The sequence below is a fragment of the Chiloscyllium punctatum genome, chromosome 7, assembly GCF_047496795.1.
Source record: "Chiloscyllium punctatum isolate Juve2018m chromosome 7, sChiPun1.3, whole genome shotgun sequence".
NCBI classification, from domain to species: Eukaryota; Metazoa; Chordata; class Chondrichthyes; order Orectolobiformes; family Hemiscylliidae; genus Chiloscyllium; species Chiloscyllium punctatum.
This window is the reverse complement of record NC_092745.1, coordinates 25,380,741-25,505,316: the sequence shown is the minus strand read 5'-3', so window position 1 is coordinate 25,505,316 and position 124,576 is coordinate 25,380,741. Positions and strand designations below refer to the sequence as shown.

General features: G+C 42.3%; 2 long non-coding RNA genes across 8 annotated transcripts; one reads left to right on the top strand and one right to left on the bottom strand.

Moving 5' to 3' along the window:
- Positions 1-11,672: 11,672 nt before the first annotated feature.
- On the top strand, positions 11,673-52,801 carry LOC140479546 (uncharacterized). Of its 4 annotated transcripts, XR_011961072.1 has the most exons (6): positions 14,644-14,715; positions 16,709-16,808; positions 34,034-34,151; positions 38,159-38,731; positions 51,600-51,766; positions 52,597-52,801. It is a non-coding gene; the product is annotated as an uncharacterized lncRNA (long non-coding RNA). The 4 variants fall into 4 exon arrangements; XR_011961074.1 differs by lacking the exons at positions 14,644-14,715; positions 51,600-51,766; positions 52,597-52,801 and adding an exon at positions 11,673-11,780 and having other exon boundaries at positions 38,159-38,935; XR_011961071.1 differs by lacking the exons at positions 51,600-51,766; positions 52,597-52,801 and having other exon boundaries at positions 38,159-38,935.
- Positions 52,802-66,101: 13,300 nt separating this feature from the next.
- LOC140479545 (uncharacterized) lies at positions 66,102-113,047 on the bottom strand. Of its 4 annotated transcripts, XR_011961069.1 has the most exons (7): positions 112,968-113,036; positions 110,567-110,673; positions 105,181-105,288; positions 101,973-102,081; positions 85,476-85,590; positions 72,068-72,136; positions 66,102-70,096 (listed from the first exon to the last, which is right to left on the bottom strand). It is a non-coding gene; the product is annotated as an uncharacterized lncRNA (long non-coding RNA). The 4 variants fall into 4 exon arrangements; XR_011961067.1 differs by lacking the exon at positions 85,476-85,590; XR_011961068.1 differs by lacking the exon at positions 85,476-85,590 and having other exon boundaries at positions 66,102-69,523.
- Positions 113,048-124,576: the final 11,529 nt, after the last annotated feature.

The window sequence follows — 124,576 nt, the reverse complement described above, 5'->3', positions numbered from 1 at the left end:
CAGAAAAATTACTGGCATAGACTTATGCCAATACATATGTAGAAGGGTCAGAGCATGTTACTGTCAGATTTGAGACTAATTTCAGATTTGGTACCATTCAGTGCAACATTTCAGTATGATATTTACATATGTACCTAAAAGAGAAGTTGTCTAAAATTACAAGCTCTAGAATGATTATAGAATTAAACCTGGAAATAAAGCTGGTGAACAAGAATGGCAAAGTGAAGTCCCATCAGTATCGCCTTGGGCAGTGTCAAGTAAGAATTTGAGAGCAGAGTTGCCACTTTGGTGTAACCTGCAGCCTGGCCAAATTGCAGCAAACATCTGTTCAATTTTATCTGCAAACTATTGAATGCAAAATCCTCCTTGCACAATAATGAGGCAGCATTTTGGGATGTCATTTTTAAAATATATTATTTTCAAAGTTACTCACAATTAAGAGTGATCACTTGGTGCTGTCTGCATAACAGTACAAAAAGGAATTAACAGAAAAAACATTATAACCCAAATTCAGAGTCACTAAATTCGGTGTGGACTTGTTGGGCCGAAGGGCCTGTTTCCACACTGTAGGTAATCTAATCTAATCTAATAATTTATTGATATTGCATGGGTCCAGCATTGATAAGTAATCGATTTTTAAAAAGAAATACAGATACGTTTAGTAACTATATTGGAGTACAGTCAAGTTTTTTACTGAACAGTGACAGGATTGGACAGAGTTCGCATGGATTTAAGAGAGGGGAATCATACTTAGCAAATCTACTGAAAGAATCTACAGAGTTGAATATTAAAGAAAGAAATTGCAGGACATTTAGAAAAGCTTATCATTAAACATGGTAGACTGGGTTTTGTGAAAGAGAAACTATATTTGACAAATTTACGACAGTTCATTGAGGAGATAACAAGCAGGGCTGATGAAGGGCAATCCAATTATGTTCTGTATTTGGATTTTAAAAATGCAAATGATAAGGTGCTACATAAAAATTAATTGCACAATTTAGGAGCTCATGGTATCGGCGTAATGTATTAGCATGGATTGAGGACTGGTTAACCACACTAGCTGTTGCAGAGTCCTCACTTGCAGTGCTGTACACAATGATAGCTCCCATATTTAATAAAGGATAAATCAACATTGGAGACCATTCAAAAAAGATTCACTTAGCTACTTCGAGGATGAAAGGGTTGACCTATCAAGATTAGATAAGCAGGGGTGATATTATGGAAACAAGATTCTGAGGATCTTGATAGAGTAGATGTTGACTAAATCTTCGAGCACCAGTGAAGTCTCAAACCAGGGGACATTACATAAGGGAACATTAAATTTAAAAAACGTAAAGAATTTTTTTCTCACAGTGAATGGCTAGAATTTTCTCACCCAAACAATTGTGAAAGTTAAATGTGGGAGGGAAATGGTTGGGTTACTCTTCGGAGGGTTGTTCTGGCTTGTTGGGCTGAAGGGCCTGTTTCTACACAGTAGGTGTTAGAAACGAAAATCGCTTCTTAATAATCGCTCTAGACAAATTCAGGAAAACAAAGTTTTATTAGCAAGTCTGCAGAGTTGGGCACCCTTCTGAGTAAAAGGCGCGCCGAGGCTTACAAAGTTTCTCATTATATACAGCACAAGTCCCTCCCCTCCTTGGCTCTAACGAGCCATGAGGTTCACATTCTTAAAACATCATTATTCTCCAATTTGCACCTTTATCACAAAGTCTGCAACAAATGTCTCCAGACCCTCCCCTTCCTGGCTCTAACGAGCCATGAGGTTCACATTCTTAAACCGTCATTATTCTCCAATTTGCACCCTTATCACAAAGTCTGCAACAAATGTCTCCAGAGTCTCCAAAGTTGTTGTTTTTCTCACCCTGTAGTCTTATCAGTCAAAGACTTATTCTTCTCTGTCTGTGCTAGCGGTCTTATCAATCTGTAGCAGATGTCTCTCGAGTCGTTTCCCTATCCTGCAGTCTTATCAGTCAAGGACTCATCCTTCCCTGCCTGTGTTAATGGTTTCATCAATCAAGGGCCTGTTTGTTTTTACTCTGCTCACAAATTGTCAGCATTATGCACAATTTAAACTATTCTACTTTTGAGTATACAAAATGTTTTAAAAAAGCAAAAGTCTAATGTTTTTAGAAAAGAAGTCACTCTGCTCACAAATTGTCAGCATTATGCACAATTTAAATTATCCTACTCTTGAGTATACAAAATGTTCTAGAAAAGAAGCAAAAGTTTTGTCTTTTATTATAGATCAGTCTGTGGTCCAGGCACATCTTAAAGTTCGAACCGAAATTACCTCTCACAATTCCACCCTTTTCTCTTTTTAAGATGTGCCTGACCAAGATAAGCCCCCCCTCCTCAAGGGCCCGGGAAATCCTTGGTCTTTCGCAGCAACATCACTTTAAGTTCCCGCGTCCCATGTTGTGGAACCACCACTGCCTGGAGTCGGGAAATATTTTTCTGAATTAAAAACTGAATACAGGGGGTTAGGCAGGGTAATACGAGAAGAAGAATCACGCCCGCCCCAACCACCAGCAACGCCGTGCGCCACCAACTACCACCTAGGAAACCATCCCACCATCCGATGCCACTAAGAGGACGCCAAGATTGTACTGGCACATGGGCCAATTTCCGAATTTCATCGGAAATTTTCAAAACCGCTTTACCATTATCGTCAATTTCTAGACAGCAGTTAGTCAGGTTAAACTTCCCGCACACGCCCCCCCTCCGAGGCCAACAGATAATCCAAGGCAAGTCGGTTTTGATATATAGCAGCCCTCATCTGATCCTGCTGCTTAGCCAGCAACTCCAGGGCCAGGGCAGTCCGGTTAGTAATAACCTCTACGACTGCTTGGAGCCTGATAATACGATTTAACATATAGATAGGAGTATGGTATCCCCATGATCCGTCCTGTGCCCATGTAGCTGGCCCGTAGTATGCAATAATCCGGGCCGGTGGCCACTCATCCCCCCAATCACCGACTTGGATATCCCTTGGCGACCTACGGAGGGAGTCAAAGAGTTTAATTCCCAAATTGTCGCCTTCCTTCCGGGGTAATAGGAAGAACGCAGGTCGTATTAGACCCAGGAAGCATACCCCAGCCCATCCCATGGGCAGTTTGGAGTATGCCTGATTACCGCATATCCAAAATAGGCCATCTGGAACAGGCCCTCCCTGCCTCACAACGTCATCCCACACAGCTCCTTTACCCCAGGGACGCCCTCATAAGGACTAGGACCACTGCAATTCCAGTAATCAGCCCCCAGCTCGTCAGAGGAGGAATCAGTATGTAATGGAACGCAATTTCCATGATCTCGGTTTGCAATGTACCAAGTAATATCCTCAGGCCACCATACTCGCGTGGTCGCATCCAATACATTCTGACAGGGACTAATCCCTACCTCCACGGTCCCCTTGCCTTCAATACAGAACTGGCCCTCAGGGCTGTTCGTCAGTCTCCACCCCTGGCTTTTCCTTTCGTTGACATGAGTCCAAGTGGTTTGCAGCAATTCCCCTATGTCTAAGCTTTGACCAGTCCACGGCCATTGTTCCGACATATGCGGCCCCCCACAAACCCAGCAATTGCTAGCATTTAAAACAGTGGCTATTCTAGAGGTGAGATCAATAAACAGGTTTTGTGTAACATCAGGGAGTTCAATCTTTCCTTCTACCTCTTCGTATACAGATGGCACTTTAGAGAGCACGACCGTTCCCTGACGGTCTTGCTCTTTCCCCAACCCCCGATCAGTGTTCTGTATCTTGGTCTCCTTGACTCTGTCAACCTGCTCCCTGAGCAACACGGGGGATAGGTCCCACCTCCCAGTTTTGCTAATACACACCCAGCGGTCATTTATAGGGCATCCACGGATTTTGCCACCGTATCCTTTATTATATACCTGATAATAGGGTCTTCCACCCTCCCAACATTCATGGCGTGCACTCACATCGTAACACCAATCGTCCACATAGGAATGGGACACAAATGATCCCGAGTAGATTCGAATCCCGAGTCTTACTGTAGTTCGACATTTGTCACATCTCCCCTCATCCTCCCCCACATACAGGAGTAAACTGATCAATATCCCCACCAATACAGTCCAAGTAGAGTTCATTATCGCTGTCTTTTCAGTTTTACCACCAACGGCTTGTCCCCTTGCTCGCATGTCCAAGTGCTTTCTCCTTCAGGTGGAACAGGCCCCTTTATTCTTGATGCGTGGACCCACCCCTTCTCTTTCGTCCGAACAGCTGCTTCAGTTGTTAACAGAACCAGGAACGGTCCTTCCCACCGCGGCTGGAGCTTTTCGGCTTTCCAGGTCTTAACAAGTACCCAATCTCCGGGCTCCACGTTATGCAAGAGGAAGTCGAGCGGCGGAGTCTGAGCCAGGAGACTTTTCCTCCGGAGTTCTGCAAAAGAACGGGATAAGGCCAGTAAATAGTTTCTGACAAATACATCTCACCCTTGTAGAGTGGGACATCCATCAACCTTACTCCAATATGGTAATCCGAACAGCATTTCATAGGGGGAAACCCCGACATCCCGGCGAGGTGCCGTACGTATCCTCAATAGGGCAATGGGCAGGCACTTCAGCCAAGGTAACTTAGTTTCTAACACCAGCTTAGTCAATTGGGTCTTGAGTGTGCCATTCATTCTCTCAACCCGACCCGAACTCTGAGGATGCCAGGGTGCATGAAATTTCCACTTGGATACTCAGAGCAGTACAGATCAAATGGTGTAGTTTAGAAATAAAATGTGTCCCGCAGTCGGAGTCGATAGATTCCATTATGCCATATCTCGGGATTATGTTCTCGAACAACAGTCGGGCCACGGTTGGTGCATCGTCTTTGGCAGTTGGGAAAGCCTCTACCCAGTGAGTGAAATGGTCTACTATTACTAGCAGATATTTCCATCTCTGTACTGGGGGTAATTCTGTAAAGTCGACTTGGATCCTCTGAAATGGCCTAATTGCGAGGGGCTGACCACCGGCTGGCATAGAACGCATAGCTTTCTGGTTAATACGCCGGCAAGTGGGGCATCCGACTACCTCTTGTTGGGCTAATGTGTATATCCCTCTGCATACATAGTCTCTCAGGATCGTGTCACACATGGCTTGCACCCCCCAGTGGGTCTGATGGTGTAATCGGTGCAGAATACCCCGGGTGATCTGTTTGTTCAGTACTTGTCTCCCATCAGGAACCATCCACTTCCCGTTAGTATCTAGCCGGGCACCCAATTGATCCATTTTATCAATCTCCCCCTGGGTGAAGACGGGTTGTTTAACGAGCCCTTCCCTCAACGGTATTAACGTTAACAATTTGACGGATTTTTCGACCGCTGCCCGCTTGGCTTCCTCATCCGCCAGCCGGTTTCCCACCGCTTCTGGTGTCGACCCCTTCTGGTGGCCGGGTACATGGACTACTGCGAGTTCCGTAGGTAACGCCAGGGCTTCCAACGTTAGGCTGATCATTTGTTCGTGAGCTAATTCTTTTCCCCGGGAAGTTATCAATCCTCGCTCTTTCCAGATTTTCCCGAAAGTATGAACGATTCCGTATGCATACTTTGAGTCAGTATATATGGTCCCCACTTTCCCTTCCAACAACTTCATGGCCCTCTGGAGGGCGTACAACTCACAGGATTGGGCTGACCACTTCCCGGGCAGTCGTCTGGACTCGATCGTCTGTTTCGTTGCACCATCTATGACAGCATAGCCACTGTACTGTACCCCACTGATGCACCGGGAGGACCCATCGATGTACAGTTCCTGTCCTTCACCCAGCGGGGCTTCTTGCAGGTCCTCTCGGCTCTTGGTCTGCAAGTCTACAATTTCCACACAATCATGCTCCTGTTCCCCATCTGCAGGACGTCCGTATAGAAACTGGGCTGGGTTGCAACTGAGATCTTTTGCAAAATTGAGATCGTCCCCGGTCATCAAAATCGTCTCATACTTCAGGATGCGAGAGTCTGTTAACCAGCGGTGAGCCTTCTGAGCCAGTATGGCACTAACCGAATGTGGGGAGTATACTGTGATTGTTCCTCCAAAGGTAAGTTTCCGGGCCTCTTCCACTAGCATTGCCGTAGCTGCCACTGCCTGTATACAGGTCGGCCATCCACATGACACAGGGTCTAACATTTTTGACAAAAATGCAACCGGCTGACCGCAGCTGGGTAAGCACACCCTGGGCAACTCCGCCGGCGCTATTGACATATAACTGGAACGGTTCCTTCAGGGTGGGTAAAGCCAATACCGGAGCTCGGATCAGTTTACTTTTAATAATATTAAATCGCTGCTCCTCCTCATCTGACCAGTCCACCTTTTGTCCTTCTTGTCCCAGTTTGTCGTACAAAAATTTTACTAAAGTGGTGTAACTTTCAATCCATATCCGGCAATACCCTACTAGCCCCAGGAATTGTCTGATTTCCTTCTTCGTCCTGGGTATTGGCATACCCGTAATCCCTGATATTCGTTCTGGCGTGATACGGCGATGCCCCTTACTGACTTGATGGCCCAGATATCTTACTTCTTGCTCCACAAACTGGAGTTTTGTCCTGGAGACGCGTAGGCCCTGCTTCCCCAGGAAGTTCAGCAGGGCAACGGTGTCTGCTCGTAACTCCTCTTCTCTTGGTCCTGAGAGTAAGAGATCATCGACATATTGGAGCAATTGATTCTCCGCATTACACCGAAATCCCCCTAAGATCTGCTCCAATATTTGTCCAAACAAGTTGGGTGACTCCGTGAATCCCTGCGGCAAGACCGTCCATCTTAACTGTCGCTTTCGTCCTGTGAAGGGATTCTCCCATTCAAAGGCAAAAAGGTTCCGACTTTCTTCGTCAAAGGGGCAACTCCAGAAGGCATCCTTCAGATCTATTACGCTGAACCATTCATGTTCGGGGGAAATTTTACTCATTAACATGTAGGGATTGGGTACCACCGGGTATCTAGCCTGGACTACTTCATTCAACCCCCGCAAGTCTTGCACCAGCCTATATGTCCCATCCGGCTTCCTCACAGGGAGTATTGGAGTATTGAAAGGGGACATACATTCCTCCAGTAGTCCATCTGTGATTAATCTTTCTATCACAGGTTGTAACCCCTCCCGTCCTTCCATAGCAATCGGGTACTGTTTCCTTCTTACCGGGCCTCTTCCTGGTAACATGGTGATTTGGAGAGGTTTGATGTTTAGACCCCCTCTGTTCCCCTCTCGGTACCATACTTCCGGGTCTATTTGTTGATCATCTTCTTCGGTGAGGGCGAACAACCTTACCACCATTTCCCCGTTATTTGGTACCGTTCCGATCCCTAGTTTGACCTGCAAGTCTCTTCCTAAAAAATTAAACCCCGCCGATGGCAGTAGGAGGAGGTCTCGTTTAGTAGTTCTGTTTTCATACCCAATTTCCATGTCCTCCACCACTGGGACTTGTAATTTCTGTCCTCCAATTCCAGATACCCCCATAACTTTTTCTCCTGCTCGGGTGCCGGGGGGTATTTGGATTATACTTGATCTTTCGGCTCCCGAGTCCACCATAAATGTGATCTCCGATCCTTGGGGCCCTACTTACAAGTTTACCAGGGATTCCTGTCGATAGTCCTTTTGTCCCAAGGGTAGGAACCCCCGACCTCCCTAATCTTCCTCCATCAGTGCGTACGACCGCACCTCCCGCTTGTAGCGGGGGCACTCCCGTTTAAAATGTCCCTCTTCATTACAGTAGTAACATCTGAGTATCCTCTTCGTTTCCCTGTCGCGGTCTCGTGTTCCTCCACTCTTCCTTTGTTCCGGCCATGGTTCTCTTTTCCTCTGCTCTTGCCACGACTCTCCCCTTTCCCTTCTTCCAGTTGTCATTTGTTGCACCGTTTGCATCATTATCTTTGTCGCCTTCTTTTGCTTCTCATCGTCCCTTCTCACAAACACCTTTTGCGCCTCCCATAGTCGTTCACTTAGAGATTTACTATCCCAATCATCCATTTTCTCTAACTTCTTTCGTATATCCGGCCAGGCTTTTGATACAAACTCTACCCGTATGAGTTGTTGCCCCACGTCCGTCTCAGGGTCCACCCCAGCGAACTGCTGCAAGTTCTTCCTAATCCTGTCTAGGAAGTCTGTAGGGGTTTCCTCCGGGTTTTGATGATTACCAAAGGCCTTGGTAAAATTGTGCCCCTTCGGGGCTGCCTGCCTTATTCCTTTTATCCAATATTCCCGCATGTCCCTCATGTTGCGCCGTCCTTCCTCCGTTTGCTTATCCCACTCGGGGTCGGTGAGGGGAAATTTCTGCTCCCCTCCTGCTCTTCCCTCTCTCTCCCAGACCAACAGCGCAGCTTGTCGTATCATCTGTCGCTCCTGGCTAGAGAACAATGTTTTCATGATGGAACACATCTCTTCCCACGTGTAAGTATTCGGACCCAGGAACTGATCCAATTGTTCAGCTAGTCCCATGGGGTCCTCTAGTAGACCCTTCATCTCCCTCCTGAAATTCCGTACTTCAGTACTCGTCAAGGGAACGTTCACATATCCCGTCCTTCCTTCCTCGCTCCCCATGGGCACTTCCCGGAGTGGATTCATTCTTGCAATCGAGGTAGGGTTTTGTCTGTGACCCCTTCCAGCTTGAGATCTGGTCTGTACCCCTGAGGTAGCCTGTGATTCCTCCCCGTTTTCTTCCCCTTCCCCTGACTCGTCGTCACCCGGAGGAACATTTTGTGGGGCAGACGGGGTCACGTAGGGCAGCGGTAAGTGATCTAAAGGTTCCCATTCTTTCTGCCCTTTCCAGTCTTCATTAGTTACCTGCATTTGGCAAGATACCGTAACCGGTAGCCAACAAAGGGCATAATCACTTTCTTCCAGATTAACATCAGGTTTTGAATTGACATATAAAATGAGAGCTTGCCGGACCCAGTCTTCGTCAGTACCGAATCTAGGCCACCACACTGAGTCGCCCTGAATAGGTTTCTGGGACCACTTTTGACAGTATTTTACCATCTTCCTTCTAGATTTTCCTTTTCTCCCACCCTGATTCCAATTATTTAACATTCTTCCTAACGGACTATCATCAGGTACCCCGGGGTATGTGTCATTGTCCCTGTTTAAGCCTACCCTCCCCTTAATCGCCTTGGATCCCTTATTTCCCATTGCCGAGGACTTCGTATTTCTCGTATTATCCCGTGATAATCTATCACAATTTAGCCAATTCCCGGACCTTCAGTCCCGTGATCGCCCAGGTTCCTTTGCAGGCACCCCCGGTCTTTGGATTTCTGTGTCCTACGTCTCTGTGACACAGATCACAGGCACCCCGTAGGTACACGGTCTCTGCAAAATCCCTCACAGGCGAGCCCCGGTCTCTAGATACCTGAGTCCCACGTCTCTGTAGAAAAATCCACAGGCACCCCGTAGGTCCCCAGGCGTCCGGAAACACGGTCCCCGCAAGTTTTTTCTTACCTGGGTTCGGTGCACCGAAATTACCCGATCGTTAACCGTCCCCACTGCCTCGGCCACACCCCTCCTTTGTTTTCCTGAGCCTTCCGGATATCACTCGCTCAAGCCGCGCGGGGCGACAAGCAAGGAATCAGGGACTGCCGAACTCGGCAGGGTGCACCTTCTCTGATGTCCTTCCTCAGCTCCCCCCGCGGCCGGAGTGTTGATCGGACGAGCCCCCAAGTTTGTTAGAAACGAAAATCGCTTCTTAATAATCGCTCTAGACAAATTCAGGAAAACAAAGTTTTATTAGCAAGTCTGCAGAGTTGGGCACCCTTCTGAGTAAAAGGCGCGCCGAGGCTTACAAAGTTTCTCATTATATACAGCACAAGTCCCTCCCCTCCTTGGCTCTAACGAGCCATGAGGTTCACATTCTTAAAACATCATTATTCTCCAATTTGCACCTTTATCACAAAGTCTGCAACAAATGTCTCCAGACCCTCCCCTTCCTGGCTCTAACGAGCCATGAGGTTCACATTCTTAAACCGTCATTATTCTCCAATTTGCACCCTTATCACAAAGTCTGCAACAAATGTCTCCAGAGTCTCCAAAGTTGTTGTTTTTCTCACCCTGTAGTCTTATCAGTCAAAGACTTATTCTTCTCTGTCTGTGCTAGCGGTCTTATCAATCTGTAGCAGATGTCTCTCGAGTCGTTTCCCTATCCTGCAGTCTTATCAGTCAAGGACTCATCCTTCCCTGCCTGTGTTAATGGTTTCATCAATCAAGGGCCTGTTTGTTTTTACTCTGCTCACAAATTGTCAGCATTATGCACAATTTAAACTATTCTACTTTTGAGTATACAAAATGTTTTAAAAAAGCAAAAGTCTAATGTTTTTAGAAAAGAAGTCACTCTGCTCACAAATTGTCAGCATTATGCACAATTTAAATTATCCTACTCTTGAGTATACAAAATGTTCTAGAAAAGAAGCAAAAGTTTTGTCTTTTATTATAGATCAGTCTGTGGTCCAGGCACATCTTAAAGTTCGAACCGAAATTACCTCTCACAGTAGGGAATCTATGATTCTATCTCAAATTATTTTAAAAGAGGGCAGATAGATTTTTGAAGTATTGAGCAGTTGAGGGCTATGAGGATCAAGCATAAAAGAGGTGTTGAGGTCTGGGTTGGCCCAGCCATGATCTGATAGAATGGGGGAACAAGCTGAAAGCGATGAATGCCCTACGCCTGCTCCGATTCCTTGAGGCTCCTTTTCATGTTTTTTTGTTTCCAAAGAAGAGCGTGATACAATGTGCTAAAGATCTCAGATGTGAAAATGGGATGTTTATGTACTGGTTGATTCATCAATCATAGCTATACAGTCATGAGTAGGAAGGCAATTCCCTCCATGAATAAAGGCAATCTACTGCAGAGCTCACACAAAGGGAATTCTTACCCTGAGTAAACTCACCCATCACATTACCCAACATATCAGCTAAAGCAGGACACACTGCGCATGCTCTAGTCAACAAGGCGTCCCCGGGTGACTGATGTCAGCACCGGACCAATGAAAGGACGGTGGGCGGAGCTGGATGACCTAGCTGGAGGTTGGTCCTCCAACCAATCAAAGTAAATGAAGGGCCGAGCTAAACTAAACTATGTGATCACCCTCGTGCGCGGCGCAGAGTCTCTGTAATGAATGCTCGGGAAGTTATGGAACGAAAGGATACGGTAAGGAAAGAAATAAACAGGGAAATGGGAGAAAAACTGTGTTGCTATGAGCGGAGAGCTTTTACAAACAAATTGTGCACGTCGGAAAATTCAAATTTGAACGTCCCAGTCCCGTGTTTGCAGTAAATGGGGAATTGTCTGAGCGGCTGCAGGCCTGAGTGAGCGCCGCCATTTTTATTCGGGACAACGATTCACTGGACATGTGCGCGGCCGCCATCTTTGTAGGGGGCAAGGTGCAGCCAGGCGCATGTGCAGCCTTTCTCTAGTGTAGAGTCATTGTGATCATAGCAGCCAACACTGCTCTGGTTCACCTCTGGGCTCCCTCATGAGCACTTTGTCAACATCTAGCTTCCTCAGTCTCGAACCATGGGTGTATTTTTGGTCTGTTTACTCCTGTATTATTATTTTTATAGACCCTTTGTAAATTTAGTTTTTCACTGCGGCCCAGCCCTTGACCATGTGCTGCTCTATTATCAGATTACCTTTTTCTTTTTCATTCCCTGTAATCCATTTTGCACTCCCTGAAACATCAACTGTGTTTCTCCTTCCAAAGATACCAGTGATTAATGCCAAAGTCCTGTTGCCTGTGGAGAGGGTGATGTTTGACTTTCTTGTACAGCTGCAGTTTGTGTGGTGAAGGTGCTCCCACAATGTGGTTGGGTAAGAGACATTACAGATTATTCATTACAGCAACAGTGATTATTTGAAGATAATGTCCAAATCAAGAACAGTTTGTAGTTTTATTATCATGCTTATAATTTCACAAAAATACTGTTGAGAACTTTAGACATAAGGCCAGAGATGGAGATATTAGGTCAGGTAACCAAAAGCATTGCCAAAAAGCAGGTTTTGAGGGATGTCTTAAAGGTGGAAAGCAGACCTGTGAGGTTTTGCCTGCAAATTCCAGACTATGTTGCTTTAGTAACTGTAGAATCAGCCACACAATTGAAATAATGAATTAACAAATCGTTGGGAGTCTCGAAGAAAATGGGTTGAGACCTTGACAAAGGATGTGTGGGGCAGGGAGCTCGGGATGATAACAGCCAGGAATCAAATCAAGAATGAGAATTTTAAATTGTTGTTGCTTATTGATAGGAGCCTTTTGACTGATGAACATGTTTGGGGAGAAGTGAGCACGTGGGCGGTAGAGCTTTCATTTTTTTCTTGACATTACTGGGAGGCTGGCCAGGAGTGTGTTTGGATAATGTAAGTCTGGAGATAACAAAAGATGGATGAGAGTTTCAGTATATGAGCTGAGATGAGGGTGGAATCAGCTAGAAATAGTGGTGTTGGAGTGGGACTGGGCTGTCACTCTCACCTCACCTCTGGGATTCACCTGGTTGTCAGGTTGTGAATCAGGGCGGTAACACAATCGGGAGCTGAGTGGCCCTGGTGGAGCCTAAAATGAGTGTCACTCAGCTGGCTGTTGCTGAGCAGCTGCTGTTTGATAGCCCTGTTGATGACTACTTCCCTCACTTTATTGCTGATCGAGTGTGGACTGACAGAGGGAAGTTGCCTGGGTTAGATTTGCCCTGTGTATTTGTGTTGAACTGTAGAATCAGCCACACAGTTGAAGTAATGAATTAACAAATCGTTGGGAGTCTCGAAGAAAATGGGTTGAGACCTCGACAAAGGATGTGTGGTGCAGGGAGCTAGGGATGATAACAGCCAGGAATCAAATCAAGAATGAGAATTTTAAATTGTTGTTGCTTATTGATAGGAGCCTTTTGACTGATGAACATGTTTGGGGAGAAGTGAGCACATGGGCAATGTTCCACATTGTCGGTCGATGCCAGTGCTGGAGCGGTATGTGGCTTGGTTGGTGACAAGTTCTGGAGTACAAGCTATCAGTATTATTGCCAGAATGGTAGCAGGATCCATAGCCTTTACACTACTTAACCATTTCTCGATATTATTCGAACTAAATTGAACTGGCTTAAAGCTCACATCTGTGACGTTAGGAACCACTGGAGAAGGCTGAGATGGATCATCTCACTTTGCATCTGGCTGAAAATTACTGCAAATGCTGTCATATCTTTTGCATGGATATGTGAGACCCCTCCATCAGTAAGGGTGGGGATATCTGTGATACTTCCTGTAACAAGTTGTTTAATTGTCCATCACCATTAACAGCTGGGTGTGACAGAACTGCAGAGCTCTGATCTGATCCACTGGTTGTGGGATCACTTAGCTCTGTTGCTTGCTGCTGATGCTGTTTGAAATGCAGATAGTCCTGTTTGGTAGCTTCACCAGGTTGGCACTTCATTTTTAGATATGCCTGGTGCTGCTCTTGGCATGCCCTCCTTTCCTGTCCATTGTGATGGGTGAGTGCAGGATGTATGAACCCATGAGATTATAGATTGTGCTGGAGTACAGTTCTGCTGTTGTTATCCCACAGTGCCTCAGAGAGATCCAGTTTGAGTTCCTACATCTGTCCCAATTAGCACGGGGATAGTACCACTCAACACAATGGAGGTTTTTCTCAACTTGAAGGTGAGGCTTTGTCTCCAAAAAGACTGTGGGATGGTCGCTCTTATCGATACTGTCTTCGACAGATGCATTTGCAGCTGGTTGATTCATACTGCTAAGATCTAGTATGTTTTTCCCTCTTGCTGGTTCTGTCACCGCCTGCTGCAAACCCAGTTGAGCAGCTATGTCCTTGAGGACCCGACCAGCTCAGTCAGTCATCCTGCTGCTGAGCTACTCTTAGTAGAGGACATTGAAATCCTGTACCCAGAGTAGGCTTGTCACCATTTTATTGCCTCAGTGCTTCCTCCAAGTGTTATTCAACATGGAGGAGCACTGATTCATCAGGTGTGGGAGCACGGTACGTGGTACTCAGCAGGAGCCATGAGACTTTCTGGTGTCCAAAGTCCATGCTAAGTACTCCCAAGGCAAATGGTTCCTGTGTGTACACTACTGTGCCGTCACCTCCGCCTGGTCTGTCCTGCTGGTGGGACAGGACATATCCAGAGATTTCAGGAGAAAGTGAAGACTGCAGATGTTGGAGATCAGAGTCCAGAGTCTGGTGCTGGAAAAGCACAGCAGGTCAGGCTGATGAAGGGCTTAGGCTCGAAACATCGATTCTCCTGCTCCTCGGATGCTGCCTGACCTGTTGTGCTTTTCCATCATCACACTCTCGATATCTAGGGATTGTGATGGTGGTGTCTGGCCATTATCTGTAAGGGATTACTCTGAGAGTATGACTATGTCAGGCTGTTCCTTGACTAGTCTGAGAGACAGCTCTCCACGTTTTGGCACAAAAAAAACAGATGTTAGTGAGCAGGATGTTGCAGAGTCGAGAGGGCTGATTCTGTGGTTGTATTTTCTAATGCCTTGTTAGATGCCAAGTGGTCCATCCAGTTTCATTCCTTTGTTGAGACTTTGCAGTGATTAATACAGTGAGTAGATTGTTGGGCGACTGTCAGGTTGGCAGGATGTTTTTCGCCATTGACAATGGTTCCATGGAGATCAGGAGATTCCTAATTCCAGTTATTTTTTCTTGAATTCCGATTCCACCATCTGCCGAGCTGGGATTCGAACAAGGACTTCAGTTGTACATTTTAATATTCTGGATAAAAGTTAAATACATTAGGTTTGTTCACTCATTTTAAATATCACTAACCCTGGTTTTGTTTCTTTGTAAAACTTTGTCCATCATCCTGTGTCCATCACCCTGTCTCCTTCATCCTTCCGTCCAACAACAAGAGCAAGGAGCACATTGAGTTTCTCTGTCACTAAGACTGAGACAATCCGATCAGCTGCCTCTGCTCCTTCCCTTCCTCCCACTAGCCCGCCGAGACAAGCTGCCTCACATGGTGTTCCTGATTTTTGTCCCAAACTTACATCTTTCTCCAGTCTCTTGTCAAGCCTTATCAGAGCTCACCTTGATCTTTTAGTCGTCTCACTAAACTACAGACATTCCAACTCTGTTTACTCCTCATCACTCCCCCTCGCCAATTCACAGGTATTGTTCCTTGTTCTGTCTGTCTGTCTTTTCTGGTTATGTTCTTCTCATCCATTCTGCAAAAAAAAACTAACATTTGATCTCACCATCATTTGTAAATCCTGCTCCATCTCCACTCTCCCTTTCCTTTCTGAATTCCTTGTATTTGGTGTCCCTCAAGGATCTATCCTTGGTCCCTCCTGTTTCTCACCTACGCACTGCCAGGAGGTGACATCGTCCAAAAGGACAGTGTGAGGTTTCACATGTACACTGACGATTTCCAGCACTCCCTCCCCACCATCCCTCTCCATTGCTCCACTGTTACTCAGTTATCAAACTGTTTATCACAGTTAATCACTACTCGATTAACTACTATTTCCTCCAAAGAAACATTGTTACAGTTAAACCCATTACCTTCAGTTGCTATTACAAATTCCTTTCCCTTACTGCTTAGTCCCTCCCTCTCACTTGGTGCAGTCTGAGACAGAACTAGACTCTTCATAACATTTCTGTCATATCTGTAACCCCAAGGTGACCTTCTGATCAGACATGTACGCAATCACAAACACCAGGAATTCCAATCTCTAAAACGTTGCTTGTCTCCACCTCACCCTAGCTCCATTGCTACTGAAACCCCATAACCGTGTTGGTGTTACCTTAAACTTGATGAATCTGAAATGAACCCTTGATTTCATGACTGACCCAGAATCTGCTAGTTTTCAGTGTTTCCTGCACAATTACCACCACAGCCCCCTTTTCCCCCCCCCCCCACCCCCCCCCGGCCCCCAGGTCCCTTTGTGGTGCATTTCTCTACAGTTTCCACCATGTAAATAGCACTCTGTTCTCTTATTTTCCACTCCAAAATGACTGACTTAACTTTTTCCCAAATTATACTCCATCTGAAAACTTGTTGCCCCCTTCTCCTATGCATCTCTCTCTCTCTTCACAATCCTCTTAGAACTTTACAATTATGCCTTTTCTAGGAGCCCCCCCCCCCACCCATTCTTCTAAACATTTACTGGGAGCACTGGGCAGTGTGAAGCATGCAGAGTTGCTCTGTTTTTAGAGATCCTCTATGGGAGGAGCTTGCTGCCCATTAGTCAGAATGGAGGCAACTTGCCCATCGAGCTGCATGAGTCTTTACCCCCCCCCCCCCACCCCACCACCCATGTCTTATTGATGCAGCACGGAAGGAAAGAGAAGGAAGCAAATCCTGCTCTCCATACCTCACTGACTCTTGGAATATTCTGTCCCATGTGTCAAAGATCTGCCCTGTTCAGTCACGTGAAGTCCCATGGTGGAAACTTCTAGAAACCCACATAGATTTTCCTCTGAACTGACTGCTGACCTCCACAAGGGGTAATGTGTCCAGTCATCCTGGGCCAGAAGGAAGGGATGGTATGAGTTTCTAACATTGTTAGAATTTCTGTAATTCTGTGTCCAGTTCTGGTCATGCTGATATCGGGAAGACATTATGTAGTTGGAGCGGATTCAGAAGAGATTTACCAGGATGTTGATGGGATTCGATAGTTTGAATTATAAGCAGAGGCTGGATAGGCTACGACTGTGAATTGGCGAGGGGGAGTGATGAGGAGGAAACAGGTGAACTGACAGTGATGGATTTTATCAACTTGTATTACAGGATACTACAGGTGGACATTCAGATGGTAATCTCAGTCATTGTAACACCAAACTCTGATTGAATTAGTCAATTCATCAGGACCTGGATATTTGCATTGTGTGTGAGTATTGTGTTCCATCTGAATCCCATTTGGTGCATAAACGTTCTCCTTTGAATCTTCCCAAACCATTAATGTGTGTCCTGTAATGCTTGTATAATGAGCTGATGGGTGTAAGGTTTATTATTATAACGTGTAACATTTCTAAACCCCTCTGTCACAGCTCCTCTCAATTGCTTTTGCTACAAGGAGAACAACCCCAGTTTCCCCAAACCCCTGATTCCCCAATGTCTGTTTGTTCTCTATAAGGCACACATCAGGATTGTGTTGGAACATTCTCCGCTTGCCTGCATCAGTGCAGACACCAACAATATTAAAAAAAGTGAACATCCTCAAGGACAAAGCATTGTGCCTGAGTGGTGTCTCATTCACCAACTTCAACATTCCCTCTCCCCACCCCAGAGGCACAGATGGCATCACTGTGTAAAAGGTAAAGGCAGCATTGTCCTACCAGATCATAGGGCTGCTCTCTCATTAGGGAGGAAACTGGGGCACCTGGAAGAAACCCATGGAGACACTGGGAGAATGTACAAGTCCCACAGAGACAGTTGTCCAAAGCTGGAATCGAACCTGGGGCCCTGGCAGCAGTGTTAATCACTGAGCCACTGTGCCACCCTAAAATTGTAATTTGATTCACAACTACCACTTCCCCTGATAGTTCATTCCACACATAAACCATTATCTGAACAAAAATAAATAAAAAATTATCAAACACCTTTTTAAAGCCGTTCTGCTGTCACCTTAAAAGGTATGTACCCAATCTTGAATCGCGTCCCTTCCTGGTAAGGTCACCAGTTCACATTACTGATACCACCCCTCCATGATTTGAGAAACGTCTAATAAGGTCAGTCCTCGGCCTCCTGCGTGCCAGTGAAAGAAGTCGCAGCCTATCCAGCCTCTGCTTATAATTCAAACTATCGACTCCCATCAACATCCTGGTAAATCTCTTCTGAATCCGCTCCAACGACATAATGTCTTCCCGATATCAGCATGACCAGAACTGGACACAGAATTCCAGAAAAGGCCTCCCCAACATCCAAAATAATGTCCCAACTCTTGTACTCAAAGGTTTGAGCAATGAAGGCAAGTGTGCTAAGCACCTTCTTAACCACCCTGTCTACATGTGACACAGACTTGAAACACCCGAACCCCTCGGCCTCTTTGTTCCATAGCATGACTCGAGGCCCTGTTTTTAATTCGTGTCAGTCTGCCCTCGTTTGTTTTATCAAGATGTAATATTTTTGCATTTATTCCAATCCAAAAATCCCAAATAACCCTGAGCATTAAAGACAGTAGGAATATACTTAAGAGGGAAATCAGGAGGGCAAAAAGGGGACATGAGATAGCTTTGGCAAATAGGGTTATGAATAATCCCAAGGGTGTTTATAAATACAGTAAGAACAAAAGGGTAACTCGAGAGAGAATAGGGCTCCTCAAAGATCAGTAAGGTAGCCTATGCGTGGAGCCGCAGGAGATGGGAGAGATACCAGCTGAATATTTTGCATCAGTGTTTACTGTGGAGATGGACATGGGCAATATGGAATGTGGGGAAATAGATTCAACATCTTACAGAGGATGACGTGTTGGGTGTCTTGTAACCTGTAAAGATTGGTTAATCCCCAGCACCTGATCAGGTGTACCCTAGAACTCTGGGAAGCTGGGAATGTAATTGTTGGGCCTCTTGCTGAGATATTTGTATCATCGATTATCACAGGTGAGATGCCGAAAGGCTAGAGGTTGGTTAAGGTGGTGCCGCTATTTAAGAAAGGTGGTAAGGACAAGCCAGGGAACTATCGACTGGTGACCCTGACATTGATGCTGGGCAAGTTATTGGAGGGAATCCTGAGGAACAAGATGCGCGTGTATTCTGAAAAGCAAGGACTGATTAGTGACAGTCTGCATGAGTATGTGCGGGGAAATAATGTCTCACAAAATTGATTGAGTTATTTGAAGATGTATCAAAGATTAGAGCAGAGAGGTGGACATGATCTATGGAATTCAGTAAGGTGCTCGACAAGGTTTCCCATGGAAGACTGGTTAGCAAGGTTAGATATCATGGAATACAGGGAGAACTAGCCGTTTGGATACAGAACTAGCTCAAATGTAGAAGGCAGAGTGGTGGTGGAGGGGTGTTTTTCAGATTGGAGGCATGTGACCAGTGGAGTGCCGCAAGGATCAGTGCTGGGTACTTTCCGTTGTGTATATATATATATATGATTTAGATATTAGCATTGGAGGTATAGTTAGTAAGTTTGCAGATGACACCAAAATTGGAGGTAATAGTGGACAGCGAAGAGGGTTACCTCAGATTACAACAGGATGTTGTTCAGATGGGTGAGAAGTGGCAGTTGGAGTTTAATTCAGATAAATGTGATGTGCTGCATTTTGGAAAGCAAATCTTAACAGGACTGATACACTTAGTGACAAATTCCTAGATAGTGTTGATGAACAAAGATAACTTGCAGTGCAGGTTCGTATTTCCATGAACATAGAGTTGCAGGTAGATAGGATATTGAAGAAAGTGTTTGGAATACATTCCTTTATTGATCAGAGCATTGAGTATAGAAGTTGGAAGGTCATGTACAGGACATTGGTTAGGCTTCTTTTGGAATATTGTGTGCAATTCTGTTCTCCGTCAATCGGAAGGATGTTGTGAAACTTGAAAGGGTCAACAAAGATTTACAAGGATATTGCCAGGGTTTGAGCTGCAGGAAGAGAGCAAAAAGGCTGGGGCTTTCTTTCCCTGGAGCATCAGAGACTGAGGGGTGACCGCCATAGAGGTTTATAAAATCATTAGTAGCATGGATAGGGTAAACAGACAAGGTCTTTTCCCTGAGTAGGAGAGTAGTCCAGAAATAGAGAGCATAGGTTGAGGGTGAGAGGGGAAGGGAACTAAGGAGTAACTTTTTCACAGAGAGTGGTGTGTGTATGGAATAAGCTGCCAGAAGTGGTGAAGGCTGACAATTATAACATTTTAAAGGCATTAGGATACTTAACATGAATAAGAAAGATTTAGAGAGATATGGCCCAGGTGCTGGCAAGAGGGATAAGATTAGGTTCGGATATCTGGTCGGCATGGACAAATTTGACCGAAGGTTCTATTTAGTGGTGGTCGGCATGGACAAATTTGACCGAAGGTTCTATTTAGTGGTGTTCATCTGTGACTCACAGCTCAGTCGGTTTCGGTCTCTTCAAAGATAAATCTTAATCTTTTATTTTAGTAAAGCTACAACATTTAGTAGGGCGAGCATTTATTTCTTCAAATACACATCTTATGATACTTTGATTAAGTTTTTTAATATAAAATATTGGTACTAATTTATTCTAGAGTAGTGTTTTGTAAGGCTGTGTGCCTTTTTCTGGGTCTGTGGACTGTTAAGGTGCAGAGATGGCCATTTGTACAGTGATGTGCTCTTCCTGTTGGTTTTAGGAGATTAAGCAAAGTTTCAATGATCCTGATTGTCTGCAGGAAGTGAGGGTGTAAATCCTGTAGGATTTCATGGATCAGATGGAGCGATGGTTAAAGGTAATGAAGAATTTACAGAAGCCGGGGAGTGTGATAGGTGGCAGTTTCAGAAAGGTAGGAAAACTGCCGATCCGTTCAGGTAGATGGGTTTCCTCTTGGAAAGGGAGGAGTGGAGGGCAAGTAGTGCAGGTGTCTCCTGTGGTTATTTCCATCTCGAACAAGTATACTGTTTTGGAAAGCGTCGGGGGTCACAGACTCTCAGGGGAATATCGCACTGACAGCCAAGTTACTAGTGTAATGTGAGGTATATCAGGTTCCACGCGATCGATGGTGATAGGGGGCTTTCTAGTCTGCAGCACAGACAGCAGTTTCTGTAGCTGACAGTGAGAAATCAGAATGGGGTGATGCCTCCCTACTGCCTGGGTGAAGGATGACTCCGAGGGTGCAGAATATTCTGAAAGGGGAGAATGATCAGTGGGAGGTCGCTGTACATTGGTACCAATGATATAAGAAAAAAGGATGAAATCCTGATGAGAGAATATAGCAAATTAGCCTGGAGGATAATAAGCAGGTCCTTGTGTGTAGTAATATCTGGATTACTCCCAATGCCACATGCTTGTGAGAGTAGGAATAGCAGGGTAGAGCAGATGGCCAAGGATCTGATACAGGGGAGAAGGATTCACATTTTTGGATCATTGGAATCTCTGCTGGGGTAGAATTGACGTGCGTAAGAAGGATGGATTACACCTGAATTGGAAGGTGTCTAATATCACAAGACCATAAGGCATAGGAGTGGAAGTAAGGCCATTCGGCCCATCGAGTCCACTCCGCCATTCAATCATGGTTGATGGGCATTTCAACTCCACAAGCAGGGAGGCATTAAACCAGTGAGGGTGTGGGGGTAAAACGAAAGAGATAGTGAGAAAGGAGGTAAGTCTGAGTTGAGAAGTTATACAGGCAAGGCCAAGGCACAGAATGAGGTAGGACTGACAAGGTACAACAGACAATAGGTGCAGGAATAGGCCATTCTGCCCTTTGAGTCAGCACCACCATTCATTATGATCATGGCTGATCATCCACAATCAGTATCCTGTTCCTGTCTTATCTCCGTAACACTTGATTCCATTATCTTTAACAGCTCTATCCATCTCTTTCTTGAAAGTAACCAGAGACTTGGCCTCCACTGCCTTCTGGGGCAGTGCATTCCCTGTGTCTACTACTCTCTGGGTGAAGATGTTTCTCCTCAACTCTGTTCTAAATGGCCTGTCCCTTATTTTTAAACTGTGTCCTCTGGTTCTGGACTCACCCATCCGTGGAAACATGCTTCCTGCCTCCAGAGTGTCCAACCCTTTAATAATCTCGTAGGTGTCTATCAGATCCCCTCTCATTCTTCTAAACTCCAGTGTATACAAGCTCAGTTGCTCCAATCTTTCAACATATGATCATTCCGCCATTCCGGGAATTGACCTCGTGAACCTACCCAACACTCCCTCAATAGCCACAATGTTCTTCCTCAAATGTGGAGACCAAAGCTGCAGACAATACTCCAGGTGCGGTCTTACCAGGGCCCTGTACAGCTGCAGCAGGACCTCTTTGCTCCTATACTCAATTCCTCTTGTTATGAGGGCCAGCATGCAGTGAGCTTTCGTCACTACCTGCTGTATCTGCATGCTTGCTTTCATTGACTGATGTACAATACCTAGATCTCGGTGTACTTCTTCTTTACCAAACTTGACTCCTTTTAGATAGTCATCTGCCTTCCTATTCTTGCTTCCAAAGTGGATAACTGCACATTTATCCACATTAAACTGCATCTGCTATGCATCTGTCCACTCACCTAGCCTGTCCAAGTTAACCTGTATTCTCATAACATCCTCCTCACATTACACCCTGCCACCCAGCTTTGTATCATCAGCAAATTTGCTAATATTACTTTTAATATGTTCATCTATATTATTAATGTATATTGTAAACAGCTGCGGTCCCAAAACCGAACCTTCTTGTACCCCACTAGTCACTGCCTGCCATTCTGAAAGGAAACTGCTCTTGCTTCCTGTCAGCCAGCCAGTTTTCAATCCAAGTCAGTATATTCCCCCTTTGTAAATCCATGCTGACTCTGACGAATCCTATTACTGCTATCCAAATGAGCCATAATTTCATCTTTTATAATTGACTCGAGCATCTTTCTCACCACTGACATCAGGCTAATTAGTCTATAATTCCTTGTTTTCTCTCTCCCACCTTTCTTGGAAAGTGGGACAACATTAGCCACCCTCCAATCTGACTCTACATCTCCTGATACTGTCTCTCCCCCTTCGCAAGGGACTGAATGTCATCCCTCACCAATAGGGCCATCCCACCCCCTCTGCCCATCAGTCTGTCCTTTTGATAGCACTGCACTGCATTTATTTCAATGCAAGAGGTTTGACAGGGAAAGCAGATGAGCTTAAGATATGGTTTTGTACATGGGACTGGGATATAGTGGGTATTACAGAAACGTGGCTTAGGTTGGAAAGGACAGGTAGCTTAATGTTCCAGGGAATAGATGTAAGAGGAAGGATAGAAAGGGGGATAAGAGAGAAGGTGGAATTGTGTTTTTGATTAGGGATAACATTATTGTTGTGCCTTAGGGAGGATATTCATGGGGGTTCGCCCGTTGAAATTACTTGGGTGGAACTGGAGTATAAGAACAGGATGATCACCTTATTGAGGTTGTCTGTGTGGGTTTCGTCCGGGTGCTCTGGTTTCCTCCCACAGTCCAAAGGTGTGCAGGTTGGGTGGATAATCCAGGCTGAATTGCCCATATTGTTCAGGGATGTGCAGGTTGGGTGGATTGGCCATGTGAAATTGCCTACAGTGTTCAGGGATGTGCAGGCTAGGTGGATTGGCCATGGGAAATGCAGCGTTACAGGGGTTAGATAGGAGGCTCAGAGGGTCAGTGTGGACGTGATAGGCCGAATGGCCTGATTCCACACTTGGGATTCTCTGATAATTCTACTAGTTTTAAAATAGTTACAGAAAATAATAGACCAGATCTAAAAGTTGGTGTTCAAAATTGGACAAAGGTGAATTTTGACAGGACAAGGCGAGACCTTCAATATTTCTTTGCAACCCCCAGGTAAAGGGACGGCTGGAAAGTGGGAACGTAAGAACAGAAGGAATAGGAGCAGGAGTAGGCCATCTGGCCCCTCGAGCCTGCACTTCCTTTCAATAAGATCAGGGCTGATCTTTTCATGTCCTCAGCTCCACTTTCCTGCTTTCTCACCATAACCCTTAATTCCTTTCCTGTTTGCAAATCTACATTTTGCCTTAAAGACATTCAAGTTGATAACGTCAACTGCTACACTCAACAGGGAATTCCACAGTTCATAACCCTTTAGCTGAAGAAGTACCTCCTCAACTCTGTCCTAAATCAGATACCCCCTTACTTTGACACTATGCTCTCTAGGTTGACCTGCCTCTTTCCCCCCCCCCCCCCCCCCCCCCCCCCCCCCACCCACCCAATGGAAATAACCTCCCTGCTTCTATCTTATCTATACCCTTCTTAATTTTATTTTTTCCAATAGAACCTCCCATTCTTCTAAATTCCAAAAAGTATTGTCCCAGTCTATTCAATCTCTCCACGTACACCTACTCTCTCAACTCCTGACTCAAAGTAGTGACCCTCCTCTGCACCCCCTCCTGTGTCAGTACATCTTTGCTGAAGTAAGGAGATCAAACCTGTACACAGTACACGAGGTGTGGCCTCTCCAGCACCCTGTACAGCTGCAGCATAACCATCCCTCTAGCAAGGAAGGTCAATAGACCCTTCACCATCTCTTTTAGTCCCCTGAGATGCATTCCATCACGGCCAGGAGACCCAGATACTTTTGGGCTGTTACCTTTCCCAACACTACCTCTTTCCTGAGAATGACTGTTTCCATGTCCTCATCTGCCATTGCCTCCATAGGCCTGTGGAAATGAGACAACAAGAGTACATAGACAGTATGTTCCTATTAAGGCCAAGTCTGGTAGGTGTAGAGAATGCTGTGTGTCTAGAGAAATTGAACCTCTGGTCAAAAAGATGAAGGAGGGATATGGCAGGTACAGACAGCTGAGTTTGAGTGAATCCCTCGGAGTACAGGGGCAGTAGGAGTACACTCGAGGGAAAACAGGAGGGCAAAAAGGATACATGAGATAGCTTTGGGGGGAAAGAGGTTTAAGGACAATACAAAGAGATTCTACAAAACACTAAGGACAAAAGAGTAATCAGGCAGAGAATAGGGGCCCTCAAAGATCAACAAGGCTGTCTGTGGAACCACAGAAGGTGGGAGAGATACTATCTGAGGATTTCATGTCAGATTTCACTGAAAGCTAGAGACTATGGAGAAATAAATCGTGATAACTTGACAACTGTCCATATTACAGAGGAGGTTGTATTGGATGTCTTATACATAAAACTGAGTAAATCTGTGGGACCTGATCGGGTGTATCCCAGATCTTTGTGGGAAGTTAGGAAAGTGATTGCCGGGCCCCTCGCTGAGATATTTCTATCACCGATAGCCACAGGTGAGGTGCTGCAAGACAGGCGCCATTATTTGAGAAAGGTGATGAGGAAAGGCCAGGGAACAATACACTGGTGAGCTTGAAGTTAGTGGCAGACAAGGTGTTGAAAGGAATTCTGAAGGAGAGGTTTATATGTAATTGGAAAGGCAAGAAGTGATTAGGGATAGTCAGCATGGCTTTGTACATAAATCACTAACTTGGACTTCAGAAAGACATTCAAAAAGGTTCCACATAACAGGCTGGTTAGCAAGTTAGACACCATGGGATACGGAGAGAACCAGCTATTTGGATACAAATTGGCAGGAAGGTTGGAGACGGAGGGTAGTGTTTTTCGGACTGGAGGCCTGTGATGAGCAATATCTTGTGTGGATCGGTGCTGGGTCCACTACTTTTCTTCATTTATATCGGTGATTTCTATGTGAATATATGAGGTATAGTTAGTAGGTTTATAGTAGACATCAAAATTGGAGGTGCACTGGACAGCGAAGAAGGTTACCTCAGAGTACAATGGGACTTCAATCAAATGGGCTGAGGATTGTCAGATCGAGTTTATTTCACATAAATATGAGGTGTTCCATTTTGGAAAAGCAAATGAGGGCAGGAATTATACACTTAATGGGAAGGTCCTGGGGAGTGTTGCTGAACAAAGAGACCTTGGAGTGCAGGTGCATAGTTCCTTGAAAGTGGAATCATAGGCAGGGTAGTGAAGAAGGTGTTTGGTATACTTGCCTTTACTGGTCAGTGCATTGAGTTGTGGAGTTGGGACGTCATTTTGCGGCTGTACAGCACATTGATTCTGACACTACTGGAATTCTGCTTTCAGTCCTGGTCTCCCTGCTATTGGAATGATATTGTGAAACTTGGAAGGGTTCGGAAAAGATTCGCAAAGATGTTGCCAGGGTTGAGGGTTTGAGCTATATAGGTAGAGGTTGAATAGGCTGGGGCTGTTTTCCCTGGAGCATTGGATACAATTTGTGAGGGGCATGGATAGGGTAAATCCCAGGGTCTTATTCCCAGGATATGAGAGTCCAAAGCTTGGGGGCACAGGCTTCAGGTGTGAGGGAAAAGATTTAACAGGGATCTAAGGGGCAATGTTTCCAGCTGAACATGGTACATGTATGGAATGAGCTGCCAGAGGAAGTGTGGAGGCTGGTACAATTACCCAACTATGCCTTTGAGATGTTGTACGTGATAAGCAAAAGTTTAGTAGGATATAGGCCAAGAGCTGGCATATGGGATGAGATTAATTTAGGATATCTGGTCAGCATGGACAAGTTGGATCGAAAGGTCTGTTTCTCTGCTGTACATTATTATGACACTACTAAAATTAAGATGGGTTTCTCTTTTATGGAGAGTTAGCAGAAGGTCAGATAATTCTCTTTGGAGTTGAGAAGGTTAGGCAGTGATTTTGACCAGGAGCAGATTTGAATCCAGGATATTTTAGATTAGATTACTTACAGTGTGGAAACAGGCCCTTCGGCCCAACAAGTCCACACCGCCCCGCCGAAGCGCAACCAACCTATACCCCTACATCTACCCCTAACCTAACACTATGGGCAATTTAGCATGGCCAATTCACCTGACCTGCACATCTTTGGACTGTGGGAGGAAACCGGAGCACCCGGAGGAAACCCACGCAGACACGGGGAGAATGTACAAACTCCACACAGTCAGTTGCCTGAGGCACGAATTGAACCCAGGTCTCTGGCGCTGTGAGGCAGCAGTGCTAACCACTGAGAGACAGAGGGAGAAATTATTAATGTCACAATTTTTAGTAACTACCTTCAGGTAACTGGCAAATAATGCTGGTTAAAAATGTGAAGATTATTTTACTCACTAAGTTCTGAACATCTGGAACAGTTTGACCGACAGCTGGATGCAGATTCAGTAGTTATTATCAAAACAAATTTGGAATTTAACTTGTTTATGGAAGGATTTGGAGGGCTACAGACAAATGGGAGGTGAGTTGGGATAGACTGGCCCCATCTTCAGAGGGAGAGAGTACAGCGCCAATGGGCTGAATAGCCCCAAACCCCTGTGTTCTGTGTTACTGCCCATTCACTGTGAATGATGAAGCTCATCCCAGGGCAGAGTCATAGAGACATACAGCATGGAATTAGACCTTTGGTCGAACTGGTCCATGCCGACCAGATATCCCAACCTAATCTAGTCCCATTTGCCAACATTTGGCACATATCCCTCTCCACCCTTCCTATTCACATACCCATCCAGATGCCAAATGGTGTAATTGTACCAGCCTCCACCACTTCCCTGAACAGAAGATTCCATACACACACCAATCTCGGTGTGAAATAGTTTCCTCTCGGGTCCCTTTTAAATCTTTCTCCCCTCACCTTAAACCTCACCCTCTCGTTCTAGACTCCCCCACCCCAGGGAAAAGACCTTGTCTATTTTTCCCATCCATACTCCTCATGATTTTATAAAGCTCTATGAGGTCACCCCTCAGCATCCGATGCTCTTGGGAGGAGCCCACTCATGTCACAATGGGGCCCGGGTGATTGACAGCAGCTTCAGACCAATAGGAGATTTGGCGTGATCCTCCAGCCAATGGAAGTGAATTGGGGTGGGTCCAGCAGGCCAACACATGGCCATAAGCTGTGCAGGCGCAGTGTCACGGTGATGGGGGACCGAGTGAGTGTGAAGGGAGTGGGAGAGACTGCAAAGTCTGGGGAAGAAATGGAGCTGTTGTGGACTGGGAGGGTTTATAAATGCACGGTTTTAGGCTGCTCAACCTGAATTAGAAATTCCTGGTAAATTAGAACCAAAAGAACTGCGGATGCTGTCAATCTCACACAACAATCAAAAGGGACTGGTAAAGCTCAGCAGGTCTGGCAGCATCTGTGAAGAGAAATCAGAGTTAACGTTTTGGATCCGCTGACCCTTCCTCAGAACTGATGTTACTGAAAAGAAATGTCGGTTTATATGCAGAAGGTAGGAGTTAAGGAGAAAATGATAGGTGGTGATAGAGTCCAAAGAGGTGGGAGCAGTTGGACAACGGAGTGGATAACGATCTGGCTGGGGGGAGGGTGAATAGCTGTTTATGGGGACTGTTAGTGACTAACCATAGGTAATGTGTAATGGTAGGCTATGTAATAACAAGGCCTGGCATGTGGGTTAAGAGGCTAGGGCGCTAGGAAATTGGAGAGTTCAGGACGTAAAATTATTGAATTTGATACTGGGGCTAGAGGGGTGCAGGGTCTCCAAGTAGAAGATGAGGTGTTGTTCTTCCAGCTTGCGTTAAAGTGTGGCGCTGGAAAAGCACAGCATGTCAGGCAGCATCTCAGGAGGAAGAGAATCAACGTTTTGGGCATATTCCTTTTCATCAGGAATGCCAGGATTGGGGGCGGTGGGGGTGGGGGGGGGGGGGGGGGGGGTGGAGTAAGAGGGCTGAGAGATAAATAAGAGCATTGTGGGGTTGGTGGGAAGGGAGCAAGGAAGGCAATAGATAGATGTAGGTGGAGGGTAATGGAGAGAGGGTGGAGTGGAGAATTGGAAAGGATGATGGACAGGTGGGACAGTTCAAGAAGTTGGTGTCGAGTTGGAGGGTTGGATCTGGGATAAGGCAGGGGAGGAGAGATGAGGAAACCTTGATTCTGTGGTTAAAGGGTCCCAACATGTAAGATGAGGTTTTCTTCCTCCAGGCGTCGGTTGGCTGGGATTTGGTGGTGGAAGTGGCCCAGGACTTGCATGTCCTTCGGAGTGGGTGGGGAGGTTGACGTGGTCGGCCACAGGATGGTGGGGTTGGTTGGTGCATGTATCCCAGAAATGTTCCCTGAAACATTCTGCAAGTTGGTGTCCTGACTCCCCAGTGGAGAGGAGACCACATTGAAAGCAAAGGCCATAATAGGTGAGGTGTTTGGATGTGCTGGAAATTCTCTGCTGGATGTAGAAGGATCCATTGTGGGTGAGGGGGAGGTGTGGGCACAGGTTTTACACCTCTTGCATTGGCAAGTGAAGGTGCTGGGAGTGGAGGGTGGATGGATCTGACTAGGAATTCACAGGGAATCATCTCTGTGGAATGCTGAAAGGAATGGAGAGGGAAATATATCTGATTGTAGGTGGTGGAAATGGTGGAGGCTGATGCGTTGTATCTGGGTGGAAGGTGAGAACTGGGGGATTCTATACTTGTTGCAGTTGGAGAGGTGTGGTTCAATGGCAGATGTGTGGCAAGTTGTGGAGACACGCTGGAGAGTATTGTTGACTGCATGGGAGGGGAAATTGCAGTCCTTGAAATACGGGGGTGTTTTGGTATGTTCTGGAATGTTCTGCCAGCTTGCATCAAGCTTCACTGGAACACTGCAGTAAGCATGAGACAGAGATGTTGGCCAGGGAACAGACTCATGTGTTAAAGTGACAGGCAACTGGAAGCTCAAGGTCTGTTTTGCAGCAGAACGTCGATCATCAGCTGCCATTTCCGCCACCTCCACTGAGATGCTGCCAGACACAGGTTCCTGTCCCCTCCATTAACAGCGATGCACCCTCCCAGCGAGATTGTTATCCACTCCTTTGTCTTTCCAAATGTTCCTGTCTCTCTTTGGGCTCTGTCCTCATCTATTATTTACTCTTTATACCCCCATTTCCTGCAGTCCAAAGGTATGCAGGTTAGGTGAATTGGCCCAGCTAAATTTCTCGTAGTGTTCAGGGATGTATAGGTTAGTTGCATTAGTCAGGAGAAATGTAGAATGATAGGGTCGGGGAATGTGTTTGGTTGAGAAACTTTTCAGAGGGTGGATGTAGACTTGTTGGGCCGAATGGCCTGTTTCCACACTAGGGATTCTAATTTTCCCAGCTGCCATCGGTTCTGAGGAAGGGTCAGTGGACCTAGAATGACCCTTGGTGTATGCAGGAGGAGGAAACGGGAAAGGGGAGTTGGGTCCAGTTTAGACTGGGAGGGTTTAATTACAATCTGTACAAGTAGTTAGGCCTGAATTAGAAACTCTTGGTCCCATGTTTACAGCAAATGGGAAAATGGCTGTGGCCCTCAGGTCCTGGGTTATGGTCGCCATCTTTATTTGGGGCAAAGTACAGCGAGGCACATGGACATGTTCTCTTCCTGGGTGGGGGAGGGATGATTGAAAGTGGAGCATTTACACATCAAGCACATACCAAGAGAATTTTTGCCTTTACTGTTCAGCCTGCACTGACTGTGAGTTTTGTTTTGTGAATTCATTTTATAGGATATTAATTGAGACAGATCTCAAAAGCAATTTTCTATCGTCAGCAGGGTCATCAGTACCTGAATACCATTGACATTTAACTGTGGAAGGAGACGGGTGTGTCTGTTGTGTCTGTGGGAAAGTATCTGTTTTTTTTCAAGCAAAAAGCGGCACGGTGGTTAGCACTGCTGCCTCGGGCGACTGACTGTGTGGAGTTTGCACGTCCTCCCTGTGTCTGCATGGGTTTACTCCCACAGTCCCAAGATGTACAGGTCAGGTAAATTGCCCATAGTGTTTGGTAAGGGGTATATGTAGGGGTAGAGGTATGGGTGGGTTGTGTCTCGGTGGTTTTAGTGCAGGCCATTCAGAAATTCACATGATCTCAATGGGAACAGGCAAGTTGTAAGCAATACCTGCTGAGTTTTCTTTTAAAACAGATTTTAAAGTATAAAATGTCAGCTTAAGTAAAGATTGGGGCTATCGATTATAATGGAAATGTTGGAAGAGAAGGAAGAGCTCATTTAGATTCTCCTAATGGGAGTAACTAACTGAAACTAGAGAGACATTGGGACAGGAGACCTCAGACCAGTGGTGTGCTCCTCTTGCACAATGTGCGAAATAAGGGACACTTCCAGTGTCCGTGACGGCTATGTGTGCAGGAAGTGTGTCCATCTGCAGCTACTGGGAAACTGTTTTTCAGACCTGGAGCTGAGAGTGACCTCACTGTGGAGCAATACTGAGAATGTTATGGACAGTACGTTTAGTGAGTTAGTCCCCCTGCAGGTGAGGGTTACACAGGCAGAAAGGGAATGGGTGACCATCAGATCAAGTAAATGGTCAGGAAGGAAGTGCAGAACTCCCCACTGATCGTTCCCCTTTTCAAACAGATATTGTGCACTGCTTGGGATTCTATAAGGGGCGAGCATGTGGGGTGGACTCTCAGGGGAAATCAGCAACAGCCAGGTTCATGACACCACGGATAGCTCCGCTTCACAGAATGGGAGGAGGGAGAATGGCAGAGATATAGTGACAGGGGATCCAGTAGCCAGGGCCAGAGACAGGCGTGTCTGTACCCACAGACATGAATCCAGGACAGTGGAATTGAATCCAGGTCCATTTATTGATAAGTGCACAGACCAATAAAGGTCAGCATCCCAAATATAACCTTCAGCACTTGAGCACCCTGAAGTTCTACTTTCCAGGGTTTGTGCACATGTTCTCAGCCCTTCAGAGGGATTGAAGGGGATAGGGAGAAAACAGGAACAGAGTTGTGTTGTAGATCTACAAAATAACGGTCACCCTCCCGTCTTGGTCTCTCCCCTCTGTCTCCCGCCCCCATCATGCCTCCTCCCCACTACAGGGAAAAGACCTTGTGTATTTACCCTATCCGTGCCCCTACTGATTTTATAAACCTCTATAAGGTCACCCATCGGCATCTGACGCTCCAGGGGAAACAGTGTATTCGGCCTCTACCTGTAGCTCACATCCTCCAACCCTGGCAACATGCTTGCAATACTTTTCTGACCCCTTTCAAGTTTCACAATATTGTTTTGATAGGAAGGAGACCAGAATTGCACGCAATATTCCAAGCGTGACCTAACCAATGTCCTGTAGAGCTGCAATATGACGTACCAACTCCTATACTCAGTGCTCTGACCAATAAAGGAAAGCATACTAAACACCTTCGCTATCCTATCTACCTGCGATTCCACTTTCAAGGAGCTATGAACCTGCACTCCAAGGTCTCTTTGTTCAGCAGCACTCCCGAGGACCTTACCATTAAGTGTATACACCCTGCTTTCCTAAAATGCAGCACCTCACATTTATCTAAATTAAACTCCATCTGCCAGTCCTCAGCGCATTCAACCATCTGATCAAGATCCCGTTATAATCTGAGGTAATCCTCTTCACTGTCCACTACACCTCCAATTTTGGTGTCATCTTACTAACATTACTTCCTATATTCACATCCAAATCATTTATATAAATTATGAAAATTAGTGGATCCAGCACCGATCCTTTGTGACACCCCACTGGTCACAGGTCTCCAATCTGAAAAGCAAACTTCCACCACCACCCTCTCTCTCCTACCTTTGAGCTAGTTTTTGTATCCAAATGGCTAGTTCTCTCTGTATTCCATGAGATCTAACCTTGCTAACCAGTCTCCCGTGGGGAACCTTGTTGAACACCTTACTGAAGTCCATGTAGATCATTTCCACCGCTTTGCCCTCATCAATCCTCTTTGTTGTTACTTCAAAAAAATTGGCTCAAGTTCATGAGACGTGATTTCTCACACACAAAGCCCGTTATTAATATCCAGGACTTAACTCTGTACATTGGGGTTTGTGTCACCCAGTTATGGGTGTGAATATTCTGGATAAAGTTCCCGGACACCAGCTTTGTGTTAGTGACTGTGTACTGGGTCTTGTTAATATCACCAACACAGGTGAGTTCCATTTGAAAGGCAGTCCCTATATCCCTAATCCCCCTCCCACCTGCTCTGTCTCCTCCATCCCCACCGTAGACAGTAAGTGGGAGGAGCTCATGGAGTTTCCATGTGAGTGAGATTGAGAGAATCTTCCCTTCTTTCCACTAGCCCACCAAGAAATGGTGGTAGTGTCCTTACCTCTGGACCAAGAGAATCGGGTTCAGAGTTTGGTAACAGCGGCTTTGAAGAGGCTGATTCGAAAACATGCCCAAGCCACCAGGCCATACAGTCTCCCAACTGTCCCTGCCTGAGTCTCCAAACAGAACCAATCTGTCGTTTCTCTTCTGTCAGACACTCCCATTGCTCAGTTTGTCCAGGATCCCCTCCTGCTGCTGCACTGCTCCTGTCCCTCACTGACCTGTCCATCCCCCAATGTCCTCCACATTCATTCGTTGTTTACACTCTCATTGTCCCAGTCTTCCAGCCCCGCCCCCTCCATTCTATTGGGCACAGCTGCTGTCAATCACCCAGGCACCTGTGTGATCTGGAGCATGCTCTGTAGGAGGGGAGACCAGTGCACGGGCGCAGTGCTGGGCAATTGTTGGCATAAGTGCAGTATGGGTCATTGCCAGGGAGAGAGTCTGTGGGTGTGTGGGATTAATCTGTCATTGCCAGCTCCCTCCCTTCCTCCCTCTGAGAACAGGACCCAGGGGAATGGTCCCTGCCCTGGTATCGTGACAAATGGTCGGCGTATCAGTGGGGACGAGCATTTTGCAGAAAGTGATCAGAACTCGGGTGGAGATTCAGGAATGTTATGGAAAGGAACAAAGGTGGGCCTGCAATTAAAGTTCTAATTTGGTTCATTTTAGTTCAACTAGATATGATTTATCCAGTGTGTGCAGGATGGTTCTCATCAGAGGGTTGGTGTGGGGAAATAAATAAGAGGTTCCAGATTAGGGAAAAAAAATCAGTTTGGGTCTGACCAGGAAGGAAACTCTGGAAGGTGTGGGGAGGTTTCACCAACACCCAGGAGGCTCCGAATCAGATTCATTGATTTGATTAGATTAGATTTCCTGCAGTGTGGAAACAGGTCCTTCGGCCCAACCAGTCCACACCGACCCTCGGAAGTGTAGCCCACACAGACCCATTTCCCTCTGACTAATGCACCTAACACTATGGGCAATTTAGCATGGCTAATTCACCTGACCTACGCATATTTGGATTGTGGGAGGAAACCAGAGCACCAGGAGGAAACCCACGCAGACATGGAGAGAATGTGCAAATTCCACACAGACAGCCACCAAAGGCTGGAACCGAACCTGGGACCCTAGTGCTGTGGGGCAGCAGCGCCATCGTGCCACACCTTTGTTTTGGTCCTTAGTCTGCAGGCAGGAGCTAGAAAGCTGAATTCAACGAGAGGAGAGAGTATTAGAACTGGGTGTGGAGGAAAGTAGTGAGGCAATTGGTTTGGATTTCAGTTCACAGAAGAGAGAAATTGTGAGACTGAGAATTAAAGCTTTGGGGGAAACAAAGAAACTACAATTTAATACTATAATTATCTTATGAATTTCCGTCCTGTATTAACGGTAGTGACTTGTTTTCTCTGTTGTAGAGTACTGAAAGGGCGGATTTGTGGATGAGAAATTCAAATTGAACTTCCTGTTCAGTTTTGATGGTTACTTGATCCGTGCTGATCTGAATATCATTGGCCTTTTCATCTGGAAGGAAAGGTGTGTATTCTGTCCGTGGGCGAATATTTCAAGTGTCAATGTGACTGGAAAAATTACTGAGACACAGGCAAGTACATGTAAGCGTGGTGACTGTGGAGAGAGAGTTCATTTGTTTTTAAAAGTCTGAAAACATGGCACATTTCCCAGGAATAATTAAGTTACAGATTTGCTTTGTATGAGGACAAGTTTTAAATTAATCATGCAACCAAAAAGACACAAGGATACCTGCACCATGGAAAATTCTATGAAAACCGTATTGTTGTAAAGGGGTTAATTATCGATCATGGCTTGTAATCCATTGGCGATGTCACGTCTGTTCCAGCCCCGTGGGGAGACACTGGAAATGTGATGAATGCAGTGTAGGTTTCAGTTATTCAACTGGAAAAGGTGCAGAGGAAATGGGCTCAGGGCTCTGAGTTAGAGGGAGAGGTTGGACAAGAGAGGATTCTTTTTTTGTTTAGAGCAGAGGAAACAGAGGGGAGTCCTATTTCTGGAAGTGTATAAGATCATGACAGGCTTGGGTAAGGTGAATGCACTCAGTCTTTTTCACAGGAAATCAAGGAGTGGAGGACATCAGTTTAAGGTTAGAGGAGAAATTATGAAAGGGAACCTGAGGGGCACCTGTTTTACACAGAGGGTGGTATGTATATGGACTGAGCTGCCAGTGGAAGTGGTTGAGGTGGGTACATTAACAACATGTAAAAGGCATTTGGACAAATACATGGATAGCAAAGAGTCAGAAGCAGATGGGCCAAGTGCAGGGAAATGGGGTTAGCGTGGATGGACATATTGGCTGGCATGATCCAGTTTGGGCCAAAGGGCCTGTCCCTGCTGTAGTACTCTGACTCCAAATATATTTACTATTTCTCCCACCACCTTTGGTAGTACCCTGGGATGTATTCCATCAGGGCAAAGAGACTTGTCTACCTTTAGCTCCATTAGCTTACCCAGCTCTAACACTTTTGTGATAATGGTTGTTCTTTGGTCCTCACCTTCCTCCGTCTCCTTATCAATTACTGGCATGTTCTTCATATCCTCCACTGTGAAGACTGACTGCTGTGTGCTCATATTCCTGAACCCTGCTGGATAGGAATAACTGGGCACAGAACTCTGAGAGGTCTTCTTTGAGTCTTTATTGATGAGACATGGCAGTTACCTGGATAGTGTACATGCAGAACACCTCTCGGAAGCATCAGGTAACTCCCCGCCTGTCCGATGTATGGCTCCAATTCTTATACCTTTGTGGTTTGTGGTTTTGAATGGATGCTGTCTCTCAATATTATCTCCATGGCAATGGCAGTTAAAAAAGTTGAGTTCAGCTCAACACTTTGTGGTTAAATCACATACCCCTCCCCCACACCCCTGTGGCTCAGTCAGGTATCTGACAGACACTTCAGTTTCAGTGGGGCTGTCTGTCAGGATTCTGATGTGGAGGAGCCGGGGTTGGAGCGGGGTGGGCAAGGTTAAAAGCCACAAATCACCAGGTTATAGTCCAACAGGTTTATTTGGAAGTACAAGCTTTTGGCGTGTCCTGTGATTTTTAACTTGATCAGGATTATCTCTATGGTAACAGTTAAGTGCTTCAACAATTACAGAGGCCATATGTTCCCCACACAATAGGTTCCCCTCTAGCAGTGTAAACTGTTATTCTGGCCCTGGGGATAGCTACTCATCACTTTTCTCCCCCAATCCCATATAGCTTTCTATTGATTTTTAAAGTTTTTCTAATCTCCTAGTTTCTCCTTAGTCTTTGCCAATTTGTATATTTTCTATTTCAATTTGATAAACTCCCTTATTTCCTTAGCCACCCGTGTCAGATTATTCCATTTCCTACAGTCCTTCCTTTTCACTGATATATACGTTTGCTGAGCAGTTTGAAAAATTCATTGATATTCCTCCACTGTCTGTCAGCTGTCCCACCTTAAAGTCTTTGCTTCCGGTCTACATTAGCCAACTCCTGCCTCATCCTATTGTAGTCTCCTTTGTTTAAGCACAGGATCTTGGGATTGGATTTAATCTTCCCGCTTTCCAACTGTATTCTAAATTCAAGCATACTTATCACAAGTCTTTTATCAGATTACGAGGTGAGGCGATGTTACCTGGGTGTTTTGGTTTTCATTGTCAGAGACCTTGGCTTTGTAATAAAGTACAGGATAGATATTCAAAACAGAGTATTCTGGACGGTGTGAATGTACTGAACAGTCTAAAACCATAAATCACTGTCTCCCCTCAGTTTACATGATTTGGAGATTCCGGTGTTGGACTAGGGTGTACAAAGTTAAAAATCTCACAACACCAGGTTATAGTCCCTCAGGTTGAATTGGAAACACACTAGATTTCAGAGCGACGCTCCTTCATCATGATCCAATTAAACCTGTTGGACTGTAACCTGTTGTTGATTTTTAACTCCCCTCAGTTTAAAATTGTAAAATCATTATCTCCCACATGCTTCCTTGCTATCTAAGTTTGAAATGCTAATCCACCTGACTATCCTGCATTTTCTGAAAATCTCCTTTGGTGAAGGTGGTGAGTTTTGGATTCAGCTTTCCAGTTATTACCGTCAGAAGATAAGCCCTGGGCACAGGAGAGGCAATGCAGCCCTTCGAACCAGCTCCACCATTTAATACGGTGATGATTGAGCTCACCTCGGTCTCAGCTGGATTTTCCCACCTGCTCTCTCTCACCCTTCATCTCATTGCAAATTCAATATCTGTATCTCTTCATTAAATTTGCTCATTGTCCTGGCATCCACCGCATTTTGAATAGGGAATTCCACAGATTCATAGCACATTGAGATAGGTACATTCTTCTTCATGAGTATAGAAAAGAGTCCCTATAGTGCAGAAACAGGGTAATCGTCCATGGAGTCCACACTAACCCTATGATAAGCATCCCATTCAGACTCGCCCATTCCCTGTATTTCCCGTGGTTAATGGCTTAACCTGCACATGCATGGACACAGGGAATTTCGCATAAGCAATCCACTTAACCTGCACATCTTTGGACTGTGGGATGAAACTGGAGCACCCAGAGGAAACCCGCACAGACACGGGGAGAACGTGTAAACTCTGCACAGTCACCTAAGGCTGAATCAAATCCAGGTCCCTGACGCTGTGAGTCAGCAATGCTAACCATTGAGCCACCTCTACTTAAAATCTGCACCTCCTATTAACCTCTCCACACTCCAGTTGGCTGAATCTGTATTCCTCACATCAGAAAATCAGGTTGTGGAAGCAGATGTCTCAGTCAAACCCAGTGACAGTCCATATGTTCTGTGTGTCTGAATGGGGATCCGATACACAACACCCTCCAGTCCACAATTTTCATTGACTTTCCAGAGACAGGGCTGCAGTGGCTTCATGGGGACGACAACTCCCACAATCCCTGAGGCTGGGATCACACGTGTGTGGGGAAACCTGGCACTGTACATGTACAGAATGTGGGCAGACTTTGGAGCGTGTGCTTTGGGTAAATATACTTTGCAGAAAGTTTTTCACACTATGATTGGCTGGAGGACGAATGTATCTGCTCATAGTATTGATCTGTTGGGGGAGGGGGTCAATGTGTCACTACGCCCATGTAGGCCCACTCTCCATCCCCAATTCATTGTAATGGAGGGAATCAACTAATGGGGAACGAAGAAGGATCTGACCCATTCTCCCAGCCTGAAGGTGCCTCTTCTGTCCAGGATCTGCCACCTCCCTTTCTGTTTCTGTCTGTTTCATTCTGCTGTTATATTATTGACTCGCAGCAACTGAAGGGAAAGGAAGTGAACCCAGAAAGGGTGCAGAGTCTAACCAGGGATGGGAAGTGGTGGCATGGATCTGTTTATCAGTTACTCCATGAGAATGGGGAGGGTGTACATTAGGGGGTAGCAGAGTCAGAATGGTGGGAGAGAGTAAGTGGGCTGGAGGGTTACAGCTTTGGGGGAAGAAAGGTGAAAATATTCCAGAGAAACTAGAATTGTCTGTTCTGAATTTCTAATCAGTACATATTCCTTTATACAGGGTGCTAGATGGTGAAGATTTGCAGACTGAAATCTCAAAATCATGGGCAGATCATGATTAAGTTAACCAGCATTTGAAGAATCAAAAATAGAGAATCACTGGGCCAAAATCCTGCAACACTCTCCTCGCAGCATTGATGATCTATCTGTGCCAAATGGACTGTGAATTTTACAAGACAGAAGCTCACTCCCATCTTCTCAAGGGTAACTAGAGATGGGGAATAAATGCTGGCTGAGCCAGAGATGCCCGTATCCTGGAAACGGGTTCTATCTCTCGTTGCTGAAACCCAATTGATGTTACTGCAGCATGATGAGGGAGGCTGAGTGTATCCTCCAGGAGGCAGCACCATCACATTACCCCTACCTACACCCACACAATAACACAGCAACGCCACTGGAACAAAAGGCAGTGAAGCCAAAGGAGGGCTTAGATATAGTTCTTCGAGGTAAAGTCATGAAAAGGGATTGGAACACAGCAGGAACAGGAGACTGAGCTGGATGGTCAGCTGTTTCCCATTGAATGGTGGAGCAGGATTGAAAGGCTGAATAGTCTCCTCCTACTGCTATCTCCCAGGTATGTATATAGCCATGGAGCCCGGATAGGAAGGAGTAGGCAGGGATTCTCCAGGAGATTGCACTTTCACAACAGTTTTCAGTGAGGGATGGTTTGATGGATTTTATTTAACATTTATCTTTAACATAAGGTTTGTAAATTTTGGTTTTAAAATGTTGTAAAAGTTTTTTGCACAGCAAATAAAGTTAAATAAAATAACGTAAACTGTCTGAATATAACAGTTTTAAAACTTTCAACCTCCTGTAAAACAAAATCCTGTCTATTCCCAGACACCATCACTTTCCAGCTACTCAAACTCCAGGGAAATATTCCCTCCTTGTCTGAACCTTTGGTTTGATTTAACTGCTTTTCAGTTTTCGTTCTGTGAGCTGTGAAGCGTTCTTTTTCCCCTTTTCTCTGACCCAGAAATATTATCACAGCAAACTTCCCACCATCAAAATCATCATTATGCCATTTTGCTTTTGGTTAACCAGCAGTGCAAAAGTGAGGACTGCAGATGCTGGAAACCAGAACCTAGATTAGAGGGGTGCTGGAAAAGGGCTTTTGCCAAAACATTCATTTTCCAGCTCCTCGGATCCTGCTTAACCTGCTGTGCTTTTCCAGCACCACTCTAATCTAGACATATCATCACCAGCAGTAAACCATTCGTGTGACTAATAGAATATCTCCAAACAAAGCCCATTACGAGCCAAGCAAACCATTACAAGTGACAGAGTGAGAAGGGACTAAATCAAAGTAGAGTTGTGGGGAGGGGGCAGCGGTGGAGATAAAGTACTGTATCCCCTACGGTGCCCACCTCTATCTAAAGGCATAGACAGCATTGATGCACACCACATGCTCCTTTTCTAAGGCACCCTGCTCTGTAGCATTTATCCTCAGTCAGTGAATAAAATCCCTACAGTGTGGGAGGAGAGCATTGGCCCATCAAACCACTGACCATCCGAAGAACATCATGCCCAGAGCACTGTCACTGTAACACTGCATTTCCCATGGCTGATCCACCTAGTCTGCACAATCCTGGATCCTGTGGACATTTTAGCACAACTGATCCACCTAACCTGCACATCTTTGTACTATGGGAGGAAACCAGAGCACCTGGAGGAGACTCACACTATAATGGGGACAATGTGCAAACTCCACACAGGCTGTTGACCAAGGCTAGACTCCAACCTTGTCCCTGGTGCTGTGAAGCAGCTGTGCTACAGTCACAAGTTAAATCAAAACAGATGATCCCTGCTCCTTGTCACAGTGCTGTTTGTGGAGACTTACTGCCCAGAGAGACATCCTGAGGTTTAGAAAGTGGCAACGTAAGTTCAGTCACCTCCAGCCCAGTTAATGTGGTTAACAACAACATCAATACTCCAGCAGTGTCATCACGTACAAGGTCCACTCCTGACTCTGATGGACAGTAACATCAGAGTCCTGCAGTCCACATGGAGCAGGGGGATGACCAATTCCCTGTGAGCACTCACTGGTCTCTCAATCGTGTTGAAGACGCAGCAAATCCTTGTCACACAGAGGGGTGAACAGCTCCTACCCAGTGTGAACATGCTGGGGTCTCAGGGGATGGGATGAATCACTGAATCCCCTCTCACACACTGACCATCTGAATAGCCTATCCCCCTGTGTGGGCTCACTGGGGACTCCGCAGGTGCTGCATTTGAGTGAATCTCCCCCCACACTGGGAACAAGTGAATGATCTTTCCCCAGAGTGAGCTCGCTGGTGTTTAAGCAGGTCAGAGGACTGAGTGAATGCTTTCCCACACACTGAGCAGGTGAATGGCCTCTCCCCGGTGGGAATGCACCAATGTCTCCGCAGGTGAGAGATTTGAATGAATCCTTTCTCACAGATGGAGCAGGTGAAGGGTCTAAACCAATTGTGCTATCTCTGATGCCTCAGCAGATTGTAAGATCGAGTAAATCCCTTCCCATACGTGGGGCAGGTGAACGGCCTCTCCGCAGTGTGACTGTGTCGGTGAGTGTCCCACTGGGATGGTTAAGTGAATTCCTTATTCTGATTGAGCCCGTCCTCCTGTTTCTCTGTTATTGACAATCTCACACCAGAACCTGTTCCAGAACAGGCAGAATGGTCAGCTGCAGCTGGTCACCTGACCAGTCACTGGTCCTGAAAGGTTCACTCTCCACAGATGCTGCCAGATCTGCTGAATTTTTTCAGTGATTTCTGTGTTTTTTTTATTGATTTCCCAGCATTTGCACATGTTTAGTTTTCCAATACTCATCTTGTCTGTTGCAGAGGAGTTTATTGATGAAATTAGAGGGTTTTGAAAATTGTACGTTAGGTCACACATCAGCTATGATCATGAACGGCAGAGCAAAGTCAAGGGGCTGAATGGCCTCCTCCTGTTCCAGTGAAAGTTATCCATTGTCAGCTTGTGGCAACATTTCCCCTCACTGCTCACTTCACCTCCATGTCGAACACATTGTTACTGACTGAACAAACCTCCTGTGTTTGAAATTAACTTGCTAATGTTCAGTGACTCCCTCTCCTGCCACCCGGGTTTAACTCTCATCATGGAATGCTGTCTCGTATTACTGCAGGAATGCCCACAAGGACTAATCCTGGAGTCTGTATCCCCTGGGATCCACAATCACCGTTTATTTCCTTCTTCCTATTTCATTCGGGTTATTGAACTCTCGGTTTCAACCCAATCTCCTGTCATGCTCTTCAACGTGTCCATGTGGGAAGACGCGAGGCAGCTGGGATATAATGAAGGGAAGTGGGGATTAGGCGGAAGCACGAGGAGCGGTGACAGCAAAGACAGTTCTCATTGTAAGGGCAGAGTTTCTCCATGACCCAGTGAGTGGTGAGGCACCTGAGTTTGTGGGCGGAGACAGATTCAATCAGGGATTTGGTAAGACACTCAGACATTGACCTGTCCATCTGATTGTTAACTCAGACAGATAGAAAGAAATATGCACATTTAGACAGCACCTTTGATGATCTGGGGCAATGAAACATGCTTCCAAACCAATGATTTCAACCACAAATCTCTGAAAACACAGACACAAAGCTTTCTACTTGTAACAGCTTGTCTCTGAGCCGCCTCTTTCCTTGAGAAAAGCGTTTTGAGCTGTTCAGCCTTTCCTGGTGAGTATAACCGCTATGGTCCTGTAAGATCTGTGACAGAACCTTTATTTTCCTCTTCCTTGTGAGTGATGAAAGTAGCAGAAACAGTTCCTGACCTGTGAGGGGTTTTGGTTGGAGTATTTATATTTACAAATCCATTCCCACCCTCTCATACAGTGTGAAATTGATGTAAAACTGAAGGAAATGAGTGAGTGAGCACCCACAGAATCATAAAGGAAGCATATGTATCTGAGTTGAATGAACCTGGCATGAGGAAAACATGACAACAATCACAACTAGTTAGAAGCACAGAATCCTGTGGGTGCAGAAAGACTCTATTCGGCCCATCAAGTCTGCAATGACCTGCTCACCCACGCTACCACAATAACCACACATTAACCATGGCTAGCCCAACCCACCTAAATTGCACACTGCGACCATGTTAGCATGCCCAATCCAGTAACATTATACATCTGTGGGAGGGTCACAAATTACATCCAAATGCTAGGAATTGTGGATGAAGGCTCACAAATACTTGACTCTGACACATTGTTCCGCTTTTCTAAATAAAATCTGGGGGACACTGCAACTGGAAAAATTTCTGATTATCTCAGGAGGAAGAGAATGCAAAACGCGCGCCATTCACCCCAGGGGGTGCAGTGAAAGTTACAGAGGTCTGGGAACCATCAGAAATGTAACAGGTTGTGAGCAAGGTGGGGGTGAGACAAGGATATAAAGACAGTCTGTCACACGGGGGAAGGCAGGAGAGATTAAACAGCAGAAATGGTCGTCCCTCAAGGCCACGGGGAATGGAGTTAGAGCTGGGAAAGAAACAAGGAAACAAGGTGTCCAGCTGCCAAAGTAACATGTTAAAAACAGATTATAAAAGCATAGAGGGCAGAGTTCAGTCTGAAATCGTTGCTCTCAATGGTGAGTACAAAAAGCTGTAAAGCCTGGGGAGTTCTATTACAGCCAACACATACTCAGGATTGGCCAAGTGTGCTGTAAATATCTGATATTTCTTTTTCTGACATTTGTAGTTCAAGTCTGATGGCGCTAGTAACTTTTCAATTTGTACTGGAGTTTAATATTCTGGAGAAATATCAAATAAATCACATTGATCATATTCTGCAGATCTTAGTCCATTACCCTGCATGTTCCAGCATTTTAGTGACATCCATGTCCTGCCGGTGGGACAGGACATACAGGGATGGTGACGATGGTGTCTAGGGCATTGTAAGCTATGATTCTGTGCGTATGACTGTGTCAGCTTGTTGCTTGACTAGTCTGCGTTCCAAATCGCCCAATAAGATGTTAGCAGGGTGAGACTCTACAGTTGGAGCTCCTCTGCTCGCCAGTTCCTTTCCTTTCTGCTTTTTTAGAATTTCTTACTTTCTCGCTCTCCCCTTTGCAGACTCTGACACAAGTGTCTCAACCTTGAATCATGACAATTTAAAAAAAAAATGTATCTACAAGAAAACCAATGGAGGAAAATATATTATTCTTGCATCAACTGCATTTTTAAACAAAAACAATCCTGCTCAATAAACACTGTCTCATTTTTTCCTTCAATTCAATCGATCAATATTTTGTCCCTCAGTTTACCGATCTTCATAAATATCCAATCAATTTCAGAGGAACGTGCTGATAAAGTATTGAACCAATTTATCTGTTTAGGTTTTAGCATTAGTTATCAAGTCATTACCATTACAATAATTGCATAATAATTGGCCTGGGTTACAAGTGTACGGATGTTCACAATTTAATTTATTGACTTTTTGAAAAATGGTGCAATATATCCTTTTTTCAGGATTCTAACAGTAACTGTTAATGTATTTGCATGACAATAATTATAGTATACTTTAGTTTAGTCTTGCTAACAACTACAGTGAAGTTTATATTTGAATTTAATCCAATCTTCCCTAGTACCTATACAGTAATATAAAAATCCATTTTATTTCCAATCAACGCACCTACAAAAGAATCCATTATTTCTGATACAATGCGCACTGTCAAAAATATGACTTTTGCTCATTTGAATGATCTGTGTAATTCCAGCTTTATAAATTTAGAAAATCCTAATTACTTTTCCCTGCAATAATTCCGTTCATTTCTGCAGATAGCACAGTCAAATAACAAGATGAAATTTTTCATTATTCTTAAGTATGGTAATAGAATTTTGAAAATCTATATGTTGTTAATATAAAATAATTGTTAATTTCAATCCATAGAATATAGAACAGTACAGCACAGTACAGGCCCTTTGGCCACGATGTTGTTCCGACATTTTATCCAACTCTAAGATCAAACTAACCAACATGCCCTTCATTTACTATCATTCATGTGCCTATCCAAGAGTCGCTTAGATGTCCCTGATGGATCTGAATCTACTACCACTACTGGCAGTGCATTCCACACACCCACCACTATCTATAAAGAAACTATCTCTGACATCTCCCCACAAATTCCCCCATTCATCTTAAAATTATGCCACTTTGTAGGGAAAAGTCTTTCATTATCCACTCTATCTATGCCTCTCATCAGCTTACCCAAAGCTATCAAGTAAACTATCATCCTCTTTCATTGCAATGACCAAAGCCCAGCTCTGTCAACCTTTATTCATAAGACATGCCTTCCAGTCCAGACAACATTTTGATAAATCTCATCTGCACTTTTTCTAAAGCTTCCACATCCTATGTCTTATGAGGTGATCAGAACAGAACACAATATTCCAAGTATAGTCTCATCAGGGATCCATAGAGCTGCAGCATAACCTCGTGGCTCTTAAACTCAACCTCCCCACTCATGAAAGCCAACACGCTATGCACTGTCCTAATCGCCCTATCACCTTAGATGTCAGCTATGAGGGATGTATGGACATGCACCCCACGATCCCTCTGTTCCTTCACATTGTCAAGAATCCTGTATTTAATCTGAAAAATATGCATTCAAATTTGAAATTCCAAAATGAATAATTTCACATTTTCCGAGGTTGAACTCCACCTGCCACTTCTCAGCCCAGCTCTGCATCCTGTCAATGTCCTCTAGCAACCTACAAAAGCCCTCCACACTATCCACAACTCCACCAACCCTCGTGTCATTGGCAAACTTCCTAACCCACCCTTCCACTTCCTCATCCAAGTCATTTGTAAAAATCACAAAGAGCAGAGGTCCCACAACTGATCCCTTCAGAACACCATTGGTCACCGTGCTCCAAGCTGAAAACTATCCATTTAATCTCACCCTGTCCTCTATGGGTCAACCAATTTATTATCTAACCAGGCAGGTTTCCCTATATCCCATGTCTCATTACTTTCTGAATGAGCCTACCATGGAGAACCTTATCAAACACCTTGTTAAAATCCTTGTACACCACACCCACTATTCTGTTCTCACCAATATGTTTGTCACATCCTCAAATAATTCAATAAGGTTTGTGAGGAATAACCTGCTGCTCACAAAGCCATGCTGACCATCTCTAATCAATCTATACTTTTCCAAATAATCATCAATCCTGTCTCTCAGAATCCTCTCCAATAATTTGCCCACAATTGATGTAAGACTGACTCATCGATGATTCCCAGGATTATCTCAATTGCCTTTCTTGAATAAGGGAATAACGTTTGCCATCCTCCAATCATCTGGTATGACTCCAGTGGACAGTGAGGATGCAAAGATCATTGCCAAAACACAATAATCCCTTGCCTCCCTTCCCATAACAACCTAAATTATATCCTTTCTGGACCAGGGGACTTGTTTATCCCCATGATTTTTCAATATTTTCAGCACATTCTCAGACTTAACATCGACCTGTTCGACCATATCAACCAGTTTCACGCTGTCCTCACTAAGGACAAGGTCCCACTCACTCATGAATACTGAAACAAAGTACTCATTAAGGACCTTCCCTACCTGCTCTGACTCCTGGCACAAGTTTCCTTCACTATAAGGGGTATAAATGTGGAATTATGCCTCAGCACTGAATTAATGTAAAGATATTGCAGTGTACAATCACTCGATTACTTTGAATATTGAACTGTATTTTAACTGAGAAAACACAGTTGAATTGATTTGATTAAATTTCACTTCATGCTAACATTTATTGTATTTCGAACCACAATCAGAGTTTCCTTTTTACGTATGTGAAACTTACTTAAAATTCTTTGCACGTTTATGTACAGAAAATAGAATTACCCTCTGCTTGTTCCTTCCTTTATCAATGACTGTTCATTTTGAAATTGTGAAAGTTGTACATAGTTGAAAGGAAGGGAAGTGTCTTCAGCTGAATATTCACATTGAATGACTGATGCATTTTTAAATCAAAGTACAATGATCACGCAGTTTTGTCAATTTGTCTTTCAAAGAATTGTCATGAGATTCCTGTTTATTTAAGACTGTCATTCATTTATTCTATTGTTATTGTAAAATATTGTTTAATTTCCAGTCCATTACACACAGAAACGACATAATTAATTCCCATTCAAATTACTGCAATAAACAGCTGATTAATTTTCATTTGAGAAACCTCATGAAACATAATATTGCAGTCCTGCCATCCTGAATGGGAACATTATGAAAGGAGCTTGTGGAGCTGTGGCAGTGTCTCTATTACTAAACCCGAGGGAAGGTTTCAAATTACACCTTCAATAGAAATATATCAAGAGCTGCTCTGAATGTTGATTAGAGAGCACCTAAGCACAGACTGAGTTGCTTTTCAATCCAACATTAGATCTGCTTTTATCTATTATATCAATAATCACAAAATCTGATACTTATCTGAGTCAGGTTACCAAGAAATATGTGTTGGAAAATTTGCTTTAGCCACTTAGCTTTTATATCAGTCTCTGTTTTCTCTAACTGAAAGAAATCTGAAGAGGATTTTCACTTTTACAAAAAAAGGGATGTTTCCCACATAAATTAATGCTTCTTCGATTTACGCCTGTTCAACTTATGAAAAGTTTCATAATGATGCTTTACTTTTGGATAGTGGGGATACCTGTATCTAATTTTGTCGCTTATAAGTTCCTGGAGAATATTTGCAAATGTTGCAGAATTAAAGATTACGATGTCTAAGTAATGAGATTGATCTTTTTTGTTGCAAAGGGGCAAGTCCAAACAATTGAAACACATTAAACATTATTATATCATGCTATAAATTTGAAATAAAGTTGATATCTTCTTCAGTAAACTAACAAATGCTACCACCTATTACTTGTCAGTCAGCTGGTTACCTCCTTTGTAACTAAATGTTGTGATTCATCTAAATATTACTCTGTCCTTTGATCAAAGTGAATTTGTAATTGTTGTTCAGTTTATGAATTGTCAGAAACTTGTTTTTATTTTTCCATTCACCTGTTCATTTTGACCGTAAGATTGAAATGCTTTGAAAATATTGGAGTTTGTTCATTTAAAAATAAGGTTTGCACATCTCTCACATATCTCACTTCTTGTATTATGAATCAAGAATGTTTCCTGGTGGAATTCAAGTCAATTCCAAACATTTGTTCACTTCAAATAAGATCTTTAACACCCAGTTATCAATCTGTTGTTAATGTTTCAGCTGGTTACATTGATATTGATTAGGTACTCATTCAGAGAGATCAACTGACAATTATAAACTATTTGCAGGATTATTGAATTGAAAGAAAGATTCAGACGGGCAAACATTTTTTGGAAGGAATTGCTTTTTCATTTGAATGTGTAGACTGTTCAAGAATTCTATATCGCCTTCCTATGGTTTTCTTGTCGAGAATGCAAATTTATAGTTCATGTGAATTTTAATGTATTCTGTATTTTGAGATTTGTGCCAGATTTAAGAAGAAAAGGAGAAGCAATTAACATGAAAGCTTTAGTGAATAGAAAGCACAGTAAATTAAATTGACAGAGGCAACTTTTAGTATAATCTCTGAACATTCAGTCAAATATTCCTCATGTCAAGAGTGTGGCACTGGAAAAGCACAGCAGATCAGGCAGCATTCGAGGAGAAGCAGAATCAAAGTTTTGGGCATAAGCCCTTCATCAGGATTTTTTTCTGATGACGGCCTAATGTCCGAAAGGTCGATCCTCCTGCTCTTTGGATGTGCCTGCCCTTTTCTATTACCACATTCTTGGCTCTGATCTTCAACTTCAGCTTTCCTCACTTTCTCCAAATATGAACGTGAACAGAAAAGGTTAGCATCAGCAGTTGAACAAAACCAAATTAACACATTTTTTTGCAATATTTATAGAGAAAACTTGTTTGAGAACATGCAACAATACAGATCAAACAACATCTCTTGCCGTTAGAACCCTTGGCCATTCATAATTAAGAATAACCATGCTTTGAACAACCAGTATGGTGTATAACTAATGAACTGAAATACCAGAGGGACAACGATTGCATTTATTGGAGGGAATGATAACCAGATCCTTACTGTGATAGTGGTGATTGATCTCAGGAACAATAAGATATTTACTGTGATTATTCTACTGAACATTAATTAGATGGTCATGAAGATCTTTGTGTGGCTTTATGTGCAGTGTTTTGTTTGAACATTGATTTCAGTAACATTGAGATATTTTACAAGATTGACAATTGACTGTTAAAGATAAGTTTTAAAGGCAACATTTTAAAAAAATGTCAGTTTTGTTTAGCGAAACACAATTCTAATTATATGGAATCCCTACTGGGTGGAAACAGGCCATTTGGTCCAACAAGTCTACACTGACGTTCCAAAGAATAATCCACTCAGCACCATTCAGCTCTCAGATTACTGGACATTTACCCCTGACTAATGCACCTAACCTACACATCCCTGAATAGAACGTGCAGATTAGCATGGCCAATTTATCTAACCTGCATATCTTTGGATTGTGGGAGAAAACCAGAACATGCAAACTCCACACAAACATGTGGCCAAGGATGGAATCAAACCCAAGTGCATAACACTGTCAGACACAAGTGCTAACCACTGATCCTCTGTTCTCAATGCCCAGCCCCCATGCAAATAAGTGAGGGACATGCAAAACAAACAGCAAAAATCCCTAACAAATCATGAATGAACAATAATTAGAAAATTAATATAATCAAAGGACACAACAATATTCAGGTGAATTGCATTTTTTAGTAACAAATTTGGGAATGAGCTAACTAAGAATAACGGGAAGTGACATTTGTTTCTTTCACTGATGAAGAAATTGACTTGCTTTTCATCTTTGCAACACTGCAGAATAACGATTTATGTGCCTGAAATATTTGAATTAAGTTCTTTCCAATAAAAAAAAGTCAGTACAATCACATCAACTTCTTCATCCTTAAGACTCAAACATTCTCAATTACTTTCCAGGAATTTCGAACCAGCAGAATTAGTTAATTTGGTTTCTTGGGAACTCGAAGAGAATAAACAGCAGATTCTATGAATTAATCATTCAACGCGATTATTCAGCTGAAGACAACATCCCTTCTTTGCAAAAATGCTCAATTTCGAAAAATTCAAAATGCATTGTCATTGTTTAATGAGACAATACAGAGCTGTTAATTCTTTTTCATTTGACTTAACAAAACGCAGGAATTTTACATGATTTTGTTGCAGGAAAAATACTTAAAATCTTATTGTGATTAGAAATACAATAAATGTTCACATCGAAGTGAAATATATTTAAATGAATTCAACTATGTTTTTGCGGGTAAAATAAGAATTAATATTAACAATGATTGAGAGATTGTACACTACAATATATTTAGTTATTCATGTAAAGAGCCATAATTCCACATTTACGGCAAATACTGGATTGAATAATTATTAGGTATGAGCAACAACTGAATATAAAATTCGATCAATGAATTAAGGAATAATGAGAAATCTCGTTTTGCTATGTGACTGAGGAATATGTGCAAACAAACAGAAATTATTGCAGTGAAAAGTAATTGCAGGTCTGTGAATTTAAAGTCTGCGATTATGGAGATTATTCAAATAAGCAAACATTAGACATTCACAATTAATGTTGGATGGGAAGTTCTTGGATCCATTGTGGGAAACTTGACCTGAAAATAAAGTTTCCTATTGCAGTGTTGGTACTCAGAAACAATTGGTTAAATTAAAATGTGAATCTCACTTTACTTGTTCAAAAGACTTTCTCAAATAATTGTGCAATTATTATCATGACAATGACTTGATAATTAATGTTGTAATATGAGCAATTAAAATGATTCAATATTTCAAAAACACTTTGCTGTGATGTTGATTGGATAGTTATTAAAATTGGTAAATTGTGGAATGAAATATAGTAACTAGCTTTATGAATTGAAGAAAAAATGAGTCAATCAGTGATTATAGAACATTTTTTTTCTTTCTTTACTACAAAATGCAGGTAACACAAGAAATATAAATTTCTATCACATGGTTTCCCAATAGAGACACGTTATTTCAATTTAGACGATTAATTTTATGATCAGAGTTCAGACATTTGTGTCAGAATTTGAAAGAAAGTTGATAGATAATGAAAGTGAGCATGAAAGTGAACAAATGATGCAGTCAATGATATTTGGTACATAAAGGAATTATAATAATTGTCATTATTGTACAATGATGAATAATGTTGGAATAGAAAAGACAAAAAAGAATCAAAATGTTCAAAGCAGTTCTTTTCTTACAATTAACTGAAACCAATAATCATTTTGCAGAACACATGATTTGAAAAAAAAGTCATTTAATGTGTTATATAAACTGAAGACTACTTCCGTTTTGCAAAAATGGAGACTTTCACAAATTCAAAATTTAGGTTTGCTGAATTATACAACAAAACTGTTTGTAATTTGACATATCGCTTGCACACAAATGTAAAATAAGTAAACTTAAAGATTATTAGAATAACAAAACGTTTGTTGTTTGCATGATTGTATTACAGTCAATATCTGTGATAAAGTATTCGCATTGTTTTAAGCAACATAAATCATCTTTAACTACTGAACTGACATAGAAGATATCAATTGCACTTGTTGCATGGAATAGTAAACAAATGCTTACTGTCTCTGGATTAGTGGTGCTGGAAGAGCACAGCAGTTCAGGCAGCATCCAAAGAGCTTCGAAATCGATGTTTCGGGCAAAAGCCCTTCATCAGGAAACATTGGGCTTTTGCCCGAAACATCGATTTCGAAGCTCTTTGGATGCTGCCTGAACTGCTGTGCTCTTCCAGCACCACTAATCCAGAATCTGGTTTCCAGCATCTGCAGTCATTGTTTTTACCTAAATGCTGACTGTTGTCATTGGTTTCAGGAGCAATAAGGTACTTACTCAGGTTATTCTACTGAACAATAATCAGATGGTGATGGAAGTCTTTGTGTTGCTTGATGTGTAATGTTTAGTGTGAACATTGCTTCGCTAAAATTGAGATATTTACATGAATTAGGAACAGATCGATAACTGGGTGCGAATTATCCGATTTAAAATCAGGCAGTTTTTGATATTACGAGGATTGCTGAGTGAAACGTTCTTCAACCATCATGCAATCAATGGGATAAGTGAGAGATATGCAAATTGAACTTTCAAATGAACACACCCTGATATTTTCACACCATTTCAATATCACATTCAATACAAATAGGTGACTTGAAAGCTAAAAACAAATCTCACACAACTCATAAACTGACCAGTAATTAAAAATTGATAAGTAATAGCACGTGGCATTTGTTTATTTTACTGAAGAAGTAATTGATTTTTTCGCATATTTATAGCATTGGGACGTAAAATTCTATGTGTTGTTTTAACTAAGATCTACAGAGCAAGAGAAAGTATATTTCAGCTTTATGACTGCAACATTCTCAAATATTTTCTGAGGAATATTGATTGAGTAGAATTAGACACATCCTGCTATTCGTGACCAGACGAAAGTATATAGCAGTTACTGTGATTATTGGAATGAACGACGATACCTCCAAATAATCTACTGATATTGTGATTAGATATACAGTAAGTGTCAGCATCGAAGTAAATTATAATCAAATCAATTCAAAAATGTTTCCAAGTTAAAAGTAAATACAATATTCACAATGATTGAGAGATTGCACATTGCAATGTCCTTGCAGTATTTATTGTATGGAAGCATAATTCCACATATATATCCCTTACTGGATTGCACAATTATTGTATATAATATATATTAGCAACAAAGGGATTTTAAAAATCATATTCGTGAATTTGAGAATAATGAGATATCTCATCTTGATATTAGACTGAGTAATATGTAGAAACGAAGAGTAATATTGCAAGGAAAAGGAATTGGAACTCTGAATTTCAAAGGCTGAGATAATTATCATCATTCAAATGAGCAAAAATCCGATACTTACAAAGAATTTTGAAAGGGATATTATTGGTCGTTTTATATTTGCCATAGCCTGAAAAAATTGGTATTAATATAGTAGCATTGACAATAAGAAATAATGAATGAAATTTTAAAAACACTGTCTTTTTACAATGTCTAAGTTAAATTGCTGTGTAATTATTGTAATTGATAATTGCTTTTAGAATCCTGACAGATAAGTTGACTTAATATTTTGAAAGCACTTTGCTCTGATGTTGATTGGATATTCATTAAGATCGAGCAACTGAAAATTAAAGCTTAAAACTTAGCTATATGATCTGAAAAGAATCATTCAGCAATAATTGTTAAAAATTGATTTTGTTCAATAATGCAGGCAACGTAAGAGTTACATGCTTTCTTCCAGCAGTTGTCTTGAAGAGTCATGTCAATTTTATTAATGTAACTTTTATCACAATAAATGCTTCAACATTTATTTCAGAATTAGGAGGAAACGAATTAGGCCATGAAAGTGACTATTACTGTGAACAAAAGGTAGAGTCAATGACATTTCGTCCGGAAAGGAATTCTCATAATTGTGTGAGTATTTGTCACTGACGACTAACATGAAAGGAAAAGGAAAATTGTCAACATCTCCAAGCAATGTTTTTCTTAAAATGAAATAAAAATAAAAAATCATTTTGGAGGACACATGATTGGAAAAAAAAGGGAAACAATCATTTAATGTGACATTTGAGCTGAAGACTAGTTCCCGTTTCCCCCATTGTAGTCTTTACCATAATTTAAAATTTAGTGTTAGTTGAACTAAAGAGCAAATGGATCTACCCCCATTGTTTTCTTGTATAGCAAAACAAAATGCAAATGTAAATCAATTTTATCATGAAAATGACATTGCTCAAAATGTAATCATTTCACACACAATAAATGTTTGTATTGAATTGAAATGTCATCACAGCTGCAGAAGTGTTTTTCCCTGACAGGGAATGAGGACTCGGGAGGCAGGATGAGCTCAGGCATGTGAAAGATGTTTACTCATGCAGCAATCAGTTAATGAAGGGATCGTCCCCCGAGGCCAATCTCGGAAGGGAGATCCATGACACACTGTAACATGTACAGTACAAAGCAGCATTGTTAAGCACATGTAATGTGGTTACAGCCTTCTCCTCCTCATCCAGACACCCAAACCAAACACATAATCTCAGATGGGCATCCTAATAGACAGTCCCAGATTCTTATCATCTCATGTTGTTTAACAGGTACTATAATCTCCAGGCCTTGGGATCTTTACACGCGTCTTATTCATTCAGATTCCGAAGTTATTGCTACACTCCCTCGGGCCTCTCAGAATGCCTTATCTGATGTGACATTTTGAATTCTACTGTTTGTTATATTTTACTTTACCAAAGTCAATTACTCCTCATATTGTTCACTGTCGTAATTATTTATGTACAAAGAAATACAAACGACAGTTAGTTTTAACTTACTTGCTTTATGATTAGTAATATGACTTGTGTTATAAAGTTCGTTATATTGCGTAAAATTGTACAGCTACTCTTACTGTCAGGACTTTATAATTAATGGGCAGTCAACATCATATCTTGAAGCTAATTCCTAAAACTAGCTAACTGCACATCTAAGTCTAAATACTTTTCTCTAATGCTTTTTAATAGACATTGGTTACATCTATCTAACTTATGTTGCAAGAGTTATAGCTGGGGGCAGGGAAATTATGATGCGTTGAGGCATGACTTAGGATGTGTGGATTGGAAAAGTAGATTCCAAGGCAAGAGCGTAATTGATATGTGGAACTTGTTCAAGGAGCAACTATTGAGTGTCCTTGATAAGTACGTACCTATCAGGCAGGGAGGAAAGGGTCGTGTGAGGGAGCCGTGGTTTAATAAGGAATTGGAATCCCTTGTTAAATGGAAGAGGGCGGCCTTTGTAAAGATGAGGCGTGAAGGTTCAATAGGGGCGATTGAGAGTTATAAGGTAGCCCGGAAGGACCTGAAGAGAGAGCTAAGAGCAGCAAGGAGGGGACATGAAAGGTCCTTAGTTGGTAGGATTAGGGAAAACCCTAAGGCTTTCTATAGGTATGTTAGGAATAAAAGAATGACTAGGGTAGGAATAGGTCCAATCAAGGATAGTAATGGGAAGTTGCGTGTGGAGGCTGAAGAGATTGGGGAGGCACTGAATGAATACTTTTCGTCAGTATTCACTCAGGAACAGGACATTGTTGTCGATATGAATACTGAGGCATGAATAAGTAGAATGGATGGCTTTGAGATATGTAGAGAAGAGGTGTTGGAAATTCTGGCAAGGGTGAAAATAGATAAGTCCCCTGGGCCTGATGGCATTTATCCTAGGATTCTCTGGGAAGCAAGGGAGGAGATTGCAGAGCCATTGGCCTTGATTTTTGTGTCCTCTTTGTCTACAGGAGTAGTGCCAGAGGACTGGAGGCTAGCAAACGTGGTTCCCTTGTTCAAGAAGGGGAGTAGGGATAATCCTAGTAACTATAGGCCAGTGAGTCTCACTTCTGTTGTGGGCAAAGTCTTAGAGAGAATTGTAAGGGATAGGATTTATGCACATCTGGATAAGAATGATGTGATCAAGGATAGTCAGCATGGTTTTGTGAAGGGCAGGTCGTGCCTCACAAACCTTATTGAATTCTTTGAGAAGGTGACTAAGGAGGTAGATGAGGGGAAAGCGGTAGATGTGGTATATATGGATTTTAGTAAGGCGTTTGATAAGGTCCCCCATGGTAGGCTACTGCAGAAAATACAGAGATATGGCATTGAGGGTGAGTTGGAGGTTTGGATTAGGAATTGGCTGGCTGGAAGAAGACAGAGGGTAGTAGTTGATGGCAAAGGTTCATCTTGGAGTGCCGTCACTAGCGGTGTTCCGCAAGGATCTGTTTTGGGACCATTGCTGTTTGTCATTTTTATAAATGACCTGGAGGAAGGGTTAGAAGGTTGGGTGAGCAAGTTTGCGGATGATACGAAAGTCAGAGGAGTTGTAGACAGTGAGGAAGGATGTGGCAGGTTACAGCGGGATATAGAGAAGCTGCAGAGCTGGGCAGAAAGGTGGCAAATGGAGTTCAATGTAGCTAAGTGTGAGGTGATTCACTTTGGTAAGAGTAATAAAAAGATGGGGTACTGGGCTAATGGTCGGATACTTGGTAGTGTGGAAGAGCAGAGGGATCTTGGTGTCCATGTACACAGATCTCTGAAAGTTGCCACCCAGGTAAATAGTGCAGTGAAGAAGGCATATGGCGTACTGGCTTTTATTGGTAGAGGAATTGAGTTCCGGAGTCCTGAGGTCATGCTGCAGTTGTATAAGACTCTGGTGTGGCTGCATCTGGAATATTGTGTGCTGTTTTGGTCGCCATACTATAGGAAGGATGTGGAGGCACTGGAACGGGTGCAGAGGAAGTTTACCAGGATGTTGCCTGGTATGGTAGGAAGATCCTATGAGGAAAGGCTGAGGCACTTGGGGTTGTTTTCATTGGAGAAAAGAAGGTTTACGGGTGACTTGATAGAGGTGTACAGGATGATTAGGGGGTTAGATAGGGTTGACAGTGAGAACCTTTTTCCACGTATGGAGTCAGCTATTACAAGGGGGCATAGCTTTTAATTAAGGGGGGGTAGATATAGGACTGATGTTAGGGGTAGGTTCTTCACTCAGCGAGTCGTAAGTTCATGGAATGCCCTGCCAGTAGCAGTGGTGGACTCTCCCTCTTTATGGGTATTTAAGCGGGCATTGGATAGGTATATGGAGCATAGTGGGTTAGTGTAGGTTAGGTGGGCATTGATCGGCGCAACATCGAGGGCCGAAGGGCCTGTACTGCGCTGTATTCTTCTATGTTCTATGTTCTATACCCCTATGATTCTCAAGAATCTGCAATTAGAACCTTTGTTTAATGTTCTGAGTAACTTTAAAATAATAACTATTTCTGACAAACAAACTCTTCTGTTGTCGCGATAGCTGCTTAGTGAGTTAACTGGGCTGCACCCTGCAGCTGCTGTTTATTCATTTACTGGGACAATTATCCTTTCATTTATGAAGATCAGGATTGGTCATTTGTCTGTATGCTGTCTGGAATTCTGTAGTCCTGGCGTTGGAGTAGGTCCACTGGTAGTGTGTTGTTTTTAATTAAAGGCTGGAAGAGACTGTTAGACTTGTTTATCACCCCTCTGACACCTTGTGTTTTAGTTCGAAGGTACTCTGCCTCTTTCTGATTGTCAGGCATTTTGTATGAGCCAATATGGACCATTCTGTTCCAGATGGGGACAGGCCGCACCCACAACAGAAAATCAACTAAGACTCAAGTATTACAATAAAAATCACCATTCGCTACCAATGGTATCTGGAAAGTGCAATATGTTTCCGTCACTGACCCTTAATTTCACATTTAAAGCTGGATATAATGGATTTGATCAATTATTAAATATTAGATATAAGCAACAATTAGTCTGAAAAATCATTTCATAGAAAACTTTAAAATGATTAGAAATCTCATATAGCTGCCTGTGATGTGTAAAAATGAACAGTATTTTTTGGAGTGTAAAGCAATCAGACGTCTGTTAATATGTAAGACCGAATATTAATCCAATGATTTCTGTGAACATTCAAAGGAGAAAGGAACAGATATTATCTGTGAGTGTTGGATGGGGAATCATTAGTTAGTTTGTGGTTGTGCTGACCTGGAATAAGAGAACTATTATTCTTTGCAATATTGGCACTAAGACATAATGGGTTAAATTAAAATGGGAATTTGATGATGTTTGTTATGAAACCTAAACTGAATTGCTGTGTGATTTTTGGAGAGACAATGAATTATTAATTAATTTTAGAATTCTGGCAAGGTAAATGAATCAATATTTCCAAATGCGTTTGCTCTGATGTTGATTAGTAATTTATTAAGATCAGTCAACTCAGAATTAAAATGCTGGCATGATGGTTTGAAAAGACATTAGGCATTCAGTGAACATTGATCAGAACTGGTTTGTCATTCAAAATTCTCAGATCTTCAAGAATTCTACAATTGCTGTCTCTGCTTTCCTTCTGGAGAAATATAATATATAATACGAACAAGTTATGTATTATATTTAATTCATGCAATTTTTCATATCATCAATATTTCGACATTTGATTCAGAATTACAAAGAAAATATGACAATAAGGAACTTTTTTTCACAGAAACACACAGTCAACAGCATTTGTCAAGGTATTTGTTTCAATATTGTCTCTGAATAAACAGATGAATACATTTAATGGGGATCTATTCACAATGCAATGAACCACAATTATATTTTTATCATAACTATTGGATTGGAAATCTCTCAGAAAACTTGCCTGTAGTCAGGATTTATAGACAATAGACAATAAGTGCAAGAGTAGGCCATTCAGCCCTTTGAGCCTGCACTGCTATTCAATATGATCATGGCTGATCATTCCTAATCAGTATGCTCTTCCTGCTTTATCTCCATAACCCTTGATTCCACTATCTTTGAGAGCTCTATCCAACTCTTTCTTAAATGAATCCAGAGACTGGGCCTCCACTGCCCTCTGGGGCAGAGCATTCCACACAGCCACCACTCTCTGGGTGAAGAGGTTTCTCCTCATCTCTGTCCTAAATGGTCTACCCCGTATTTTTAAGCTGTGTCCTCTAGTTCAGCACTCACCCTTCAGCAGAAACATGTTTCCTGCTGCCAGAGTGTCCAATCCTTTCATAATCTTATATGTCTCAATCAGATCCCCTCTCAGTCTTCTAAACCCAAGGGTATATAAGCCCAGTCGCTTCAGTCTTTCAGTGTAAGGTAAACCCACCATTCCAGGAATTGACCTCGTGAACCTATGCTGCACTCCCTCAATAGCCAGAATGTCTTTCCTCAAATTTGGAGACCAGAACTGCACACAGTACTCCAGGTGTGGTCTCACCAGGGCCCTGTCCAGCTGCAGAAGCACCTCTTTGCTTCTATACCTAATCCCTCTTGTTATGAAGGCCAGCATACTATTAGCCTTCTTCACTACCTGCTGTACCTGCATGCTTGCCTTCATTGACTGGTGTACAAGAACACCCAGATCTCTCTGTACTGCCCCTTTACCTAAATGGATTCCATTGAGGTAGTTATCTGCCTTCCTGTTCTTGCCACCAAAGTGGACAACCATACATTTATCCACATTAAACTGCATCTGCCCACTCACCTAACTTGTCCAAGCCACCCTGTAATCTCCTAACATCCTCATCACATTTCACCCTGCCACCCAACTTTGTATCATCAGCAAATTTGCTAATGTTATTGCTGATACCATCTTCTATATCATTTACATATATTGTGAAAAGCTGCGGTCCCAGCACGGATCCCTGCAGTCCCCACTGGTCACTGCCTGCCATTCCGAAATGGAGCCGTTTATCACTACCCTTTGTTACCTATCAGCCAACCAATTTTCAATCCAATCTAGTACTTTGCCCCCAATACCATGTGCCCTAATTTTACTCACTAACCTCCTGTGTGGGACTTTATCAAAAGCTTTCTGAAAGTCCAGCTACACTACATCTACTTGATCTCCCTCATCCATCTTCAGAATTACATCCTCAAAAAATTTAAGAAGATTAGTCAAGCATGATTTCCCCTTCATAAATCCATGCTGACTCTGTCCTATCCTGTTACTACTATCCAGATGTACCATAATTTCATCCTTTATAATAGACTCCAGCATCTTTCCCACCACTGAGGTCAGACTAACTGGTCTATAATATCCTGCTTTCTCCCACCTTTCTTATAAAGTGGTATAACATTAGCCACCCTCCAATCCTCAGGAACTGACCCCGAATCTATCGAACTCTGGAAAATAATCACCAACGCATCCACGATTTCCCGAGCCACCTCCTTCAGTACCCTTCATCTCAATACATGTTAAGATTAGCATCCTCAGCCATAAGTCATAAACTGTCATCATTGTTCTGGGAAAGATATAGTGTGTAAATTATAATAAGGTGTCTCGTACATATGTTTGGATCTGACGAGAGCATGATGATTGCTGTGATAATTGATCCTGAGAACAATAAGGTACTTACAAAGAGGTTTTTACCGAGCAGTAATTAGGTGGCCTTGAAGACCATTATGAGTACTTTGATTTCAATAATGTTAAACTGATTTCCATGATTTGGGAAATGTTTCACAACATTTTACCAGACTTCTGGATTCTAAGCATCCAATCGAGTAAACACCCTTCTGCTGTTGTCATTCTCAAGTGAGGTGTATAATGCTCAGGCACTGGCTGGAAGTCTACTTCAACCTCTCCAAAACACAACTCTCAGGCTTGTTGTAACTGGATCTCCCGAACCTTTGTGACCTTTTTGACCGGGCCTTCCACTATTTTCTGGAGCTGATTATTTTGTCTACTGTTTCCTTTAGTTTGACCTTTTCAGCTCCGATTTCTCCAGCTATAGGAATATTTAGAATGTTCACTTATGGGCCACAGGTCGCTTGACCTGAGTGGATAGATAAATATGATTCACTTATTGTTGTAATAACGAATTGAGAATGAATCTTTGCATTTTAACAAACAAAATTATTCAATATTTTTCAGCAGTTTACGGTGAGATTGATTAGATAGTCATTAAGAGAGATCAACTGACAATTATAAGCTGTTTGTGGGATTATTGAATTTAAAAAGGATACAGTCATGCAGATTTTTTTAGAAGGCATTGCTTTTTCATTCAAATATATAGGCTGTTCAAGAGGTCTATGTAGCTGTTCATTGGTTCTCTTGTCCAGATGCTAGTTTATAATTCATATCGCTTTTATTGTGCCCAGAATTTTGAGATTTGTATCAGATTAAGAAGAAAACAAGGAGCTATTAATATGAGAACTTGAGTGAATAGAAAGCACAGTAAATTTAAATTACAGAGGAAACAGTCAGTAATTGCTCCACATAAGTAGACAAATATTTTTAATGTCGAGAGTGTGGTGCTGTAAAAGCACAGCAGACCAGGCAGCATCCATGGAGCCAGAGATTCCCAATGAAGGCTATACCTGAAACATGGTTTCTCCTGCTCCTCACATGCTGCCTGACCTACTGTGCTATTCCAGCACCATACTTTTGACTCTGATCTCCAACATCTGATTTCCTCACTTTCTCCAAATATTTTTAATGGACATGAACTGAAAATGTTAACATCGACAGTTGAACTAAACCAACTTTTTTTGCAATATTTGGACTGAAAACCTGTCTGTGACCATGCAACACATCAGGACATATGAACGTCTCTTCCGTTAGAATCCTTGACCATTCATAATAAAGAATAACCACTGCTTTGACCAACCAGTATCATGTGTAATTACTGAACTGAAATACCAGAGGACAACTACTGTATTTATTGGAGGGAATGATAACAGATCCTTACTGTGGCAGTGGGGATTGATCTCAGGAACAATCAGATAGTTACTCTGGTTATTCCCCTGAACATTAATTAGCTGGTCATGAAGACCTTTGTGTGACCTCATGTTTAGTGTTTTGTGTGAGCAATGATTTCAAAAATATTGAGATATTTTCCAAGATTTAGGAACACATTGATAATCAAGTGTGAAAGATATTAACTAAAGTCAACTTTAAAAAATTGTTAGAATTGCTGAGAGAAACGCAATTAAACTATTGTAGAATCCCTATTAGCACTGTTTGGTAACAGGTCATTTCATTGAAAAAAATGACCCTCCAAAGAGTAACCCACCCAAACACATTTCCCGACTTTTTTCCTCTACATTTTCTGCTGACTAACACACACATCCCTGAACACAATGTGCAATTTAGCATAGCCAGCTCACCTAACCTGCACATCTTTGGATTGTGGGAGGAAACCATAGCAAAGTCACATAGACTTGGGGAGAATGGGCAAAGTACACAAAGACAGTTACCCGAGGATGGGATCAAACCGAGATCCCTGGCACTGTGAGGCAGCATTGTTAATGACGGAGCCACTGTGCAACTATATGCAATAAGTAAAATCAGTGAGAGATATGCAAAGACAAATTTCAAATAAACACTCTCCGCTATTGTCAAAGCATGTAAAATTTACATTCAATACGAATAGATGAATGGAAAACAAAAAATAAATCTCCAACAATTCACAAATGAAAAATAATTAGAAATTTAATTTGATCAAAGGTCATTCCAATATTTAGATGAATTGCAATTTTAATAACAAATGTAGGTAATTAGCTGACTAATGAATAATTGGAAGTGACATATGTTTACTTTACAGATGAAGAAAGCAACTTGTTTTCTCTCCTTGTAACACAGCAGAATAACAAACTGAATGTCTGAAATGTTTGAATCAAGCTCTTTCGAACAAAAAACTGATCACTTACGATCACTTAGCTTTTCACCTTTAAGACTGCAACATTCTCAAATATTTTTCAGGAATTTAGAACCAGCAGAACTAGTTAATTTCTTTTCTTTAGAAACCGAAGAAGAGAATAAACAGCAGATACGGTGACAAAGTCATTCAATGCGAATATTCAACTGAAGACAACATTCCTTCTTTCTAAAAATGTTCAACTTCCAAAAATTCAAAATTTATTGTCATTGATGAATGAAACAATAAAGAGATACTGATGCTTTTTCCTTGGATTTTGTTGCATGAAAAATGCTTAAGTCTTAAGTGTTAGCATTGAAGTGAAATATATTTACATTAATACAACTATGTTTCAACAGGTAAAATAAATATTGATTGTTACAATGAATGAGAGATTGTACAATGCAATACATATGAAAAATTAACATGATTCAATATTTCAAAAGCACTTTACTGTGATGTCGATTGAGTATTTATTAAGATCAGTAAACTAAGGAATAAAACATAGTAGCTAGCTTTACGTATTAAAGAAAAAAATAAGACATTCAGTGATTATTAAGCAAAATTCTTTTCTGATTTCAAAAATATATGCAATATACAAATTGTGAATTTCTTTCCACTGGATTATTTGTAGAGATGGTACGTTGATTAATATTATAATCAAAGTGTCAGAATTAGGAAGAGAATTAATAGTTCATGAAAATGAGCATGAAACTAAACAAACAATGAAGTCACTGCTGGGTGGTATATAAAGTGATTGTAATAATTGTGCCATTATTGTACAATGATGAATAATGTTGGAATTGAAACAACAAAATATACAACACTTCTTTTCTTACAACGCAATGAAAGCAATAATCATTTTGGAGCATGCATGATTGGAAAAAACAGTCTTTTAATATGACATACAGTGAAGACTAACCTTTTTGCAAAAATGTAAGAAGTTCATAAATTCAAAATGTAGCATTTGTTGAATTTGCAACAAAAATGGTTATAATTTGAATTGTCTCTTGCACACACACAACAGAAGAGGAGCTTAAAGATTGTTAGAATATTTTTAAAAAATGTTTCCAGTGTTATTGTATTACAGTCAATATCCATGACAAATTAGAATTATTGTTTTGAACAACATAAATCGTCATTAACGACTAAACTGAAATATAAGATATCAAATGCACTTACTGCATGGACAAGTAAACAAATGCTTACTGTTGTCATTAGTCTCAGGAACAATAAGATACTCAGGTTATCCCACTGAACAGTAATTAGCTGATGATGAATATCTTTGTGTCGCTTTATGTGCACTGTTTTGTGTGAACATTGACTTCAAGAAAATTGAGATATTTATATGAATTAGGAATAGATTGATAATTGGGTGTGATGGATCTTATTTAAGATTAACCTTTTTAAGTAGTTAATATAATTGCTGAGCAAAACACACTTCAGACATCATACAATAAATGAGATAAGTGATTGTGAGAAATGAAGTTCAGTCACTTCAATAACTTCAGTCGGAACAAGACCTGAATCAGTAGTATTGTTTATTACACTGTTGCAAGAGGGGTGTGGTGTCCACTGTCCACAAGGCACACACACATACTGAATTTAACGAGTACACAATATTTATGTAATTCGTTACTCTTCCCTCCTCCCATTGCTCCTCCCCTGTTTACATCTGTTTCTAATCTAAACCGGCTGTTTATCTCTGAACTCATCCAGCCTTGTCCGTGACAAAATGTTTATCTCTGGCCTCACAAGGCCGTTTGACCACCTCCCTCTGTGGTCTTACTGTTAGTTATCCTTCTTCACTGCCATCTATTTCTGTGCTAACCAAAGCATAATTTCCTTTTATTCTTTATTTACACCGAGCCTTATGACCTTTTGATGGTTTTTTTTTTGTTCCTGCTGAAGTGGGAAACAGATGCTTGTAACTATTTGTACAGGCATATCTAGCTTAACCTACACCCCCTCCCCTCACAGCACCTTAACTATTTGACTGTAATATCTACCGTTATTTGCAGACACATTTCATTCTTGTATGCACATTTTAGCTAATGCAAAAGCAATTATATATTTCCTTCACATAGTTTTCATTCTTGTTAACTCAGCTCTTGGCTGAAACAATTATACATTGGACTAAATTCATTTACCTTGAATAAACAATTATGATTGTAGAAGTAACACTGCTTTACATATATGCCACAGGGATAAATGTGCAAAGTCAAATTTCAAATGAATGCACTTGGGATATTTTCACAGCAGTTCAATCTCACATTCAATATCAATAGGTGAGTGGAAAACGAAAAACAAATTTCACACAATTCATAAACAGATCAATAATTAAAAATTGATAAATAAAAGGATTTGGCATTTGTTTATTTGACTGAACAAGAAATGTATTTTTTCTCCTCATTTTTATAGCACTGGAGCATCAAGTTCTATGCACTGTTTGAACTCAGCTCTTCAGAACAAAAGAAAATAAATTAATATCATTACTTTGTATATTTCATCTGTATGACTGCAACATTCTCAAATATTTTCCAACGAATATTGATTGAGTGGAATTAGATACATTCTGTTATTAGTGACCTGAAAAAAATAAATAACAAATACTGTGATTATTGGAATGAACAACAGATGGAAGCATATCTAATATTAAATTGAAAGGCAATTCAATTGATTCTTAGATATTTTCTAATCAACATTCAGAGCTGCTCTGGCACAACTCTGTGCAAGGTGGGAATTGAAACTGTACCTCCTGGTCTGGTAACAGAGACACTCTCAGAGCTGCACAACATTCCTTCATAATGTTCCCAACCAGGCTGGGCAGGTCTATAATCACATGCTCACTGTGGTCACTCAGGTGAAAATTAATCAGATGTTTATTGTGATAATTGGATTGGAATTAAATGGATGGATCCTATGTATAATGTACTTAAAATTAAATAGTAATTTACAATAATGATGGGCATTAACAGATGTCTTAATTAAATATGATTTTATGATAATTTGTGGAATGACAACTTGACAGATTTGTGTGATTACTGTAAATTGATAAATAAAAATGAATACAATCATTCTACATGTTCATAATAGTTTCTCATTTTATAAAATGCAATGTAATTTTTTTTGTTCTACACGTAAATTGGAACAAAATGATGACTTGGTCAGTCAATGGGACTATTCAGCTGAAGACAACTTTCATTGTTTCTGAAAATGTCTGATTTCTAAGAAGTCACCATTTCCCGTGATTGTTTAATGAAACAAGAAAGATGTCAATCCTTTATTTGTGTACTTCAAAAAAATTCATCGGAATTTAAATAATTGTGCACAAGAAAAATATTCAACTATTATTGTGATTAGAAGCACAATAAATGTTAACATTGAAGTGAATTACAATCAAATCATTTCAGAAGTGTTTCCAAGTTTAAAATGAAAAGCAATATTCACAATGATTGAGAGATTCTCCATTGCTAAGTCGTTGCAATAATTATTACATGGAACCATAATTCCACACTTACATCCTTTGCCAAATTGAACAATTATTTGATATTAGCAACAAATTGATTTTAAAACTACTATTAATGAATTTAAGAATAATGAGGTATCTCATCTTACTATTCCACTGAGTAATGTGCAGAAATGAAGAGAAATATTGCAGTGATGACTGTGAACTTTCAAATGAGCAAAAGTCAGATATTTACAAAGGATTAGATTAGATTACTTACAGTGTGGAAACAGGCCCTTCGGCCCAACAAGTCCACACCGCCCCGCCGAAGCGTAACCCACCCATACCCCTACATCTACATTTACCCCTTACCTAACACTATGGGCAATTTAGCATGGCCAATTCACCTGGCCTGCACATCTTTGGACTGCGGGAGGAAACCGGAGCACCCGGAGGAAACCCACGCAGACACGGGGAGAACGTGCAAACTCCACACAGGCAGTCGCCTGAGGCGGGAATTGAACCCGGGTCTCAGGCGCTGTGAGGCAGCAGTGCTAACCACTGTGCCACCGTGCCGCCCAAGGGCAGTTATTGGTCTTTTCTGGGTGTATTGGCATGACCAAACAGGTTTTTATATTGTAGCATTCACAATAAGAAATATGGAAAATATTAATAACACATTAACTTAGACTTCGTAACAAGCACAAAGTGCTGTGTAATTATTGTAATTGTTAATTGTTTCTAGAATATTAATAGATAAATTAACTTAATATTTTGAAAGCACTTTGCTCTGACATCGATTGCGTCATAATTAAGATTGATAAACAGAAAATTAATATATAAAAAGTCACTTTAATAATTATAAAAAATACTCAGCAACAATTGACACAGTTCAACATTGGGTTTTTTTGTTGAGTCATGTTTTTTTTTAATTTTTATCGTGATAAAAATTTAGACATCTATGTCAGAATAAGGAAGAAAATAATTAGACAGGGAAAATGAGTACTATTGTGAATAAAAGGTCAAATAAATGACATTTGGTACAGAAAATTATTTTGCACAAAATGACTGATAATTACGTGATTATTGTTCATTGACAACTAATGCTGGAAGTAAAAGAAACAGATTCTAAAATGAAATTAAAATACAAATCATTTTGTATTGATTTGAAAAAGTGTCATTTAATGTGATATTTGAGATGAAGAATCGTTCTTTTTCCCCCAGTGTAGTCTTTTCAATAATTTAAAATTTAGTGTTATTTGAGCTAAAGAACAAATGGGTGGACCTACATTGTTTTCTTGGGTACAAAAGAAGTAAAGTCAACAACATTTTTAAGTTTCGTAGAGTTAATTAGCAAAATGCATTGAAGCTATCATGCATGAAGTGAGATAAGTGAGAGAGAGAGACAAATTAAATGTTCAAATGAACACGTCGATATTTTGAAAGCATATCAATCTTATGAATTATGAATAGGTGGATGGAAAATAAAAACGAATTCCTGACAATTCAAGAATGAATAGCAATAAGAAATTTAATTTGTTCAAAGCACATAACAATATTTAGATGAATTGCAATATTTAGTTACAATTGTAGGTGATCAACTGACCAATGAATAATATGAAGTTGCATTTGGTTATTTTGCTGAAGAGGAATTTTGACTGTTTATTTTTTCATCTTTATAATACTGGAGAATAAGGATTTATGTGCTTGAAATGTCTGAACTAGGTCCTTTCAAACAGAGAGAAAAAAAATCAGTGAGGATAATTTCTTAGACTCTTCCAACTTTAAGAATTCAACGTTCTCAATTACTTTTTCAAGGAATGTTGAACCAGCAGAATTAGATGCATCATTTTATTAGTGACCTGAAGAAAATAAGTAGTAGATATGGTGATGATTGAAATGCACAGCAGATTGAAGTATATTTCATGTTGTTTTGAAAAGCAGTTCAATCTATGCTCAGGTATTTTCTCATGAATATTTGGAGCTGCTCTGACACATCTCTGCTGAAGGTGGGAATTGAAATCATTCCTCATGATCTTGTCGTAGAGACACTGTCAGAGCTCCACACGGACCCTTCATAATGTTCCCACCCCGGAAGGGTAGGACCATAGTAACATGCTTACTGTGGCAACACAAATGAAAACGAATCAGATGTTTATTGTAATAATTTGTATGGGAATTAATTACATATTTCCTGTGTGTAATGAACTGACAAAATGAATTAGTATTTACAGTAATGATGTAACAAAGCAGTAATGACTTTAATTAAATATGAATCTCATGATGATCCATGATAGGAAAAAATGCTTAATCATTTGATCATTGTAAACTGATGAACAAAAATCAATAAAATAAGTCCATATGTTCAAAGCAAGTTTTCACAGAATAAAAGGAAAATTCAAATGTTTTTGCAACATAAATGAATAGGAAAATAAATGAATTAGTCACACAATGCGACTATTCATCTGAAGACAACTTCCTTTCTTTCCAGAAATGTTCACTTCCCAAAGTTCAAAATGTACTGTGACTATTTCATGAAACAATAGAGATGTTAGTTCCTTTTGTTGTACTTCAAAACGTCTCAAGAATTTTAAATGACTTTGTTCCATGAAAAATGATTAACTTGTATTGTGTTTATAAATACAGAAAATGCTAACATGTAAGCGAAACATAATTAAATCAATTCAACTTTTGCTAGGGTTAAAATAAAAATTGATATTTACAACACACACTGCAAACCTTTACATTATTTCATGTATGAGCCATAATTCCACAGATATACCCTGAACTATATTGAACAATGATTAGATAATAGCAGTAATTGGATTGTCCAAATTCTATCAGTTAATTTAAGAATACTGAGAAATCTTAGTTGATTATTTCACTGAACAATGTGGAGAAACGGCCAGGAATTATTCTAATGAAAAGTAATTACAGTTCTCTCAACACTTCAGGCTGAGATTACCGTGATCATTCAAATGAGCAATCGTCAAATATTTACAATGAGGCATTGAATGGGAAGTCATTGGTTCCATTATGGGATCGTTCAACTAAGAAGTAAATTGATGTTTATATTGTAGTGTTCGTACTCAGAAACAATTGATGCAATTGAAATGCGATTCTCACTATATTTGTTAGAAAGACTAACTCCAATAACTGTACAATTATTGTAATGGCAGTGATTGGAAAAATAACATTATAATCTGTAAAAATAAATTGATTTAATATTCTAAAAGCTCTTTGCGGTGATGATTATTGGATATTCATTAAGATCGGTAAACTGAGGAATACAATATAATGGCTAGCTTTATGTATTCACAAAAATGATCCATTCAGTTATTATTCAGCAGAATTGTTTTTGGGTCAAACATGCAGGATTACAAGAATGACTTGTTTCCATTCATTGGTTTGCTTCATGAGACGTGCTTTTAATTTATATACTTTTGTTCATGACCAATGTTTAGACATTCCTGTCAGAAGTAGGAAGTTAATAAGTAGATAGTGAAAGTACGTATGACAGTGAACGTAAGATACAGGGAACTTCCATAATTTTGTGATGATTGTACATTGATAAATAACTTTGGAGTAAAAAAAGTAAATCAGCGTGTTCAAAGCAGTTTTTTTGCTCATAACAAATTGAAAATTAAAAAAATCCTTCTGCAGTGCACATGATTTGAAAACACATCCGTCACTATTTAAAAAAATACCAGTCACAGAAAACATCGGCTCGAGACAATAAGGCCCCTATAAAGAGTATTCTATTCAATAGTAATTCGAGGACCTTGAACATCTTCATGTCGTTCTTGCAAAGAACACTTATTATTCCTGAAGTGTTATTATCGTAAATATTTCGACATTTGGATCAGAACTAGGAAGATAATGAGAAACGATTCACATGAGTATTTTCGTGAGTGAAAGTCAAAATAAATTTACAGTGCCAAGTTTCACTATTTTGTCTGAATAAGCAGATAAAGATTTTTAATGTGCGAGCTCAAAATGTTTTCAAGTACAGTTGTACTAAGCCAAAATACATTATTTTATTTTGCGATACTTCAAGGGGATTGGAAATCTATGTAAGGTGATGTTAGCGTCCTCGCTCATTTGTAATAAAGCATTGTTATTGGGTTTAGCGAAATACATCGTGTGCAATTACTGAACTGAAATTTAAGAAATCAAGTGCATTTATTGGATGGAACTGCTCACCAAATGTTTACTGTGATTCTTGTTCTCAGAGACAATAAAATATTTACTCAGGTTTTTCTCTTGAGCAGTAATTAGATGACCAGGAAGACATTTGTGTGGTTGTGTGTGCCGTGTTCAGTGAGCATTTTTTTTCAATTACAATTATATTATATTAATATAGGAAGGGATTAATAATCATGTGTTAAAGATCTTAATTAAAGTCATACTTTCTTTTAAAAATTACAACAATTCCTTTGTGCAACAATAATTTGGAGATGTCGGTGTTGGACTAGGGTGCATCCAAGGAACAGGAGAGTCGACGTTTCGGGCATAAGCCCTTCTTCCTGTTCCTTTGATGCTGCCTGACCTGCTGCGCTTTTCCAGCAACACATTTTCAGCTCTGCAGTCCTCACTTTCTCCCTGTTGGAATAGGGTGGACAAAGTTAAAAATCACATGACACCAGGTTATAGTCCAACATGTTTATTTGGAAGCACTAGCTTTCAAGGCTATGACTCTGTATCTAGTTATCTGGTCTCTCAGAAGAAACACTACTAGAGATACACAAGTGCCTTTCATTATTGTCCCAACAAGGAAGGTTGGGATTATAATCAATTGGGATTACTCAAATGAAAACTAACCAGTGTTCATTCCAATAATTGGGCTGGGAATTAATTAGACTGTTTCTGTGTAATGGACTGAGAATGAAATAGTAATTCACTATAATAATGGTACTAAGCACATATGCTCTTACTTACAAATTAATATCAGGATAATTGGCAGAAAGATAAATCGACATATCACGAGCTTATTGTAAATTCATAAAAAATACAACTGCTGAATACATTTAAAACAGTTTTTCTTATAAAGAAAAAGATAATGAGAATGTTTAGCAGTCGGAATCGGAAGAAAAGGTCATTCACTGTAACTATTCAGCTGCAGACATCTTCTCTTCCTTCCACAAATGTATAACTTGCAACAATTCCAAATGTATTCTGATTGATAAAGGAAAGAGCAAACACCTGTAAATTCTATTTTTTTGTTTACAAAAAATGTCACAAATTTAAATTTTTTTAGCTTTAAAATATTTAAATCTTACTGTGATCAGAATTACAATAAATCTTTGGGTTGAAGAAAAATATAATCAAATCAAAATATACATCGATATTCACAATAATTGGGAGAGTGAACACTTCAATATCTTTCCATCAGTTGATGTACTGAGCCATAATTCCACTTTTCTATCCCTTTCTAGATTGATCAGTGGTTAGATATTAGCAATAACTAAATTATTAATATGCTGTCAATGAACTGCATATTAATGAGAAACTTCCCATTGCTGTTTTTCGAAATAAACAGTAATTATTGGTGAAATGTCATTAGATATCTCTTCATCGATGAGGCTGTGATTACTTTGATTGTTCAAATGAGTAGTATTCCAATATTTCCAATGAGCATTGGATGGAAAATCGCTGCTTTTTGGTGTAGAGCTGATTTTTTTTTAATTCTAGTATTGGCAGTAATAATCAATGGATTAAATTATGATGTGCATCACACCTGACTGAATATTTTCAAGTTTTCTAACAGGTGTCTAGTCCAATCTTCAGTTTAAAAAGGGTAATTTTGGCTCAGCACATCAGTAACTGCAAAAGTTTTCAACACATCTCCAAAGTTACTAATATTATAATTTTAAAAAATCAAAAAATTACCTCTGTAAATGTCATTGACTCTATCTTTAGATTATAGTCAAGTTTGTTCTCTACTTATTTTCTTTCTATTTCTGACACCAGTGGCTAAATATTGATTAGATTAAATGTCATATGAGCGAGATATTAGTTTTCTCTCAAAGATCTGTGCAGCACAGGAATGGGTCCTTTGGCCCATAACGTTATGCTGAACATAATGCAAAAGAAACTCATCCCTTCTGCCGACCCTTGATCCATATCCATCCAAATTATCTAAATGAACATTAAATAGCCTTAATGTATCTGCCTCCACCACCAACCCTTGAAGTTCATTCCCGACACCTACCACTCCCTGTGTAAAAAATAATTACCCCTCACAAGCCCCTTGAACTCCCCCCCCCCGCCCCCCCCACAGCCTTAAATGCATCCCTCATAGTTTTGACATTTCAACTCTGGGGAGAAACTTCCTGACTGACAACCCTACCTATGTGGTAAAAACAATGACCGCAGATGCTGGAAACCAGATTCTGGATTAGTGGTGCTGGAAGAGCGCAGCAGTTCAGGCAGCATCCAAGGAACTTTGAAATTGACGTTTCGGGCAAAAGCCCTTCATCTGGAATCCTGATGAAGGGCTTTTGCCCGAAACGTCGATTTCGAAGCTCCTTGGATGCTGACTGAACTGCTGTGCTCTTCCAGCACCACTAATCCAGAACCTTACCTATGTATCTCATGATTGTATAGACTTCAATCAATTCTTGCCCCAGCCAGCGCCACTCCACAAAAAAGCAGCCTCTCCAAATCCAGGCAGCATCCTGGTAAGTGCCCTCTGTACCCTCTCCAAGTCCTCCATATCCTTCCTGTAATGTGGCGAACAGAAGTAAATACAATACTTTAAGTATGCCTTATCCAAAGTCTTATGAAGTTGCAACATGATAACCTGACTCTTGTAACCAGTTCCCTGACCAATAAAGGCCAGCATGCCATTTGCCTTCCTTACCACCCTATCTACTTGCATGGACACTTTCAGGGAGCCATGGTCTTGAATGCCAACATCCCTTTGAACAACAAAGCTGTTCAGGGTCCTGCCATTAACTATCTACTTTTCCTTAATATTTGAGCTCCCAAAGTGAGACACCTCACACTTGTATGGATTAAGCTTTACCTTTTAGTTTCTCTGCCCATAGCTGCAGTTTATCTTTTACCTGCTGCATTCTTTGACAACCTTCTACATTATTCACAACTGCACCGAACTTTGTATCATCTGCAAGCTTATTAACTCACCCAATTAGGTTTTAATTCATGTCATTCTATATATTTGTATCGTAACCAGAAGGGTTCCAGTACAGATCCCTGTGGAAAAAAGACAGAAAATGAGGGAAATTTCTTGAATAAATGTGTTTTTTTCAATGACAAAACAATGCTGATGAATAATCTCTGAAGTTGTGATTTTTGTTTTAAATTAACCCAATATTTTAATTCTCAGTTTACTGATCTTAATGAATATCCAGTACAAACTGCTTTGAATTTATTGAATCATTTTAAGTGTTGAGTTCTAACATTAATTATTATTTGATTGTCATTTCAATTCTCACACCATCATGAGATTCACATTTTAGTTGAATCCATTATTTCTTAGTGCCAGTATCACAATGAAATATTAACATTCTTTTCAGGTCAACACACCTGCAATCAACCAGAGTTTTCTCACCCAACACTCATAGTAACTATCTCATTCTCTTTCATTTGAATTCTCGTATTAATTGAAGGATTATTAATTAGCCTTATCAATTAAGAGATGGCTCATTATTTTTCACTTCAATATTTCAGTTTTGTCAGATATACTGCACAATTACATTGCAATAAGGATTTTCTTATCAACCTTAAATTTGGTTTCAGCCATTTTAAAACTAATTATTGCTAATGTCTAACTGGTAATCATTGTTTAAATGCAATATATCCAGCTGTCGATGTGGAACAATGGCTCAATACATCAACTGACAAACAATATTGCACTCTACAATCTCTTAATCTTAGCAAAATAATTTTCAGTATGGAAGCTTAGTTGGATTGAATTGGCTGTGAGCAAAAATACATTCTGAGGAAGGGTCACTGGACCCAAAGTATTAACACTGAGTGCTTCCCATAGATGCTGCCAGACCTGCTGTGTTGTTTTCCAGCAATTACTGATTTTGTTTCTGAGTTCCAGCATCCACAGTTTTTTGCGTTCTTGTACTGATTGTTTTTCACTTCAATGCTAACATTTCTATATTTCTGATTATTACAAAAGAGCTAACTCTTTTTCACATTAAACATTATTTTAATTTCATGTGTTTCTTGTGTACACAAACCTGAATTAACAAATGTTTGCTCTATTCTTTTACAATAAATCTTGAATTCTTAGAAATCACAATTTTGTGAAACTGAGGAAAATTGTCTTTCACTGAGTAACCACGTTGAATGCCGAATGCTTTATATCCAATTCTTTTGCGTTACAAAGCAGGTCAATGTTAATTTATGTATATGAATAACTGCTTCAAACATATTGAATTATTTGATTATCATGAGACTTATATTTATTTATGATCATTGTCGCTTTATTCCATCATTATTAGAAATTAGGAATTCTTTTTATCCATTACACACTGTAAGTGTCTAATATAATCCTAGTCCAATTATCACGATAAATATCTGAGCAGTTTTCCCTGTGAGTAACCACAGTAAGTATGTAATTATAGTCCTGCCCTTCCTACATGGGAACATTATGGAGGGTTCTGGTAATGTCTGTACTAATAGACCAGGAGGCAGGGGTTCAATTCCTACCTTAAACAGAGATGTGTCAAAGCACCTCAGAGTTGATTAGAAAACATCTAAGTGTCAATTGAATTACTTTTCAATCCAACATTTTCTCAACTTGTATCTGTTGTTGATTATAATGGTCACAATATCTTAAATTTATTTGCTTCAGGTCACTGATTAAAGTATGAATGTTATTAAGGTGAGGGGGAAAGTTTTAAAAGGGATCTGAGGGGCAACTCTTTTCACAACGTGTGTTTGGCATATTGAGATGAGATGTGAGAGGAAAGGCAGCGGCTGGTACAATTACAACATCTAAAAGACTTTTGGACAGTTACATGGATAGAAAACATCCAGAGGGATATGGGACAAACACAGGAAAATGGGACTAGTTTAGTTTCGGAAACCTGGCCGGAATGCCAAGTTGGGCTGAATGGCCTGTTTCCGCGCTGTATCAGTCTAACTTTCTACAATTCAAACTTGACTGTGATGGGTAAAGGAAAGCAAAAACGGGTATTAATCCTATTTTGTGTCCATAAAACAGTGACATGAATTTTAAATAATTGTGTCACATGAAATAGTTCACTCTTATTGTGATGAGAAATACAATGAATGCGAGCATTAAAGTGAAATATAATTGAATTAATTCAACTGCGTTTCCATGGTTAAAATAAAAATTGATTTTCACAATGATTGTGAGTTTGTACACTGCAATATATTCACATCAGTTCACGTACTGAGCTATTATTGCACATTTATACCCCTTACTGAACTGAACAATAGTTACATATTAGCAACACATAGATTTTTGAAAATATATCAGTGCACTTCAAAGAAGGAGATATTTAATGTTGCTATGTGACTGTGCAATGTGTCGACATGAATAGCAATCATTGCAGTGAAAAGTAATTACAGTTCTCTGAACTTATAAGGCTGAGATTACTGTGATTATTCAAATGAGCAAAAGTCAGTTTTCAAAGCATGCTGGATGCAAAATTATTGGTTCCATTGTGGGATACTTGACCTGAAAACAATAGTATTGATACAATGGATTAAATGAAACAATGGATTAAATTAAAATATGGATCTGACTATACATGTTAGAAAGACAAACAAATTATTCTGTAATTATTATAAGGATAATGAATTCATAATAAATGTTGTAATCAGAACAAATAAGTTGACTCAACATTTTAAAAGCACTTTGCTCTGATGTTGATTAGACATTATTAAGATCGGTAAACTGAAGACTAAAATATAACAGCTGGATTGATGGATTGAGGACAATAAATGAGCCATTCAGTAATTATTGAAAAGAAATGACTTTTGCTCAAAATGCAGACAATACAGAAGTAATGTATTTCATTCAATTAGTTTACATGTAGAAACGTATGTTTTTAAATTATTTAATTTTATCCTGATTGATGTCCAAACATTTGTGTCTGAATTAGGAAGAAAATAAGGAGATAACGAAATTTAATATCAGTGTGACGATAGAAAAAGGAATTTGCATAATTTTGTAATTATTGAATGTTGATAAACAATTAACTCCTCAGGTACTGAAGCAGTCCAACCCCAAGAACAACAAGATCTGTACAATATCCAGGTTTGGGCTGACAAGGGGCAAGTAACATACATGCCACACAAATGCAGGCTGCGACCATCACGTATAAGAAATGACCTAACCACCATCACTTGACATTCAATGTTGTTACCATCACTGAACACCCACTATCAACATTATCCTGGGGATAATCATTGATCAGAAACTGAATTGGTCTCACCACACAAACACAGTGGCTACAAGAGTAATTCAACTCCTGGCTCCTGAAAGCCTGCCCAACAGCTACCAGGCACAAGTCAGGAGTGTGATGGAATACTCCCCACTTGCCTGGATTAGTGCCACCCTAACAACACTCAAGGAACCCATGGCCACTTCCATCTCGAAGGACAAAGGTAGCAGCTAGATGGAAATACAACTACCTTCAAGTTCCCCTCCAAGGTACTAACCCACCCTGACTGGGGAATGCCATTCCTTCACTGTCGGTGGGTGAATGTCCTGGAAATCCCCACCCCAATGGCATCGTGGGTCAACCCACAGCAGGTAGACTGCAGCGGTTCAAGAAGACAGCTCAGCACCAATTTCTCAAGGGTAACTAGGGACGGGCAATAAATGCTGGGCCCAGCCAGTGACAAGCAAATCACATCAAATAAATATTAAAATAATGTCTGCAAGATCAAAACAGCTCCAACGCTGTCCTAGCTGCAATCTCTGCCTCTTCTTATTGACAAAGACAAAAGGTTACCTTGCTCAACTTTCTCATCAGTACAGTATTCCCCCCAGCCCTCTCTTATACCAACCAGCAGCATTTCCATCACCAGCAGCAACTCCGCTTAAAATATTTTGTCAGTAACTTTTCATTAACTGGTTACTTCAATTACAATGCAATCTCTACAAACAGACCAAGTACCTTTTAGGCAACAACAAATTTTCTAATAACTTTTCTTGATCTCTCTCTGCCATTCTTTTTGGTTATATGAGGTAGGGAGGGATTGGATCATCACAGTGATGTAAGATATATGTAACACAGTGAGACAGGAAAGCTAGTATGGCTCACGTTGACTCTTAGACCCCACACAGTGGAACAACACATTCACTGCATAATAAACACAACACAACATTTCAACCCGGTGTGACAGTAATAAAATGTGGATCGGTTGGACAGGCTGGATTTGTTTCAGCCGGAGTTTGGGAGAGTGAGGGGTGACATGACTGAAGTGTCTAAGATCCTGAATGGTTTGTTAAGGAGGATATGGAAAGGATGTTTCCTCTTGTGGGTCATACGTGAACACGAGAGAACTGCTTTAAAATTAGATTCACCCTTTCAGGACAGAGATGAGGAGATTTATTTCCTCTCAGAGGGCTGTGCACCTTTGGAACTCTCTGCCCCAGAAGGTGGGCTCAATGAATATTTTGAAGACACAGTTTGATAGGTTCTTGTTAAGGGACTAGATTAGTGGTGCTGGAAGAGCACAGCAGTTCAGGCAGCATCCAACGAGCAGCGCTGCTCGTTGGATGCTGCCTGAACTGCTGTGCTCTTCCAGCACCACTAATCCAGTATTTGATTTTCAGCATCTGCAGTCATTGTTTTTATCTTGTTAAGGGACGTTGGGGGAAGATGGAACACAAATCACTAACAGATCAGGCCTGGCCTTATTGAATGATGGATGGACTTGAGGGGCTGAAACTTCACCTTCTGCTTCTTTCTCACATGACACAGGACTAAGAGCTTTGTTGAAAATTCATTCACTGGATGTAGGTGCCACTGGCTATGGGCAGCATTTATTACCCAGAGGGCAGGTAAGAGTCAACCACATTGCTGTGGGTCAGGGGTCACATGTAGACTAGATCAGGTAAGGATGGCAGCTTCCTTCCCTAAAGGACATCAGTGACCGAGTTGGATGTTTCCTGACAATCGAGAATAATTTCATCAATAGACTCATAATTCTAGATGATTATTGAATTCAAACTGCTGAAACTGACTGACCATGTGGCTGGCAGTGAACCCAACACAAGTGAATGGAAACATTGCTCAGAGTCTGGTTCTGGAACATTCAATACAACCAGGAAATGGAAAGTGAATACTTAGCTGAAAACAAGGCCACTGCTCTGTTAGAGACAAAATCAATCAATGTTCAGTCACTGAACATTATTGACTCACAGAATATGCGAACCTGCAGAATCACAGTAAAAGGGAAAAATAAACAACATTCTTGGCAAAGCCAGAATGAACCAACTGCTTGTATAAAAACAGCTCAGAACAAAGGGGCTGAATCCTCCACAAACTGACAAATCAGATTTGTAGATAGAGATTGGAAATCTTTAGAAAAAACCCTTCCCTGCTGATGGTGTGTGCTAGAAACCATTCTCAGTGTGAACTGCCACTTATTTCCCCTCACAAAAGGAGGTGTGTTGCTCACTTACAGACTGACTTACAGACAAAGGAAACCTGATCTGGGACTCGCAGGTTAATTAAGCTATTAGTGACAGTCCATTGCACACAACAAGAGCTTAGACCACAACAGATTCTAGTGAAACCAACAGTGCAATGAAAATGGCGAATTAGTCTTTATAATCATGCAACCTCTCTCAATTAAAATAATCCCAGTCAACTTCTCAACGTTTTAAAACTATTAATATCAATGAATATATATTTATTTCCATTCCTAATTTCCTCCAAAAAATGTATCTGATTATTCTCTTCAAAATATATTTTAAATGGTGTATTCCAAATCACAATTCATTTCCAATTATTCTTAGAGCAAAACAATTGCAAACTAAAATAGTTTTCACGTCAATAATGACACTGGAAACTTTGTTATGTAGTTCAACCATATTTCCAAATATTGTTTTGGTTCATTATTGCAGTGAAGCTAAAATTAAAGTCTATTTATTTTCTCTGATATCCTTCTATTACTTTATTCCCTAATAAGAATGCCCATGGTGTAATGGGTGACAAACATTAAATAAAATTGAATTTTCATTGCAAGAACTTGTACAAATAATCACATATTATTCAGTTCATTCATTGTCGTTGATTATCTGTTATTTTCATTGCATGATCACGTTAAATTCACTTAAATAATCAAAGTAGAATTTTCACCTCTACAGTGAATGTCAAATTATTAATATTTCAAGTAAAACCAAATTTACATTTTGCTCTGTTTTATTCCAGGAATGACAGGATGTGTTACATTATTATGGGAAACAGGAACAAGTGAAGGTGGTGGCTCTCAGACGTGAGGCCTTAAAGCCAAAGGGCCAGGTGGTAGTTACAGTGGGGGGAGGTACCTAGTGCCCCGCTCTCCTCAGAAGGTAGTGAGGATGGTGACACTGACTGGAACGGGTTAGATGGTGAAGCATCCACGTATGGACAGAGGGACGGCAATGGGTGGGATGACCCACCGCCCTATAAGGTCCAGAAGGCCCTGTCTATGGCACCACTGGGCATCAAAGCTCAACTTAACAGACAGTAGGGAGCAACAAAGGGAACTGACAGAAACCAAACCTGAACCGTTCACCCGCTGAATAACAGATGTTGGTGAATGAACACCCAGCCTGATAGAGAAATGGTAATAATGGGCCTTATTGGGACAATATGGATGAATTAGTAGAGTACACAGTCTCACTGAAGATGATGTACGGACCCTCCCTCGGCCCAAGATGCCCTGAAGTGTACAGCAGAAACTGTACCTGCAATGAGAGGGTGAGGGTGTGAGCCGGTTCCCCCTAGAGTACAGCTGATCCATGGCGCCAGGCATTTACAGATATTACAGGGACACACTGGGGAGGGGACAGGCTGAATGGGCTAAAATAAACTTGGTGACTCAGGGAACCAAGGGTAATATCGAGGATCATACAGAGAGGAAGCCTGAGGTGTGTAAGGACCACGGGGGATTACCAAACCCCAACCTGTGATGATGAAATCGGTTTGATGCATTTAAAAGATGACATGGGACCCGATTTAACTGTAATTATAAACATGGGACTCTCAGTGAGAGATAATTCTAACCACATTCTGAATTGGGCCATGAGAGCTGAGGCAAACACAGAAACACAGGGGAATAGCTGCAGTACAGGGAGGGTAATCAGACCCACAATGTTACAAGGGAAGCAGGAAAGGGCACATAGACAAGGAATGTAGGCAGAGAGAGGGAGATTGTTCATATTGTGAGTGGCCTGTGTTCATGTAGGTATATGCATAGCCCATGAATATTCATTGATGTCCTGTTAAGGGGCCAAACTTGCATGATTCTAACACCAGAGCATCTTTGTCAGTTACCGGTAAGGATTTACCCCTCACCCCCTCAATTACTGAAATGAGAGCAGTCGGAGAGGGAACCTAGGAAGCTGGATGAAGCAAACCTGTCCCGATGTAGACCGGGAGTATGACAAAATATATTCAGATATGGAGGTGTGACACTCAAGAAGGGACCATTCTGGGAGTTGCTCCTGTTTATTCTAAAATGGCAACTATTGACATCAACACCCGAATTTAAACATGGGGATGCTCCGGGCAGGATTTGGACAGAAAGAAAAGGAAAGGCAACCTCTCCGGAGTAGCTACATTGCAGGGAGAATGGGACAGTCAGAGAATCTGGTGGGTTATAGCGCGGACCCACTCAGCGGTGTGCGTAACTCAAACAGGAAAGTGGGTTGTTATCTATCGACTCTGGAGAGATCGAGGGCCCTCTCACTCCCCACACAAACGGGATCTCATCAAAGCTGGGGCTGAAGAGGCAGTAATTGTGACAGTGATAGATTGACAGAAGCTGGAAATAGTCTGGGTCATTACCTGTGGACATTGAATTGCAGGAGAGAGTGGTGTTTACTGACCGAGGAGAACAGGCCTCCAGGATACTATTACCTCAGGGGTCCCGCAATATTCCAGTATATCCCACTGATGTGTGTTTGATGGATTTCGTCACACTGATCTTACCAACACCTCATCACCTCAAGCAGTGAGAAAGAACATATCCAGATATTAGACAGAGTATTGGGTCAGGTTAGACAGGCCAGGCTTAAAATTAACACACAGAGAGTGTAACTGGGAAGGTAGAGAGAGACGGAACTGGGACATCATATTGGGGAGATCAAATCAGGAAGGGAGAGGGAACAGACCCAGCGGGAACAAAAACTATGATTATAAAACTATCCACCTGCACACCGTAAAGGGATCAGGCAAACTTTAGGATTGTTTAATTATTGTGGGAATTTTGTGAGGAATTATCCAGAAATAGAGAACCATCAGGAGCCCTGGCAGAAGCGTGGACATTAACCAGGCGTGAGGGAGGCAAAATGCACACAGTCAGCATGCCTTTGGTATAGTTCATGACTGGGCTCAGTGAAGGTATATCACCCTGTCTGGGGCCACACTGAGCATGAAGAACAGGTCAGAGAGTTAGTGGAAACAGCTAACTTTCCCAGTGAAGCAGCAATAATGAAGATTAGAGCTCACAGGAAAGTAGAAACCTCACACCAACGGGGTAGTTGGTGAGCATGGGTGAGCATACTTACTGAAACAGTGCAGACATTTGAGGAGGATGCAGTGGCAGTAGCTACAGAAGTGAGAAAGGAAAGTTTAAAGACATTTCCAGAAACAGTCCCATAGCAGGAGAAACAGGAATGGGAAAAGGGTGGGGCAGTAATAGGACATAGGATGATCCAGCAGTGCCACTGTATAAGACAAACATTATTAAAAATATATCATGGGCTGGCCCATATTGAGCAGGATAAAATGCAATATGGGATGATCAACTACAAGGGTGTTCTGGAACAAGAAGGTTTTGTCGAAGGGGTGTAGTCTGTACACAGTGTGAGCCAGGGAAGAGAATCAGGATAAAATGGAGGCAGTCGCAGGGACCCAGGGGCCCAAGGGAACAATTACAGACGGATTTTACATACACCCCCATCCCAATCCCAGGGAAGGAATTCCTGCTGGGTCTTAATAAACAGGTTTACTCAGTGGGTGGAAGCATTCCCCTGCAGATTCTGACCAAGGGACACATGTTCCAGGAAACGAAGTTAAGCAGCTCTGTGGCCTGTTTGGTATTGAGCAGAAATCCCATCACACATACCACCCCCAGAGCTCAGGGACAGTAGAAGGAATGAAGCAGACACTGAAAGCTAGTCTGACTAAGGCCCTGACAGAGACAGGCAGGGATGGATTAGTGTACTCCCCACAATCCTAGTGAAACTGACGTCAACCCCAGCAAAGGGAACTGAGCAATCCCCCTTTGAATTAGTGACCGGATGGACTATGCAGCTGCCAGAGGGTATGGTAGTGGGAGGGCAGGAGATGTACAATGGCAAGGATAGGGGGAAACAATTTGTGAAAGAACTGACAAAGCAACTGCATGAGCTGAGAGGGGAAGTTGCAGACGGAGAGAAAATCAGAGACTGGGAAAGGAAGCTCATAAACATCTGAGCTGACATCTCGAACCCAGGAGATCGGGTCGGGGGGGAAATATGAGTGGAACGTATGAAAGAAACACATCCAAATGCTGGACTTCACAGAATTCCAGAGAGGGAACTCTTCCATCATCCATTAGTAAGGAGCTCTGAATAAACATTGGTCGTGCTGCTCAGCACAGAACTCAAGGCTCCTCTTTGATATTTCTCCCAGTAACAGTTGTGCAGGGGGACGTTGGTGGCTGGAGGTCTGTGACCAGTGCCTCTGTTCCACAAGGGTCAGAGCTGGGACATCTGTTGTTTGTAATACATATAAATGATTAGCCTGAAAATGTAAACGATTTAATTAGCAAGTTTGTAGATGGCACAAAGTGAAGAAGTTGTGAATCGTGAAGAATGTTGTCAAAGGAAACATCGAGGACGAGATCAGTTGGAAGATTATGCGGAGAAATTGCAGATAGATTTTAATTCAGACAAGTGTGACATGTTGCGTTTTGGGCAGCTCATTGTAAGAGCAATGTATACACTAAAAGGAAGTGCCCTGAGCAGCATTGATATACAGAGGTGCAAGTTCACAGCTCCCTGAATGTGATGAAGGAGGTGGATGGCAGGCTTGCCTTCTTCTGTCTGGGGAGTGAATATAAAACTATCATTAGGCCACCTTTGCAGTATTGTGTGCTGTGCTGAGCACCGCATTATAAGGAGGATGTGGAGGCTTTGGAGAGGGTGGAAATGGGTTTACCAGGATGTTGCCTGGATTGGGAGAGGTTGGAAAATCTTGGATTGTTGTCTTTGGAAAGTCAGTGGCTGTGGAGTGATCCGAGAGGCACAGACAGAGTGAATAATCTGAATCTTTTTCCAAGTGGAAATTACCAATTCCACTGGCCATAGATTTAAGGAGAGAGGGGGCAAGTTTAAAGGAAATGAAAACCGAAAGAACGGCAGATGGTGTAAACCAGAAAGAAAAACAGAGGTTTCTGAAAAAGCTCAGCAGTTCTTGCAGCATCTGTGAAGAGAAATTGGTTAACATTTCTGAGGAAGGGGGACCGGACCCGAAACATTAACTGATTTTTCTTCACAGATGCTGCATGACCTGCTGAGCATTTTCAACAACATCTGTGCAAGTTAAAAGGGAGTTGTGTCAGTCAAGTTTCTTATGCAGGAGGTGGTCAGTGACTAGAATGTACTTGCCTGAGAGATGGTAAAAGCAGAAACAATCACAATGTTTAAGAGGCATTTGGACAGACAGATAAGCGGACCTGGGTTGGCAGGGATATGGATCATATACAGGCAGATGGAATCAGTTTGGAATGGCATCATGATCCACACAGACATGGTGGGCCGATTATTCCGGTGCTGTACTGTTCTGTTTTCCAGAGGGGAGAATGTGTGGAGCGAGAGATAATATTTTGGGTATAATATGTCTCTTCTTTAGAACACACAGTAAGTTGATGCATTTTGAGAGAAGCAATGTAGAAAGGGAATATATATTTGAATGGCACAGACAGAGAGAGCAGAACAGCAGGAATGCGGGACAATGTGTACAAATCCTTAAAGGAGAGAGAACATAAAGTGTTTTGAGTAAACGTATAGGATGCTGGGCCTCATTAAATGAGGGAATGATAACATACTCATGGAAAAGATGCTGACCATTGACAAAGTTCTAGTTAGGTCACAGTCAATCATTGCATCCAGTTGTGGTCAACAGATTCCTGGTCAGGATGAGGAAGTTAAAATACCACAGAGGGGCCAGTTCCATACTTTGCTTCTCTTTCAGGATGCATTGGCGACTCAAGAGTTAAACATTCTCCTGCCAAAGGTCTTGCTGTGGTATTGTAAGAGTACAAGGCCTGCACTCTCCCAATACAGACTGAACACCTCAGTAGGGGTGAGGCAGACTGTATCTTCGAAACAGAATCTCTTGGAGCCACACATGTGGATTCCACCATAACCCCAGATAGAACAATTTGCCCTTTCCAGACAAGGCTGAGAGCCCTGGGCACAACCCAGTTAAACTGCCTCCTGCTCCCATTGTCTTACCTCCCCTCCATATGAGCATAGGTAAGTGAATCCCCCATTTACTGAAAGAAGAACCCTTCTGCCTTAATCTCTTCCTGTCAACACATAATCATGAACAATATGATAATCAGTTTCTGTAATCCATCACACATTATCACAGGACATTGGCATTCATCAAGCTTTGTAAATTCATAATTACCAGCTTTAAACTATGTAATTGCAATCACCCATGTGACTGATTTGCCTTTGTCTAATTCTTATTAAATATACTGTCTCTGTGGGTAAGGCAGAGATTCGTGAAGATGTGTCTGTACAAGTAGACACTCAGCCACTTTAAGAGATGCTTTGAAACTCTTGCCAGCTGTCCAATAATAAAGCTACTGCTGTTGTACAGAAAACTTGTGTCGTCTGGATTTGTGGAACAAAACATACATTAACAAGGAAGGATATGAGTGATCTTCAGAATGTGGAGTACAAACTTACTGGAGTGGTTCACCGATGAAGAAAATACAGTCACTGGGTTGATTTGAAGAGATTGCTACTTTCTTTGAAATAAACAAATTAAATATATTTTTGATAAAGCTGTATAAGATTATAACAGACCTAGATATAGCAGACAAAAATATCTGTATTCGATAGGTGATAGTACAAGAATTAAGACCAGATGTGAGGTTTTGAGCCAGTGGGAGATGAGTAAGTATCTCTGCTGACTGTATTGGCTGGAAATGTGCAGAACATGCTGCCTATAATGGTGGTGCAAGCAGAGAAGATCAATGATTGATAAAAACAATTAGATCAGTTCTGAGGGAAATAACTTGCAGAGTTTGGGGTACGTAGGGGGAATGAGAATATTGGATTCTGCTACAGAGAGCCAGCTTGGATTTGATGGGCCTCTTTCTGTGCTATAATGCATTTTATTTGGACTTGCTTAACTTGCTCTGGTCACCGATTAAGTTATCATTAAGGTAAATCTGCTCAGTGTTCCTACTCAGACCAATACAGTCTGTCTCTCCACAGCAGGAGATAATGGTTACTGCTTTATACTGGGTTCTTTGGGGGGTGGGGTGGAGGGGGGTGCGGGCTAATGGTGTGTGTAACAGTCTGCTAGCATTTATCTGAAATGGTAAAACACCAGTGCAGCCACACTAGGGATCGACTCTGGAAATGTGGGGAATGTCAGAAGGGAATTCTTTACCCATTCCCACCTGGAAACTGGCCAAACCAGTCAGACTGGAGAGCTGTTCACCTGCTCTGTGTGTGTGTGGGGGTGGAAGGGATTCACTCAGGCATCCATCCTGCTGAGAAACCAGTAAATTTACTGATAGCTACAGTTGAAGGAATTTTTTCTGTTTTTCACACCAACTAATGAACAATGGTTTTGGCAGCTCAAAGTTGTGCACATAGAGATCTTAGCTTTGGAAATGTTCACAACATTGTTGAACATGCACAGATTCACACTGGGTACAGATTTTTATTTTCCTTTATTCATTCACAGGATGAGGGTGTCGCTGGCCCGGCAGCATTTACTGCCCATCCCTAATTGTCCAGAGGGCAGGTAAGAGTCAACCACATTACTGTGGGTCTGAGGTCACAATGTAGGCCAGACCAGGTAAGGATGGCAGCTTCCTTCCTGAAAGGGCATTACTGAACCAAATGGGTTTTTCTGACAATCGATTAATGGTCATCATTAGACTCTAAATTCACAAGTTTGTTTTTATTGAATTCAAATCCCCCCCCCATCTGCTGCAGCAGGCTTTGAACCCAGGTCTCCAGAACACTATCTGGGGTTTTAGATTAACTGTCTCACGACAATACCACTAGACCAATACTTCCCCACATTGCTGTCCATCTGCACAGAGTGAACAGGGATTGTCTGGTTCATCAGAACTGGGTAATCACACATACGTTTGTTCAATGATTGCAGGAGTTGGAGGTTGATTGACTATTGAAATCCATCTCCGAACCATGTATTCTGGGGTTTGTTTCTGATGATGATTGGAAGCACCATCAGTCTTGTTATCTTTTGGGGATAAAAACAGTTTCAATTAGCTTTCTGTTAAATGCATGGCAATCAATTCTATCTCACAACTCTCAGGCAGATTAGTTTCTTTTGAAGGGTTCTCCATCTCCATAACCTCCTCCATCCTCACCTCCATCAATACAATAATCTCACAGAGTCTCTTTGTGACTATGAATGAGACAATCTGATCAGCTGCTTCTTTCCCTACTCCTGTGTCAAGTTGGATCTTAAACTCCCCTTACTGCAGTTGTGATCCTGCATCATTGTACAGTGTTGCTCTTATTTCATGTCTTGGCCTATCAGTGTTCATGATACTGCATGTAGCCTCTTACATATACGGCTTACAGTGCAAGAGTTTAGCTCTTTCCTTCCACCAACAGCAGTAGAATTGTACTCCAACAAAACTTACAGAATCACGGCCCAGCATATTCCCCAATTTACCTCTTACCATCTAACCAGAGTATCAATCCTTATTCAACTGAGAGAATTCAGGAAGGCATGTCAGTAACAGCAGCACGAATACCTAAAATTGAGGTGTTAACCTGATGAAGTTCCCAAAGAGGACTACTTGTGTGCCTAACAGCATAGCAGCAAGTGATAGACAGAGTGAAGTAATCCGGGAAACAACAGAACAGATCTAAGATCTGCAGTCCAACTAAATCCAGTTGTGAATGAAGTCAGAGCACAGCTGGAATTCTGAGGACAGTTCTCTTCAAGATATTAACCAACAAGAATGTCAGACTGGATTAATTATCATAAACCTCAAGTCCTTTTGATATTCATATATTTACAATCAGTGTTCAATTCACCAAATGTAGCTGAAGGTAAATATAATCTTCAAGTGATTGTAACAGTGGAGACATCTTAAGCCTGTTGTGTTTAGATAGTAATATTTTTAAAGAGATTTTAAAAAGTAAGGTGACTTGAGTAGAATGGAAGAAGTTGATTGGTGGGTATCTGATAAATTAACTTCAAATTAAAACAACATTATGATTAGTTAACAAATAAACACATGGGAGGGAATCCCAGCCCCATGGAGTGCACATCCAGTTCCATGTGGGAAAACCAGGACACTTCTTGTGTGAGCGACAACCATAAGAACATGGAGGTGACATGGGAAATGTCAGGAACACTCGTTTGACTGCGGTTAAAGTACTGCACACATTTCTGATCCCCTTCTTCCAGGGTTAATGTGATCACACCAGAGAGGGTACACAGAAGGTTGATCAGAATATTTCTACAATTGGAAAATTTCTGCTCTGAGGAAAGGTTGGATAGGCTGGGGATGATTTCGAGGAGGATGAGCTGAGATTTAATTGAAGTGATAAAATGCTGAGGAATCCAGATCGAGTGGATAGGAAGGAGCTATTCATTAACTGAGAGGTCAGAAACTGGAGGATTTAGATTGAAACTAATTCCCAGAAAGAATGGGAGGGGAGAATTCATTTCACTCAGAGATGGTGGGGAGCAGGAACTTATTGATGGGGTGGCAGAGGCAGTAACCAGCATCACATTAGAATAAAAGGACATGGATGTAACTGAGATGCTGGAACATGCAGGGCTGCAGACTAAAGTCGGCAGAATGGGATCATTGTGATTTATTTAACATTTCTCCAGAATATTAAACTCAAGTCCAATTTGAGAATTTATGAACTTCAGCCGACCTGAATTCCAAATGTCAGAATAAATTTATCAGAAAGTTACAGCACAGATCGAGGCCACTTGGCCTATCCTGCATGTGTTGGCTGTAATAGAATGACCCAGGCTTTACAGCGTTCTGTACTCACCAATGAGAGCAACAATTTCAGACTGAGTCCTCTGTTTTGTCAATGTATTTCTTTGACAGCTGCTCACCTTGCTTCCTTGTTTCTTTCCCAGCCTTAGCTCCATTCCCCATGGCCTTGAGGGACGACCATTTCTGCTATTTAATCTCTCCTGCCTTTCCCCGTGTGACAGACTGTCTTTTTGTCCTAGTCTCACCCCCACCTTCCTCACAACTCAGTACATTTCTGATGGCTCCCAGATCTCTGTGACTTCACAGCACCCCCTGGGTCAGTGGCACGAGTTTTGAAATCTCTTCCTCATGAGATAATCGGAAATCTTCCTGGCTGCAGTTTCCCCCAGATTTTATTTTGAAAAAAAAAGAGGATTTGCGTCAGAGTCAAGTATTTGTGAGCCTCCATTCACAATCCTGAGCACTTAGACATAATATGGGACCCTCCCACAGATGTGCAGGTTTGATGGATTGGCCGTGCTAATATGGCCTGTAGTGTGTAGGTTAGATGGGTTGGGTTAGCCATGGTAAATGTGGGGTTATGGAGGTAGGGTGGGACAGCAGGTCATTGCAGACTCTATGGACCGAATAGTCTCTTTGTGCGCCTAAGGGATTCTGTAATTCTAACTACTTGTGATCGTTGTCACATTTTCCTAAGTCCAGGTTCATTCAACTCAGGTGCATATGCTGCCTTTTGTGTTTCTGTGGGAGCTTACTCAATCCTTTCCTTCTGTGTAAATATAAATACTCCAACCGAAACCCACAAAAGGTCGGGAACTGTTTCTGCTACTAGCATCACTCACAACAGGAAAATAAAGGTTCAGTCACAAATCTGACAGAAACACAGTGGTTATAATCACCAGGAAAGGTTTAACAGCTTAAAACTCTTAAGAAAAAGAGGAGGCTGAGAGACAACCTGGTACAAGTAGGAAGCTTTGTGTCTGTGTTTTCAGAGATTTGAAGTTGAAATCATTGGGTTGAAGAATGTTTCATTGCCCCGGGTCATCAAAGGTGCTATCTAAATGTGCATCTTTCTTTCTGCCTATCTGTCTGAGTCAACAATCAGATGGATATGTCATTGTCTGAGTGTTTTCCCAAATCCCTGATTGTGGGGGGAGGCAGATTCAATCTCAGGTGCCAGCTGCCTCTAGTCCACCCACATGGGCATGTTGAAGAGCATGACAGGAGAATGGATTGAAACCGAGAGTTCAATGCCAGAATGAAATAGGAAGAAGGAAATAAATGGGATTTTTGGATCCCACAGAATACAGACTCCAGGATTAGTCCTTGTGGGCATTCCCGCAGTAACACGAGACAGCATTCCATGATGAGAGTTAAATCCGGGTGGCAGTGGAGGGTGCCACTGAACATGAGCAGGTTTAGTTCAAACACAGGAGGTTTGTTCAGTCAGTAACAGTGTGTTAGACATGGACGTGAAGTGAGCATTGAGGGGAAATGTTACCACAAGCTGCAGATGGATAACTTTCATTGGAACAGGAGGAGGCCATTCAGCCCCTCAACCCTACTCTGCCATTCAATAGATCATGGCTGATTTGTGGCCGACGTTGCAATGTTCAAGACTCTCCAAACTCATCAATAAACTCCTCTGCAACAGATAAGATCAATATTCAAAAACGAAACATCTGCAAATGCTAGGAAATCAGGAACAAAAACAGAAATTGCTGGAAAAAAAAAAAATCAGCAGATCTGGTAGCATCTGTGGAAAGTGAACCTTTGGGACCAGTGACCGGTCAGGTGACATCCTGCAGCTGACCATTCTGCCTTTTCTGTAACACTCTCTGGAACAGGTTCTGATGTGAGGGGAATGAGACTGTCAATAACAACTTAGAAAATAGGAAGATGTGCTCAATCAGAATAAAACCCATTTTGGTCTTTCACTTTTAATTCAACTGCAAAAATTATTCATTATCATTTCAGAAATAAGATAATAGGCCAGAAATCAACTCTTCATGTCATTGGGTCTGAGAAACTTAATTCTGACCTGGTCCAGCCGACATGTAAATCCAGACCCTGAATAACGTGGTTGACTCTGAACCATCTCCTGGGCAGTTAGAATGGATAACAAATGCTGCCCCAGCAAGTGATGCCATGATCCCACGAACAAACAAAACAAATCCAATCGCTGTGGTTACTTGTGAACTCGCTGGTGTTATTGGAAGAGGACGAATGGGATGGTTTATGGGGTAAAGGGAGAAGAATGGCATTTGGTGAGGTGATCCTTTGGAGAGCTGATGAGCCAATCAGCCTCCTTTTGCACAGTAACAATTCAGTGAATATTTCATTCTGAGCCCTCTAAGGAAATATCAGGGCAGGGTTTGTAAAGAGGTCAGATTGAATGAGTGTCTCGGTGAACACAAGTGAGACACAGGTACACAGAGGTTTTGGGATGGATTAAATTATATTTTATACATTTGCATAGTCATCAACATTACAGCAGTTAAAACTGGGAGTGTAACTAGAGCAGCAAATAAATCTTAAACATTGATGCAGCTAAAGGGGATGCTGGGTAAAGATAAAGGTAAAGAACTTCGAACACAGATGGAAAGCTGGAAGATTAGATCCACTCCCAAGATCCAGTGATTAAACAAAAGGAGACTACAATAGGATGAGGCAGGAGTTGGCTAATGTAGACTGGAAACAAAGACTTTATGGTGGGAAAGTTGACGGACAGTGCGAGAATATCAAAGCAATCTGTTGAAGTGCTCAGCAAAAGTATATATCAGGGAAAAGGAAGGATTGTAAGAAAAGGAATAATCTGCCGTGGGTGGCTCAGGAAATAAGGGAGTCTATCAAACTGAAATAGAATGCATACAGATTGGCAAAGACCAAGGAGAAACTCGGAGATTAGAAAAACTTTAAAGATCAACAGAAAGCTAGATGGGATTGGGGGAGAAAAGTGAAGAGTAGCTATCCCCAGGGCCAGAATAGCTGTTTACACTGCTAGAGGGGAACCTATTGTGTGGGGAACATATGGCCTCTAATTGTTGAAGCACGTAACTGTTACCATAGAGATAATCCTGATCAAGTTAAAAATCACAGCACACTCCAAAAGCTTGGACTTCCAAATAATCTTGTTGTACTATAACCTGGTGATGTGTGGTTTTTAAACTTTGTCCACCCCACCCCAACCCCGGCTCCTCCACATCAGAATCCTGATAGACAGCCCCACTGAAACTGAAGTGCCTGTCAGATACTTGAGGGAGCCACGGGGGTGTGGGGGAGGGGTGTGTGTGGTTTAACCAAAAGTGCTGAACTGAACTAGACTTTCTAACTGCCATTGCCATCGAGATAATACTGAGAGACAGTCTCTATTCAAAGTCCCAAACCACAAAGGTATAAGAATGGGAGCGGCACATCAGACAGGCGGGGAATTACCTGATGCTTCCGAGAGGTGTTCTGCATGTACACTATCCAGGTAACTGCCATGTTTCATCAATAAAGACTCAAAGAAGACCTCTCAGAGTTCTGTGCCCAGTTATTCCTATCCAGCAGGGTTCAGGAATATGAGTACACAGCAGTCAGTCTTCACAGTGGAGGATATGAAGAACATGCCAGTAATTGATAAGGAGACTGAGGAAGGTGAGGACCTAGATAATAACCATTATCACAAAAGTGTTAGAGCTGGGCAAGTTAATGGAGCGAAAGGTAGACAAGTCTCATTGCCCTGATGGAATACATCCCAGGATACTAACAGAGTTAGTGGGAAAAATAGCAAATGCACTTAGAGTTGTAGAATCCTACAGCAGAGACAGGTCCTTTGGCCCAAACTGGCCCATGCCGACCAGAAGGTCCATCCACGCTAACCCCATTTCCCTGCACTTGGCCCATTTGCTTCTGACCCTTTCCTATCCATGTATTTGTCCAAATGTCTTTTCCCTGTTGTGAGTGTTCCTGCCTGAACCACTTCCACTGGCAGCTCATTCCATATACATACCACCCTCTGTGTAAAACAGTTGCTCCTCAGCTTCCCTTTTATTCTTTCTCCTCTAACCTTAAACTGATCCAATCAAGCCGTTCAATCCTCGAGTTCCTGGGAAAAAGACTGAGTGCATTCACCTTATCCATGCCTCTCATGGTCTTATACACTTCTAGAAAAGAACCCCCTCAGTTTCCTCTGCTCTAAACATAAAATCCTCACTTGTCCAACCTCTCCCTATAACTCAGACCCCTGAGCCCTGGCAACATCCTTGTAAATTGTTCTGCACTTTTTACAGTTTAATAACTGAAACCTACATTACATTCATCATATTTCCAGTATTTCCCCACAGCGCTGGAACCGACGTGACAATGCCAATGGATTACAATCCATGATCGAGAATGAACTGCTTTACAACAATCGTTTTCATAGTGTTTCCCATGGTGCAGGTATCCTTGTGTCTTTCTGGTTGTATGGTTAATTAAAGACTTGTCCTTCTACAAAGCAAAGTTGTGGCTTAATTGTTCCTGGGAAATGTGCCATGATTTTCCAGACTTTCAAAAACAAATGAAATCTTTCTCCACATTCACCATGCTGACATGGACTTGGCTGTGTCTCAGTACTTTTCCAGTCACACTGAGATTTGAAATATTCGCCCACGGACAGAATACACACCTTTCCTTCCAGATGAAAAGGCCAATGATATTCAGATCGGCACGGATCAAGGAACCATCAGATCTGAACATGAAGTTCAATTTGTATTTCTCATCCACAAATCCACCCTTTCAGTACCATACAACAGAGCACACAAGTTACCACTGTTAATACAGGATGGAAAGTCATAAGACAATTGTAGTATTAAACTGTAGTTTCCTTGTTCCCCCAAAGCTTTAAACCTCAGTCTCACAATTTCTCTCTTCTGTGAACTGAAATCCAAACCAATCCCCCCACTCCTTTCCTCCACACCCAGTTGTCACACACACTCTCTTCGAATTCAGTTTCCTAGCTCCTGATGAGAACCATCCTGCATACACTGCTTCCTGCACACTCTGGCCAAGACCCATCTGACTAAAATGAGCCAAATTAGAATTCTAATTGCAGGCACATCCTTGCCCCTTTCCATAACAACCCTGAATCTTCACAAAACAGTTCTTATAACTTTCTGCAAATCGCTGCACCACTGATAGTCTGATCAAATGTCAGGGTAGCAAGAAAGGGGCCATTCCCCTGGGTCCTGCTCCCAGAGGGATGAAGCTGCTAATGATAGATTAATCCCTCACACCCACAGCCTCCTTCCCAGGCACTGATCTATACTGCGCATACTCCCACAGTTGCCAGCACTGCGCCCGTGCATTGATCTCCCCTCCTACAGCACGTGCTCCCGATCATACAGGAGTCCGGGTGATTGACAGCAGCTGCTGCCCAATATATCAGAATCCATACAGTATGGAAACAGGCCCTTCGGCCAAACAAGTCCTTACTGACCCTCCAAACAGTAACTTACACAGACCCATTCCCCCTAATTAATGTAACTAATACTATGGGCAATTTAGAATGGCCAATTCACCTGCCCTGCACATCTTTGGATTGTGGGAGGAAACTGGAGCACCCGGAGGAAACCCGCTCAGACACGGGGAGAATGTGCAAACTCCACACAAACAGTCGCCCATGGCCGGAATCGAACCCGGGTACCTGGTGCTGTGAGGCAGCAGTGCTAACCACTGAGCTGTCTCTATCGACGGGAGGGGGCGGGGCTGGAGGACTGGGATAACAGGATTGTTAATAATGAATGAATGTGGTGAACACTGGGGCATGGACAGGTCAGTGAGGGACAGGAGCAGTGCAGCAGCAGGAGGGGATCCTGGACAAACTGAGCAATGGGAGAGTCTGACAGGAGAGAAACTACAGGAAGGTTCTGTTTGGAGGCTCAGGCAGGGACAGCTGGGAGACAGTATGGCCTGGTGGCTTGAGCAGGTTTACTAATCAGTCTCTTCAAAGATGCTGTTTCTCAACTCTGAGCCTGATCCTCCTCGTCCAGAGGTAAGGACACTTACACTATTTCCTGGTGGGCAAGGGATACAGGGACTGCCTTTCAAAAGGAACTCACCTGTGTTGGTGACATTAACAAGACTCAATACAGACTCACTGACAAAGTGCTGGTGTACTTGAACTTCATCCAGAATATTAACACCTATAACTGGACAACGCAGACCCCAATGTACAGAGTTAAATCCTGGATACTAATAACAGCTTTGTGCATGGGAAATCATATCTCATGAATTTGACTCAGTTTTTTTGAAGAAGTAACAAAGAGGATTACTGAGGTCAGAGCATGGACATGATCTACATGGACTTCAGTAACGTGTTTGACAAGGTTCCTCATGGAAGACTGGTCAGCAAGGTTAGATCGCATGGAGTACAAAACTGGCCCGAAGGTAGAAGGCAGAGGGTGCTTTTCAGGCTGGAGGCCTGTGACCAGTGGAGTCTCACAAGGATCGGTGCTGGATCCACTACTTTTCGTCATTTATATCCATGATTTGGATGTGAACATAAGAGGTATTGTAAGTAAGTTTGCAGATGACACCAAAATTGGAGGTGTAGTAGACAGTGAAAAAGATTACCCCAGGGTACAAGAGGATCTGGATCAGATGGGTGAATGGGCTGAGGAGTTCAGTTTAGAAAAATGCGAGCTGCTGCATTTTGGAAAAGCAAACTTTAGCAGGACTTATACAGTTAATAGTAAGTTCCTGGGGAGTGCTGCTAAACAAAGAGTCCTTGGAGTGCAGGTTCATAGTTACTTGACAGTAGAGTAGCAAGTAGATAGGATAGTGAAGGCCACAGTTGGTCTGCCTGTCTTTACTGGTCAGAGCATTGAGTACAGAGGTTGGGAGGTCATATTGCAGCTGTACAGGACATTGCAAAAGTTGCCAAATCAATATTCCATAGAATTCTGTTCTCCTTCCTATCAGATGGATGTTCTTAAACTTTAAAAGAGATCAGAAAAGAATTATAGCATGTTGCCAGGGTTGGATAGGCTGTTTTCCCTGCAGCGTCAGAGGCTGAATGGTGACCTGAAAGAGATTTCTAAAATCAGGCTGGGCATGGACAGGGTAAATAGACAAGATATTTGCTCTGCAGTGGGGGAGGTACAGAACTAGGGGACTGGGAGGGAGGGTAGGCAGATCGAGAGGGGTGGGACCGAAATGGATGGGGAAAGAGAGGGGGATAGAGAGGGGTGGCACAGAGACGGGTCAGGACAGAAAGTGGGATTAGAGAGGAGGGGAACTTGGGGGGGGGGGGAAAGGAGGGGAACGTGGGGGGGGGAGGAGGGGGGGAACGTGGGGGGGGGGGGGGGGGGGGAAAGAGGAGGGGGGGAACGTGTGGGGGGGGGGGGGGGGGGGGGGGGGGAGGAGAACAGGCCAACAGATGGGGGGTACAGACAGAGTGGGGGGAGACGGGGAGGCAGAGCAGACAGAGCGGGGGGAGACAGGGGGAAACGGAGAGGGAAGATGGAGAGTTATTATATAGATCTAAAACTCAACCCTGTTCCAGTTTTCTCCTCCTCACCTTAATTCCTTCTAAAGGGCTCAGAATAACTGCATAGATCTTGGAAAGTAGAGTTTCAGGGAGATCAGGTGCTGAACATTGAATGGAATGTGCTGATCAATAAATGTACTCTGGTTCGATTCCACTGTCTGTGTGGTGTTTCTCTGGGTGCTCTTAATTTTCTCTCACAAATCCAAAGACATGCAGGTTAGCTGGATGAGCTTTGGGTAATGGTAGGTTACAGAGTTAGGGTGGAATGCTGTTCCGATGGTTGGTATGGTCTCATGGGCCAAAAGGCCTGCTTCCACACTGTAGGGATTCTGTCACTGAGTATAGGGATTAGGAGGTCACGTTGGGGCTGAGTAGGGCATTGGGGAGGCCAGGTTTAGAATACTGTATTCAATTGTGGTCTCCTTGATTTCAGAAAGATGTTACCAGAATAGGACTCAACCTCTTAATGACAAGTTCCTGCGAAGTGTTGACAGACAAACAGACCGTGCAGTGCGGGTTGGTAGTTCTTTGAAAGTGTGGTTGAAGGTAGACAGGTCGGTGAAGGTGGTGTGCGGTATGCTCGCTGTTATTGGGCAGTGCATTGAGTATAGGAGTTGGGAGATCATGTTTAGGTTGCACAGCTTATTGGCTCGGCCACTTTTGGAATCCCCAGACTGCTTTCAATTCCAGTCTCCCTGCTATAGGAAAGATGTTGGGAAACTTGGAAGAGTTCTGAAAAGTTTTTCCAAGGTGTTGCCAGTATTGGAACATTTGAACAATAGGGAAAGGCTGAATAGGCTGAGGCTATTTCCCTGCAGCACTGGACACTTTAGGTGGCTTTATCGAACTTTATAAAATTATGAGGAGCAATGATAGGGTGACAAGTCATGGTTTCTTTTTTTCTCAGGGTAGGGGAGTCCAAACAAATGTGAATCTTTTTTCCAAGGTGGAAATGACAAATTCTAGAAGAGAGATGGCAAGTTTAAAGGATATGAAAACTGAACCAACTGAAGATGCTGTAAACCAGGAAGAGAAAGAGAAGTTTCTGGAAAAGCTCAGCAGGTCTAGCAGCATCTGTGAAAAGAAATTAGAGTTAACGTATCTGAGGAAGGGTGACCAGACCCGAAACTTGAACCGATTTTTCTTCACAGATGCTGCATGACCTGCTGAGCATTTCCAACAACATCTGTGTAAGTTTAAAGGGAGTTGTTTGGAGTATATACCTGAGAGGAACTTTATAAAGTGCGAGTGAGACCACATCTGGAGTAATGACAGAAGTTTTGGTCCCTTTATTTAAGGAAATACATCATTCCATCAGAGGCATTTCACAGACAATTGACTAGGATGAATCACCCAACTCCACCCTAGTCTCAGCTCATTTACTGAAATACTCGTCCATCCCTGTGTTATCTCCAGACTTCATTATCCAAACACACTCCTGGCCAGCCTCCCACATTCAACTTACATGCAATCTCAAGAGTGTCTAAAACCCTACTGCCCAAGTGCTCACTTGTACCAAAACTTGTTGATCTATCAAAGGCTCCTATTAACAAGCAACAATTTAAAATTCTCACCCTTGATGTAATTCCTGGCTGTGAACAGCCCGGTCTCCCTGCACCACACAACCTGTGAAACCCTGTCAACTCATTTTCTTTCAGACTCCCAACGATGAGTTTATTCATTGCTTCACTGGTCTGGCTGTTTCTACTGTTGCCAAGGCAACACGGTCTGGAATTCCCACCCTAACCCCCTCAGACCTGCTTTCCTCTTTTAAGGTATTCCTGAAAACCTGCTTATTTGGCAAATCTTTTGATCACCTGACTTAATATCCCCATCTTTGGCCTTATGTCAGAAGTTCTCAATAGTATTTCTGTGGAATTATAAACATGATTAAAAAAAATAAACTGTTGTTGATTTGCACACACATTGTCAACTCTTCACTGTCACTGAGTGAATAATCTATAACAGCTCTTACCCAAACACATTGTGGGAACACCTTCACCACACGAACTGCAGCTGTACAAGGAAGTCAAACATCACCTTCTCTATAGGCAATGGGGCTTTGGCACTGATCACTGGTATCGGTGGACGGAGAAACACACAGTTGATATTTCAGGGAGTGCAAAATGCATTATAGGGAGGGAAAATGGTGCAGAATTTGGGATTTTCAAATTTGTGTTTTACAATGTGCACTAAGTTCTGTAAAACCTCTCAGTCCATAACATGAAAATTTCCTCCCCTTCCTGGTCAATATGTCTTTCCTTTCCCCTACCCTTCACCTTCACACATTTCCAATGCCTTGGTCACAACAACACTGTGCTGCCAGTGAAGTTTATGACATGGTTGAGTATTGTCCCGCCCCTCATTCACTCCGATTGGTTGAAGGACCAACGAGCACCTCTAGCCCCGTTCCCCCACTCTTATTGGTCCTGCGCTGACATCAATAATTCGAGGCTCATTGTGGGCTGGAGCATGCTCAGTGCTTCCTGCTTTCGCTGTTCATCAGGTCTCAGAGAGAGAGAGAGAGAGAGAGAGAGAGGGCTCATCCCTGTTTCTCCTGATGTCAGACAATAACAACAACTACCTGCATTGTATGGAGCCTTTCACATTGACAAATCTCCTAAAATGCTTCACGAATGATGGAAACGTTGATTAAAGAGAACGATGTTTAGATACATCTTGAAGGCGACAGAGGGGTTTAGGGAAGATATTCCAAAGTTTGTGTCCTCGGCAGCTCCAATCGTGGAGTGATATAGGTTGGCAACAGCTTACAATGGAGACAGTTAGTGGCTAACCATAAGTTAACAACCTCATGTCATAGCCCCCTACCCCACACACCAGGCCTCGTTCTCACAGCCTGCCATTGCACACTACCGATGGTTAGCCACTAACAGTCTCCATTAACAGCTAAAGACCCTCCCCCAGCCAGATCGTTATCCACTCCTTTATCCAACAACTCTTCTCACTCTATCCCCACCTATCCTTCACTCCTTTTATCTTCCCCCCACACTAACTTCTGCACATAAACTGACCTTTTTTTCTCAGTAATATGTTCTGTGGAAGGGACACAGTCTGAAACTTTAACTCTGATTTCTCATCACAGATGCTGCCAGACCTGCTGAGCTTTTCCAGAACCTCCTGGTTGTTGTTTCTGATTTACATCTTCTGCAGTTCTTTTGGTTCCAATTTACCGGGAGTTTGTAATTCAGGTCCCACAGCCTCTGTCCCAGTCTCTGCTGTCTCCCCCTCCCCCACCCAGTGACACTGCACCTGCACAGCTCATCGACAGGTGTTGTCTTGCTGGCCACACCCCTCATTCAATCCCATTAGCTGCAGGACCACACAGATTCTCCTCCCATTGGTCTGGAGCTGCCGTCAATCAGCCGGGCCCCATTGTGATGGGAGTGGAGGGCTAATCCCTCTCTCTGCCCTGTGATGAGCTTCATCATTCACAGTGAATGGGGCAGTATCACAGAGCACAGGGACTGGGGGCTATTCAGCCCATTGGGGCTGTACTCTCTCCCTCTGGAGATGCTGCAAATCTGTCCCAAGTCCCCTCCCATGTGCCCATAGCCCCCCAAATCTTTCCTTAAAAAGTAAAATTCTAAGTCTGTTTCAGAATACCTGCTGAATCTGTGTCGTTCAGACTGTTCCAGATGCTCAGAACTTACTGAATAAAATAGTGTTCACATTTTCACCTTGTATTATTTGCCAATTACTTGAAAGTAGTTACTAAAAATTGTGACAGTGTGAACAATTCCTCTCTCTCTCTGCAAATTCAAGACCTTGGAACTAAATCTGCACCAGATCGAAATCACTGCTTCACCTTCTCAGTTCCAAGGATAATTATCTGTGCTTCAGCTAGCTCTCCACAAAAGAAAGGAATGCATCTTAATTTATTAAGATCAAAGAAACAGACCTTCGGTCCAATTCGTCCGTGCCAACAAGGAATCCTAAACTAATGGATTCCCATTTACCAGCTATTGGCCTGTATCCATCAAAACCCTTCCTATTCATGTCCCCAATTAGAAGCCTTTTAATTGTTGTGATTTTTTCAGCCTCCACTACTTCATCTGGTAGCCCCTCCCATACACACACTACACTCAGCTTGAAAACGTTGCCACTTAGATCCCTTTTAAATCTTTGCCGTCTCAACTTAAACGCATGTGCTCTAGTTTTGGACCCACCTAATCTGAGGAAATAGGACCCCGGCTGCTCACCTTATTCACACCCTTCGTGATTTTATAAATCTCCATGAAGTCACCTCTCAGTCTTTGACTCTCCAGAGAAAATAGCCCCAGCCTATTCAGCCTCTCCCTGTAGCCCAAATCCTCCAATCCTGGCAACGTTTTTGTAAATCTTGTCCAAACCTTTTCAAGTTTCACAACATCCTTCCCAGAACAGAGTAATTCAAACTGAAAACAGAATTCCAGAAGTGGCTTAATCAATGTCCTGTCCAGCCACAATATGACATCCCAGCTTCTGTATTCAATGCATTGACCAATAAAAGAGAGCATTAATGGAGTCCCATTTCCCAGCGGTTCACCCTTATCCCTCTAAAACCTTCCTCTTCATGTACCCAATCAGATGCCTCTTAAATGCTGCAATTGTACTAGCCTCCACCCCTTCCTCTGGCAGTTCACTCCATACTTGCAATGCCCTCAACATGAATAAGATGCCCCTTAGATCCCTTTTAAATCTTTTCCCTCTCACCTTAAGCCTGTACCCTCTAGTTCTGGACCCACCGAACTTGGGAAAAAGTCCCTGACTGCTCACTTTATCCATGCCCTTCATGATTTTATGAGATCACCTCTCAGCCTCCAACTCTCCAGGGAAAATAGTCCCAGCCTATTCAGCCTTACCCAATAAGCTCAAACCGTCCAACCGTGGCAAATTCCTTGCAAATGTTTTCTGAACCCTTTCAAGTTTCTCAAAGTTATTCCGAGAACAGGGAGATTTGAACTGAAAACAGAATTCCAGAAGGGCCTCAATCAGTGCCCTGTCCAGCCACAATATGACGTTACAACAGCTGCATTCAATGCATTGACCAATAACGGGGAGCGTACCAAATGCTGCATTCATTCCCCTGCCTACCTGTGACTCTACTTTCAAGGAACTAGGAACCTGCACTCCATGGTCTCTTTGTTCAGCAATGTTCCCCAGGACTTTACCATTAAGTGTATAAGTCCTGCCCTGATTTGCCTTTCCAAACTACAACAGCTCACATTTATCAAAATTGAACTCCGTCTGCCATTCCTTGCTCCAATGGCTCATCTGATCAAGATCCTGTTGTATTCTGAACTAACCTTCTTTATTCTACACATCCAATTTTGGTGTCCTCTGTAAACCTACTGACCATACCTCATATATTCACATCCAAATCATTTATTTAAGGGCCCAATATCCATCCTTGCAGCACATTGCTGCTCACAGGCTTCCAGTCCGCAAAGCAACCCTCCATCATCCTCTGTGTCCTACCTTCAAGGCAGTTTTGTAATGGCTTGCTCTCCCTGCATTCCATGTTATCTAACCCTGCTAACCAGTCTGCTTTGTGGAACGTTGTTGAATGTTCATATAAACAACATTCACTGCCTGGCTTAATCAATTTTCTTTGTCACTTCAAAACACTCACTGAAGTTAGTGAGACACAATTGTGCATGTACAAAGCCACATTGACTCTCCCTGATCATTCCTTACCTTTCCAAACAGATGGATATCCTGTCCCTCAGAATCCCTTCCAACAACTTGCCTGCCACTGACTTCAGGCTCACTGTTCTCTTGTTCCATGGCCTCTTCTTACCACTTTTTAAAAATAATGGCACTTCACCTGTCGCTATCAATGATACAAATACCTCAGGAGAGGCCCAACAATCACTTCCCTAGATTTCCAGAAAGTTCCAGGATACACCTGATCAGGGTCCAGGGCTTTATCCACCTTGATGCGATTTAAGACATCCAGTACCACCACCTCTGTAACATGGACACTTTTCAAGTTATCACTGTTTATTTCTCCAAACTCTCGAGCTTCCATATACTTCACCAATAAAAATGAAGTGAAATATTTGCATATCTTTTGCACCCTCTGTGGTTCCATAGACAGCCTTGTTGACCTTTAAGGGGTCCTATTCTCTGGTCCAGTTAATCTTTTGTCTGTGATATATTTAATCTCTTTGGATCCTACTCCAGGACATCCCAGAAAGGCTGACTTCAAGGACCGGAAATTTCCTCTGACTTGATCAACAATGCCCTCCAACACATACCCTCCACTTCCCGCACCTCCGCCTTTACCCCACCCCTCCAGCCACAATAAAGAATATAACCCTGCGGTCTTCACCTTCCACCCCACTAATCTCCAGATACAGCGCATTAACCTCTGTTATTTCTGCTACCTAAAGTCAGACCCCACCACCAGAGACATATTTCCCTCTCCAACCCCTGTCTGCGTTCCACAGAGACCATTCCCGCCACGCCTTCCTTGTTCGGTCCACACCCTCCCCACCCTTGACCCTCCCTTGCTGCCATGGGAAATGTAAAACGTGCGGCCACACCTCCCTCTGACCTCTGTCCAAGACCCCAAAAGGATCTTTTTACATCAGGCAGAGATTTGCCTGCACATCCCAAAACCTCATACTGCATCTAGACACTATGGGAAATTTAACATGGTTCATCCAACTAACCTACACATCTTTGGACTGTGGGAGCAAACTGGACCACCCGAAGGAAACCCTTACAGACACTGGGGAGAATGTACCAACTCCAACACTGACAGTCGCCAGAGACTGGAAACAAACCCAGGTCCCTGGTGCTGAGGAAGCAGCGCTAACCACTGAGCCACAATACTGTGGGATCTTTGGTGCTGATGTGCTGCCCCACTGATACCTCGGTCACTCACCCTGCCTCATTTCCTAAGAGGCAGCGATGATGGAGTTAAATTATCACTAGACAGTTAATCCAGAGACCCAGATAACGTTCTGGGGACCCGGGTTTGAATCCCATCACGGCAGATTTTGGAACGTGAATTCAATAAATATCTGGAAAAAATAATCTAGTGACGACAAGGAATCCATTGTCAATTGTTGGAAAAACTAATGTGGTTCACTCACGACCTTTAGGGAAGGAAAATTCCATCCTTACCTGGTCTGGTCTGCATGGGACTCCAGACCTATAGCAACGTGGTTGACTCTTAACTGCCCTTTGGGTAAACGCAGCAATAAATGCTGGCCGAGCCAGTGACAGCCTCATTCTATGAATGAGTAAAGAAAACAGGTCAGGTTTTGTTCCTTCTCTAGTAGGTACATTTTACAAACTGAATCTGAAATGTTCTCGTACACACTGAACAAATACATTTCCATCCAAGCCCTTAACACTAAAGCACTCCGAGGCCATGTTGGTAAAGTTAAAACCACTTGCATCCATATTATTCTTCCATATAACTGAGGTCTCCTGGTAAAATTGTGTCTCAATTCCCCGCTGACTATTGGGAGAGAGTCTATAATACAATCCCAGTAAGATGGTCATCCCTTTCTTATTTCTCAGTACCACCCAAATAACTTGCCTGGAGGTACTCCCAGGAATATCCTCCCGAAGCCCAGCCATAATGTTATCTCTAATCAAAAACACATCACTCCCTGCTCTGTTGGCCCCTTTCTATCCTTGCTATAGCATCTATACCCTGGAACATTAAGCTGTTAGTCCTGTCCATCCCTGAGTGATGCCTCTGTAATTGCTGTAATATCCCAGTGCCATGTTCAAAACCATACCCTGAGCCCACCTGCCTGACCTGTCAGGTCTCTTGCAATGAAATAAATGCAGTGTAACTGGTCCGTCGCACCTCATTCTGTGACTTGCTCTTGCCTGCCTTGACAGTCTGACCTGTGAACAGTACCAGCCTCAGACTCACCTCTTTTCTCACTATCTCTTTAGGATTACCCTGAATCCCTCACTGGTTTAATGCCTCCTGAGTGGCACTAGCAAATCTCCCTGCTCGTCAGGACCCCATGCTTTCCCCTTCCTATGTCATTGGTACCAATGTACAATGACCTCCCACTGGTTATTTTCCCTTTTGAGAATATTCTGCTCCCTCTGAGAGACATCCTTGACACTGGCACCAGGGCAGAACCACCCCATTCTGATCTCTCACTGTCAGCTGCAGAAATGGCAGACTGTGCCCCTGACTAGAGAGTCCCCTATCACCATCGATCCTGTGGAACTGGATATACCTCACATTATGTTCGAAGCCAGTCTCAGTACCAGTAACTTGGCTGTCAGTGCTACTTTCCCCTGAAAGTCTATTACCACCTACATTTTCCAAAACAGTATACTTGTCTGAGATGGGGATAGCCAGAGGAGACTCCTGCAGTACCGACCTACCCCTCCTGGCGGTAACCCATCTACCTGACTGTATCTGCAGTATCCTGCATTCCTGACACTGCCACCTATCACACCCCCCCGGCTCCTGTCAATTCCTCACTGCCTTTAATCACTCCTCCACCAATCCATGCGTTCCAATAGGATTTGCAATCACACTTGCTGCAGACATAATCATCAGGGACATTGAAACTCTCCCTAATCTCCCACATCCGACAGGAACAGCACGCCACTCTACAACAGGCCATCTCTCCGCCTTAACAATCTACAGGCCAAGACAAAGACAAAGACACAGTCTTACTGCTCGGAAAATACTGCCCGAGAATAACTTAATGCTTATGTTTTATATCTTAAACATTTAATCAAGAGATCCTAAGACATTAAAAAGAAATCCTCACCTTACTCACGATTGTAGATTTAATAAAATAAAACTGACTAAGATTGATATTTGAAGAGAATGAACCTCACTGAGCTGATCCCCGGCTCTGAGTACTTCCAAGGGTGAGGTCTCTCTGAGGGCAGCTGTGAAATGTCACTGTTTCTCATCTCTGCCCACTCCATTTCCAGAGAGGTTTTTAACTTCACAGCCAGTCAGCTCAGAGAGGTCACTGCTTGGTTTTATTCACTGGGGGTTGCCTTTGCTGCCCAGACCAGTATTTATTGGCCACCTTTACTTGTCTTGGAGAAAGTGGTGGTTAACCACCTCCCTGAAATGCTGCAGTCCATGTACACCACAGTGATCTTTGGACAACAATCCCCCTCTGGCCCCACAACCCTCCCTGTCTCTGTAATCCCCCTCCGGCTTCAGAAATTACATGTCTGTGGCATAAGATTTTTATTTAGATTCATTTTTGTTTAATAAACTGGCCCAAAAAAGTGAAATATTTTGCCCCCAAACAAATTTCTGTTGATTGACCTTTTGGAGAGGCTGACACATGGACGTTGCAGTATTTTATCTCACATTGTACACGGAGAATGATGGAACTTTCTTTTAAACATTGCTAAAAAGGGAGGCAATGGCTTAATGGTATTCCTGCCAGATGAGTGATATGTACAGTGTTCCGAGGATTAGGGTTAGAATCCCAACATGGCTGATGGCAGCATCGGAATTCAATACAATCTAGAATGGAAAGGCGGATGATGACCATGAAACTATTATTGATTGTTAGAAACCCATCTGGTTCACTAATGTCCTGTAGGGAAGGAAACGGTCATCCTCACCTGGTCTGACCTACATGTGACTCCAGACCCACAGCAATGTGGTTAACTCTCAACTGCCCTCAGGAAAAATACTTTAAAAACTGTTAACAAATACTCCGCAGGTATCACTTAAAAACTGGCTGTTCCCATTGTGACTGTGAATTTCTGAACGGGCTGAACTAAAACGGAGTTTCAGCTTCACCTTCTCCCTGTCTCACCTCACTCTGTTTGCACCCAACTCCAGAACACTCTCATTGAGCCAAGCAGCCCTCACAGTGCAGCCCTGTCATTTTAATTGTCTGCTCATACCTACACTGCCCTCAGCCTCCTGTACTGTTCCAATGTATCTCAATGGGAGCTCAGGGACAGCACCTCATCTTTCAATTCAGCCCTTTGTAACCCCAGAGACAACATGGACCTCAGCAGTTTCTGGATGAACAGACAGTTGTCAGAATCTGGAATATTCCACCTGAAAAGGTATTGGAGTTTGAGTTCACAAAGAATTTTTAATGGGAAGTTTGCAGGTAACTGAAAATATGAAGTTTACCGGTTAACATCATGAAGTGGGTGATTGTAAGTACTCTCAGATTTAGACCCAAACAGACGAGGTGTAATCTGGATAAATCTGTGCTCCCTCTCAGGCCAATATCTCCTTCCTCAGCTGCAGGGCCCAGATCAGAGCACATACCCAAAGAGTGACCCAACCATGAATTTGTACATGTTTCTGCTTAACAAAAATATTGGAGATATTTTCCCACAAACAGAACAGACAAACCTTTCTCCTTCCACAGTTAAATGCCAATGATATTCAGATCCTGATGACTCCATTGACTGTAACAACTTGCTTTTGAGATCCCAGCCTCAATTATTCTGATTTTATATCCTATGAAATGAATTCACAAAACAAAACTCAGTCAGTACAGGAAGAATATAAAGACATACTTTTCTCTTGGTATGTGCTTGATGTGTAAATGCCTGTCTTCAAGTTGCATGCCCCCCCCATCCTCGGAAGGGGACATGCACATGTGCCTCACTGTACCTTACCCCCAATAAAAATGGCGGCCATATCCCAGGGCCTATCACTGCCTAAGGGCCGCAGCTGTTTTCCCATCTGCTGCAAACGGGGGACTACGAGTTTCTAATTCAGACTTACGAACCGCACACAGTGTAATTAAAACTTCCCAGTCTAAAGTGACTCATTATCTCCCTGTCTCCGAGGCCACTCTCCCCTTCCCTGTTTGTGTCTCCCACATTCACCAACGGCTGAGTCACGTGGCACTGCATCAGCAGAGTTACTGGTGACGTGTCATCCCATTGGCCACACCCCTCATTCACTCCCATTGTTTGGATGACCAGCTGGTTCCACTTGGTCCATCAGTCCCACCACCTTTTCCTATTGGTCGGAAGCTGCCATCAATCAGCTGGACCCCATTGTGAGGTCAGTGGTGGGATCCTCCCCCTGTCTGAATCAAACCCAGGTGTATGGATGATGTCAATCAGGACCAACAAGCAGAAGGTGCTGGGAAATCTCAGCAGGTCTGGCAGCATCTGGGAACAGGAATCTGTCCAGTGGCCCTTCCTCAGATCCGATGGGAGCTGGGAAAATTAGAATTCTGACGCTGTGGAAACTGGACATTCGGCCCAAAAGGTTCACAGCATCCCTCCGAAGGGTCTCCCACCCAGACCCATTCCCCTACTCTATTACTCTACATTTCTCCTGACTAATGCACCTAACCTACACATTCCTGAACATTATGGGAAATTTAGCTGGGCCAATTCAACTAACCTGCAGATCTTTGTACTGCAGGAGATAGGGGTTAAAGAGTAAATAATAGGCAGGGACAGAACCCAAAGAGAGACTGGAACATTTGGAAAGACAAAGGAGTGGATTACGATCTGGCTGGGGGGGTGCATAGCTGTTAATGGAGGGGACAGGATCCTGTGTCTGGCAGCATCTCAGTGGAGGTGGCGGAAATGGCGACTGATGATCTATGTTCTGCTGCAAAAACAGACCCTGAGCTTCCAGCTGCCTGTCACTTTAACACACGAGCCTGTTCCCTGGCCAACATCTCTGTCTCACGCTTACTGCAGTGTTCCAGTAAAGCCTGAACATACCAAATTGCCCAGTTTTTCAAGGACTGCAATTTCCCCTCCCACGTAGTCAATACCATCGAATGTGTCTCTTCCACTTCCCGCACCTCTGTCTTTGAAACCCACACCTCCAACTGCAAGGATAGAACCCTCCCCAAGTCCTTACCTTCCACCCAGATACAACACATCATCCTCTGCCATTTCCACCAGCTACAATCATACCCCACCACCAGATTCTTAAGGGGTTTGACAGGATAAATAGTGAGAGGATGTTTCCCATCATGGGGGAGTCCGAAACCAGATTCTGTGTCAGTCACGGAATCAAGGGTTCCGTTTCAGATTCATCAAGTTTAAGGCGACACCGACGCGGGTAAGGGGTTTCAGTAGCAATGGAGCTGGGGTGAGGAGGAGACAAACAACGTTTAAGAGATTGGAATTCCTGGTGTTTGGGATTGTGTAGATGTCTGATCAGAAGGTCAGCTTGGGGTCAGATATGACAGCAATATTGTGAAGAGTGTAGTTCTGCCTCAGACAGTTCCCAGTGAGAGGGAGGGGCTCAGCAGTAAGGGAAAGGAATTTGTAAGGCAATGGGTTTAACCATTACAATGTTTCATTGGAGGAAACTGCAGCTAATCGAGTAGTGGGAGTGTGGTAAGCAGTTTGATAACTGAGTAACGTTGGAGTAATGGAAAGGGATGATGGGGAGGAAGAGTTGGGCATCGTCAGTGTACATGTGAAACCCAACATGGTGCTTTTGCACAATGTCACCTCCTGGCATTGTACGTGAGATACAGGAGGGACCAAGGACACCAAATGCAAGAAATTCAGAAAGGAAAGGGAGAGTGGAGATGGAGTAGGATTTTGGGAGAGAAGGACATAACCAGAAAAGACAGAACAAGGAACAATATCTGTGAATCGGTGAGGTGGACTGATGAGGAGGAGGAGGAAAGAGAGTTGGAAAGTCTGTAGTTTAGTGAGATTAGGGTAAAGGGTCAAGGTGAGCTCTGATAAGGCTTGACATGAGACTGGAGAAGGATGTCAGTTTAGGACAAAAACCAGGAACACTACGGGAGGCAGTTTGGCTCCATGGGCTAGTGGGAGGGAGGGAAGCAGCAGATCGGATTATCTCAGTCTTAGTGACAGAGAAACTCCATGTGCTCCAAACTCTTATTGTTGGAGAGAGGGATGGAGGAGACAGGATGATGGACAGTGTTTCACAAAGAAACAAAACCTGGGTAAGTGATATTTAAAGTGAGTGAACAAACATAATGTATTTAACGTTTATCCAAAATATTACAACAAATGACTGAAGTCCTGGTTCAAATCCCATCTTGGCAGATGGTGGAGTCTGAATTCAAGAAAAAAATAACTGGAATTAGGAATCTCCTGATCTCCATGGAACCGTTATCAATGGCGAAAAAAATCCTGCCAACCTGACAGTGGCCCAGCCAGCTACTCACTGTATTAGTCACTGCAAAGTCTCAACACAGGAATGAAACTGGATGGACCAGTTGGCTACTAACACGGCACCAGAAAATACAACCACAGAATCAGCCCTCTCGATGGTGCAACGTCCTCCTCACTAACATCTGGATTTTGGTGCCAAAATGTGCAGAGCTGTCTCACAGACCAATCAAGGAACAGCCTGACATACTCATACACATGAAATCAACCCTTACAGACAATGACCAGACACCACCATCACCATTCCAAGATATTGAGATTGTGGTGATGGAAAAGCACAACAGGTCAGGCAGCATCCGAGGAGCAGGAGAATCGACGTTTCGATCCTAAGCCCTTCATCAGCCTGATCTGCTGTTCATTTCCAGCACCACACTCTCGACTCTGATCTCCAGCATCTGCAGTCTTCACTTTCTCCTGAAATCTCTGGATATGTCCTGTCCCACCGGCAGGACAGACCAGGCAGAGGTGGTGGCACAGTGGTGTACAGACAGGGAGGATTTGCCCTGGGAGTACTCGGCATAGACTCCGGACACCAGTAAGTCTCACGGCTCCTGCTGATAACCACGTACCGTCCTCCCTCGGCTGATGAATCAGTTCTCCTTCATGTTGAACAACATTTGGAGGAAGCACTGAGGAAGTAAAATGGCGTCAAACGTACTCTGGGTACAGGATTTCTATATCCACAATCGAGACGAGCTCTGCAACAGAATTACTGACTGAGCTGGTCAGGTCCTAAAGGATATAACTGCTCAACAGAGTCTGCAGCGGGTGGTGAGGGAACCAACAAGAGGAAAAAACATACTTGATCTCATTGTTATGAATTGACCAGCTGCAGATACATCTGGCCATGACAGTATCAGTACGAGCGACCATCACACAATCCTTTTGGAGACGCAAGTCTTGCCTTAAAGTTGAGAAAAACCTCCATCGTGTTGAGTGACACTATCACCGCTCTAAATGGGATAGACTTCGAAGAGATGTAGGATCTCAAACTGGACATCTCTGAGGCACTGTGGGACATCAACAGCAGCAGAACTGTACTCCAGCACAATCTATAATCTCATGGGTTTGTAAATCCCACTCTCAACCATCACAATGTACAGTAAAGGAGGGCATGCCAAGAGCAGCACCAGGCATACCTAAAAATGAAGTGCCAACCTGGTGAATCTACCAAACAGAACTACCTGCATATCCAACAGCATCAGCAGCAAGCAACAGAGCTAAGTGATCCTCCATCCAGTGGAACAGATCGGAGCTCTGCAGTTCTGCCACACCCAGTTGTGAATGGTGATGGACAATTAAACAACTCACTGGAGGAAGTATCACAGATATCCCCACCCTTACTGATGGAGGGGCCTCACACACCCATGCACCAGATAAGATGACAGCATTTGCAGCAATCTGCAGCCAGAAGTGCAATGTGGGATGATCCATCTCAGCCTTCTCCAGTGGTTTCCAACATCACAGATGTGAGTTTTAAAGCAGTTCGATTCAGTTTGAATAACACCAAGAAATAGTTAAGTAGTGCAAAGGCTACGGGCCCTGCCAATATTCTGGCAATAATACTGATGGCTTGTGCTCCAGAACTTGCCACCCACCAAGCCAAGTACCCCTCCAGCACTGACATCGACCAACAATGTAGAACAGGCATGTTCAACACAAAAACAAAGGGCAATCCAACCCAGACAATTTCTTTCTATCAGTCCACACTCGATCAGCAGTAAAGTGATGGAAGTAGTCATCAACAGGGCTATCAACCAGCAGCTAAGCGACACTCATTTTAGGTTCCACCACGGCCACTCAGCTCCCAATTGTGATACTGCCCTGATTCACAACCTGACAACCAGCTGAATCCCAGAGGTGAGGAGAGTGTGATAGCTCAGTCTCAGTCCAAGACCACTTTTTCTAGCTGATTCCACCCTCATCTCAGCTCATATACTCTCATCTACCTTGTGTTATCTCCAGACTTCATTATCCAAACACACTCCTGGCCAGCCTCCCACATTCATCCTCCCTGTAATCTCAAGAAAAACTAAATCTCTGCTGCCCAAGTACTCCCTTGAACCAAAAATTGTTGATCAATCAAAAGGCTCCTATTCATAATCAATAACATAGAGCTACCGCGATGTACAGCATGGAAACAGACCCTTCAATCCATCCTGTCCATGCCAACCAGATATCCCAATCTAGTCTCACCTGCCAGCACCCGGCCCACATCCTTCAATTTAAAATTCTCACCCTTGATTTAATTCCTAGCTCGCTGCATCACACACCTTTTGAGACCTCGACAACCCATTCTGTTCAAGACTCCCAACGATTTGTTAAATCATTATTTCACCTGTGTGGCTGTTTCTACAGTTGCTAAAGCAACAAGGTCTGAAATTCGCAGTCAAAACCTCACAGATCTGCTTTCCTCCTGTCAGACTTTCCTCAAAACCTGCTTATTTGGCAATGCTTTTGGTCACCTGACCTAATATCATCCTTCTCTGGCCTCATGTCTAAAGTTCCCAATAATATTTTTGTGAAATTATAAGCATGTTCTTGATTTGGACATTATCTTCAAATCATCGCTGTTGCTGTAATGAATACTCTGTAATGTCTCTTACCCAACCACATTGTGGGAGCACCTTCACCACACAAACTGCAGCTGTACAAGAAAGTCAAACATCACCCTCTCCACAGGCAACAGGGCTTTGGCATTAATCACTGGTATCTGTGGAAGGAGAAACACAGTTGATGTTTCAGGGAGTGCAAAATGGATTACAGGGAATGAAAATAGTGCGGAATTTGATCGTCAGAAACGGAAGGAAAATACACTTGTTTATTGGAAAAAAGAATTCTTGACTGTCAAAGATTTTCTAGAAAAAAATAATCTGATAATAGAGCAGCACATGGTCAGGGGCTGGGCAGCAGTGAAAAATTAACTTACAAGAATCTCTTAAAGCAATAGTAAAATACTAAACAGACCAAAAATACACCTACTGTTCAAGACTGAGGAAGCTAGATTTTGACAAAGTGGCCATGAGGGAGCCCAGAGGTGAATCAGAGCAATATTCGCTGTTATGATCCCACAGTCATAGAGATGTATAGCACCGACACAGATCCTTCTGTCTAACTCATCCATGCCAACCAGATATCCGAACCTAATCTACTCCCATTTGCAACTACTTAGCCCATAGCCCTGTAAACGCTTCCTAATCATATCATGTATCTATTAAGAGGCCTTTAACATGTTTTAATTGTACCAGCCTCCACCACTTCCTCTGGCAGCTCATTCCACCCACTGCATTAAAGAGTTGGCCTTTAGGCCCCTTTGAAATTTTTCCCCATTCACCCTAAAGCAATGCCTCTACTTCTGGACACCACTACCCCAGGAAAAACACCTTGTTCATTTACCCTATCCATGCCCCTCATGATTGTATAAACCTCCATAACATTACTGCTCAGCCTATGGTAGTCCAGGAAAAAACAGCCCCAGTCTTTTATGCCTCACCCTGTAGCTCAAATCCTCCAAACCTCGCAACATCCTTGTAAATCTTTTTTGAAACCTTTCAACTTTAACAGCACCCTTCTGATAGGAGGCAGGCCAGAATTGCACACAATATTCCAAAAGTGGCCTAACCAATGTCCTGTACAGCAACATGACCTCCCACATCGTATATTCGATGCCGTAACCAATAAAGAAAAATATACTGAATACCTTCTTCACTATCCGATCTACCTGCAACTTGACTGGCAAGGAACTATTGTTAGAAGTGAGGAAAAGTGTTGTTTTTGCAGATATAGAAAAAGCATACAGAAAAAGGGGTACAGCAAGAGAACTATTAACTCTAAGTATTTAGGGAAGAGAATCTAGAATTATGGTTAATTAAATACTAATTTTAGTCTGTAATTATTATAAGTTTCAAATAAGTTCAATGTTTCAAATAAAGTTCAAATAAGTTTTGTTTAAAACTTGTGTTTTCAGCAAAACGCTGAGATAACCAAAATGCTTAAGCTATACAAGTCAATGAAATATGCAGGGATGGAATGTACCAGCAGAGTTGAACCAGATCATGATGTACCTATGGATAATGGTCAATGGACAAGTGAGAAGGAACATCAAGATATAGGTTTAGCCTTGTGTCAGCACTTACAGAGGGGAAAGTTGCCAACTTGGAGAGAAGGGGGCAATAAGGGTGGAGCATAGCTGGGCATTAATAGAAACCAATAAGAAAGATTGGGTAGTATAGGAGCCAGTCAAAGTCAGGAGAGCTGACCTCACGCAACTCAAAGGTACAACTGGTGCAGTAATTTGAATTTTTCCTCACTTCAATTGTTCTGTACAATTAGAGTCCGATTCTTGCAAGATCGTAGAATAAATTGTCTCGTTTCCAGTTTTGGTGGTCTCATCTAAACTTTATTGATTTTATTTTTAACACTATGAACCTGCAGTCTAAGGTCTCTTTGTTCTGCAAGACTCTCCAGGGTCTTGCCATTCAGTGTATAAGTCCTGCTCTGATTTGCTTTTCCAAAATGCAGCACCTCACATTTATCTAAATTAAACCCCATCTGACTAATATCTCATTGCACTCTGAGGTAACCTTCTTCCCTGTCCACAATACCTCCAATTTTGTATGACCTGCAAACTTATTTACTATACCTTCTATGTTGACAGCCAAATCATTTAAATGAATGATGAAACAAATCCAGGAATAAACACCCATCTCTCTAGGTTTGAATATGCTCTGTGTAAATCCTGCCCTATGACTTTTACCAGAGAAACGCTGCACCTTGCCCCCTACAAAGATGGCGGCTCCGCTCGTGTCCAGTGAATCGTTGCCCCGAATAAAGATGGCGGCGATCACTCAGCCCTGGAGCTGCTCTGAGGCAATTCCCCGTTTACTGCAAACGCGGGACTGGGACGTTCAAATTTGTGTTTTCCGTCGTGCACAACTTGTTTATAAAACCTCTCCTCTCATAGGAACACAGATTTTCTCCCGTTTCCCTGTTTATTTCTTTCCTTACCGTATCCTTTCGTTCCATAACTTCCCGAGCTTTCGTTACATCTACTCTGCGCCACGCGCAAGGGTGATCACGTGGTTTAGTCTGGTTCCGCCCATCATTCACTTTGATTGGTTGGAGGACCAACCGCCCCGCCAGGTCCTCCAGCTCCGCCCACCGTCCTTCCAATGGTCCGGTGCTGACATCAATCACCCGGGGTCCCTTTGTTGGCTAGAGCATGCGCAGTGCATCCTGCTTTAGCTGATATGTTGGGTAATGTGATGGGAGAGTTTCCTGAAGGGAAGAATTGGAGAAAGTTTGGACTGCAGATGCTGGAGATCAGAGCTGAAAAATGTGTTACTGGAAAAGCGCAGCAGGTCAGGCAGCATCCAAGGAGCAGGAGAATCGACGTTTCGGGCATTTGCCCTCCCCCCACCTTATATCAGTCCCAACTTTGTGGATTTCTCCAGCTTCCTCATTTCCCCTCCACCCACCTTATCTCAGTCCCAACCCTCAGACTCAGCACCGCCTTCTTGACCTGCAATCTTCTTGCCGACCTCTCCGCGCCCACCCCCTCTCTGGCCTATCACACTCACCTTGACCTCCTTCCACCTATCGCACTCCCAATGCCCCTCCCCCAAGTCCCTCCTCCCTACCCTTTTATCTTAGCCTGCTTGGCACACTAGCCTCATTCCTGAAGAAGGGCTTATGCCTGAAACGTCGATTCTCCCGCTCCTTGGATGCCGCTTGACCTGCTGCGCTTTTCCAGCAACACATTTTTCTGCTCTGAAGGGAAGAATTCCCTTTGTGTGAGCTCTGCAGTAGATTTACTGTATTCATGGAGGGAATTCCCTTCCTACTCATGACTGCATAGCTGTGATTGATTAATCAATGCCATCTGAATCAGTACATAAACGCCCCATTTTCATAACATCTGAGATCTTTAGCACATTGTATCATGCTTATCTTTGGAGACAAAAAAGCATGAAATGGAGGCTCAAGGAATCGGAGCAGGAGTAGGGCATTCATCCCCTTCAGCTTGTTTCCCCCATTCTGTCAGATCATGGCTGGGCCAACCCAGGCGTCAACACCTCTTTTATGCTTGATTCGCATAGCCCTCAACTTTAGCAAATTTGCTGATGATACAAAGCTGGGTGAAATGTAATGAGGATGTTAGGAGATTACAGGGTGACCTGGACAAGTTAGGTGAGTGGGCAGATGCAGTTTAATGTGGATAAATGTATGGTTATCCACTTTGGTGGCAAGAACAGGAAGGCAGATTACTACCTCAATAGAATCAATTTAGGTAAAGGGGCAGTACAGAGAGATCTGGGTGTTCTTGTACACCAGGCAATGAAGACAAGCATGCAAGTACAGCAGGTAGTGAAGAACCTAATAGCATGCTGGCTTTCATAACAAGAGGAATTGAGTATAGAAGCAAAGAGGTGCTTCTGCAGCTGCACAGGACCCTGGTGAAACCACACCTGGAGTACTGTGTGCAGTTCTGCTCTCCAAATTTGAGGAAAGACATTCTGGCTATTGAGAGAGTGCAGTGTAGGTTCACAAGGTCAGTCCCTGGAATGGCGGGATTACCTTACACTGAAAGACTGAAGCAACTGGGCTTGTATACCTTTGAGTTTAGAAGACTGAGAGGGGATCTGATTGAGACATATAAGATTATGAAAGGATTGGACACTCTGGCAGCAGGAAACATGTTTCCGCTGATGGGCGAGTGCCGAACCAGAGAATACAGCTTAAAAATACGGGGTAGACCATTTAGGACAGAGATTGGGTGAAGTAGTTTATCCTCGAGAGTGGTGGCTGTGTGAAATGCTCTGCCCCAGAGGGTAGTGGAGGTCCAGTCTCTGGATTCATTTAAGAAAGTGTTGGATAGAGCTCCCAAAGATAGTGGAATCAAGGGTTATGGAGATAAGGCAGGAAGAGGATACTGTTTAGGAATAATCAGCCATGATCATATTGAATGGCGGTGCAGGCTTAAAGGGCAGAATGGCCTACTCCTGCACCTATTGTTTATTGTCTAGAATCACAGATTCCCTACTCTGTGGAAACAGGCCCTCAGCCCAACAAGCCACACTGACCCTCCAAAGACTAACCCAAGACCCATTCACCTACCACATTTAGCTTTCACAATTCCTTGGGCTGGAAAATTCTAGCAATTCACTGAGAAAAAAAAACTTTACATTTTGTTTTAAAATGAATGTTCCCTTCTGTAATGTCCCCTGATTTGAGACTTCACTGGTGCTAGACGATCTAGTCAATATCTACCCCATCAAGATCCTCAGAATCTTGTTTCCACAAGATCGCCCCTTATTTGTTGAGATTCTATTGAATAATGACCTAACCTGTGTAGCTATTCTTGATCGGTCAACCTTTTCATCCTTGAAACAGCTAAGTGAATCTTTATTGAATGGTCTCCAATGCTGGTTTATCCTTTATTAAATATGGGAGCTAACATTGTATACAGTACTCCAAGTGAGGTCTCAGCAACAGCCAGTGTGGTTAACCAATCCTCAGTCCATACTAATACATTACCCCGATACGGTGAGCTCCTATATTGTGCAATTAACTTTTATGTAGCACCTTATCATTTACATTTTTTTTAATGCAAATGCAGAACATCATTGGCTTGCCCTTTATCAGCCCTGTTTGTTATCTCCTCAATGAACTGTCACAAATTTGTCAAATACCGTTTCTCTTTCACAAAACCCAGTCTACCATGTTTCAGGATAAGCTTTTCAAAATGTCCTGCTATTTCTGACTTTTATATTCAACTCTGTCGTATTACCAAAACAGATGTTAAACTAACTAACTGGGCGGCACGGTGGCACAGTGGTTAGCACTGCTGCCTCACAGCGCCAGAGACCCAGCTTCAATTCCTGCCTCAAGCTACTCTCTGTGTAGAATTTGCACATTCTCCCCGTGACTGCGTGGGTTTCCTCTGGGTGCTCCGGTTTCCTCCCACAATCCATAAATATGCAGGTTAGGTGAATTGGCCATGCTAAATTGCCCGTAGTGTTAGGTGAAGGGGTGAACGTAGGGAAATGAGTCTGGGAGGGTTGTGCTTTGGCGGGTCGATAGGGACTTATTGGGCCGAAGGGCCTGTTTCCACGCTGTAAATAATCTAATCTAGTCTATAGTTTCCTGATTTCTGTCTCCCTTTCCTTCTTGAACAGGCTCATCAATCCACTGGATGTTCCCTGTATCCCTTGATTCTGGAATATTCCAATCAATGCCTTAAATGTCTCTGCAGCCAGTTGCCTTAAAAATGTTTGATCCAGGCCATTAGGTCCTGTCTATCTTTAGTCCTATTAGTTGGTCAATACTTTGTCCCTTGTGACAAAGACTGTTATAACATTTTACTTCCCATGAGTAACTTGCTTATTTGCTACCTTTAGGATGATAACGGTATCCCCCTTCATGAAGATCAATGTAAAATATAGGTTTAAATTATCTGCTGTTTCCCTGCCCCCATTATCAATTCCAGAGTCAGAACCTCCAAGGGTTCGATGCTGACTTTAGATACTCAATTTTTAATATACTTGTACAACTCTTGTCATTCATTTTTGTTTCTTGTCAATTTAATTACATGGTCAGTTTTCTTCCTTTTTACTCATCCGCTGCTATGTCATTTTTTCCTTGTGGGTACTGCCCTTGACTGCCTTTATTACCCACGGGTGGTTCACCTTTCTCTTCGAGATCTCCATTTTGCCCTAAATTAACTTTTGCTCAGCATTATGTTTAAAAAACTCATCATATTACAGTGACCGAGCATGTGATTTTTAAAAAATATTGGATGCTTCAATGTTCTGATTGGGTTTTGCTGTTTCAAAGAAGAGCTGAGATCATCTGGAAAGGAGGTGGCAGCTGATTCACTGTTAATTTCCAAAATTAATTTGAATACTTGCAAAAATAAATTATTTGCAACACTGTGAGAGCAGGGAGCTAGCCAAGTAGCTATTTTAAAAATGTGGCACAGTTGTGATGGGTTGAAGAGGGGCCTCTGATTTCAAAAGCAAAATGTGATCCAAGTGGTTTCCTCCCACAATCCAAAGAAGTGCAGGTTCGGTGAATTGGTCATGCTAATTTGCCCATAGTGTCCAGCGATGCACAGGTTCGGTGCATTAATCAGGGGTAAATGTTGAGGAATATGTTTGATTGGAATACTCTTCGGAGGGTTGGTGTGGATTTGTTGGGCTGAAGGGCCTGTTTCCACAACATAGGGATTCAATGCTCTGAGTAATTTTGGGGATCTAACAGAATCCTGGTAATCAGAAGGTTCTCTGTTAGTTAACATAGTATTGTACACTCAGCTTATGTTACCTTCTGAAGCAATTTGAGGTTGACTGCTCTGTACAATTTCTCAGAACAGATGCTCTGGAACCAATCAGGGATCATCTGATAATGTGATTGATTAATGAGCTCAAAATAAGCAACCCTTTTGGTAAGATTCAATGCAGCTTGATAGAATTTAGTTTTAGGGTGAGGAATTTGCTTCTTTAACTAGTATCCAAATTTAAAGGCAGTCACAAGGGTATGAAGTAGCAATTAGCTAAACTGGAATGGGACTATAGTTAGAATGTTAAAGCAGAAGAATATATTCAGTTATTTTATAATTCTCAACAATATCTATTGACTTGTAAAAGAAATGCACGATGAACAGCAGTGCATAGGTGAGGGAATTATGAGGGACATCAAATTGAAAGAAAAAATGCACAAAACTGCAAAGATGATGGTAGACCAGAAGGTTTAAAAATTTCAAACTATCGAAGGATGAACAAAAAAAAAGGAAGATAATTTGTCCCTTGTCAGAGAGACTGTTATAACATCTTTGCTCCCATTAATACCTTGCTTATTTCCTATCTTTAGGATGGTAGCAGTATCTTCTGGATTAGTAAGATAATTGGGCAAATTAACCCACGAGTCACTCAGCCTAAAACAAGGAAGGGTTTAAAGGGATATGGGCCAAATGCTGGCAAATGAGACTAGATTAATTTAGAATATCTGGTCAGCATGGATAAATTGGACCAAAGGGCCTGTCTCCAATTTGTACATCTGAGTCTAACTGACCATCTGTTTTTTGAGAATCATCATTTTCTTTCATTGTTGGTTGATGCTCCATACCCTTGCTTGGTGAAACCCTTTTTCTCTCCCATGTTGTTGCACATGCTGTAAAAAAGGTTGTTTAGCTCGGTTGGCTGGATTGCTGGTTTGCTATGCTGTGATGCCAACAGCGCAGGCTCAATTCCTGCATCGGCTGAGGCTCCATCTTTTCAAACTTGTCCCTCACCTGAGGGGCGGTGACCCTCAGGTTAAACCACCACTTTTTCTGTCATGACAGAGCAGCCCCACTGCCTTCCAGGGCTATGGTGACTTTACTTTTACTCAGTTACAAGTGATTAGAAATTTTATACTCTTTATTGTTTGGTGTATTTCCTTTTGGTGACTTTTGTTGTGAAACCCAGCGACAGGGAAGGGAAAATGTCTGATCATGAAAAGTGTGGATAAAGTAGGCTTTCAGGGAGGAGAAAATAAGGACTGCACATGCTGGAGATCAGAGTCAAGAATGGAGTGCTGGAAAACACAGCAGGTCAGGCAGCATCTGAAGAGCAGGAGAATTGACGTTTCGGGCATCAGCCCTTCATCAGGAATGAGGTTTGTGGGTCAGGGCTGAGAGATAAATGGGAAGGGGTGAAGTTTGGGGGAAGGTAGCTGGGAAAGCAATAGGTTGATGAAAGTAAGGGAGAAGGTGATCAGTCACAGTGGGGAGTGAGGGACGGGTCCTGAGGGCGGTGCCGAGTTGCTACAGCAGGAAGTGCAAAACCTGTGTCCACACCACTCCCCGCACCTCCGTCCAAGGCCCCAAGGGATCCTTCCACATCCATCAGAAATTTACCTGCACCTCTATCAATGTCATCTATTGCATCCGGTGTGGTCTCCTCAACATCGGATAGACGGGACGCCTTCTTGCGAATCATTTCAGAGAAGGTCTCTGGGACACCCGCACCCAACCCCACTGCCCCGTGGCTGAACACTTCAACACACCCATCTAATCCATCAAAGACATGCAGGTCCTGCACCTCATCCACCTCCAAACCATTGCCAACCGATGCCTGGAGGAGGAACGCCTCATATTCTGCCTTGGGACCCTGAAACCACACGCGATAAATGTGGATTTCAACAGCTTCCTCATTTCCCCTTACCCCACATTATCCCAGTCCCAAGCCTCCAACTTGGCACTGCCCTCCAGACCGGTCCATAACTCCCCCTCTGACTTATCACCTTCTCCCCAACTTTCCTCCACCTATCGCTTTCCCAGCTACTGTACTCCTACTCCAACCCCACCCCCTCCCATTTATCGCTCAGCCCCTCAACCCACAAGCCTCATTGCTGATGAAGGACTTAGGCACAAAACGTCGATTCTCCTGCTCCTCGGATGCTACCTGACCTGCTGTGCTTTTCCAGCATTATACTCTCGACACTTGCCTTCACATCAAAATGCTAGGAGTTAACTGTCAGTTTCATAGATAATTGTGGAATTGATTTTGTTAATTGAGAAATTTCGGCTACTCCACCAATGATAACAGCCCTTAAGGTGAACAGTTCTTACAGGAAAAATAGCACTTAAAGGTCACGATGCTAAATGGGACAAATGTTTGAGCCAATTTAAGAACTTGAGACTGGGCATCAATGAGGCACTGTGCGCTATCATCAGCAGCAGAATTGTACTCCTCAATCTGTAGTCTCATGGTTTGTCATATCACACACTCAACCATTAGCATCAAACCAGGAGACCAGCCCGGGTTCAATGGAGAGTGCAGGAGGGCATCCCTGAAGCAGCATCAGGCGGACCTAAAAGTGAAGTGCCAACCTGGTGAAGCTATCAAACGGGACTACTTGTGCACCAAACAACATAAACAGCAAGTGAGAGGCAGAGCTAAGCGATCCCACAACCAGTGAATTAGATCTACATTCTGTAGTCCTGTCACATCCAGTCGTGAATGATGGTGGAAAATCTTTTATTTAAAAAAAAAGCTTGCTGCAGGAGAACACTCTCGTGTATCCCTATCATCAGTAATGGAAGAGCCCAACACATTAGTGCAAAAATTCAGGCTGAACCAATTGCAGAAATCTTCAGTCAGGCATGGAGGATCCATTTTGGCATTCTCCAGCGGTCCCCAACATTGTAAATACCAGTCTTTAATTAATTTGATTCATTCCACACGATACCAAGGAACGGTTAGAAGCACTGGATACTGCAAAGATTATGAGCCTGACAATATTCTTGCATCAACCCGACAATATAGAAAATTGCCCAGATATGTCCTGTACACAAAGCAGAACAAATCCAACCTGGCTATTTCCTGCCCCATTACCGTCGCTCACCAGTAAAGTGATGGAAGGGGTCATCAACAATGCTAACAAGTAGCATCTGCTCAGCAATAACCTGCTCAGTGATGCAGAGTTTGGGCTCTGCCAGGGCCACTCAGCTCTTGAGCTCATTACAGCCTTGGTTCAAACGTGGACAAAAGAGCTGAATTCCAGAGGGGAGGTGAGGTGACAGGTCTTGTCTTCAGAGCCGCATTTGTGGCACCAAGGAGGCTGAGCAAAATTGGAATCATTGGTTATTGGGGGCAAATTCTCCTCTGGTGTCATACCTGGGAAGTAGGAAGCTGGGTGGGGTTGTAGTAGGTCAGTCATTTCAGCTCCAGGACATCTCTGCAGGAGTTCCTCAGGGTACTGTCCTGGTTCCACTAATCTTCAGCCATTTCATCAATGACCTTCCCTCCATTATAAAGTCAGAATGTGCACTCACTGCTGAACATCCCCAATGTTCAGCACTATTTGTAACTCTTCATATGCTGAAGCAAACTATGTTTAAATGCAGCAAGGGCTGATTAATATACAGGGTTGTGGCAAGAAATATTTGTCCCACCCCAGTTAAAGACCATCTGCATTAAGAGACAACCTAACAACCATCCCTAGACATAAATTTCCATCACTGAATTTCCCTCTATTAAAACCCTGAGGGTTACCATTGACCAGAAACTTAACAGGACATACCACACCAACACAGAGTGGCTACAAGAGCAGGTCAGAGACTAGGAATACTGTGGCGAGCAACTCACCTCCAAAGTCTGTTCACCATCTCCAAGACACACGCCAAAATGGCGAAGGTACGCTCACCGCTTGGCTGGAATGGTGGGGTTCCAACAACACAAGAAGCTTGACATCATCCAGGACATGCTAGCTGTTTGATTGGCATGACATCCACATGCACTCACTCCCTCCACCGCTAATGCTCAGTAACAGCAGTATGTACAATCTAAAGATGCATTGCAGAGATTCACCAAAAATCCTTAAGCAGCAACTTATAAACCTACAACCACTTAGATCTCAAAGGACAAGGCCAGCAGATCCATAGCAGTTTTTCTCATCTGGTAATCCCATAACAGGAATTAGTTGCATTTAAGACAGTATATAATTAATTAATAATTTGCAAAATTCAGTGTTACTAATTCAAATAAAGTACCTTCAGATAACGAGTGGACCATTGTGATATTTCTGCAGTGTTGCCCTCTTGCTGAAATAACATGCATATGTCTGGAACCTGCCTTATTTAACCCTAAAACATCTGTTTTTAACTTGTATCTGGCACAATAAATGTTAACAGATGATACGATAAAATCTAGACTAGAAATCCTAAATATCAATTTCCAAAATATTCAGTGTTGGATTTTGAATTGATTGTTTCACACCCCACTGAGAAAGAGTGCAATGGAGTGTTGAAACCAGACCTATAATTTGTCACCTGATAACTGGGAATTTATGATAGTCAAGTGATATTTGAAGATCTGTACTTAACGTGGAAAGATAAAAATCCGAAGCCCTAAATCAAATTGGTTAACTTAAACTGAAAACACACGAGGTGTATTGCTATAAAACTTTCTCTTAAATTAGAGATTAATTTATGACATGAAGGGGCAGGGAAATACATTGTGTCAAGTGGATCAGAAGGTTTCAGTTATGATTTTCCGCAGGTCTTTACAAAATGTGGGGTGAGTCCCTACTTGAGGTCACAACATGAAGTTTTGGTGTCATGAGCTCCAAGGTAGCAATGGTCAAACCCTTCACCACCCAGACACTCTGAGTTTTAACAATTTACAAGCCTTAAAATGGTGTCACGGTGGAAACAGGTTTGAAAAACTCTGACCTACTACATCTTTTAAATAAGTGACATTGAGTTGTGTTGGAGTTTATATCAAATTCTTCATTGTTTTTAATCCTTTTAGACTTGGAAGTATTGTGGTATCCTTTAATTCCATGACCTCCTACTCGTTTCAGGCCCTGTTTTAGTTTTGTAAAATGAGAGTCATGTATACGCAAACCTTACTAAGTGAACTGAATGTCACATTTCCAACATTGAAAGAGTGAAAGATGGCAATTCTCTGGTTGCTCAGTGAGCTGCAGTCTTACATCTGCCTTGTCAAGTGTCTGCAGTCAGATCAGCAAAGATCAGAATCCCTGGGGCATTTCAGGAAAGTTCAGTAATACAGATGAAAGACTAAATGTTTCCCTCTTTGCCAAACATGCTGGTTGGTTGGAGATGAAGCACTCTGTCCTTATTCACATGACTGATTAGTGTGTTTGTGAGGTTGGGTGTGAAGTGGGATAGTAAATCACAGTGGTGTGAATTTGGAATATTGATTTAATTCACCCTCTTCTATTTTCTTTGCCTCATTCCAAAAGATTTGTCAACAGACAAACAGAATTTAACTTTGCTTGTGACTGTGTCATCAAGGAACATTTCTTTATTCTGTATCCCAATGCTGCTGATGTGCTCACCCTTTTTCAGAGGGATGTTTAAGCTGTGGTTGGACCATTTGGAAGGTTGTGCTTGAGATTCTCCTCCTGTCCAAGTCAGAAAGAGAAATGGAGCTGGTGTTGGCGTTACTGAGCTCTGTTGCTATTTGAAGTTAACGAATCTTAGCAGAAGGAGTTGTGTTGAGCCAGAAGGTGTCGGGAGGTTGGATATAAATTGTTGTATGGAATACTTGGAATTTTTGTTTAAAATGTGTCAGTTTAATAGTCCTTTCAGATTTTAGATTTTTATTTCGAATTGAAATTACCTATATAAAATATAATTCAGGGCTTAGTGCTGCATTTAGTGGCATGCTGGACAAGCTCACAAGCATTTTGGATGATTTTAGCAATGGCAGGAAATCTGTGTTGATTTCTAATTTGAATTTAATCTTGCTTCAGAGCTATTTAATTTCCCCCTTTTTATCTTTTCTTTTAAACTGCATTCAAAATGAAGTTTGTTACTTTAATGCTTTTCTGCAGCTCCTTCGTAGATTCCCACAGAAAAGACAATTCCATCTCCCTCTTTTTTGCTTTGGGAGCAGTATTTTTGCAAGTTGACTGTTGGTATTTTTATCTGTAACTGGGTTGTTAATCTACCATTTTCTTCCTGTTCAGAGAAAAAGACATGGCATTGATGGAAGGATAACTTAACTGGGATTGTAACTGGATGAGCGACACAAATACTCTGGCTGTATGAGCAGCTCAGCGGCTGGACAATCTGCAATGAATAACTGTCCAAAGCCTGGGAGGCACTTTTTGGGAGTGTGATGGAACAGTCTCTATGTGCTTGGATGAATACTGCTCCAACAGCAAGGAAAAAGCTTGACATTGTCCTGAGCAAAGCAGCCCACTTGGTTGACACCTCACCCATTGACTTCTTTCTCAATGGCACACATTTGCAGCAGTGTGTACAATACATAAGATGCACTACAGCAACTAACCAAGGCTGTTTTGACAGCACCTTTTAAACCCATGATCTGTGCCATCCTAAGACAATGGTAGCTACTGCTCCCTTACTAATACTACCACCACCCAGTTCCCCTCCAAGCTGCATAACGTTTTGAATTGGAATCATATCATCAAACCTGTACCACATCCTGACTGCACTGTGGGTGTACCTTCAAGAGGGCAGCATACCACCATTTAAGGGCAATTGGGAATGAGCAACAAATGCTGGTTTCATTGACAACCCTCTTATTCCATGAAACCATCTTCAATAAAAGCAAGTAATGTAAATATATCCTGTGGTTACAGTGCAGCTGTGTATACAACCTGCAGACACTGTGCTATGAACCTAACCTGTTTTAATAGTATTCTTGCTAGAACGCTACATTTAACTGAAAATTTATTCATTAATCAATCATGAGAAAGGAAACAGCTTTGTCATTTTGAAGCAATGTCATGGTATTTCATGATAATCCAGTTTAATTGAAGACCTCTTTGTCTTATACAGTGTGATGTGAAAGTTTCGATATAATGGCTTTGATTATATGGTAGGCTGCACTACATTTCTGAATACAATTCACCCAGAATTACTGGAATTATTGAAAAATCATGCAGAATTTTAAGTATGAATTATGTTTGTTGTGTGAATTTTGTAATATTGGAAAACTACTAGAAATTAGCACCCTCTCCCAGGGTGAATTAAATACCAATGGAACTTTGTAATGATTGTGTTGAAATAAATCTTTGAAGAGGCCGTTAAAAAAATGAAGATTTTCTTTTGTGATCTAGATAAGAAATTGACATGT